The sequence below is a fragment of the Arachis ipaensis genome, chromosome B5 (assembly GCF_059453495.1).
Source record: "Arachis ipaensis isolate K30076 ecotype BB chromosome B5, ASM5945349v1, whole genome shotgun sequence".
Classification (NCBI taxonomy): domain Eukaryota; kingdom Viridiplantae; phylum Streptophyta; class Magnoliopsida; order Fabales; family Fabaceae; genus Arachis; species Arachis ipaensis.
Window position 1 is genome coordinate 52,808,304 of NC_142440.1, and position 144,179 is coordinate 52,952,482.

Here is a 144,179-nt window from a genome sequence, read left to right on the forward strand (position 1 = left end):
GGTTTGCTTGAGATGGATGGCCAACTTAGGGCGCTTTGTGGAATTAAGCGTAAGAGGAGGATGTTTAGTGGTTGGCGTTCTAAGTCTAGGCTCATTATGGTTGAAGCTTCAAGGTGCAAAGGTTGGACTAGTGCTCAATTGGATAGGTCTAGGAGAATGGTTTGGTGCTTCCATGAGAATTCATCTCTCTTTCCACCCGGAGAAAATCACCATGATCAACTAAAGGACGGATGTGAAAACAAAGTCTGGGATCCCGGATCGCACAAGGAAGATCAACTTTGGGAGCCTATGGTTTGTGAAGAATTCCATCAAGGCTTGGAGTTATTAACTTTGAAAGATGAAGTACAACGGAAGTCCAAGCATTGGTGGATGTTCAAGGATGGATTCAAGCACAAGCCACCTTGATGAAGAGTTCCCCATAAGTCCAACTTAAGGACAATAAACAAAAGTGCTAGGTGGGAGACAATCCACCATGGTAAACTCTTTCCTTTTTCTCTTTTGTATATATTGGTAGAACTAGTTTAATTTCATGTTTTAAATTGCTTAGTTGAGTTCATTTGGGAGTCTAGTAGGTTAAATAAGGTTTTATGATGTTTTGGTAGTTTTTTGGAGATTTGGAATGCTTGGTTTGGTGCAAAAACATAGAAAAATTTTGAAAAACAGAGCACCACCCACGCACACGTGCACTCCACGCGTACGCGTGAATCAAGCAATTTCGGCCATCCACGCGGACGCGCCATGTACGCATACACGTGGACTGAATTCTTCTACTTCCCATACATTCACCTGAGAGTTGTGCCAGAAGTGTGCTAACTTTGTGCCCCAGGGCACGCGAACGCGTACCTTGCGCGTCCGCGTCGACTCTCTGCCTTGCCATGCACGCGTACGTACACTGCACGCGTACGCGTCACTTCCATTTCATCAATCCACGCTTACGCGCACATGACGCGCACGTGTGGATTACCCTGTTTCACTCACCTTCTTTTCTTCTCCTCTTTCCATTTCTTTCCTTTTTCTCCCCTCTTTCCACCCTTCAATCATCATCCAACACTACCAAGCATCATGTAACACCATTTCTTTTAATTAGTTTAACTTTTGTTTCCCATTATAAGTGTTGGATTACTAATCTTGTTTACTGTTTACTGCTGCCTATTACTAATAGGATGTTAATAGTCATTGTTGGATTTAATTGTTGAGGTTATATTTTGTCACTTGGTTTTGAGTCTTCATGTTCAACATTTGTGAGCACCAAGTGAATGTTACATTGCCTTTAAGCTTCTTAACTCTTTTGAATTGCATGTTTTGGCCACCATGCATTCATCATCCATTGTTAGGCAATTGTATATTATTAATGCATTTCTGTTAGGATGCTTGTTCTAAGTGACCATCACCTATTTTATGCATTGAGGTTGTAGAATTGCAAAATTGGATCGAAAGCTTACCTACTGACATATTTTTGAGCTTTGTAAAGCTTTGTGGACCATGCTTGCTATGTTCTTGATTTTCACTTCTATCTTCTTTTTCCTAAGTTCTATAGCATCCATGTGTTTCACCTCTATGTCACTTAGGTGTTGCAACAACTTCAATATGTGTCATTGATTGCTGTGTGAGTTTCATATACAATTTTGTTCATTAAGTCTACCTACACATCAATCAATGTCCATGCACTATCCAATTTCACAATTGCTTGATTAACTGCTTGAATTCTTTTATGCTTCTTCACTACTTGTTTGGTTGCCCTAACCTACAAGTCTTTTAAAGTATCTCAAGCACACTAGAATGAGTGAAGTGTATGCTTTCTTTTGTGTAAATATGACATAGCTTTTTATACTAGCATGTGTGTGTGTTCTAAACCGGGCGTAATTTTTGAACCCACACACCTATTTTTCATCAATGTCACACTAATTCACTCGTTCAATTCTAGTGACTCACTTCATTCTAACAATTCACGCTTACTAGCTTTTGTATGTTTTCATCTTATGGCGTTTATTTTATTTTTCATGATTGATGTACCATAAGCAAAAATGGAAGCGGGAGGAAGAACACGCAGCAACCGGTTGACCTACCAGATGAAGGTGGCAAGTCGGAGAGTCGCCGTACCCCCTTGCTCATTTAGTGCACTGAGGACGGTGCAAACTTTTAAGTGTGGGGAGTGGTGCACGAAATTGTGATCTCAGGCAACGGCGCCAAAAACTCTGTACGCACGTCTTAATAAATTGTTTTTCATTCACAACTTCGATACAACTAACCAGCAAGTGCACTGGGTCGTCCAAGTAATAAACCTTATGTGAGTAAGGGTCGATCCCACGGAGATTGTTGGTATGAAGCAAGTTATGGTCATCTTGTAGATCTCAGTCAGGCGGATAATAATTGATTATGGAGTTTTCGAAATTTATAATAAATAAACAGAGAATAAAGATAGAAATACTTATGTATATCATTGGTGAGAATTTTAGATAAAGGTATAGAGATGCTTTCGTCCCTCTGAACTTCTGCTTTCCTGCTGTCTTCATCCAATCAATCCTACTCCTTCCCATGGCTGGCTTTATGTAAGGACATTACCATTGTCAATGGCTACTTTTCATCCTCTCTGGAAAATGGTTCGATGCGCTGTCACTGCATGGCTAATCATCTGGAGGCATCACCGTGGTCAATGGCTGCATCCTATCCTCTTGTGAAAATGGTCCAAATGCTCTGTCACAGCACGGCTAATCATCTGAGGTTCTCGATCATACTGGAATAGGATTCACCCTCCTTTTGCGTCTGTCACTACGCCCAGCACTCGCGAGTTTGAAGTTCGTCACAGTCATTCAATCCCAGAATCCTACTCGGAATACCACAGACAAGGTTTAGACTTTCTGGATTCTCATGAATGCCGCCATCAATCTAGCTTATACCACGAAGATTCTGATTAAGAGATCCAAGAGATAATCATTCAATCTATGGTGGAACGGAAGTGGTTGTCAGGCACGCGTTCGTGGGGGAATGATGATGATTGTCACGTTCATCACATTCATGCTGAAGTACGAATGAATATCTTAGAAGCGGAATAAGTTGAATTGAATAGAAAAACAGTAGTACTTTGTATTAATTCATGAGGAACAGCAGAGCTCCACACCTTAATCTATGGAGTGTAGAAACTCTACCGTTGAAAATACATAAGTGAAAGGTCCAGGCATGGCCGAATGGCCAGCCCCCAAAACGAGATCACAGGATCCAAAATACAATCCAGGATCTCCCAAAGATGCCTAATACAATAGTAAAAGGTCCTATTTATACTAAACTAGTTACTAGGGTTTACAGAAGTAAGTATTTGATGCATAAATCCACTTCTGGGGCCCACTTGGTGTGTGCTTGGGCTGAGCTTTAGCTTTCCACGTGCAGAGGCTCTTTTTGGAGTTGAATGCCAGTTTGTAACGTATTTCTGGCATTCAACTCTGGCTTGTAACGTGTTTCTGGCGTTTAACTCCAGACAGCAACATAGAACTGGTGTTCAACGCCCTTTTACGTCGTCGAAACTCGGCCAAAGTATGGACTATTATATATTTCTGGAAAGCCCTGGATGTCTACTTTCCAACGCAATTGGAAGCGTGCCATTTTGAGTTCTGTAGCTCGAGAAAATCCACTTTGAGCGCAGGGAGGTCAGAATCCAACAGCATCAGCAGTCCTTCTTCAACATCTGAATCTGATTTTTGCTCAAGTCCCTCAATTTCAGCCAGAAAATACCTGAAATCATAGAAAAACACACAAACTCATAGTAAAGTCCAGAAATATGAATTTAACATAAAAACTAATGAAAACATCCCTAAAAGTAACTAGATCCTACTAAAAACATACTAAAAATAATGCCAAAAAGCGTATAAATTATCCGCTCATCAGGGAGGTCGTCCGACCGCTCGGCATTTTTGGGCGACAAGTTTCTAATCCCAACACTTTTGCATTTCATTTTGGGATTTTTAGTTGCACTTTCTTATTTTGCATATGTATATATTAAGCTTAGTCAAAATCATGATATTTTCCAAGGATTTTATCTATAGGGCACCCCAATTGATTGAAAAAAAAAATTTTTAGAACTTGCTTGAATTATAGACTTTGTGGAACATGATTTTTGAGCTAAGAACACAAGCATGTGAGATTTGAGCCTAATTGTGTGGTTGCATCATATATAACCACTTATTTTCATTCTTGTGTGCATTATTCTCTTTCTGTGATTGTAATCTTTGATTTGTTTGATTCTTTATGTCCATGATTTTGTGTATACATGCATTTACATGATTGAGGCCATTGTTCAAATAGCTCACTTATCCAAATAGCCTACCTTTTATCTTCCATTGTTAACCAATCTTGAGCCTATGCTTAACCCATTTGTTCATAATTGTAGCACATTATAAGCTTAAGTGAAAAACAATAAATATCCCTTAATTTGGATCTTTGATTAGCTTAGGCTAGTGAGAGTGTTTATCATTTGATTTTGAGAGAGTTGGGAACATTGGGTAGAGATAAAAGTGTGTTTTTATATTTGTGTTGAGAACCTTGGGAATTGGGTACATACTCATGTATTAATCATGTATAAACCATATGCATTGATGTTCTTGTATATATATTTTAGTTTGAAAAGAAAAAAAATTAATGAAAAAAATAATAATAATAAAAAAAGAACAAAAAGAAAAAAATATATATATATAAGAAGAAAAAAGAAAATATATAGAAAAGTAAGAAAAATAATTACAATAAAAAGGGGACAAAAATACCCCAAAGCAAGGTTCAATAAAAGTCAATGCATATGGGTGGTGATCAAAAAGAGAATGCATGATGGTGCACGAAATTGTGATCTCAACGGCACCAAAAACTTGGTGCGCACGATTATAATCTCAACTCCTTTTCACAACTCCGCACAACTAACCAGCAAGTGCAATGGGTCGTCCAAGTAATAAACCTTACGTGAGTAAGGGTCGATCCCACGGAGATTGTTGGCTTAATGCAAGCTATGGTCATCTTGTAAATCTTAGTCAGGCAGAATCAAATGGTTATGGGATTTTGATAATTAAAATATAAATAAACTTAAAATAAGATAGAGATACTTATGTAATTCATTGGTAAGAATTTCAGATAAGCTTATGGAGATGCTTTGTTCCCTTTGAATCTCTGCTTTCCCATTGCCTCCATTCAATCCTTCATGCTCCTTTCCATGGCAAGTTGTATGTTGGGGGATCACCGTTTTCAATGGCTACCGTCCGTCCTCTCAGTGAAAATGGTCCAAATGCGCTGTCACCGCATAACTAATCATCTGTCGGTTCTCACTCATGCTGGAATAGGATCCGTTGATCCTTTTGCGTCTGTCACTACGCCCAGCACTCATGAGTTTGAAGCTCGTCACAGTCATCCCATCCCAGATCCTACTCATAATACCACAGACAAGGTTTAGACATTCTGAATCTCAAGAATACTGCCAATTGATTCTAGCTTATACCACGAAGACTCAGATCTGAACCAGGAGCCCAAGAGATAAACACTCAATCTATTGCGGATAGAATGGAAGTGGTTGTCAGGCACTCGTTCATATGCGAGAATGATGATGAGTATCACGGATCATCACATTCATCAGGTTGAAGTACGAGTGAATATCTTGGAATAAGAATAAGCTTGAATTGAATAGAAAAATAATAGTACTTTGCATTAATTCATGAGGAACAGCAGAGCTCCACACCTTAATCTATGGGGTGTAGAAACTCCACCGTTTAAAAATACATAAGTGAAAGTGGTCAAGGCATGGCCGAATGGCCATCCCCCTGAACGTGATCTCTGAATATAAAATTATCCAAAAGATGTGAAATAAATCATTAAAAGTAGTTTTTATACTAAACTAGTAGCTAGGGTTACATAAGATAAGTAAATGATGTAGAAATCCACTTCCGGGCCCACTTGCTGTGTGCTTGGGCTGAGCATTGAGCTTTCATGTGTATAGACTCTTCTTGGAGTTAAACACCAGGTTGTAGCCTGTTTCTGGCATTTAACTCTGATTTGCAACCTGTTTCTAGCGTTTAACTTCAGAATAGGACAGGAAGTTGGCGTTTGAACACCAGTTTGCATCGTCAAAACTCGGGCAAAGTATGGAGTATTATATATTGCTGGAAATCCCTGGATGTCTAGTTTTCAACGAAATTGAGAGTTCTCCAATTGGGTTTCTGTAGCTCCAGAAAATCCACTTTGAGTGTAGGGAGGTCAGAATCCAACAGCATCTGCAGTCCTTCTTCAGCCTCTGAATCAGATTTTTGCTCATGTCCCTCAATTTCAGCCAGAAAATACCTGAAATCACAAAAAAACACACAAACTCATAGTAATATCCAGAAATGTGATTTTTATTTAAAAACTAATAAAAATATACTAAAAACTAACTAAATCATACTAAAAACTACTTAAAAACAATGCCAAAAAGCATATAAATTATCCGCTCATCACAACACCAAATTTAAATTGTTGCTTGTCCCCAAGCAACTGAAAATCAAATAGGATAAAAAAAAGAGAATATACTATAAATTCCAAAATATCAATGAAACTTAGCTCCAATTAGATGAGCGGGACTAGTAGCTTTTTGCCTCTGAACAGTTTTGGCATCTCACTTTATCCTTAGAAATTCAGAATGATTGGCATCTATAGGAACTAAGAATTTAGATAGTGTTATTGATTCTCCTAGTTTAGTATGTTGATTCTTGAACACAGCTACTTTATGAGTCTGGGCCGTGGCCCTAAGCACTTTGTTTTCCAGTATTACCACCGGATACATAAATGCCACAGACACATAACTGGGTGAACCTTTTCAGATTGTGACTCAGCTTTGCTAGAGTCCCCAATTAGAGGTGTCCAGGGTTCTTAAGCACACTCTTTTTTCTTTGGATCACGACTTTAACCACTCAGTCTCAAGCTTTTTACTTGACACCTTCACGCCATAAGCACATGGTTAGGGACAGCTTGGTTTAGCCGCTTAGGCCAGCATTTTATTTCTTTGGGCCCTCCTATCCACTGATGCTCAAAGCCTTGGATCCTTTTTACCCTTGCCTTTTGGTTTAAAGGGTTATTGGCTTTTTGCTCTTGCCTTTTAGTTTAAAGAGCTCTTGGCTTTTTTTGCTTGCTTTTTCTTTTTTTTTTTGCCATTTTCTCTTTTTTTTTTTTCGCAAGCCTTGTTCTGCACTGCTTTTTCTTGCTTCAAGAATCAATTTTATGATTTATCAGATTATCAATAACATTTCTCCTTTTTTATTATTCTTTCAAGAGCCAACAATTTTAACATTCATGAACAACAATATCGAAAATATGCACTGTTCAAGCATTCATTCGGAAAACAAAAAGTATTGCCACCACATCAAAATAATTAGACTAATCTCAAGGATGAATTCAAAATTCATGTACTTCTTGTTCTTTTGCTTTTAGAACATTTTTCATTTAAGAAAGGTGATGGATTCATAGGACATTCGTAGCTTTTAAGGCATAGACACTAGACACTAATGATCATGTAATGGAGACACAAATAAAAATAAAGCATAGAGAATGAAAACAAAAAAAAAAAATAAATATACAATGGGATTAAGGAATGGGTCCACCTTAGTGGGGGTGGCGTCTTCTTCCTCTTGAAGAACCAATGGTGCTCTTGAGCTCCTCTATGTCTCTTCCTTGCCTTTGTTGCTCCTCACTCATAGCTCTTTGATCTTCTCTAATTTCATGGAGAAGAATGGAGTGCTCTTGATGCTCCATCCTTAGTTGTCCCATGTTGGAACTTAACCTGGTGTTCATTTGCTCCCAATAGTTTTATAGAGGAAAGTGCATCCCTTGAGGCATCTCAGGGATTTCATGACGGGGAATTTCCTTATGCTCTTGTTGAGGTCCATGAGTGGGCTCTCTTGTTTGCTCCATCCTTTTCTTAGTGATGGGCTTATCCTCATCAATGAGGATGTCTTCCTCTATGTCAATTCCAGCTAAATTGTAGAGGTGACAAATGAGGTGAAGAAAGGCTAACCTTGCCAAGTAGAGGATTTGTCAGCCACCTTGTAGAGTTCTTGAGGTATAATCTCATGAACTTCCACTTCCTCCCCAAATATGATTCTATGGATCATGATGGCCCGATCCGCAGTTACTTCGGATCGGTTGCTAGTAGGAATGATAGAGCGTTGGATGAACTCCAACCATCCTCTAGCCACAGGCTTAAGGTCCGGTCTTCTCAATTGAACCGGCTTGCCTCTTGAGTCAACTTTCCATTGAGCTCCTTCCACACATATGTCCATGAGGACTTGGTCCAACCTTTGATCAAAGTTAACCCTTCTAGTGTAGGGGTGTGCATTTTCTTGCATCATTGGCAAGTTGAACGCCAACCTTACATTTTCCAGACTGAAATCTAAGTATTTCCTCTGAACCATTGTAAGCCAATTATTTGGATTTGGGTTCATACTTTGATCATGGTTCCTAGTGATCAATGCATTTCCATAGAAGTCTTGAACCATTAAGATTCTGACTTGTTGAATAGGATTGGAGAGTACTTTGATAAACCCCAATTTCGTGGTTTATCTTGTGCTCATTTTGGGAGATTTTAACAATATTTCTCACACTTATTCACAAGAAATGCATGGTTTTGTGTTCACTTCCCAATATTGCTCTATGATGAAAAACATGCTTGTTTTACCTTAAATTTGCCATATTTTAACCCTCTTCTATTGTCATTCGATGCCGTGACATCTTTGTTGAGTAATTTCAGAAGTTATAGGTTAGGACTGACTCAGAAGAGAGGGAGAAAGCATGTACAAAAAGGGAGGAACATGAAGAATTGAAGTATTGGAAGCAGCAGCATCGGCGCGTCCGCGCACTCCACGCACTCGCGTGGGTGGGACTGGATAGAAGCGGCGCGCAAGGATGGACGCATCCGTGCAGATTGGGAGATTTCCATCGACGCACACGCACAACTGGCGCGCACACGTGGATCACAAAAGTTATCGGCGCCCGCGCACGCATGGCGCGCACGCGTGGGAAGCTGCACGTGACCTCATTAAGAGAAATCGTGCCTGGCGATTTATGAGGCCAAGAAGGCCCAATTTCAAGCTGTTTCTGCATGGAAAAGACCCAAGAATGCTGAGGGGATAGGAGGAGAGAGTCATTTTTGGAGAATAGACACATTTGGAGAGTTTTTCTTGGTTCTTGGGTGATTCTAGGGAGAGAAACCCTTGTTCCTCTCTAGATCTAGTTTCCATTTTGATTTTTCCTTGCTGATTTGTGAATTGGATTTTGTTGATTACAGTTTTAATTGTTCAATTTGATTTCCTTGCTATAATCTTTCTTACATCTAGTGATAGTTTTATGATTCTTGTCAATTGTTATTTTACCCATTTCATGAATGTCATGAACCTTGTTTTGTTGATGTTACATTGATGATTTCTATGTTTAATCTTGTTGATTGTTTAATTGTATGTTGATTATTGTTAGTGGGTATTTGTAGAATTCAATTTAATTACTATTTTGAACATGTCTTTCATAAGCGCTTACCAAGTGTTTGATGAATTGTTTACTTTGATTATGGAGTAGTTTTTCACACTCTTGGCCTAGGTCAAGGGAATTGGGTAAACTTGAGTCATTGGGTCTAATGGATTTGATGATTTGAGAGCCCTAGGTGGTCAATTTGATACTCATTGACGCCAACCCACTACTAATCTAATTAGTAGGTAGGTTGGGACTTATGGGTTGATGTGGCCAGGGCCATTTGACGTACTTCAAGTTTAGGGGTAGATATCACGTACTTAAGACTTGGGAGTAGACTTAATGAGCTTGGTTCCTCATAATTGTCAAGATGAAGTGTTGGACAAGGATTGTGACCCCAATTCCCATGCCTAGCCAAGAGTTGTTTTTAGCATTCATATTTGAAAACCGATTTCCAATTTCATGTATCTTAGTAGTAGTTATTCGTTTAGCTTAAGGTAGAATTGAGTAGAATATTGCTTGCTCATTGGAATTGCTTGGTTTTTTGCATACATAGTTGAATTCGTTTGTTGCCATTTAAGATTACTTGTTTGTTAAGTTTTCCATTTACTTTTATGTTCATAACTCTCAACCCCGGATTTCTAACCAATGTCGAAGCGCATGTTTGCCCATTCTTCGTGAGACGACCCGAGGTTTGAATACTTCGGTTATTTCTATTGGGGTTGAAATTGTGACAACCAAATCCCTCTTCTAAATTTGACCCCAAGGCTTGTTGTTGGTAGGCTATACTCACAACGAGGTGATATTAAAGAGAAAAACCTTACCAATACAACATCCCTTGGTTACAAGAGTGAGTGTCATACTTCCCATCCTCTTCTTCTAATCTCTTGTCGGATCTCCGGATATTCGCCCTTTTTGAGCTTAAAAGGGACCTCAGGGATCATCTTTTTCTTGGCCACAACTTCATAGAAGTGGTCTTGATAGACCTTTGAGATGAATCTCTCCATCTTCCATGACTCAGAGGTGGAAGCACTTGCCTTCCCTTTCCTCTTTCTTGAGGTTTCTCTGGCCTTAGGTGTCATTAATGGTTATAGAAAAATAAAAAGCAATACTTTTAACACACAAAACTTAAAAGGTTTACTCGTCCTCGAGCAAAAGAAGAAGGAAAATAGTAGAAGAAGAAGAAAATGGAGGAGATGGAGGGGAAGAGTGTATTCGGCCAAGGGGGAAGAAGTGTTTGTAATGTGTGAAAATGAAGTAGCGGTGAGGGGTTTATATAGGGGTGGGGGAAGGGTTAGGTTTCGTGTATTAGGGTTGGGTTTGGGAGGGAAAGGAATTTTTGAATTTGGAGGTAGGTAGGGTTTTTGGGGAAGAGTAGATGGATGTGAGTAGTGAATAGTATTTGGGGAAGAGATATGGAGGGGATTGGTGAAAGGTATTTGGGGAAGAGTGTTATGAAAGGGTGTGAAGAGGAGAGAAGAAGAGGTGGGGTAGGTGGGGATCTTGTGGGGTCTACAGATCCTGAGGGGTCAAAGACTTAGCATCCCTGCTCCATTTAGGCGTGCAAAACGTCCTTAGAGTGCACTTCTGGTGTTAAACGCTTGGTTGCTGATTGTTTCTGGCGTTTAATGCCAGCTTTTCTCCCATTCTTGGCGTTAAACGCCAAGTAGATGCTCTGTTCTGGTGTTAAACGCCAGTCTGGTGCCTGTTTCTGGTGCTAAACACCCAGAATGGTGCCAGAATGGTGCCAGACTGGGTGTTTAACGCCCATTCTGCTACTCTTACTAGCGTTTAGACGCTAGTAAGCTCTTCGTCCAGGGTGTGCTATTTTTAATGCTGTTTTTCATTCTATTTTTGATTTTCAGTTGTTTTTGGGACTTCACATTATCATCAACCTAAAGAGAACATAAAATAACAATGGAAAATATATAGATATAATTAAATAACATTGGGTTGCCTCCCAATAAGCACTTCTTTAATGTCAATAGCTTGACAGTGAGCTCTCATGGAGCCTCACAGATAATCAGAGCAGGGTTGGGGCCTCTCAACACCAAACTTAGAGTTTGGTTGTGGCCTATTAATACCAAACTTAGAGTTTGGTTGTGGCCTCCCAACACCAAACTTAAAGTTTAAATGTGGGGGTTTTGTTTAATTCTGTATTGAGAGAAGCTTTTCATGCTTCCTCTCCATGGTTACAGAAGGAGAACCTTGAGTCTTGAATACAAGGTAGTCCTCTTTCAACTGAAGGACCAACTCTCCTCTATCAACATCAATCACAGCTTTTGTTGTGGCTAGGAAGAGTCTGCCAAGGATGATGGATTCATCCTCATCCTTCCCAGTGATTAGGATTATGAAGTAAGCAGGGATGTAAAGGCCTTCAACCTTTACTAGCACGTCCTCTACTAGTCCATAAGCCTGTTTCATTAATTTGTCTGCCATCTCTAGTGAGATTCTTGCAGCTTGTACCTCAAAGATTTCTAATTTCTCCATTACAGAGAGGGGCATGAGGTTTATCCCTGACCCCAGGTCATAGAGAGCCTTATCAAATGTCATGGTGCCTATGATACAAGGTATGACGAATTTTCTGGGATCTGGTTTCTTCTGAGGTAATGTCTGCCTTAGTAATGCACTCAGTTCATTGGTGAACAAGGGGGGTTCATCCTCCCAAGTCTCAGTACCAAATAACTTGGCATTCAGCTTCATGATTGCTCCTAGATATTTAGCAACTTGCTCTTCAGTGATGTCTTCATCCTCTTCAGAGGAAGAATATTCATCAGAGCTCATGAATGGTAGAAGGAAGTTCAGTGGAATCTCTATGGTCTCAGTATGAGCCTCAGATTCCTTTGGTTCCTCAAAGGGAAACTCCTTTCTGTCCAGAGGGCGTCCTATGAGGCTTTCCTCACTGAGACTCACGTCCTCCTCACTCTCCCCAGGTTCGGCCATGTTGATCATGGTTATGGCCTTGCTTTCTCTCTTGGGATTTTCTTCTGTATTGCTTGGGAGAGTATTGGGAGGAGTTTCAGTAATCTTCTTACTCAGCTGACCCACCTGTGCCTCCAAATTTCTAATGGAGGACCTTGTTTCATTCATGAAACTTAGTGTGGTCTTGGATAGATCAGAGACTATGGTTACCAGGCCAGAATGGCTCTGTTCAGAATTCTCTGTCTGTTGCTGAGAAGATGATGGAAAAGGCTTGCTATTGCTAAACCTATTTCTTCCACCATTATTATTATTGAAGCCTTGATTAGGCTTCTGTTGATCCTTCCATGAGAAATTTGGATGATTTCTCCATGAAGGATTATAGGTGTTTCCATAGGGTTCTCCCATGTAATTCACCTCTGCTATTGTAGGGTTTTCAGGATTCTCCCATGTAATTCACCTCTTTAGTACTGTTGGATGCAGCTTGCAATCCATTCAGACTCTGAGAAATCATATTGACTTGTTGAGTCAATATTTTGTTCTGAGCCAATATAGCATTCAGAGTATCAATTTCAAGAACTCCCTTCTTCTTAGGCATCCCATTGTTCACAGGATTCCTCTCAGAGGTGTACATGAACTGGTTATTTGCAACCATTTCAATGAGTTCATGAGCTTCTGCAGGGGTTTTCAGATGAAGAGATCCTCCTGCAGAATGGTCCAATGACATTTTTGACAACTCAGACAGACCATCATAGAATATACTTATGATGCTCCATTCTTATATACAACAAGTGGATTGAGAAGAAGAAGAATTTCATTCATTCATTTGAATTACAATAGAGCTCCTCCCCCTAATGATGTGGGGTTTAGTTCATCATAGCTCTGAAAAACATAAAGAGAAAAGAAAAGTACATGAAAGTAAAACTGAGTACAAAAAGAAGAAAATGAGTCAGAGTTTCCCAATTAGGATCCCCTGCTCCCAGTGTCTATCTAAGTTCAAAACTCTTCCTATAAATACATTCTTCAGATCAGTCATCAAGTACTTGGATGTGGGCTTTTGGCCTTAGTTGAAGCAAGTTAGAAGTGGCCCTTTCTGAAGTTAACACTGGCGTTAGCTTACTAACGTTCTCATACTTGCACGTATGCCCTTGGAACTGACGTTGGTATTGGCGTTAATAACCTTGCTAACGCCATAAGTCTTCTTCCAATCTGGCGTTAGCACTGCCATTAATGCACTAACGGTCCCAATAATTTTGCCTTCAAATCCATTCTGGCGTTGCTACTGACTTAAACACACTAACGGGGCCATCAACGTTCTTCTTGTTGTGCGTTCGCACAATGCTTCGTGCATGCGCACATTAGCCAATTTTCCTCTTGTGCGTACGCACACTGCTCTGTGAGTACGAACACTAGCCAAATTTTTTAGCCCCAACTCATGAAATGATCGAAGACGTTAGTGTGCTAACTTGGGTAATGTTAGAACACTAACGTTGGCACCTCCCAGATGACAAGTCATCTTAGGCTAGTTTCACAAGAATTTTTCATTTATTTTTATTTAGGTTTCATGCATTTTATAGGCAATAAGTAAGTATTTGGATGACAATTCTATGCATGCCTTGATTCAATCAAATATTGTTAATTTTCTGCATTTTCATGAGATTTATGCTAGATTTATTGGTTAGTATAAATGATGCAAAATCTTATGAAATTAGCAAAGCTTTGATGCATGTGTTTGGTTGATGATAGGTGGAAAGAAGCAGAGGAAGAGCAATGAAATGGGGCAATGCAACGTTCTGCAAGAATCTGGTGCCAACATTGGAGGGATGTTTCTCAATACAGTTTGCTTTCTGGAAATTGGAAAAATTAGCTACAATGCCCACGCGTGGGCGACGCGTACATGTGAGCGTGGAAATTTCACAATCCAGGTGTACGCGTGGGTGACACGCACGCGTGGAAAGGCCAACGTTGGAGGGAACGTTGGCGAGCCAACGTTGAGTCCAACCCCTGCGATGAGAATTTCAAATCTGAAATTGGGAAAATTTGGAAGCGCATTTTGGCCTTGCACGCGAATGCCTGAGCGACGCATACGCGCAAAAACCTGTTTGACGGGTATGCATGAGCAACGCGCTTGTGTGGAATGGCAAATTTGACCATTGATAAACCCATATTTTATGATATATTTTGTGCTTAATTTGAGTGATTTATTCAATCCTTCACCCACTTATTCATATTAATTGCATGGTTTTACTTTCCCTTCCTTATTATGTGATGTATGTGAAAAACATGTTTCCTATGCTTTAATATTAATTATTTTTAATTACCTTTACTTCCATTCGATGCCGTGAATAGTGTGTTGAGTAGTTTCAGATCTTCTAAGGTAAGAATGACTTAAAGGATGGAAAGGAAACATACAAAAATAGAAGGAAAGCACAAAACGGAGCTTCTGAAGAAACTGGCATCCACGCGATCGCATGGACGAAGCGATTGCGCGCCAAGCACGAATCAGCAGCGACGCGGCCGCATGACTGACGTGACCACGCACCTTAAGCAGAATGCACATGACGCGGTCGCATGACTGACGCGACCGCGTGGCAATGAAATGCTCCGAATGACGCGACCGCGTGACCCACGCGGACGCGTGACAGAGGCCACAAGGCATAGACCAGAGGTTACAAAGTGGCGGAACGCATCCATTCAGAGGGAGCTGGCAAATTGTCACTTTCCATGATTAGATTTAGTTTGAGAGAGGTTCTCTCCTCTCTCTATTAGGATTAGGATTAGGATTTAGGACTTCTCTTAGTTTGTAAGAGTGACTCTTGATTCAGGTTTAATATTTACTTTAATGCTTTTATTCGTACCTATAAATGTTGCCAACTTGACTTATGAATCATTCCCATGTTATGATTTGAATTAATGATTATTTGAGGTATTTCAGTTATTGATTGCTTTCTCCTTAATTTGTGTTACCATTGCTTTCTATCTAAGGACATTTTTATTCCAACAATTTTACTTTTTCCCTTTTGGTCTTGGTTAAGAAATCAGTAACTCAACATTATTAAACTCAGCATAATTGATAATCGTTATCTTGCTAATTGAACTGAACTTCAATAATCCCAACTTTTTCTTAGGAAATAAATAGGATTCGAAGGTCAAACTAATTATTCCCTTGACTTTCCTTTACTTTAGTAAAGGTTAACTAAGTGGAATTTAGATTCAACTTTCATTATTGTTGAGAGAGATAACTAAGATGGACTTCTAATTTCTCTTACCTTGCCAGAAGTTTGCTTTACAGTATTTATTTATTTTAATTGCCATCTACTTCATTTGTCATTTAAATCACTTGCTTCTCACCTTCTAAACCCCGATTACAACCTTTATAGCCAATAATAAGAACATACTTCCCTGCAGTTCCTTGAGAAGACGACCCGAGGTTTAAATACTCGGTTAACAATTTTTAAAGGGGTTTGTTACTTGTGACCACCAAAACGTTTGTAAGAAAGGTTGATTGCTTGGTTTAGTAACTATACTTACAACGAAAGTTTATTATAACCTCTAAACCATCAATCCTCAGTTCTTCAAAATGGCGCCGTTGCCGGGGAACTGCTAACGTGTGCCTTATTATTGGTTATTGTAAATATTTTTCTTTTGCTTGTTTATTTATTTTTGTTCTTCCTTTTCATCTTTATTTGCTACCATAAACTCTCACCCCTCTCGCTTTGAGTTTGGTTCTAACTTTGTTGAAGAAAATAGAAGTTACAACAGGAATGTGCATCAAGGTCAGACCAATCAAGGATGGATGGAGCCAAAAGGATATAATCAACCCTTTAGGCAGAAACACCCTCCGAGATATCCTGGACAAAGACCATTCTACCGTGCATACCCAGCTGAAGGATATGGTGGACAACCTTGTAACTACCAACAAGCCCCACCCCGTGCATATAAACCATCCTTTCAACATAACCTCGAACCACCACATTCACGAGCTTCTCTTCACCATTCGCCACCATATGATCCTTCCTTACCCCAGTACCAATCCAATCACCACCACTTTCCTATGTATTATGCCCAAGTCCGGCAACCCGAGAAGCAGAGGTTCGCCTAAAGGAAACAATAAATAAATTTCAAACAATCATTCGACAACTGGAGCAAGTAGTAATTCAATGGGTTTCTAGGCGCTCGAATACACAAGGATCAGCCACAGCCCCATGTGAACAGTCTAACGAAGAGCGTAGCATGAAGGAAATACCAGAAACTTCAGTGGATAAGATAGAGAATGAATTCGTACTAGAACAAGTAGAAGAAGCTGTCATTGTTTAAGAAGAAGAGTTGGTTGAAGATCTAGGAGATGCTGAACCTCCATCGGAATCCAGAACTGAGGAGAACTCCGTCAAGGACGCTACAGTCGATGCTAAGGAGGATATTGTACAATATCCAAGGCAAGTTGTTTATGAAGAATCAGACGGAATAACCCAGGACACAAATTCCCTTGATAATGATAGTCACAAGTCAAATTCTCTTAGTAATGAACTTGCATCCGCAAGTGAATTCTCTGAGATCGAAGAATCTTCCCCAAGTGAATATGAAGATGACGCGGAGGTAGATTTCTCTCAACCTCCAATCTATGACTCAAGTGATGAGGAAGACATAGAAGACTTTGACCAGGGTGATACTACATTTGAAGACTCTTACAAGGAAGTGGAGAAATTCACAGAAGAACCCAAGGGAGTAGAACTTACAGAACCACCAGAAACACCTATCCCAAGGCCATTACCGCCTAATACAAGCTTCAAGTGGGTACAATCCTTAACCTATAACTTTACTTATTCACTTGTATATGGTTTGCTTGAAACAGATGGCCAGCTTAGAGCTCTTTGCGGCTTTAAGAGTAAGAGGGAAATGGCTCGTACTCAGAGTTGGTGCACAAGGTTCAATAAGGTTTCACGCTTCACCTCGAAGTACATGGATTGGTATCATGCTCAATTGCATGGATCATGGAGAACGTTTGGTCACCATGGTGAGATTCTACTTTTTAAACCGCTCGGATGGAAACATATAGATCAAGATGGAGGCGGATTTAATAGCAAAGCTTGGGATCCTGGAATCTATTCTGACATTTGTCACCCCGGGAGCCTGAAAATTTGTCTGAAGCTGCTCAGAAGCTTTACATGCCTAGTTTGGGACCCCGGAGGCTATTGGCATTCCAAGCACTGGTAGAAATTTCTGGATGAATTTAAACACAAGCCACCATAACAGGAAGCCCTTCCAATGTCCAACTTAAGGACTTTAACTAAAAGTGCTAGGTGGGAGACAACCCACCATGGTATGATCGTTCCTTTTGCAATTTTAATTTTTTTCGTTTTGTTTGTTTTTGAATTTTATTTTATTTAAACCTGGAATCACGCATAGCATTCACATTAAGCATTGCATCCTGCATTCAGTTTTAAAAAAAAGGGATGCACGACGTGACCGCATGCCCCATGTGATCGCGTCATACTGCTAATACACTATTCACGCGACTGCGTCATCCACGCGGCCGCGTGCCTTAGAGACCGGCGTCAAAAATCCAACGTTCAGAGAGTTAGGCTGGAATCGTGCGGCCCTTGTGCGTTTTGCACAAATTGGCCCACGCGATCGCATGCCCCATGCGGTCGCGTCACTTGCACAAAACCAATCCCACGCGACCGCATGAGCGACGCGATCGCGTCGCATGGATTGCACAACACCCTAGGACGAGACAGAGAGTTGCACTGAAACGGTGCTGGAGTCGTGCGTTTAGCACAATATCCAGCGACGCGATTGCGCGACCCATGCGATCGCGTCATCCACTCTCCTACCCCTCTCACGCGATCGCGCAACCTACACGATCGCGTCACCCCCATTTTCACCCCCACCACGCGACCGCGTCCCCCACGCGATCGCGTGGATTTGAAAATATAACCCCCCCAGCCACGCGAACCCTATCAGTCGTGCAGCCCCCCAACCCTCTACTCCCTCTCTTCCTCCTATTCTCTCAACCACCACCCAGCCACCATTGCCGCCGCCTCGACCACCACCCAGTCGCCGCCGCCGCCACCGACCCCCTTCCTCCCTCCCCTTCTTTCTTTCTCCTTCTTCCTCTTTCTCCCTCCTTCTCCGCCACTGCCCACCTCACACCGCTGCACCCAACCCAGCCACACCCCCTCCGCCACCCACAAGCAACCCCCCTCCCTTCCTCTATCAATTACCCTAAACCCTATCCCCATTACCCCCTTCTCCACTGCCCCCCTCAGCCGCCACCACGCCGCCGTATCCCTCCACCGCGCCAGACGCTGCCGCAGCCACCACCCAGCCGCTTTCTTACCCCGTTCTACTCCTCACGCCTACCAGGTTCCGATGAACGCCGCCTTCCTATCCTTCGCAGTTATTTTACAATTTTTTCTGTTTCTGTTCATAATTAGGATAGATAGATATGCATGCTGTAGTGGATTTTTAGGTTGTTAGGTAGCTTAGGCTGTGGTTAGTGGATCTAGGTCTGTTTACTTGCACTGTTCATGCTTCTGTTTTATCAACACTGCAATTCTGCTGTTTCTGTGACCTTGTTCATATGCTGTGATTTCCTGTATTTGCTGCTTGTTACTCTGAATTTTCATGTTTCTATTAATTATAGATAACTGCAGCATGTTTTTAATTCATATGAACTGCCTTGTTTGCTGTTTATTTTCTGGGACAATCCAATTTTAGCCGGAATGCTGCCCAAATTTTTTGTGAATTATTTTCATTCATGTTTTGGTTTGGCAATCTAAACTCTGTTGTCCTCTGCCTTACCCAAACCACTTCATGAATGCTATGGCAGAATTTCTTATCCTCTTTGATTTCCTGGTTTGTAAACTGCATCTGTGATATTCTGATTCCAATTCTTGCTTTCTTTATATCTCTTTGAATCAACATCACCCTGTTTTCCTTGTTAGGTTTTGAGTTATTTTTAGTCATAATTGTGAATCCTTGTTATATGGAATATTTTCTTTATTCCACTTACCTTAACCCACATTTTACTAACTCACTAATTTTAATTTAATAACTTCTTTTTCAAATTCTAACCATACTAACCTTTTCAAAATCTCTTTTATGATTTTTTTTTTACTTTCCTCTAGTTTTCTAACCATGGCATAATGACAATTTTTCTATTTAACTTGAATTCTGATACATTTTGGTTTGTCAATTCTTCCTTTCCAAATTTTAACCTACTAAACAATCCTTAATGCACATTTACTTGACTCATTTACCTCATTCTAATTCTCCCTTGCCGCTTTGAGTTTTCTTTATTTAAATTACCTATTTGCTTCCCTATTTTTATCCATCTCCTGGTTTCCCATTTTTCAGGATGTCTGCCTCACAGAGGAAAGGAAAAGGCAAGGCTACTGGCAAGCGCAAGAGAGGAGATTCCTCCCAGTCCATCATCGCTCTCATGCATGATTCCTCATGGCGGGAGAAGAACTTTACACAGCAGGAAAAAGCTGACCAGCTGCTCCCTGCAACTGATCCAATAAAATTTGCAAACCGGTACTGTGAGCTGAAGTACCCGGCTTTTGGAAACTCCAGGAATCTATACCTGGAGAGAACTCTGAAAATTCCAGAAGCACTCCAGCAGTACACCACTGAGCAAATCAAGCAAAGGGTCTGGTTCTTTCTGGAGAGAACACGGACAGAGGTCAACGCATCTTGGGTCCGGGAATTCTACTGCAACTACTACCTCACCACCCTAGATACCGTAAACCTGAGAGGAAAACAAATTCTGGTCACTGAGGAGGCCATAGAGGACATTCTCCAGCTCCCAGCCAAGTCCGATCAACCTGATGGTTATTCAAAGGCTGAGGAGGACATGCGCCTGATGCAGTTTGATTGGGATGCTATAATGGCACGGATAGCTCTCGATCCGACTGTTCCTTGGGAGATGGGTCAGGACACCACCATGCCTAGAGGGATCAAGAGGGCGTACTTAAATGATGAGGCTCGGTTATGGCACCAGATCTTGAGCAATTATGTCATGCCGAGTACTCATGAGACGGAGATCCCAGCTGCTATGATCACCCTCCTATGGTGTGTGCTGGAGGGTAAGGACCTTTATCTACCACGCTTTATCCGGCATTATATGGCTAGGGTCCACGTCCGAGGCACCCTCCCTTTTCCGTACCTGGTTACACAGCTAGGCCGTCGAGCTGACGTGCCATGGGAGGATGCCGATAAGAGACCACCAGCGGCAGACTGCAGGAAGATCATTCCTCACAGCAGGAACTTCCTAGCCTTGGGCTACAGACCACCACCCTTCACTGCTACTGATGAGACAGTCCCACCGTCTGCTGGACCCTCTTCATCCACAGCTGCCACTGCTGCCCCTGCTGCTACCACTGCACCTCCACCTGCCTCTGAGCCCGTATACCGTCTCGTGCACCGCCTATTCCGACAGCTTGATCAGATAGAGCGCCGTAACCGGCGCCGGTATGAGAGATTGGAGCGTCGCAGCCAGCGACGCTATTCGTATCTGAAGCTGATGATCCGAGAGGGTGGTGACATTCCCTCTGAGCCCGACACACCATCTGAGCCATCAGAGGCGGAGGAGGATGAGCACGAGGAGGAGACTCATTTCCAGGAGGAGACCCATCAGCGGACAGCCACAGAGCAGGCTGTCTCGCATCAGGAGGTTACGCATCAGATAGAGGCTGCAGATCCGGAGATCCCGATCCAGTCAGCACTGCCTCTACAGCAGCTAGACCCTCAGCCCACCACCACCACAGAGCCTCCAGCTACCATCCCTACCAATGATGACACCCTTTCACCCCCGGCCTGACTGAGCATCAGGGACGATGCTTCATTTTAAGTGTGGGGAGGTCGCCATCTCTGGCGTTTTATTTTGGTGAACTACTACATCTCTTTTTTCTTTTATTTTGGATATTTTTCTGTATTTTTCTTTTTTTTTGAGTACTGATACATTGCTGCTTTTATGTATTTTTACTCTATTTTTGCATTTTTGCATTTTTAGTTCATATTTTTAGTTATTTAGTTTAGTTTGCAATTCTGACTTATTAGTGGATTAATTAGTATAGTTTACCCTTTTTAGCGTAAGATAGCATAGTTAAATTGAAAAATATAAAAAGGAAGTAAGCTAGGAAATTGAACATAACAGATTTAAATCCATAAACCTTGTATATATAGCATTACATCATATAGTTAAGTTGACAACATTTCATCAAGGAGGAACATTAAAACTTTAAAGGCTACCCTAAATAATTTTTTTTATGAGAATAATGGGAATTTTTAACTAAACCTGCATAACATATATGAATGATATATGATGCTTGAGTTAGAGAACACACAGCCTGTGAGTATTGAACTTAATTGTATGGTTGCATTCAAACCATAATTTCATTCCTGTGTGTTTCGCTTCTTTTTATTCTGATGTTCTTTACTTTGCTTTAATCTATACGTCCAATTATAGAATATAGATACATGCCAAAAGAATGATTAAGGCCATTATTTGATTTTAGCTCACTTACCCCAAAATAACCTACCTTTCACATCACCCTTGTTAGCCCCCTTAAGCCTTTAAAATCCCTTTTATTTTATTTAGCCACACTACTAGCCTTAAGCAGAAATGCAAAATAAAATCCCAAGTTGAATCCTTGGTTAGCTTAAGATAGAAAATTATGAATAGATTAAAATGTGGGAAACCTATTGGGAACATGGATGATAGAAACAAAAGGTTGAAAAGTTGAAAGAAATAAAATAATTCAAAAAATTTGGGAAGCATGCTCATGAGAAATCAAAGTGATCAATTACCATGTGCATTAAAAAAAAGTTATTTTTCAGCATTTGATAAAAGGGAATACAAAAGAATTCCCTAATGCAAAATAAAAGCAATGCACATGGGATAAAAACAAAAATTGAAACATGAGCATGTGACAACAAGTGGGATAATATGGGAAAATTGGTAAAGAAGCTTATTCTACTAAATATGTATGTTAGGTGAGATCTTAGTCTAATTAAGGATTCACTTAGCCTTATACATATATCCTTACCTTTACCTTGGCCCCATTACAACCTTAATTAAAGACCTCATGACTTTTGGTATGACTGTACTCTATAATTGTTGATTGGTTAGATGAAGAACAAAGTTATAGAAAGTAAAAATAAAAAGAAAAGTGGAGTGAATAAACCCAATAAACACTGAGTGACTAGAGGGTAAACACAAAATCCAGTGAGGGTTCAATAACTCATCAACATATATCTGTGCTTAATTTACTAATTGTTTTGCAAGTTTGTACAATATTTTTATTTCCCATCTCATTTACTAAAATGCTTTATTATTTAAGGGTTGGCTATATATATATATATATATATATATATATATATATGACTCCTTGAGGATGTAAATTAATTTGACTACATGTAAGCTTTATATATGAGTGGATAAATTAGAATTGCATGACTCATTTAGGTAGATGCATTTAGAATAGGTTACATTGCATAACATTCCACTCCTTTAACCTTACCTTGTTCTTTACCTTGGATTTAGCATGAGGACATTATATTGTTTAAGTGTGGGGAGGTTGATAAACCCATATTTTATGATATATTTTGTGCTTAATTTGAGTGTTTTATTCAATCCTTCACCCACTTATTCATATTAATTCCATGGTTTTACTTTCACTTCCTTATTATGTGATGTATGTGAAAAACATGTTTCCTATGCTTTAATATTAATTATTTTTAATTACCTTTATTTCCATTCGATGCCGTGATTAGTGTGTTGAGTAGTTTCAAATCTTCTAAGGTAGGAATGACTTAAAGGATGGAAAGGAAACATACAAAAATGGAAGAAAAGCACAAAACGGAGCCTCTGAAGAAACTGGCATCCACGCGATCGCATGGACGAAGCGATCGCGCGCCAAGCGCGAATCAGTAGCGACGCGGCCGCATGACTGACGCGACCGCGTGCCTTAAGCAGAACGCACATCACGCGGTCGCATGACTGACGCGACCGCGTGGCAAAGAAATGCTCTGAATGACGCGACTGCGTGACCCACGCAGACGCGTGACAGAGGCCACGCACCAGAAATTGCAGAAAACGCTCATAGCGAATTCTGAAGCCCTTTTTGGCCCAAATCCAAGTCCAGAAGGCATAGACCAGAGGTTACAAAGTGGGGGAACGCATCCATTCAGAGGGAGCTGGCCAATTGTCACTTTCCATGATTTAGATTTAGTTTGAGAGAGGTTCTCTCCTCTCTCTCTTAGGATTAGGATTAGGATTTAGGACTTCTCTTAGTTTGTAAGAGTGACTCTCGATCCAGGTTTAATATTTACTTTAATGCTTTTATTCGTACCTATAAATGTTGCCAACTCACTACAAGAAAAACACCCATTCAGGTACACTTGAAAAGTGTAGCTAAAAGTGAAAAAAAATGATGCCTTAGGCTACGGCTACGCTTTTTGGGCTACAACTACGCTTCTTGGGGTGATTCCTATTCGGCCGTTGCCTATTCTCAAAGGCTCCGCTTTTCTGCACCAAGGGCTACGCTTTTGACGTTTGGGAATAGGCTACGCTTTTCAAGTGATGCTGTTCAGGACCAAAGGCTACGCTTTTCAACTTTCATTCTTCCAAAATAGGCTACGCTTTTCAACGCTACTGCATCACTTATAAAGCGTAACCCCATTATATACCATAGCTACTTTTTATAAGCGTAGCCTTAGGTCCCTCTTTTTTTTTTTTGGTATACTATAGCTACTGTATATAAGTGTAGCCTTAGGTCTCTTTTTTTTTCCTCTATACTATAGCTACTATATATAATTTTCTAATAATTATTAATACAACATAATAATTAATAATATGATTACATGTATAATAATTTTGTATTTTTATTTAAATAAGTTGAATATTATAAAATAAAAACAAATACATAATTATACTAAATAATTTCTTTAAATAATAAAAATCTCAGTGCAGGACTTATGTAGCAAAAGGCATCCAAGCTTTTCAAATATGACAAAGGTTGCACTCCCTGAGGAATCAATAACTTTCACCTTAATTCTATACCTGTTTTTTATAATATATACAAATGAAATAATCAACATAAATAAACCTCATACCAACACTATAACTTCAAAGAAAACAAATCAACATGCTTTGAAGACTTTTCACAATAGTATGACCCAAGCTTCAGAACAACTTCAGTGCCACATCTATATTGAGCAACAAACCAATCAAGTCCACCAATCACTCCCATAATTGTACCATACACAGCATAATCACCATCCTAAAAGAAAAGTAACAATAAAAAGGGCATTAGTATTTTAATTTGGACTTGAATGATGAACATAAAAAGAAAGTGAAAAATAATAAAAAATGACTAACTTCTTTACATTCCTTCAATTCTCCAATTGTCTTCCGAGGTGTAATCTCGAGAAAATCTTCCGCAAGTGAGTAATAGTGATCACGTTTTTTAGCACTATTTGATTTCAAAGATCATATAAAGAAAGCAAAATTTTAGATATTATGTAAAGGAATATAGCAATACTATAGTATAACCATGAAGCTTTCAAAAAAAGGTTGAACCTCGTATTAACGTTGGAAAGGGGTTTCTGACTAATCAGAAATCTATCAAAGTTTTGTTTATGCTTAACGGTGCTATCAACCTGTTGCAACAATTCGGCACAACAAAAGGGAAATAGAAAATTTAGTTAGCAAAGACAGTAAACTTCAAGATTAAAAGAAACAGAGGAGTGGCGGCAAAGACAGCAGATGCTGGTGGTGTTGGGTGAGCAGTTAGAAGATGATGGCAACAGAAAAATCACGCAGTATAGAAATCATAGTAACAACCTAAATAGAAAATCATAGTTAAAAAAATATGGAAAAAGAAAAATAACAAGAACATGAATCAACTAATAGAATCAACCAACAGAATAGAATCACAGTAGTAACAAGTTAACTACAATAATTAAAAAAGAAAACTCAAGTAATAACAACATAAATTAGAGATGGATAGCACTCGATATAAGCAGAAAGACAGCAAATCAGAAATCTATGAGAATTTGCAGGCTGTGTTTATAGAAATGGATAACACTCAAGATATATAAGCATAAACCTTCAAACCTTGTCCCAATTGAAACTATTTGTGCTGACTTAACTTAGAATTTTAGGAACATGAAGCACAAATCAAAACACATGAAATTAGTTAACAGATAGAGTGAAGAGGAGGTACCTATCACAAATTTGAACCTATTCCATCATGGATGCCATTCTTTGCTGATCAGCTTCTAGAAGTGATTCAAAACCAGCTAACATGCTCTTATCCATGATTCAACCAGGGATTTTGGAGAAGAAACTCAAACCCAAGGAACGAAATTGAAACCAGTTAACTAATAATAATATAGGATGAAACTAAAGACCAAAAAGAAATAGAAAGCAAACAAAACTTAACTAAAGATGAAGCAGAATTTTGTGCAGAAGATGAAGCCTACTAGTTCTTTTGGAAATTTGTGCAGCTTCCTCTGAATTCATGTTTCCCTTGCAAGCTGCATCTGAATCACAAATATCAAATCAAAGATTAGGATTAATTTCTATGCAAACCATGACAAGATGCTATCAATTTTTGTAACCAGTAAGAGAATTATTGCCTGATGATAATTGACTTTGGAACATGCATTGGTTCCCTTGAGTTCTAGGTGGATTATCTTGGAGCATTCAAGTTTTTGAATCCTTAATAGAACCTGAAACAAGAAGAGGAATCAATCACTTTAGATATTAAATAACTAACAGCATGTAATTCATAAGGGTGAACTCACTTTAGCATGTAATTCATAAGCCACGTCATCATCTCTATCTTTAGATATTAAATAACTAACAACATAAAAAACTAGTCTCTCGTACAAGGTAGCTTGTCCCTGTCACAACTCACAACTGAACTCTTATTATGTATGAAAAATTAAAATTTGGAGTAAGCAATGCAAATTAAATTAGCCAGTAAGAATAGTAGTAAATAAATGTGGAAGCAATGTGATGCATTCGCATATTTGCTATTTTAACTAGTTAGTTTAGTTAAATTTAGTTCAATTTCGTTCATTATTACTAAAATAAACAAGCAATTTTGTGAGTTTTTCTCCATGCATCCATGAACCAAGAACTAAGTAAAATTTGGCATAATTCATGCAAATGACTCAAGGAGTTTATATATAAGTTGATGTGAATGATTCCCTTGAAAATTATTGCATAAGATGGCAAGATTTTGAAGAAGTTTCTTTGGTTTATAATAGGTGAAGCAAAGAGCCCTGGAGCAAGAAGGCAATGGAGCAAGAAGCCTTGAGAATACATCAAGCTTGGCAAGGAGGTAGAGGACTTGCACGTTGCCAACTTGGGTTACTACTAGTGTGTTTGGTGATAACGCCAGCAGCCCTGGAGAGTGATTCTGGGAAGGGTTGCACGTTGCCAACTTGCACTACTACTTGAGTGCTTGGCAACAACGCCAAGAAGCAAAACTTGGCAAGAACGATGAAGACTCAAGCATGTTGCCAACTTGGAGAAAGGGTGTGTGTTTGATGGTAACGCAGCAAGCAAATCTGGGGAGCAAGTCAGAAGTTCATGCACGTTGCCAACGCCAGAGTCCAAAGGCGTGTTTAGAGGCAACACTGCAAGCAAGGCCTTGGAGAGAAGCAATTTCAAAGCCTCGAGCATGTTGCCAACCTAGAGATGGGGGGTGTGTTTGAGGACAACGTCAAGACTTGGCCCAGGAAGGGGAGATGCACGTTGCCAACGCCAGGAACAAGAGGCGTGTTCCAAAGCAACGCAGCAAGCCTTGGATCTCCACCCATCGAGCACGTTGCCAATGCCAGCCTCCATTGGCATGCTACAAGGTAATGCTGAGCTAGAAGATTTTGTCCAGCTAGAGAATGAAGAGCACATTGCCAACGCCAAGATACATAGGCGTGCTCATTGGCAACGCATCATACAAGCAAGCTAGGCAACCTTGAGAATGAAGAGCACGTTTCTAACTTGGATGATGATTCTTCAATTCAGGCACGTTGCCAACGTTGGAAAGCATGGGCGTGTTCCAAGGCAATGCCAAGCAAGGAAGCAGCCCTGGAGAAGCCAGCACGTTGCCAACTTGGAAGAAAGGGGGCGTGTTAAGCAACAACTCCAGCGAACATGGCAGCCTGACCTTACCTTCTTCAAGGAAGCATAACTTGAGCTACAAATCTCCAAAGGAAGTGATTCCAGTGGCATTGGAAAGTAGACATAAAGAGATTTCCAACCATATATCATAGTATGGAGTTAGCATTCATTTGAAGCTTCAAAAGCTGGCTTCATTTGGAGCCTCAGAAAGGAGCACGTTGCCAACGTGGGTTCATTGGCGTGTTCATTGGCAACGCAGCAAACTTGGAGCTAGGAAGCAACCATGAGCACGTTGCTAACTTGGAGTTATAAGGGCGTGTTCATCAACAACGCTAGCAGCTAGGCAACCTTGGAATGAAACAACCCACGTTGGCAACTTGAAAGAACAAAGGAGTGTTTGCCAAAAACGCTGGTGAGCTGGACAGCCTGACCTTACCTCCTTCAATGGAGTATATCCTGAGCTACAAAGCTCCAAATGAGGTGATTCCAACGGCATTTGAAAGTAGATATCTAGAGCTTTCCAATGATATATCATGGTATGGGTTTGACATTAGTTTGAAGCTTCAAAATTGGGCCTCATTTGGAACCTCAGAAACTAAACACGTTGGCAACTTGGAATCCAAGTTGGCAACGCCCTTGCTAAAATTTGGCTCCATGGGAGGTATAACCCACGTTGCCAACTTGGGTAAGGTGAAGGCGTGTTTGCTAGCAATTCCTGCGAAGCTTAGCAGCCTTAGAAGGTAACCCACGTTGCCAACTTGAGAATGTGAAGGCGTGTTTGTCAAAAACGCCGACAAACCTGGCAGCCTGACCTTGTCATCTTCAATGGAGCATAACTTGAGCTACGGAGATCCAATTGATATGCTTCCAGTTTCATTGGAAAGATGACATTCAGAGCTTTCCAACCATATATAATAGTCTATATTGGAGCATGGAATGGAAGCTCAAATCAGAGTCATATTTAGACCCAAAAACAAGAACATGAAGTTGGAATTCAAGGAGGCATGAATGAGCCTTGGAGGGAAGCAACGAGCACGTTGCCAACGTGCCAACAAGGAGGCATGTTTGAGGACAACGCCAGCCTCATGTTTCAGCCTTGGGAGGTTTGGCACGTTGCCAACTTGGAAGAGAGGGGCGTGTTCAGCAACAACTTCAACAAACTTGGCAGCCTGACCTTACCTTCTTTGAGGAAGCATAACTTGAGCTAGAAAAATCCAATTGAGATGATTCCAAATGCATTAGAAAGAAGACACTCTGAGCTTTCCAATGATGTATGATAGTCCATATTGAAGCAAAGAATTGACACTCAAATTCTGGGCAACATTAAGCATGAAAGTAGAGTCAAGATGAAGAAAAGCATGTTGTTAGCAACAACTTGGGCTAACAACACCCAAACACCAATGCCCACTTCCAGGAAAATACTTTGCACGTTGCCAACGTGCATTAAGGCTAGCGTTATTGGCAAAAACGCCAAGCCATTGGGCCAGAAGCATTATGAATGAACTCCTCCTTCCAAGTTTAGCAATACTTCTTCCATTGAGTCATGAATTCAACAAAGAGAAAGCCCACATTGCTAGCCCAAACTAAAGATCTCTGAAGGAGTTTTAGGAGTAGTATAAATAGAGAAGAGTTTGGTACTTTGAGGAGACTTTTACTTTTGACTTTTATTTTTTTAGCAATTTTTACTCTTAGACACTTTTACTTTTAGAGTTTTTTTGGTTTCCACTTTTTCTCACCGGTTTTCTATTTTGTTTTTCTTGTAACTTTGAATTACAGTTTTAAGAACTTCTTCTTCTTCTTCATTCTTCTCTACACTTAGTTTAATTTTCATCTATTGCAATTGTTGTTGAAATTGGAGCTATGATTCACTAAACCCCACTTTCATTAGGGGGAAGAGCTCTGCTTGTTTGAATGAATTGATAACTCTTCTCCTCCTTCTTAATTCAAGTGGTTAATCCAAGAAGAAACTCTTGTTCTTCAACGATTCAATCACCATCGAGAGAGGGATTAATCTATATGAATTATGTGGTGAATTTGAGAAAGGAGTCACATAATTCAGTTTAGAGTTCATCCTTTCATGATTTCCTTGATCAATACACTTTGGTTGGTATGTGAGATGTACCTTCCTTAGTTGAGGTTTTGGAAGTTGTGTGGCTTGGATTAGAAATTGAACTTCATCTCTTCTCATGAACAATTAGATCACGAGAGTGGCAATTGGTTGTGTTGAGAGAAATTGAGTTACCAAGAGATTGGGACTCAATTACCCACAATTTGCCATGGATCTATACCCATGATTGAGAAGGAATTGATCAACATCAATTCAGGAGAATTTGCATCTCTGATCCCTAATGATCCTCTCCATCATCAATTCTCATTTCTTTTGCTCTTTAGTTGTTTGAATACCCATTACCCGATTCCCTTCTACATTCTTGCAATTCATTATTCTTGTCATTTACATTCTGTTTCTATATTTCTTGCTATTTACTCTTATGCTTTTTAAAATTCTGCAATCTTTACTTTCTTGCAATTTATCTTTAATGTCATTTAAGTTTCTTGCATTTTAAGTTTCAGTTATCTACTTTCATCTTCTTTCTCTCTTCTAGTTCTTTAAATTCCTTCCCATTTAAATTTTTGCAATTATGTTCAAAAAATCACAAATCTCATGAAATCAAAACCATGTTTGCTTGACTAAATCTACCATTTAACTAAAGTTGCTTAATCTACCAATCTCCGTGGGATCGACCTCACTCTTAGTGAGTTTTATTACTTGATACGACCCGGTATACTTGCCGGTAATTACGTGAAATTAATTTTTTTACGTATCACAATGCAAATTAAATTAGCTAGTAAGAGACGTCACTGAGGAATAGAAGCTCTCCCTTGCATTGAATCAAAACCCATCATGTCACATCATCATGATGAGTGCAAAAAAGAGATTATAATATAAATTAAATTTTGGTAGTTACATCAATAATAAGAATGGAATTAGCATTTCTTTGATAAAACATGATTTAAACCCAGCCAATGTAATTATCATTAGTACATCCATGAGACTTCTAACCATCATAATCAACAATGGAAATCTAATCATTAGTAGGATCAATTTAATCATTGGAATTTCCATCGCTGCTAATTGGAGAACACACCCCATGTTATGAGTTAAAAATTACCATTGGCTCTGGTGATTGGTTAGTAGCTCGAGACCATTTCTTCAAGAAAGCTTGAGTATTGAAGACCTGAGTGGAACTATTTTCCTGATGCCAAAATAGGAAAAAAGAAGAAAATGAACAATGAAAAGTCATACCAAAATTTTCTCATGGAAGATTGAAAACTAAATTCTTGAAACAAGAACTAGAATATTCATACTAGGAAATTCCGATAGCCACTTAAAAGTGTTGCAAAGAACTTTAAGAATATCATCCTGCACAAGAAACATGGTGACAATAAGACACAAAAAAGTTAAACAATAAATTGGACTGTCCACAAGGAACCAAAATAATAAATTGGACGGTCCACAAGGAACCTAGAAACAACATAAATTAGAACTACAATGAGCAAAGCACAAATCATTCTTGGTATAACAGGCAGGCATCAAGTTCATCTATGTGAGAAAATTTCAATATTTTATTACAAATATCAATCAGCAATGTTTAGAATAAAGTGTACCATAATATTTTCCAGGGAACTAAATTAAGAATTCATAAAAATGTTCATCAATCTAGCATCTCATTCACTTTCATATGATTTATTCAGAGACGGTGAACCTAAAAAGAATGGAAAACAATGAATAATCTACCATCGAAGGATCACCTTAACTGAAGGTCATGATCCGCTCCCCACTGCTTAGCCATAAATTTAGTATAATGCTCAGATACACTATATATTCCAGCCTTCAATTCATCAATTCCAATTACACTGGGGTATAATAACTTGATTACCTCACCACGCAAGAAGCGGTATTCTGGCTCAGGAATAGGTGGAATTTTCTCTGATGTAGTGATATGATTATAATCAAGGTCAACAACCACCTACAAGAGATTAAAAGATATCAATTAAAATAAATGAAAGCAAAACATCATTCGAAACAAATAGAATTGCCTCACATGCATGCCAACCTGTAAATTAAGAAAAGCAAACATGATTTTTTTTTTGGATCAATAATAGAGACTAGAAAAAGTATTTTATTGTGGATTTGCATTTTGATGTGTTGCACGAGCTAAAAACTCCTCAGCGTCTGAACCTTCTATACTTGAAGCAAAGATTTACACCTAATTACAAATTTACAATATATCTAATACAAAAATAGTTATGTATAATCAAGTGCACTACCAATATTCCCAAAGATTTTATTGATAAATAAACTAAACATAGCTCAACCAACTCTGAGTCTTTGATTCTGTAGAGGAGTAACACAATGTTCTAAAAATAATAGAATATAGCAAGAGCAGCACCTTGTAATGACCAAATGCCACTTCTTTAGAATAATCCATCATCAATGAAATAGAGTTCCAATAAAAGTCCATCGAATTCAACCACCATAACATAGAGCAAACTAATTTCTCATTTGAAACACCACCAGATAAAAAGAATGGAAAAATTAAAATCAAATAAAATAAACTACTCCATAAATCAATTAGTTTTTCCCTTGATAATGAAGAATAATTGGGAAACATTAAAACCAAAAACAAATTAAAAATAGAACATGATGCTTCTTAATTAAAAAACAAATAATGGCAGAACCTCCCCTAATCAGAACAAATTCAACACAACAACAACAAGGATTAGTAACAAATTCAACTCAACTCAATTATCCAGCAACAACCACATTTATGATATGTTCAGCATCAAATTCAACTTACAGCTGACAACAAATTCTACTTCTAGAATTCTAGCAACAAATTCAGCTATGATAACTATGATAACTTTCAGGCAGCAACAAAAAACCTTCAATTCTCCAAATATGATTTACAGCAGATTAACATTAGCTAAATCATAATTTCAGCAACAAACTCAACTTTGAGCAATAAATTCAAGATGTACTAATAATTTACAGCAATAAAATTGAAAGAGAAATAACAGGGCTGAAGATGAAACTCACATAGGCAGAGAGACGAAGCAAGCGTTGATGGAAGACCCGAGCCGAAGCTGAAACCCTAAACCCAGACTCAGGGCCGAGGAAGCGTTGATGGCCGAAGCAGGAAGGCAAGCTTACGAACTATGATAGAGCGCGACAGAGTTTGAGCGGCGATGACCTTGAAGCGGCGACGCGAGCTCGAGGCGGCGACGAGCTTGAGGCGGCGACGTGAGCTTGAGGCGGCGACAGAGCTTGAGGCCGTGACAAGCTTGAGGGGGCGGGCAGCGACGAGCTTGAGGGGGTGACCAAAGCTTGAGGAGCCGGCGACAGGCTTGAGGGACAGAGTGGCGAGAGAAGAGAGAGGTGAGATGGGTTCTGATTCTAGGTTAGGGTACCACGCAAAGAGGGTAAGTGAGGGAGAGAGTGTAGTATGTGATTTGGTGAAAAGGAAACAAAAAATTACTAAGTGTTTGTGAGTTGTGTTAAGTTTTTTGCACTAGATACATTAGGCATCACTTTTAAAATGCACCCAAAACTTAATAAATAGGCTACTTTCTAAACGTATCTCCTTTGATACGAAAAGTGAATTTATAGATATCAACCTACGGCTACGCTTTATAAGTAATTTCTATAATACCTAAGGCTACACTTTTTAAATGATGCCACAATTGTGTATCCTTTTCTCTTATAAAAAGGCAACACGGAGAAAAGCGTAGCCTATTCATAGAATAGGCTACGCTTTTCAAATGTAGCTTAAAAAAAGTGTGGCCGAATGGGTATTTTTCTTGTAGTGACTTGACTTATTAATCCTTCCCATGTTATTATTTGAATTAATGATTATTTGAGGTATTTCAGTTATTGATTGCTTTCTCCTTAATTTGTGTTACCATTGCTTTCTATCTAAGGACATTTTTATTCCAACAATTTTACTTTTTCCCTTTTGGTCTTGGTTAAGAAATCAGTAACTCAACATTATTAAACTCAGCATAATTGATAATCGTTATCTTGCTAATTGAACTGAACTTCAATAATCCCAACTTTTTTTTAGGAAATAAATAGGATTCGAAGGTCAAACTAATTAGTCCCTTGACTTTCCTTTACTTTAGTAAAGGTTAACTAAGTGGAATTTAGATTCAACTTTCATTATAATTGAGAGAGATAACTAAGTTGGACTTCCAATTTCTCTTACCTTGCCAGAAGTTTGCTTTACAGTATTTATTTATTTTAATTGCCATCTACTTCATTTGTCATTTAAATCACTTGCTTCTCACCTTCTAAACCCCGATTACAACCTTTATAGCCAATAATAAGAACATACTTCCCTGCAGTTCCTTGAGAAGACGACCCGAGGTTTAAATACTCGGTTAACAATTTTTAAAGGGGTTTGTTACTTGTGACAACCAAAACGTTTGTAAGAAAGGTTGATTGCTTGGTTTAGTAACTATACTTACAACGAGAGTTTATTATAACCTCTAAACCATCAATCCTCAGTTCTTCAACCATCCACGCATACGCGTGGGCCACACACACGCGTGAGTGCATGAACGTTGGTGCACCAATGTTGAGTCAAACATTGCTGGCAACACCCAGACTTCATTTTTTTTAACTAACATTTGACCCAACGTTTTTATACAAACATGGTTACCAACGTTAAGGCTAATTTCATTCCAAAATGCACTATACAAAGTATGAATGTTAGTTGCCAAATGTTCATCATCAAAGAGTTCCTCTTACTTGCTTGAATCAAGACCAAGGCCCACATCCAAGTACTTGAAGACCTAATTAAAGAAGAAAAGAAGAGTATAAATAGGGGGCTCTCTGATAGGATTGAGGAGGGTTAAGTAGTAGTAGGCTTGGGTAGTAGTAAGCTGTAGTAGGAGTAGAGGCTGGAGGATTAGAGACTCCATAGAGCTTAGTGTAGAATTTCTCTTTTGTAACCATTTTACTTTCTACACTTTCTTCTTTAAAATTGTACTGAATTCAGTTTTACTTTATGCAATTCAAATTTTCTGCACTTCTGTTCTTTTGCAATTATACATTTTTATTTTAACTTTCTTGCACTTGTTCTTAGAGCGATGACCCACTGAACCCCAATCATTAGGGGAGGAGCTCTATTATAATTCACATGTTGAGTGAATTTATTCTTCTTCTCAATCTGCTTGGGTAGCTATAGGATATCCTCTGTTTTGATTAAGATTCATTCACTCCGGAAGGGGATTTGAATATGTTGAATGCTTGCGTGAGCCTCGAAAGGGGAATCATGAGAATTAGAATTGAAGCTCTATCCTTCACAACCCTCTTGATCAACACCATTCAGGAGGAATTGAGATCTTGAGAGTTAGTGTGGCTTATGGATGGTAGACATGTACTTAACCTCTTCTCATGACAATTGGATCAAGAAATTGGGTTGTCAAGGAATTGGGATCCAATCAATTACAATCTGCCATAGATATACTCATATGATTGATAAAGGAGTTGAGACCCATTTGATTCATTGTGGATTATGATATCTCCAATCCCTGATGAATTTTTCTTTCGGTTAATAGTCTTTGACTTCATTTCAATTACTTGATTTACTGTTCTCTTTAATTTCCCTGCACCCAAAGCCCTTTACATTTGATGCAATTTACTTTTCCTGCAATTTAAGTTTCTTGCCATTTAAGTTTTCTGTCAATTTACATTCAGTAATTTACATTCCCTGGGATTTACATTCTGTTAATCAATTTTCACCAACACTTTCAATATTTCACTTAACAAGACATATCACCTCACTAAAGTTGCTTAATCCATGAATCTTCGTAGGATCGACCTCACTCTTGTGAATTTTATTACTTGATGCAACCCGGTATACTTGCCGGTTAGTTTGTGCGAATTCAATTTTTCGCCATCATGTTTTTGACGCCGTTGTCAGTGATTGATTAAGATTGACAATGATTAAGTGGGTGATGAGTCTAGATTAAGCATTTTCTTGGTTTTTGTCATTTAAGTTCTTTTGATTTTCTATTTTCTCTTCATACTTAGATGTTTGTGTTATTACCTCACTAAGAAATTCTTATCTGTGACATTAGGAGTTTCAATTTTCCTTGGTGATTGTGTTTTACAAAATTCAAATAGAGTTCACCTTATCTTTTGATCAAGCCAATTTCATGGGATATTATCCACCACCATAAAATGATTCATGTCATTATCCTCATGGTGGCTGGGAATATCACCAAGAAATAACATATTATGAGCAATCCACGCAGTGGGGATATGCTCTAGGGCCACAAAATGATTAAGCAGATTAATTACATGGGATATTGCCCACCACCACAAAATGATTCATGTCATTATCCTTATGGTGGCTGGGAATATCAACAAGGAATGTGGGTGTATGAACAATCAAGTGAAATAGGATACCTCCTACAGCCACAAAATGACTCATATTGTTATGACAACTACACAAATTGTGGCTGGGAAGGGAATTCTAATGCTCCATATTTTAACCATCCAGAGCCATCATCACTTGATTATGCCTCAGATACATTCATGCAAAATTGTCTAACCCCACCTCCCAGTTTTTCATATGAAAATTCTTCATCACTTGACTATGCCTCAACACAAAATCCCTTCCAAAACTCACAACCCACACAAACTTCCATGAACCAAAGACTCTCAAAACTTGAGTCCATGCTTGATAGATATGAAGAGAAAATAAAGAAATCTTTTACAGAACAAGAAACCTGTTTCAAAAACATGGAACTGTGTTTGAACTAGATGTTGAGTGCAAAGGAGGAATTAGAAAAGCAAGTAAAAGAGGCACTGATAACAAGTGAAAGTTCAACGAAGAAGGAGGCTCCAGAGGCATTTTAACCTATGATTTGATATCCACAGAAGCTAATTGAGGTGACAGAGGAACATGAAAATTCACCCCCAAAGGACTCAATGGAACATCATGTAGAAGAAAGGGAGGAAGTCAATAAAGGAAGTCCACACACAATTGAAGCAGAGAGCTGCATAGAGGATAGGTTAAGTGAACCACCAATTCAAGAAGATTTTGATGCAGCAGACACTCCAACCATCACATAACACTCAAGTCTTGATATCTGAGAAGTGAAGACAACCAACAAGAGCACCAAAAAGAGGATTGTGACCAATTTACAATTTAACATATCATGAAAGAAGAAGAGGTCAACCACAAGCAATCCAACCCAGATCCAGCAAGCAAGTTCAATCAAGTAATTAACAAAAGGAAGCTTGCTGGGAATAGGCCAAGACAAGGGATACTGACTTGATCTTCTTTCCCCCTGAGGTCATTCCTCTTAACAAACTGGAAGAAGAGGAAGAAAGTCATGAACAGCATGTCAAGCTAGTGACATTAAAGAAGCGCTTGTTGGGAGGCAACCCAACCAGAGGTAACTCTCTTTTCCTTTACTGTTTCAATAAGAAAGTTCAGTAGATTTCTCTATATTGCAAGCAGCTAAGTTTGGTGTTGTACAGCAAAGAAATTTAAGGGTGAATGTGTAATACTAAGTTTGGTGTTCCACCACAGATTTCATTAAGAACACATTGCACCCTCAGCAAGACTAGTTATTAGCTCCAAACAATCAGAGAAACTACTTAACAATTGTTTAGTTTCTAGTTCCTAGTTTGTTTTCTAGTTCATAGTCTATTTTCTAGTTCATAATTTTTTTTCTAGTTTATAGTTTGTTTTCTTAATAAAAAAACTTGATGTTTCTTGCATGTATTCACTCTACTGCATATAGAAGTAGGCAAGGAACTAAGTTTGGTGTTCACACACCAACTTAAGTTCAGAAAATCACAAGCATACATGCATGCTAACCATCTCTCAAGTGCTTGTGGAACAAGCAACTTCCAATAACTTTGCAGGAAGTCAATGAATCTCTTGGAGGGTAAGATGCACCATCATCCAAGGAGATAAAGAAGGATACAAAAGCTATGGATGATGATGGCAAGGAGGAAAGCTAGAAGATACTACCAAGAAGGTTGTATTGTTACTTAACCCCTGTTGCTGTGAAAAGTCTAAATTGGAAGTATAATTGTACCCCTACTGAGTAGTATCATTTTAGTTATAATTCATTTGCATTCTAGTTGCTTGTCCCTTTATTGTCATGTTGGGATGCTAGTCTAAGTGATTATGCCATGCCATCTTGCTTATGTCGTATGCTTTGTCCTCCATGCTTGAATAAAAGAAAATATTGTGAAATAGAGAAAGAGTAAAGGTCTATTTTGATGAGAGATAGAATAAGGTTATGTGGTGGTATGTGCTTGTTCATCAGCTGATTTATGAATAAAGCTAGAGATTGGCATAACTTTGAGATATGAACTTGAGTTACATTCCATGAGACTTGACAAATGAAAAAGTTCCATAATAAAAGAAAGGAAATGCAAGAGAAAGAAACAAAAAGGAATAAACAAGGCTGGGCACCAATGGCTTGAGATTTGGATATATGCCTGTGATGCTTTTGTACAAAGATAAGCTTGGATAACTAGGTCCTAAGGGGTGCTTCATCACCCGGCAACTTGGGTTAACTAACCTGGGATTGTCAGCCAAAAGTCCACCATCAAGAGCTACTTTGAGACAAAGCATTTAGTTACCCAAAGAGGTGCTGGGCATCAATGTCCAAAGAATAAAACAAGCTAAATGTCTGTGATGTGTGTGTGCTAAGGAGAGGCTTGAGAAAGTAAACCCTTAGGGGTGACTCAATGATGACAAGTCATCTTATGCTAGTTTCACAAGCATTTTTCATTTGTTTCATTAGGTTTTATGCACTTTCTTGCACAATAAATAAGCGATTGGGGGTGGAATTTCATGTTTATCTTGATTCAATCAAACATTATTAATTTTTGTACAAAATCATGAGATTTATGTAAGAATTTGGATTATTATGAATGATGCAAAACCTTAAGATTTTGGTGAGACTTTGATTGCATGTTTGATTGATTTCAGGAGGAAAAATGAAGAGAAAGAGATGCAGTGCAGAGTAACTGTAAGAACCACACTTAATTAACTGCTTAATTAGATATTTACTTGCCCAAATTAGGTTCTAAATAATTAAAGTGAGAATTAGGGGAGATTTTTGGACTCAGCGGATTTTTCTGAGTCAGAAAATGTATCTTCTGCGAAAAATCGGGAGAAACCGCGAATCCGCAGTTGAACCGGTCGAACCGGTTCAAGTCTGCCCGATACTATGTGAGAAAAATTTAAAACAGCCAAAAACCTTAGAAAAATATTAGAAGTCAAAAACTGGGCGTTAATTTTAAAGGTTTGGCCCAAAAGTGGGCCAAACGGGCTAAAAATGCTAACGGGTTGGACCGGGCCCAAGTTGGGCCCAAACCCAACACTATATAAGTCCCTTTAAGTGACCATTTCAGCTACTTAAACACCAAACTAGCAGTAGCAACGTGAAAAGAGGGAAGAGAGGTAGGGTTCCAAAAAATTCACTATTCATCATCATCTTCTTAGAGCCATATCTCACTCTCCGGAGCTCCGATTCGCGTGCCGTCAGTTGCCACGCGAAGCTCTTGTCGAGCTCTTCAATTTCATCTAAACAAAGTGGTAAGGGATTTCCAATTTTTCCTTCCATTACAGATTCTATTTTTGGCTAGGGTGGATGAATGGTTCTTGTGATTTTGATTATTTAGGTACACTATAGCACTTGATTATTATTGGGTTTGTCCCAATCATCATTGGGTAAGGTGAGCCTACTTGATCTCTTGTGGTTTTGTGTATATATGAAACTCTAGGTTGAATTATTGTAAATTATATGTGATATTAGCATGAATATTGGAGCTTGTTGGTGATTATTGATGCTTGTGGAGTTGATTGAAAGCTTGGATTGTGGCTGGAAGCTTCTTTGTGCTAAGTTGGAATTTTGGTACATATTGAGAATCGGCCAAGGTATAGTTTCGGTTTTCTCTATGTAGTATATAATATTCATGGACACTTAGGCTAGTGACCTATAGGATAAAGTTGAATTTATGTGGTTGTTGATGATGTTTGGTTGATGTTCTATGTTGAATTAATATGGTTATGATTGAGAAATAATGATATTGAGATTATGATGTATGATAAATTGGGGTGAATGACTATTGTTGTTTATGGTTTTGAAGCATGAATGAGTTTGATGATAGAAAAGTTATGTTGATGTAATGATGAATGGTGAGTGTGTTGGCGGAATGTTATTGAAAATTGTAATATGATGATATTGATGTTGAAAATGATGAGGTATGATGAGAGATTATTATAAATTGTGGTTCCCAATAGGGTAGTTTTTGGTGAAAAATGGATCTTGGAGGGACTTTAATTGGTTTGGTAGTGTTTTGGTTGATTTGAGGTGTGAAAGTTGGAAAAATTGGCAAATTGGGTTATTAGATAAAAGTTTGTTTTTGATGAACTTTGTCCTATCATAGCTTTTGCCTCAGTTTTCGAAACTGACTCAAATTTATTTAGAATTAAAGATCTTTGAAAACTTTTTACATCAATATAAAATTTGTGAAAATTGTAATTTTGTAGAGGAAGTTATGATCCTTCAAAGTTGGTGTTAAAAATCTGAAATTCTGCAATGTTGCAGAATTTTATGATTACTGATATGTGCGGGCGCACACCCTCGTGCGGACGCACACCCTGCAAATATTTTGACCTGCGCGGACGCTCACACCTGTGCGCACGCACAGGCAGGGAAATGCGTTCTGTTCGCAACGCTAGCACAGCTTGTGCACACACATATCCAAGGAAAAACTACAACTTGTGCGGACGCACACGTCGAGAAGGTCAGTCTGTTAGGGGTGCTGGCACAGGTTGTGCGAGTGCACAGATCCTTATAAAAATTGACACATGTGCATACGCATACCCCTGTGTGTACGCACGCATTTCAAAACTCTCCGAAGTGTGCGCACGCACAGACCCTTGTGCGGCCGCACACGTGATGTTTCTCAAATTTTTTTTTGTTTTCAACTATTCTACCTTCCCAACAAGGTTGTAAGCTTCTAAAACACCATTTTAAGATTTATGGGCTTAATTTTGTGTATTAGAATATGGGATGTAACTTAAGGTTGCTAGAACACGGTTTTATGATAAATTAGAAAACGGAGGCCTAGGTTTCTGGAGTGCTGAGAATGATTTGACGTTGGGTGGAGGATGAGTGATATATGAGATAAGGAATGATGAACTTTTGACATTGGAAACTGAGTTATGAATGGACAGTGGTTGAGATGAGTCGAGGACTCGGATTGAGACGATGGATCCATGTATACTGAAAATATTTTCTGAAAACCATTGAAATATTATTTTTACTGAGAATATGAGACGCTATGTGCCCGATAGGGACGGGATTGGATCCTGCCTGTCGAGGTAGCGGCGGTGGCGTAAGGGAGGTGGTTCGTCCTACTTGCGTTGAGATGTGAGGTCTGTGGCAAGAGTATCCCGCTCGCATCCCTTCGGATCTATAGGCGAGCAGGCGCCGGTACCTGGACAGTGATTCAAGCACTATATCTCGGGTGTTCCCATATGAGAAATCCGAAGGGCGACGTCTCCATGGAGATGTGTCGGGTTGGCAGTTGAACCAACAATGTGATATCACAGGCATTAGGACAGGCATTCATCATATGCATTTCCTATCTGTTTGTTTGCTTTGTCGACTTGTAATTGCATGCCTAATTGAATAACATGTCTAATTGCTTACTTGATCTACTTGCCTTGTATGCTTTTACTTGTGAATTACTTGCATTGTTATTAATTGTGTTTTCTACTGGGATTGAGGATATTCGGAAGGCGGTGGCGATGGGATCGCATGGAGGATAGGTTGGTGATGGCTGTGGGAAAGCGACGTTTGGTTAGAATAGAAATCCCTTAAGATAGATCACCCGGTTTATCTATAATAAGGTTTATATTATGCTTATTTGTTTTAGAATGCTTTAAGCTTGAATCTTGTGATGGATATGGAGCTTAGGATTGCCTTTAGCATCCCGGAGTCTTATATCCTACATCACTGGGCACTGTTACCATACTGAGAACCTCCGGTTCTTATACCATATCTTTGTTGTGCTTTTCAGATGCGGGTCGCAACCCACCTCGGTGAGTTGTTTTGGATGGTGACAGAAGCAGAAGATCCTGGACTATTTTGGAGTCTTTTTGGGTTTATCTTGTTTATACTTCTCTCTTTTGTATTTTTTCTTAGACTAGAGGCTTGTTTTATGAGAGAAAAACTTGTATAAGCTGTTTCAAACTGTCAGTTTTCTGTATAGTTCTGTATACTTGTATATGGATAGCCGGCTTAAACACCGCGAGTCGAGGCTAGTTTCCTATGATATTATATACTTATATTTTGTTGTATCTTATCTGTTTCTTGTGCCTTAAACTAGCAGCTCGTTAGTACGGTTTGCGCTTTCCAAATCCTATTTTTGAGCTATATCATTCATTGGGGTTCTAGATTATATTATTCTTTCTATATATATTATACATATGAGCTTTAGAACTGTCGTAATCTCTGGTTAACCTTTGCATTACGACGCGAGGTAGAGCTTAGGGTAATTAGGGTGTTACAGTAATGCTGCGTTCAAATAAAGAACGCTACGCTCTCTAGCGAGGCGCACGCGTACAGGACGCTTACGCATCGGGAAAGGATTTTTGAAGGCCCACGCGTACACGTGCATGACACGTACATGTGGATGTAATTGGCGCTCATTTACAAAGAGAGCGCTACGTTATCTGAATGAGCATTTTCGGAAAAATTCAAATTTGGAATTGAAGTTTTGTAACCGACGCGCATGCGTACAAGACGCGCACGCATTGAGGAAGAATCTGGAGGGAAGCACGCGAACGCGTGGGTGGCGCTGAAGCCTGGAGTTGAGATTTTGATACCCACGCACACGCGCGAGGGACGCGCACGTGTGGGCAGCGCTCATGGTGTGAACGTAGCGCTCGTTTAAAGAACACTATCAAGGATGCGCACGCGTGGATGCTATGCGCAAGCATGATGGAAGCTGAAGATGGCAGTGACGTACACGGGTATATGACGCGTACGCATCGATGTGCAAAAATGCAAAAAGATGCATGGGCGTGAAGCACGCGTACGCATGAAGAGCACTCAGTGAGCAAGGAAGCGCACCCGTGGGAGACATGTACGCGTCGGTGAATGAACGCTGTGCTCTTTTTTAGAATGCTACGTTCCCCTAGAAGCTGCAACCAAGTACCTTTTCTGACCCACTGCATCAAAGGCCAAAAAGCCCACTCCAAATACTTGATGACTGAATTATAAAGTGTATAAATAGAGGATGAAATCAGGACTTCTTTTGCTTTCTTCCTTTTTAGAGTTTTAGACATTGAGATCTGATTTTTGTTTTTCTTTCTGTTTTTCTTCATCTACAACTTTTTCTTTTCTGTTTTGGTACTAGAGCAATGATGAACTAAACCCCAATTTCATTAGGGGGAGGAGCTCTATTGTAATTTCAATGAATTAATGAAATTCTTCTTCTTCTCTATTCATTTGTGTAGCAATTGGGTATCTTCTATTTTGATTGTGGATTATTCACTCTGGGAAGGGGGTTTAATTCAGTGAATGCTTGTGTGAGCCTCAGAAGGGGAATCACTTGCATTAGAATTGGAGCTCTATCCTTCACTACTCTCTTGATCAACACTATTCAGGAGGAATTGAGATCCTGAGAGTTAGTGTGGCTTATGGATAAGAAAATTGCACTTAACCTCTTCTCATCACAATTAGATCAAGGAATTGGCAAGATTGATTATGATTAGAGAGATTGGATTGCCAAGGAATTGGGATTTAATCAATTTCAATCCGCCACAGATCTACCAAATGATTGAGAAAGAAGTTGAGATCCAATTGATTCATGAAGGATTACAGTATCTCCAAACCATGATGAATGACTTTCTTTGAATTTCTTCAATTTAGAGTTTTCTGATTTACTGTAGTTTCCATTCTGTTTAAATTTCTAGCACTCAAATCTTTTTATTATTCATGCAATTTAAGTTTCCTGGCAATTTAGATTCTGCAATTTAAATTTCTTGCACCTTAAGATTCAGTTATTTACCTTTCTTGCAATTTAAGTTTCAGCTCTTTTGATTTCTTGCTCTCAAAGTTTCTGCAATTTACTTCTTCTGTATTTTAAGATTCTGCCAATTTACTTTCTGCACTTTACTTTCATTCAATTTACTTTTTGATTTATCAAATTCCACTCAAATCATCAACTGTCTGCTTAACAAAATTCATTATCATACTAAAGTTTCTCAATCCATCAATCCTTGTGGGATCGACCTCATTTCTGTGAGTTTTACTACTTGATGCAATCTGGTACACTCGCCGGTGAGTTTGTGTGTAATTGTTTTTCCCTCATCAAGTTTTTGGCGCCATTGCCGGGGATTGATTTAGATTGACAATGATTAAGTAGGTGATAATTTAGATTAAGCATTTTTCTTTGTCTTTGTTAAGCATACTAACTATTTGAGATTTTGTTCAAGCTAACCTTAACTTCACTCTAGCAGTAGAGTGCTTTATTTTTAGTTTCTGGTTTTGTTTGTGTTGTATGCCAGGAGGAAGAAGAGGTGAATCCACCTCCTTTGATTCTAAGCCAGAGAGAACATTTTTGAGACTGAGAAGAGAAGCAAGAGGGAAGTGGCCAACAATAATGCCCACCTCAAAGGAGAGTTCTAGCTTCTTACACCTTCCCCAATCCAAGAAACTGTGGGAGCAGTATACTCACTCCCAATGTTCATGCAAACTACTTTGAGTTGAAGCCTCAACTTATTACTCTGGTGCAGAACAATTGTTCCTATGGAGGAGGTCCACTTGAAGATCCAAACCAACACTTATCCATCTTCCTGAAGATTTGTGAAGCTGTCAAGACAAATGGTGTGCATCCAGACATCTATAAGCTACTGCTATTTCCATTCTCTTTGAAGGATAAGGCTCCTCAATGGCTAGAGACATTCCCCGAAGAAAGTATCAACAATTGGGAAGATCTAGTGAGCAAATTCCTAGCCAAATTCTACCCACCTAAGAGGATCATTAGATTAAAGACAGAAGTGCATACATTCACTCAAATGGATGGAGAATCACTTTATGATGCTTGGGAGAGATACAAGGCCCTGATCAGGAAGTGCCCATGTGAGATGTTTAGTGAATGGGATAGACTTCAAAATTTCTATGAAGGCTTGACACTGAAAGCTCAAGAGGCCCTTGATTATTCAGCAGGAGGTTCAGTACACCTCATGAAAACAGCCGAGGAAGCCCAAAATCTCATAGACACTATGACCAACAACCAATACTTTTATGGTCATCAAAGGCAACGCCAACCAGCTCAAAGGAAAGGTGTGTTGGAGCTGGAAGTTGTGGATACTATCTTAGCACAAAACATAATGATGCACCAACAAATCCAGCAACAAATGGAGATGATGGCTAAGAGGATTGATGGTCTTCAAATTGCAGCAATGAGCACTACAAATCAACCACCAGCTGGATGGGGACAAAATGAAGAAATCTATGAAGAGCAGCAACCAGAACAAGTTAACTATATGCACAACCAAGGTGCTGGACAGAATGAATTTCATGGAGACACTTATAACCCCTCTTGGAGGAACCACCCCAATCTAAGGTGGGAGACAATAGAGCTCATGGCAAAGAAACTCTAACCAAAATAACTCCCACAACACAAACCATCAAAACCATCAACAGACTAACCAAAATCCATACAGAAAACCACAAAATAACTACCCTACTTCTAGCTTCTATCCACCCAACAACCCATCAACTAACCAAAATAATTTCCACCAACCATCTTCATCTCACACTCAGCCACAACCACCCCAAGAATCCCAAAGAATCTACAATTTAGAGATGATGATGGAAAAAATGTTGAAGCATCAAGAGCTGGCCAATAACAATCATGAAGCCTCACTAAGAAACCTGGAAAGACAAATTGGCCAATTGTCCAAACAGCCTGAAGGACCAACCAACACTTTTCCAAGTGATACCATTCCAAATCCCAAAGAAAAATGCAAAATAATTCAACTCATGAGTGGAAGAACATTGGAGGACGACAAGGTTGCAAGTAAGAAAGAAGTGGCAATTAAAGAGAAGGACTAGGAAGAGCTCAAGAAGAAGGATGAAGAGCCACAAACTTCAAAGAAGGGAAAGCAAGTCATGGAGGAGCACTCCCAAGAACAGAAGAAGGAGGTGAAAGCTTACACTCCTCCTTTGCCATACCCTCAAAGATTGCAAAGGGAGATCAAGGACCAATAGTTTCCCAAGTTCCTAGAAGTTTTCAAGAAGCTGGAAATCAACTTACCACTTGCTGAAGCTCTAGAGAAAATACCATTGTATGCTAAGTTCCTCAAGGAACTCATCAACAAAAAGAGAAGTTGGAATGAAAAGGAGACTATGATCTCGACCCAAGAATGCAGTGTAGTGATTCAAAAGGGTCTCCCACCAAAGCTCAAAGATCCTGAGAGCTTCATCATATCTTGCACCATAGGAAATATGACCTTAGAAAAAGCTCTCTGTGACTTAGGTGCCAGCATCAACTTGATGCCTCTTTCACTAATGAAAAAGCTTGCAATAGAGAAAGACAAACCCACCAGAATGTCACTTCAAATGGCTGATAAATCACTCAAGATACCTAATGGAGTTGTAGAAAACTTATTAGTGAAGATTAGAGAATTCATTTTCCCTGCTTATTTTGTCATTTTAGATATGGAAGAAGAGGGACACAACTCAATTATCTTGGGACGACCTTTCTTAGCCATAGTAAGAGCTATCATTGATGTAGAGAAGGGTAAAATGACCCTCAGGGTGCATGATGAAAAAATGATCATTAATGTCTTTAAATCCATGTAACATCCCCCTGAGAAGGAAAAGCATATGAGGGTGGAAATGATAGAAGAATTGGAGGAGGAGCTACTTGAAGCCAATGATCAGGAAGAACAAGAAGAGGAAATAGAAGTAGAATAAGACATAATAGAAGAAGGAGTAGCTGAAATCTCCTTTGAAGGCAAGACAGAGGAGGTACCAAAACAAGAATTTAAGCTCTCCCTCCTCATCTCAAGTATTCATTTCTTGGAGAAGAAGAGACCCTGCCAGTAATCATTAATTCCTCCTTGAACATAGAAGATGAAACAAAGCTGATTGAAGTGTTAAGAGCTCACAATATAGCTTTAGGATGGACAATTGATGACATCAAGGGTATAAGCCCTGCCATCTGTATGCATAAAATCTTGCTGGAAGAGGACTCAAGACCTGTGGTGCAACCTCAAAGAAGACTTAACCCAACCATGATGGATGTGGTTCAAAAGGAGGTGATGAAGCTGTGGAATGCTGAAATCATATACCCAATCTCTGATAGCCCTTGGGTAATTCCAGTTTAAGTTGTTCCAAAAAAGGGAGGAATGACTGTGATCTTCAATGAGAAGAATGAATTAATCCGTACAAGGACAGTTACTGGGTGGAGGATGTACATTGATTATAGAAGATTGAATGAGGCTACAAGGAAAGATTACTTTCCTCTCTCTTTCATTGATCAGATGCTAGAAAGGTTGGCTGGCCATGCCTATTACTGCTTCTTGAATGGGTATTCTGGGTACAATCAAATAGTGGTGGACCCCAAGGATCAAGAGAAAACCTCATTCACCTGTCCATTTGGAGTCTTCGCTTATAGGAGGATGCCTTTTGGGCTCTGCAATGCTCCAGCAACCTTCCAAAGGTGTATGCTTTCCATATTCTCTTACATGGTTGAAAAATTCTTAGAGGCCTTTATGGATAATTTCTCTGTGTTTGGTAACTCTTTTGAAACTTGTCTGCAACATCTAACTCATGTATTGAAAAGATGCCAAAAAACAAATATAGTTTTGAATTGGGAAAAATGTCATTTCATGGTACCAGAGGGTATTGTTCTTAGGCATAAGGTTTCAAGCAAGGGTATAGAAGTTGACAGAGCAAAAATAGAAATCATTGAAAAGCTCCCTGTAACCATCAATGTAAAAGCAGTGAGAAGTTTTCTTGGGCATGGTGGGTTTTATAGAAGATTCATCAAGGATTTTTCAAAAATAGCCAAACCGCTGAGCAATTTGCCAGTGGTTGACAATTCTTTCATCTTTGATGACAATTGCAAGCATGCCTTTGAAACTTTAAAAAGGAAACTCACTACAGCATCAATCATCATACCCCCAGAATGGGGACTTCCTTTTGAACTAATGTGTAATGCAAGTGATGTTGCATTTGGTGCTGTATTAGGGCAAAAGAAAGACAAGCTGCATTTTGTCATATACTATGCCAGTAAGGTGTTAAATGAGGCACAAAATAATTATACCACCACAGAGAAAGAGATCATGGCTATTGTATATGCATTTGACAAGTTTAGACAATACTTGATTGGTTCAAAAATTATAGTATATACTGATCATGCTGCTCTCAAGTATCTTATGTCTAAACAGGATGCAAAGCCAAGACTTATCAGGTGGGTGCTGCTGTTACAAGAATTTGACATTGAAGTGAGAGATAGGAAGGAAAGTGAGAATCAAGTGGCAGACCATTTGTCAAGATTTCCACAAGAGGCCAACCAGGATACACCACAACTAGTGAATGTAAAGTTCCCAGATGAACATCTTCTCCAAGTCCATCAAGCACATTGGTTTGTTGACATTGCAAACTAAAAGGTGGGAAGAAAGATTCCTCAAGAGTTTACCAAGCAATAAGTGAAGAAGCTGTATAATGAGGCCAAGAAATTCTTGTGGGATCTGCCTTTCTTGTTCAAGAGGTGTCTAGATGGGATGATTAGAAGGTTTATCCCCGAAAGTGAGATGAGAGACATACTGTGGCACTATCATGGTTCAGCTTATGGTGGACATTTTGGGCCAGAAAAAACAGCAGCTAAAGTACTTCAAAGTGGATTTTATTGGCCAACTATATTCAAAGATGCCAGAGAGTTTGTGCACCAATGCAATGAATGTTAAAGAGATGGAGGGTTAACAAAGAGAAATGAAATGCCTCAAAACTTTATTTTGGAAGTGGAACTGTTTGATCTATGGGGTATGGATTTCATGGGCCCCTTTCCTCCATCCTTTTTCTTCAAATACATTCTGGTAGCAGTAGAATATGTCTCCAAAAGGGTGGAGGCTACAGCCACAACCACATGTGATGCACCAATTGTTCTTCAATTACTTAAGAAACACATCTTTACCAGATATGGGTGCCCAAAGGCCTTTTTAGTGATGGTGGCAGCCAGTTTTGCAACAAACAAATGGAAAAACTACTCCATAAATATGGAGTAATTCACAAAGTGGCCACACCATACCACCCTCAAACTAATGGGCAGGCTGAATTGGCAAATAGGGAGCTAAAGAGAATTTTGGAGAAGACAGTTGGGATCACAAGGAAAGACTGGGCCAGAAAGTTGGATGATGCTCTACCGGCATATAGAACAGCATTCAAAACTCCAATTGAAAAGTCACCCTTTCAGCTAATCTATGGCAAATCCTGTCACTTTCCTGTGGAGCTTGAGCATAAATCATACTGGGCTACTAAGCTCCTCAATCTTGACACTCAAGCAGCAGGAGAGAAAAGGTTATTGCAACTTAATGAGCTGGATGAGTTCAGATTGGAAGCTTATGAGAGTGATAAGATATACAAGGAGATAGCTAAAAGATGGCATGACAAGAAGGTCACAAGAAAAGAGTTTGAGACGGGGCAACATGTGTTATTATACAACTCCATGCTCAAGGTTTTTCCTGGAAAACTCAAGTCTAAGTGGATTGGCCCTTATCTGGTAACTAAGGTTTTCCCACATGGAAGCCTTGAACTTCTGAATGAAGCCACAAAGGATATATTCACAGCAAATGGTCATAGAGCTAAGCATTATCTAGGAGGACCTTGGAACAAAGAAGAGAGTGTTCATGAGTTGGGATGAACAAAGAAAGAGGATGTCAAGCTAATGATGATAAACAAGCATTTGTTGGGAGGCAACCCAACCAGAGGTAGTTTTCTTTTCCTAGCTATTCCAATAAAAGAGTGAAGTAGAATTCTCTGCATTGCAATGAGTTAAGTTTGGTGTTACACACCAAAACAATTTAAGGGTGAATATGTGGTTTTAAGTTTGGTGTTCCACCACAAATTTCATCAATAACACATTACAACCTTCTGCAGAATTTATCAGTAACTCCAAACAATCATAATCTGTTTTCTTTAATAAAAGCACAAGGTTTCATGTATGTGATTAATCTGCTGCATAAGAAACATTGGCAAGGAACTACATTTGGTGTTCACACACCAAAATAAGCTCAAAAGCCTACAAACATCCATGCATGCTAAACATTTTTTAAGTGCTTGGGGGACAAGCAACTTCCACTATCATTGCAGGAAATCACTCAACTTTTTTTGAAATATTGTAAATCATCAACAAGAAAAGCACAAAAGCCAAGGAGGATGATAAAGGACTAAGCAAGAATATTCCAAAAGGTTGTATTGTTACTCAACTATTTAAGGCTTGAAGTGCTTTAATTGGAAGTCTAATTGTGCCCCCTTTCTAATTAGTTTACCTTTGTCTGCATTCTGTTTATTATTTGTCATTTTATTCTTCAATTTCAGTGATCTAGTCAGAATGCTTGTGCATCACTCATCCTACTTGAATTCATATCTTGTTCCCCTCTACATAAATAAGAGAAAATGTTGAAACAGAAAGTAATTGTCCAATGTGGTAGGAATAAAAATAAAGTTCAGTGGTGGTAATTGTTTGATTAGTTGATAAGCTCAACAATAAAAGCTGCAAGGTAGAATATCTCTTTCAAGTGTAGACTTAGTTGTTGTTATGAACCGTCAATTAATAAAGATCCTTGGAAAAAATAGAAATAGAAAGAAAGAAAAGAAAAAAAGCCAAGAAATGGGCAACAAAATAATAGAAACAAGAAATAAGGCTTGACACCAATAGCTTGGACCTTAAGACATATGCCTGTGGTGCTTTTTGTGCTAGGATCTGCTTGGACAATTAGGTTCTAAAGAGTATTTTAAAACTTGGTAACTTGGGTTAATTAATCTGGGATTATCAACTAAAAGTCTATTATCAAGAGCAACCTAGTTACAAAGCATTTAGTAACCCAAAAAGGTGCTAGGCATCAATGTTCTTAAGAAGAACTGTGAGCCAAGTGTCTGTAGTGAAGAGATGTTGAGTAAAATTGAGCCAAAAAGCTGCTGCAACACTTGACACTGAGCTACAATTGAAAAATAAGTTTCTGAAGCAAAAGAAAGAAAGAAAAATATAACAAGGATTAATAAAGAATAAGGTCTTATAGCAGCAACTCTAGTTAACACTCAAAGGGACATTTCACATTTGGAAGTTGATAATAATTGAGCTGAATTCTGTCTGCATAAAACCCCATGAACCAAATGCAATTACCTGCTAATAAGGACATATATGCTTTTCTGTTTTCTTTCATTTCTTCTCATGTTTTAGTACTTGCTTGGGGACAAGCAAGATTTAAGTTTGGTGTTGTGATAACAAGTCATCTTATGCTAGTTTCATAAGCATTTTTCATTTGTTTCATTAGATTTTATGCACTTTCTTGCACAATAAGTAAGTGATTGGAGTGGAACTCCATGTTTATCTTGATTCAATCAAACATTATTAATTTTGTACAAAATCATGAGATTTATGCAAGAATTAGGTGATTATTATGAATGATGCATAACCTTATGATTTTGGTGAGACTTTGATTGCAAGCTTGATTGATTTCAGGTGGAAAAATAAAAAGAAAAAGATGCAGTGCAGAGTAACGCTGCGTTCAAATAAAGAACGCTACGGTCTCTAACAACGCGCACGCGTACAGGACACTTACACATCGGGCAAGGATTTTTGAAGACCCACGCGTATGCGTGGATGTAGTTGTCGCTCGTTTTCAAAGAGAGCGCAACATTATCTGAATGAGCATTTTCGGGCAAATTCAAATTTGGAATTGAAGTTTTGCAACCGACGCGCACGCGTACTTGACGTGTACGCGTCAATGAAGAATCTAGAAGGAAGCACGCATACGCGTGGGTGGCGCTGAAGCCTGCAGTTGAGATTTTGACACCCACGCGCATGCGCGATGGACGCGCACACGTGGGCAGTGCTCATAGCGTGAACGTAGCGCTCGTTTAAACAATGTTATCAGGGATGCGCACGCGTGGATGTTACGCGCAAGCATGATGGAAGCTGAAGATGGCATATGACGGGTACACATCGATGTGCAAAAATGCAAAGGGATGCATGGGCATGAAGCATGCGTACACGTGAGGAGCACTCAGCGAGCAAGGACGCGCACGCGTGGGAGACATGTATGCGTCGGTGAATGAATGCTGCACTCTCTTTCAGAATGCTACGTTCCCCTGGAAGCTGCAACCAAGTACCTGTTCTAACCCACTGCATCAAAGGCCAAAAAAGCCCACCCCAAATACTTGATGACTGAATTGGAAAGTGTATATATAACGGAGAATTTGATTTCATTAGGACCTCTTTTACTTATTCCTTTTTAGAGTTTTAGAATTTGAGATCTGATTTTAGTTTTTCTTTTTGTTTTTCTTCTTCTACAACTTTTTCTTTTCTATTTTGGTACTAGAGCAATGATGAACTAAACTCCAATTTCATTAGGGGGAGGAGCTCTGTTGTAATTTCAATGAATTAATGAAATTCTTCTTCTTCTCTATTCATTTGTGTAACAATTGGGTATCTTCTGTTTTGATTGTGAATTATTCACTCCGGAAGGGGGTTTAATTCAGTGAATGCTTGTGTGAGTCTCGGAAGGGGAATCACTTGCATTAGAATTGGAGCTCTATCCTTCACTACTCTCTTAATCAATACTATTCGAAAGGAATTGAGATCCTGAGAGTTAGTATGGCTTATGGATAAGAGAATTGCACTTAACCTCTTGATGCCAGGGCATTTTTGCTAGTTTCACTGACCTTTTTCTTTACTATTTTAGGGTAGTTTCATGCATTTCCTTAGTAAATAAGCAAGTTTTGGGTGGATATACACATACATCTTGATTCATGCAAACATTGTGAACTTTACATGATTCCATGAGAATTTTGCATGAATTGAATAATAGAATGGATGATGCATGATCTCATGACCTGAAACAAAGCTTTGATGCACCTTGTTTGTTTGATTTCAGGACAAAAGAAGCAAAGAAGAGCCACGTTAGTAGCCACGTTAGTCTTACTAACGTGACCACTAACGTGGGAAGGGAGCAAGCTTGCAATGTTAGTGGTAAAGTTACCACCAATAATGCCCTCAAAAGCCATCATAACCCACGTTAGTTGTCACGTTAGCTACACTAACGTGGGAACTAACGTGGAAGGAAAAAGAAGCTCCAACGTTAGTGGTAAAAGTGAACACCACTAACGTTCCAAAATGCCACACTAAGCCACGTTAAGAGCCACGTTAATCCAATTAACGTGGACTCTAACGTGGAGTAAAGAGGAAGTCGCAAGCGTTAGTGACACTCACCTTTCTCACTAACGCTAGACCAAGCCTAGATTGCCTACGTTAGTGGTCACGTTAAGACCACTAACGTGAAGGGTAAGTGGAGCAATGAATGATAGGCCAACGTTAATGACACTCACCTTTGTCACTAATGTTGGAAATGGCAAATACACCCACGATAAGTGGTCAGGTTAATGCCATTAATGTGAAGCACTAACATGGAAGGAAGGGGCGTTTTGAAGCATTAGTGACAAAGGTAAGTGTCACTAACGCTCTCGAGTCTTGGCATGCCCACGTTAAGGGCCACGTTAGTTACACTAACGTGGACCATTAACGTGGAAGAAAGGGACAAAGAGCAACGTTATTAGTAAAGGTGAGTGCCAATAACGTTTGCGAAGGGCTAAGAGGCTACGTTAGTGATTACGTTAGTAACACTAACATTGAAGTTAACGTGGATCAACTAGTTTGGAACGTTAGTGACAAAGTTATCGTCACTAACGCTCTCGAACCCAAGTTTACACTTAACTTTAACGCCGCTAACGTTCTATCTAACTTCCCATCATGCCTAACTCACACTTTCTTTGCAAGCAAAGCTGAGCCCACTAAAGACTGCAACTGCTTCAACTAAAGATCAAAGGCCCATATCCAAGACTTGAAGAGCTAACTAGAAGAGCTGAAGAGTAGTATATATAGGGATAGTTTTGAATTGAAAAGGGGATCCGGAACTTGAGAACTACATTTTGTATATTTTACTTTCTCTGCAACTTCTAGTTTAATTTTCATAATGCACTCTTCTTTATCATCTTCCATTTTCAGAGCTATGAACAACTAAACCCCTTTTCATTGGGTTAGGGAGCTCTGTTGTAATTTGACGGATCTCTCCATAATTGGAGCTCTCCATAATTGGATCTCCTCTGAGCCTTGGAAAAGGGATGAGGAGATCATGCTAGAAATGCTTTCTTATGTTGGACCAAATTGGGGTTTGGATGGATATAGTGACATATAATCCTACCAACACTTTGGTTTGGAAATACATATGGTATAATCAGTGACCATACTTCATCTCTTCCCATGAGCAATTAAATCAAGGAATTGGGCAATTGTTCAAGCTTAGAGAGATTGGGTTTCCAAGGAATTGGGATCCAATCACTTAAGATTGCCAAGGAGATCAATGAATGCATTGATTGAGGAAGAGATGAGAATGAACTTGATCCGGAGAATGCAACATCTCCTAAGCCCAATGAATCCCCCATTTCTGATCTTACTCATTCTCTTTATTTTCTGCCATTTACTTCTCTGCTTGTCTCCCTAACTCCCCATTTAAGATTCTGCAATTTACTTCATGCCATTTATATTCCGTCATTTATTTCCAGCACTTACATTTTCTGTAATTTACTTTCCCACCATTTAATCTTCTGCAATTACTCAACTGAATTTCTGCTTAGCTCAACTAGAACATTCCTCTAATTAAAGTTGCTTGACCAAACAATCCCTGTGGGATTCGACCTCACTCTATTGTGAGTTTTTACTTGACAACAATTCGGTATACTTGCTGAAGGGAAATTTGTTGAGAGACAAGTTTCCGTGCATCACCTCTTCTCATGACAATTAGATCAAGGAATTGGCAAGATTGATTGTGATTAGAGAGATTGGATTGCCAAGGAATTGCGATCTAATCAATTTCAATCCGCCATAGATCTACCAAATGATTGAGAAAGAAGTTGAGATCCAATTGATTCATGAAAGATTATAGTATCTCCAAACCTTGATGAATCACTTTCTTTGAATTTTTTCAATTTAAAGTTTTCTGATTTACTGCAGTTTTCATTCTATTTAAATTCCTAGCACTCAAATCCTTTTATTATTCATGCAATTTAAGTTTCCTGGCAATTTAGATTCTGTAATTTAAATTTCTCGCACTTTAAGATTCAGTTATTTACCTTTCTTGCAATTTAAGTTTCAGCTTTTTTGATTTCTTGCTCTGTAAGTTTCTGCAATTTACTTTTTCTGCAATTTAAGATTCTGCCAATTTACTTTCTGCACTTTACTTTCTTGCAATTTACTTTCTGATTTATCAAATTCCACTCAAATCATCAACTATCTGCTTAACTAAATTCATCATCATACTAAAGTTACTCAATCCATCAATCCTTGTGGGATCGACCTCATTTATGTGAGTTTTACTACTTGATGCGATCCGGTACACTTGCCAGTGAGTTTGTGTGGAATCGTTTTTCCCTCATCACTCAACATCTAGCATCTTGATCTAACTAGGGTGGGAGTGCTGGCTGAAAGCTTACTCTAAAGAGCTGCCTTAACACATAGCATTAAGCCTCAGCAAAACAATAAGTCTCAATCAAAAGAAAGAGAGTAAGAAAAACTAAGGACCAAGTAATAACAGGTCTCATTTTTTGTGTAATTCAAGTAAGGATCAAAAGGAGTGTTGATACCTTAGCCAGAGAATAAAAATCACTAAGACACCATGCATGAAAACCCCATTAACCAAAATTGAATGTTGATGCACCACTATTTCGTGGAACATTTTGTGCTTAATTTAGGTGAATTTTATCCACTTTACCCACATTTATTCAATGAAATATCATGGCTTCATAATTTTCTCCAAAATTGTGCTTAAGTGTGAAAACATACTTTTTAGGCCTTAAATTAGTTAATTTTAATTCACCTTTGATTCCACTAGATGCCTTGATGTGTTTGTTAGTGAATTCAGGTTGAAAAGGCTAGGAATGGATCTAAAGAATGAAGAGAAAAGCATGCAAAGTGGAGAAATCATGGAAAATCAAGGATTTGGGATGCACTCATTGACACACACGCGTAGCAGACGCGCACGCGTGAAATTGAAGTCACCAGACAACGCGTACGCGTACATGACGCGTACGCATGGAAAGCAAAATGCCAAGTGACGCGTATGCGTGACCGACGCGTACGCGTTGATGCTCGCACGTGACCTCATTAAGGTGAAAACGCTGGGAGCGATTTCTGGGCTGCCCAGGCCCAAATCCAACTTAGTTTCTGAGCCTATTACATGCAGAAATCAAGAGGAGTCAAGGGGGAGGGAAATACATAGTTTAGCTTTATCATGCTTTAAGATAGTTTCTAGAGAGAGAAGCTCTCTCTTCTCTCTAGAATTAGGTTAGATCTAGATTAGGATTTCTTAGATCTAGGTTTAATTCATGCTTTGATTTACTTTTCCTCTTCAATTCCTTGTTCTTCTACCTTCACTTTCTCTAATCTAGCATTTAATTCTTGTAATTCATTACTTTGTTGTTGATGCACTTTTCTTTCTTCTGTTTTCCTTTTAATGCAATTTATGTTTGATTTCTCTTATTGTTGAATTGCTTTATTATTGTTAATTTCTTGCAATTAGTAGTTGTAGATTTACTTTTCTTGCAATTTTATCTGGCCTTTCTTTTGTGCCTTCCAAGTGTTTGATAAAATGCTTGGTTGGATGTTAGTGTAGATTTTTCTCCTCTTGGCTTTGGTTGAGTAATTGAAAACTCTTGAGTTATCAAACTCCTTTGTTGATTGATAATTGGAAATTGCTAGTTGATTTGAATTTCACTAAAGCTAGTTTTTTCTTAGGAGTTGACTGCTGGTGGGTAATATCCCATAAAATTTGTTTGATCAAAAGATGAGTTGAACTCCATTTGAATTTTGTAAAACACACAACCAATGAAAATCGAAATTCATATCTCAGAGAAGAATTTCTTAGTGAGGCAATAACTCAAACACCTTGGTGTCAGTTTAAAACAGAGAACAAAAACAAAGAAAATGCTTAATCTAGACTTCTCACCCGCTTAATCATTGTCGATCTATATCAATCCCCGGCAATGGCGCCAAAAAATTGATGAGGGAAAAATGATTCCACACAAAACTCACCGGCAAGTGTACCAGGTTGCATCAAGTAGTAATTACTCACAAGAGTGAGGTCAATCCCACAGGGATTGATGGATTGAGCAATTTTAGTTAGGTGATGAATTTAGTTAAGTGAATATTTGATGATTTGAGTCAAACTTGATTAACAGAAACTAAATTGCAAGTAAATAAAAGGGAGAGGGTAAATTGGCTGAATCTTAATGTGTAGAGGAAGTAAATTACAGAAACTTAAAGAGCAAGAAAGTAAAAGAGCTGAAACTTAAATTGCATGGCAACTATAGCAATTCATATATCATTTTGAAGTCCCGAATGTTAGCTTCCCAACGCAAGGAACCACTACATTTGGACCTATGTAGCTCAAGTTATGGTCAATTTAGTACGAAGAGGTTAGGCTGGACAGCTTAGCAGTTCCTTTAGTTTCTTGTATTCCTTCCACTTTTGCATGCTTCCTTTCCATCCTCTAAGCCATTCCTACCCTATAAACTTTGAAAACACTTAACACACATATCAAGGTATCGAATGGTAATAAGAGGGAATTAAAATTAGTAATTTAATGCCAAAGAAGCATGTTTTCAATCATAGCACAGAATTAGGAAGGAAAATGTAAAACATGCAAATTCTATGAATAAATATGAGAATAGTGGATAAGATCCACTTAATTAAGCACAAGATGTACCACGAAATAGTGGTGCATCAGTTAGCATTAGCATTAGTGGGCTAACTTGGCCACTAACGCCAGCTTCTCTTTTTTTTCTTTTTCTTTCTTTTTGCAAGGATCTTTTATTCACAAAGGTTTCATACAATGCAAACTAAGCCTATACTTAAGAGAACACTCTACCCTTCCATTTTATTTGTGAACTTACTAAGTACTCAAACATGTACCATCACATAACCTTAGGAATTTATTCAATCTTCTACCAAATTGGACTTTTACTCTTTCTCTGTTTCATAACATTTTTTTTATTGAAGCATAGGGAAACAAAGCATACAAGTCAAGCAAGATGGGGTGACATAGGCATTTAAACTAGTAAGCCAAAGATAGTAATAAAAATAAACAAAATACAAAATGTAGCGCTCTCGCGCCAAGAGCGCTCATTGTTTTTAAATCATGGGCCACGCTTTTAAAAGCGTGGCCTAAGTCCCCAAAGCATGCTCAAACTTCAAAATGTGTCTAGAATTCTTCTTTTGAGCTTATTTTAGTGCTTTCTGCTTCTTTTCCTTCATCTTTTCACCTATCATCAACCAAAGAGATACATCAAAGCTTTGGCATAATCATCGAATCTTGCATCATTCATATTATCAACTAAATCTTGCAAAAATCTCAGAAAAATGCATAAAATCAACAATGTTTGATTGAATTAGGACAAGCATGAATTTCTCATCCAAGCACTTACTTATTGCCTAAAAATGTATGAAAACCAAGTAAAAACAGCTAAAAGTTGCTAGTAAAACATGCACAAAATGACATGTCCTCCGTAGGGAGGATGGATCTCCTTACAAGCTCGAACCAGCCTTTAACTTTCGGAATAAGGTCTCGTCGTCTAATGAATCTTGGCATTCTCTTGGAGTCCCTTACCCAATCAGCCCCAATAACACAAATGTCATTAACGATTTATTCACAGTCGGGGTCACCACTCACTCTTGTGTGATAGCTAGCTTATTCAAATGGTGTTGATCTAAGCTCGAGAACCCTCATGATGGTTTTCAGGCTAAAATCAACCTCTACCCCTATTACATAGCTCTTATGAGAAGTGTCATTTCTCGGATCCTCTCTCACTGCATTATGATAAGGGAAAATTGAATTCCGCACAAACTAACCGGCAAGTGTACCAGGTCGCATCAAGTAGTAAAACTCACCGGAGTGAGATCGATCCCACAAGGATTGATGGATCAAGCAACTTTAGTGGGATGATATGTCTAGTTAAGCTGACAGTGGTGATTTGAGTGAGAATTAATTTGACAGAATATGAATTGCAAGGAATTTAAAGTGCTGAAAGTAAATGGCAGAAACTTAAATGGCAAGAAAAGTTGATTGCATCAAATGTAAAGGGCTTTGGGTGCAGGGATATTAAAGGAAGCAGTAAATCCAAGCAATTAAATGAACTCCAGGACAATTAACAAAAAGAAAAATTCACTAGGGATTGGAGATATCATAATCCATAATGAATCAAATGGGTCTCAACACCTTTCTCAATCATATGAGTAGATCTATGGCAGATTGAAATTGATTGGATCCCAATTTCTTGGCAATCCAATCTCTCTAATCATAATCAATCTTGCCAATTCCTTGACCCAATTGTCATGAGAAGAGGTTAAGTACATGTCTCTCATCCATAAGCCACACTAACTCTCAAGATCTCAATTCCTCCCGAATGGTGTTGATCAAGAGATTAGTGAAAGATAGGGCCTCAGTTCTAATGTTCATGATTCCCCTTCCAAGGCTCGCACAAGCATTCAGCAGATTTAAACCCCCTTCCAGAGTGAATTAATCTCAATCAAAATAGAGGATATCCTATAGCTACACAAATGAATTGAGAAGAATAAGAAGTTCACTAAATCATGTGAATCATAACAGAGCTCCTCCCCCTAATGATTTGGGGTTCAGTGAATCATAGCTCTTAGAACAATTGCAGAAGATTAAAATTACATAAAAGTAAATTCTAAGCAATATGATGAGAAACGTAAATTTGCATCAGAGACTAGAATTGAAAATTGCATTGAAATAAAACTGAATTCAACACAGACTAGGAAGAAAGTGCAAAAAGTAAAATGGGTAGAAAAGGTAAATTCTATACTAAGCTCTCTGGAGTCTCTAATCCTCCAAGAGAGCTCTGGCGTCTCTAATCCTTCAGCCTTCTATTCTACTCCTACTCCTACTATCCATAAAAGCCTCTCTAGAATGTGAAACTAAAGCCTTTATATAGGCTTCCCTAAGTTACAAATTGAAATGAAATTGAAAATAAATTACAACTAAATGAAAATAAACTATTTTAGATGATCCTTGTGGTCTTCATTGAGTGATATGAGTGGGCTTGCTTGCTTGTAGTTCAAATAGGCTTGGAATGAAGTTAATTTGAGCAGAAATTTACTTCTAGGAGAGCGTAGCGTTCATTTGGAGAACGGGGGTGCTTTTACACCCACGCGCACGCCTGCGCGCCATTTTGCAATTTGGCACATCCACACGTACGTGTCACCCACGCGTACGCGTGGCCTTCAACATTTGCTCTTGTGACACGTATGCGTGCTATACGCGTGCGTGTCCATAGCAGCGCTCTCCAAAAGAGCGTAGCGCTCGCAATAAGAACACTACCCACACGTATGCGTGGATCGTGAAATATCACTTCTGCGCTGACGCTTCATCCACGCGTTTGCGTACTTGTTCCCAAAATATCACATCCACGCGTACGCGTGATGCTCGCGTACGCGTCGATGGCTAAACTTCATATCCCAATTTTGCACTTTGTCGCAGGTGCTCATTGGTGGAGAACGTAGCGCTCGTTGGTGGAGAACACTTTTCATATCCACGCGTATGCGTCATTCATGCGTACGCATGGTCTTCCAAAATCACCATTTCGACGCGTACGCGTCACCCACGCGTTCGCGTCCTTAGCAAAACTTTCTTGGTGAGGAACGCAGCGCTCTTTTCCACTTCTCTACTTCTTTCTTGCCTGTCATCAACCAAACAGATACATCAAAGCCTTCGCATAATCATCAAATCTTGCATCATTCATATTATCAAACAATTCTTGCTTAAATCTGCTGAAAATGCACCAATTTAACAATGTTTGATTGAATCAAGACAAACATGAATTTCTCATCCAAACACTCACTTATTTCCTAAGAAATACATGAAAACCAAGTAAAATCTAATGAAAAAGGCTTGTAAAACTAGCCTAAAATGTCTTGTCATCACAACACCAAACTTAAATCTTGCTTGTCCCCAAGCAAGCGCTGAAACATAAGGAGAATGAATGAAAATAGAGAGAGGTATAAGCCCTTATTGGAAGACATTCAATTCTAGTTAATGGGGTTTTCATGCATGGTATCTTAGATACTTTTATTCTGTGGCTGAGACATCAACACTCCTTTGGATCCTTACTTGAATTACTAAAAAAAAAATGAGACTTGTTATTGCTTGGTCCTTAGTTTTTCTTGTTCTCTTTCTTTTGATTGAGATTTATTGCTTAGCTGAGGCTTAATGCTATGTGGTAAGGCAGTCTTTTAGAGTAAGCTTTCAGCCAGCATTCCTGCCCCAGTTGGTTAAAGATGCTAGGTGTTGAAACACCCCTATGGGCTTACTTGCTCAAGCCTCTCCTTAGCACACGCACATCACATGCATTTTAGCTCGTTTTGTTCTTTGGAAATTGATTCCCAGCACCTCTTTGGGTCACTAAATGCTTTGTTTCAAAGTAGCTCTTGATGGTGGACTTTTGGTTGGCAATCCTGGGTTAGTTAACCCAAGTTGCCGGGTGATGAAGTGATGAGCGGATAATTTATATGCTTTTTGGCATTGTTTTTACACAGTTTTCAGTATGATTTAGTTAGTTTTCAGTATATTTTTATTAATTTTTGAAAAAAATTTATATTTCTGGACTTTACTATGAGTTTGTGTGTTTTTCTGTGATTTTAGGAAATTTCTTGCTAAAATTGAGGGACTTGAGCAAAAATCAGATTCAGAGGCTGAAGAAGGACTGCAGATGTTGTTGGATTCTGACCTCCCTGCACTCAAAGTGGATTTTCTGGAGCTACAGAACTCCAAATGGGGCGCTCTCAATTGTGTTGGAAAGTAGACATCCAGGGCTTTCCAGAAATATATAATAGTACATACTTTGCCCGAGTTTAGACGACTCAAACTGGTGTTCAACGCCAGTTCCATGTTACATTCTAGAGTTAAACGCCAGAAACAGGTTGCAAAGTGGAGTTAAACGCCAGAAACAGGTTACAAACTGGCGTTCAACTCCAAGAGAAGCCTCTACACATGTAAAGCTCAATGCTCAGCCCAAGCACATACCAAGTGGGCCCCGGAAGTGGATTTCTGCATCATTTACTCATTTCTGTAAACCCTAGTAACTAGTTAGTATAAATAGGACTTTTTACTATTGTATTTACATCTTTTGGATTATCTTTTGATCCTTTGATCATGTTTAGGGGGCTGGCCATTCGGCCTTGCCTGGACCTTGTTCTTATGTATTTTCAACGGTAGAGTTTCTACACACCATAGATTAAGGTGTGGAACTCTGCTGTTCCTCATGAATTAATACAAAGTACTATTGTTTTTCTATTCAATTCAAGCGTATTCCTATTCTAAGATATTTATTCACACCTCAATGTGAATGTGATGGTCGTGACACTCATCATCATTCCCAACCTATGAATGCGTGCCTGACAACCACTTCCGTTCTACCTTAGATTGAATGAGTATCTCTGGGATTCCTTAATCAGAGTCTTCGTGGTATAAGTTAGAATCCATGGATGGCCATTCTTGAGATCCAAAAAGTCTAAACCTTATCTGTGGTATTCCAAGTAGGATCTGGGAAGGGATGGCTGCGACGAGCTTCAAACTCGCGAGTGCTGGGCGTAGTGACAGACGCAAAAGGATCAATGGATCCTATTCCAGCATGATCGAGAACCGATAGATGATTAGCCATGCAGTGATAGCGCATTGGACCATTTTCACTGAGAGGACAGGATGTAGCCATTGACAACGGTGATGCCTAACATACAGCTTGCCATGGAAAGGAGTATGAAGGATTGGATGACAGCAATAGGAAAGCATAGATTCAGAAGGAACTAAGCATCTCCATACGCTTACCTGAAACTCTCACCAATGAATTACATAAGTATCTCTATCTTTAATTTACGTTCTATTTATATTTTTATTATCAATTCACCATAACCATTTGAATCCACCTGAGTGAGATTTACAAGGTGACCATAGCTTGCTTCAGGCCGACAATCTCCGTGGGATCGACCCTTACTCACATAAGGTTTATTACTTGGACGACCCAGTGCACTTGCTGGTTAGTTGTGCGAAGTTGTGACAAAGTGTGATTCACGTTTGAGAGCACCAAGTCTTTGGCGCCATTGTTGATGATCGCAATTTCGTGCACCAAGTTTTTGGCGCCGTTTCTGGGGATTGTTCGAGTTTGGACAACTTACGGTTCATCTTGTTGCTCAGATTAGGTAATTTTATTTTATTTTTAAGCTTTTTATTTCTTATTTTTGAAAATAATACAAAAAAATATTTTCTTCTTTTTTGTTTTTCTCAAATTAATTTTCGAAAAAACCAAAAAAAAATCTTATAAAATATAAAAACCAAAAATTTTATGTTTCTTGTTTGAGTCTAGTGTCAATTTGTAAGTTTGGTGTCAATTGCATGCTTTTAAATTTTCTTAAATTTTCGAAGAACACATGCATTGAGTTTCTTTCTTGTTCTTCATGATCTTCAAGTTGTTCTTGATAATTTTCTATGTTTGATCTTTAATTTTTCTTGTTTCGTGGCTTTTCTTGTTTTTCATATGCATCTTCAATTTGTTAGTGTCTAAAGTTTGAAAATTTCTAAGTTTGGTGTCTTGCATGTTTTCTTTTTCTTAAAAGTTTTCAAAAATAAGTTCTTGGTGTTCATCTTGACATCCAAAGTGTTCTTGGTGTCCATCTTGATATTCAAGGTGTTCTTGCATGCATCATGTGTTTTGATTCATAATTTTCATGTTTTGAGTCTTTTGGTTGTTTTTCTCTTTCTTCATTAAAAATTCAAAAATCAAAAAAATATCTTTCCCTTATTTTCTCATAAATTTTCGAAAATTTGAATTGACTTTTTCAAAACCTTTTAAAATTTAGTTGTTTCTTATGAGTCAAATCAAATTTTCAATTTAAAAATCCTATCTTTTTCAAATCTCTTTCAAAAATCAAATATTTTTCAATTTTTCTTTCATATTTTTGAAAATTTCAAATTGATTTTCAAAAATATTTTTCTTAATTTGTTTCATAATTTCAAAATCTTTACTAACAATTAATGTGATTGACTCAAAAATTTTAAAGTTTGTTACTTGCCTCTTAAAAAAGGTTCAATATCTAAATTTTAAATCATATCTTTTTGTTTCTTGTTAGTCAAGTAATCAACTTTAATTTTCAAAAATAAATCTTTTCAAATTTCTTTTTCAAATCTTTTTCAAAATAAGTTTCAATCACATCTTTTTCAAATTCAATTTCAAAATCTTCTCTAACTTCTCATCTTTTCAAAAATTGATTTTCAAATCTTTTTCAATTAATCCTATCTTTTTGTTTGATTCTTAACTTTTTCAAAACTACCTAACTAATTTTCTCTCTCTAAATTTTGAAAATCACCTTCCTCTTTTTCAAAATTCCTTTTTAATTAACTAATTATTTTAAATTTTAATTTTAATTTTATTTCTTTTCTTATTTTCGAATTTTAACTTTAATTTTAAAATTAAAAATAAAAAAAAATATTTTTATTTTATTTTATTTAATTTTCGAATTCTTCCCCCTCTCATCTCCTTCTAATTATTTATTCATCTACTAACACTTCTCTTCCACCCAAGAATTCGAACCTACTCTTCCCCTCTGTGTTTGGATTCTCATCTTTTCCTTCCTCTATTCTTCTCTTCTTATACTTACATAAGGAATCTTTATATTGTGACATAGAGGATTCTTCTTCTTTTCTGTTTTCTTCTTTTTCATATGAGCAGGAACAAGGATAAGAACATTCTTGTTGAACCTGGTCCTGAACCTGAAAGGACTCTGAAGAGGAAGCTAAGGGAAGCTAAAGCACAACTCTCTGGAGAAAATCTAATAGAAATTTTTGAAAAAGAAGGAAACATGGCCGAAAATAATAACAATGCAAGGAAGATGCTTGGTGACTTTACTGCACCAAATTCCAATTTACATGGAAGAAGCATCTCAATCCCTGCCATTGGAGCAAACAATTTTGAGCTAAAGCCTCAATTAGTTTCTCTGATGCAATAGAACTGCAAGTTTCATGGACTTCCATCAGAAGATCCATTTCAGTTCTTAACTGAATTCTTGCAGATCCGTGATACTGTCAAGACCAATGGGGTTAACTCCGAGGTCTACAGGCTTATGCTTTTCCCGTTTGCTGTAAGAGACAGACCTAGAATATGGTTGGACTCACAACCTAAAAATAGCCTGAACTCTTGGGATAAGCTAGTCACGGCTTTCTTAGCCAAGTTCTTTCCTCCTCAAAAGCTTAGTAAGCTTAGAGTGGATGTTCAAACCTTCAGACAGAAAGAAGGTGAATCCCTCTATGAAGCTTGGGAGAGATACAAGGAACTGACCAAAAAGTGTCCTTCTGACATGCTTTCAGAATGGACCTTCCTGGATATATTTTATGATGGTCTGTCTGAGTTATCAAAGATGTCATTGGACCATTCTGCAGGTGGATCCATTCACCTAAAGAAAACGCCTGCAGAAGCTCAGGAACTCATTGACATGGTTGCAAATAACCAGTTCATATACACTTCTAAAAGGAATCCTGTGAGTAATGGGACACCTCAGAGGAAGGGAGTTCTTGAAATTGATACTCTGAATGCCATATTAGCTCAGAATAAAATATTGACTCAGCAAGTCAATATGATCTCTCAGAGTCTGAATAGATTGAAGGAATCATCTAACAGTACTATAGAGGCATCTTCTGAAGAAGAAGCTTATGATCCTAAGAACCTTGCAATAGCAGAGGTGAATTACATGGGTGAACCCTATGGAAACACCTATAATCCCTCATGGAAAAATCATCCAAATTTCTCATGGAAGGATCAACAAAAGCCTCAACAAGGCTTAAATAATGGTGGAAGAAACAGGTTTAGCAATAGCAAGCCTTTTCCATCATCCACTCAGCAACAGACAGAGAATTCTGAGCAGAATCCATCTAGCTTAGCAAATATAGTGTCTGATCTATCTAAGGCCACTCTGAGTTTCATGAATGAAACAAGGTCCTCCATTAGAAATTTGGAGGCACAAGTGGGCCAGCTGAGTAAAAGAGTCACTGAAACTCCTCCTAGTACACTCCCAAGCAATACAAAAGAGAATCCAAAAAGAGAGTGCAAGGCCATTACCTTACTTGGTGTGGCCGAACCCAAAGAGGAGGAGGAGGACGTGAATCCTAGTGAGGAAGACCTCTTGGGACGCTCAGTGACCAATAAGGAGTTTCCCTCTGAGGAACCAAAGGAATCTGAGGCTTATCTAGAGACCATAGAGATTCTATTGAACCTCCTTATGCCCTTCATGAGCTCTGATGAGTATTCTTCCTCTGAAGAGGATGAAGACATTACTGAAGAGCAAGTTGCTAAGCACCTTGGTGCAATCATGAAGCTGAATGCCAAATTATTTGGTAATGAGACTTGGGAAGATGAACCTCCCTTGCTCACCAATGAACTGAATGCATTGGATAGGCAGAAATTACCTCAAAAGAAATAGGATCCTGGAAAATTCTTAATACCCTATACCATAGGCACCATGACCTTTGAGAAGGCCATATGTGACCTGGGGTCAGGAATAAACTTAATGCCACTCTCTGTAATGGAGAAACTTGGGATCTTTGAGGTGCAAACTGTCAGAATCTCATTAGAGATGGCAGACAACTCAAGAAAACAGGCTTATGGACAAGTAGAAGACGTGTTAGTAAAGGTTAAAGGCCTTTACATCCCTGCTGATTTCATAATCCTAGACACTGGGAAGGATGAGGATGAATCCATCATCCTTGGAAGACCCTTCCTAGCCACAGCAAGAGCTGTGATTGATGTGGACATAGGAGAGTTAGTCCTTCAACTGAATGAGGACAACCTTGTGTTTAAAACTCAAGGATCTCCTTCTGTAACCATGGAGAGGAAGCATGAAAAGCTTCTCTCACTGTAGAGTCAACCAAAGCCCCCACAGTCAAACTCTAAGTTTGGTGTTGGGAGACCACAACCAAACTCTAAGTTTGGTGTTGAACCCCCACATTCAAACTTTAAGTTTGGTGTTGGGAGGTTCCAACAATGCTCTGCACATCTGTGAGGCTCCATGAGAGCTCACTGTCAAGCTAGTGACATTAAAGAAGCGCTTGTTGGGAGGCAACCCAATGTTATTTAATTATATCTATTTTATTTTCTTTTTGTTATTTCGTGTTTTATTAGGTTGATGATCATGTGGAGTCACAAAAACTACTGAAAAATCAAAAACAAAATGAAAAATAGCATTAAAAACAGCACACCCTAGAGGAGGAGCATTCTGGCGTTTAAACGCCAGAAACAAGCATCTGTCTGGCATTTAACGCCAGAAACAAGCACCAAGCTGGCGTTTAACGCCAGAAACAAGCATCTACCTGGCGTTAAACGCCAGAAACAAGTAGCAGTCCAGCATTAAATGCCAGGATTGCACAGCAAGGGCGTTTTACACGCCTAATTGGAGCAGAGATGTTAAGTCCTTGACCCCACTGGATCTGTGGACCCCACAGGATCCCCACAGGATCTGTGGACCCCACAAGATCCCCACCTCTCTTCTTCTCTCCTCCTCACACCTTTCCATAACACTCTTCCCCAAAAATAACCTCCACCAATCACCTCCATTACTCCTCCAATACCATCATACAACCCACCTACACCCACCCACTCAAATTCAAACCATCACTCCTTCCTTTTCACACATCATAACCACCTAAAACCCCCTTGGCCGAACCACTCACACCTCTCCATCTCATCTATTTTCTTCTTCTTCTACTCCCTCTTCTCTTCTTTTGCTCGAGGACGAGCAAACCTTCTAAGTTTGGTGTTGTAAAAGTGTTGCTTTTTGTTTTTCCATAACCATTTATGACACCTAAGGCCAGAGAAACCTTCACCTCTGAGTCATGGAAGATGGAGAGATTCATCTCAAAAGCTCATCACTAAGAAAAGGATGGAGCAAACAAGAGATCATGGATCTCAAGAAGAGCATGAGGAAATTTCCCATCAAGAAATCCCTGAGATACCTCAAGGGATACATTTTCCTCCACATAACTATTGGGAGCAACTAAGGATAGGAGCAACAAAGACAAGGAAGAGACATAGAGGAGCTCAAGAGCACCATTGGTTCTTCAAGAAGAAGAAGACGTCACCCTCACTAAGGTGGATCCGTTCCTTAATCTCCTTGTTCTTATTTTACTGTTTTTCGATTTTTGAGCTTTATGTTTTATTTATGTTTGTGTCTTTACTATATGATCACTAGTATCTAAGTGTCTATGCCATAAAGTTATGAATGTCCTATGAATCCATCACCTCTCTTAAATGAAAAAATGTTCTAAAAACAAAGGAACAAGAAGTACATGGTTTCGAATTCATCCTTGAAACTAGTTTAATTATTTTGATGTGGTGACAATACTTTTTGTTTTCTGAATGAATGCTTGAACAGTGCATATGTCTTTTGAATTTGTTGTTTATGAATGTTAAATATGTTGGCTCTTGAAGAATAAGGAAAAAGGAGAAATGTTATTTGAAGATCTGAAAAATCATAAAAGTGATTCTTGAAGCAAGAAAAAGCAGTGAATACAAAATCTTGCAAAAAAAAAAAAGAGAAAAATAGCGAAAAAAAAGAAAAAAAAAGAAAAAGAAAAAGTAAGCAGAAAAAGCCAAAAGCTCTTTAAACCAAAAGGCAAGAGCAAAAAGCCAATAGCCCTTAAAACCAAAAGGCAAGGGTAAATAAAAAGGATCCAATGCTTTGAGCATCAGTGAATAGGAGGGCCTAAAGTAATAAACTCCTGGCCTAAGCGGCTAAACCAAGCTGTCCCTAACCATGTGCTTGTGGCGTGAAGGTGTCAAGTGAAAACTTGAGACAGAGTGGTTAAAGTCAAGGTCCAAAGCAAAAAAGAAGAGTGTGCTTAAGAATCCTGGACACCTCTAATTGGGGACTTTATGAAAAGGTTCACCCATTTATGTGTCTGTGGCATTTATGTATCCGGTGGTAATACTGGAAAACAAGGTGCTTAGGGCCATGGCCAAGACTCATAAAGTAGCTGTGTTCAAGAATCAACATACTGAACTAGGAGAATCAATAACACTATCTGAATTCTAAGTTCCTATAGATGCCAATCATTCTGAACTTCAAATGATAAAGTAAGATGCCAAAACTATTCAAGAGGCAAAAAGCTACAAGTCCCGCTCATCTGATTGGAGCTAAGTTTCATTGATATTTTGGAATTTATAGTATATTCTCTTCTTTTTATCCTATTTGATTTTTAGTTGCTTGGGGACAAGCAACAATTTAAGTTTGGTATTGTGATAAGCGGATAATTTATACGCTTTTTGGCATTATTTTTACATAGTTTTCAGTATGATTTAGTTAGTTTTCAATATATTTTATTAATTTATAAATAAAATAAACATTTCTGGACTTTACTATGAGTTTGTGTGTTTTTCTATGATTTTAGGTAATTTCTGGCTGAAATTGAGGGACTTGAGCAAAAATCAGATTCAGAGGCTGAAGAAGGACTGTAGATGCTGTTGGATTCTGACCTCCCTGCACTCAAAGTAGATTTTCTGGAGCTACAGAACTCTAAATGGTGCGCTCTCAATTGCGTTGGAAAGTAGACATCCGGGGCTTTCTAGAAATATATAATACTCCATACTTTTCTCGAGTTTAGACGACGCAAACTGGCGTTCAACGCCAGTTCCATGTTGCATTCTGGAGTTAAACGCCAGAAACAGGTTGCAAGGTGGAGTTAAACGCTAGAAATAGGTTACAAACTGGCGTTCAACTCCAAGAGAAGCCTCTACATGTGTAAAGCTCAATGCTCAGCCCAAGCACACACAAAGTGGGCCCCGGAAGTGGATTTCTGCATCATTTACTCATTTCTCTAAACCCTAGTAACTAGTTAGTATAAATAGGACTTTTTACTATTGTATTTACATTTTTTGGATTATCTTTTGATCCTTTGATCATGTTCAGGGGGCTGGCCATTCGGCCATGCCTGGACCTTGTTCTTATGTATTTTCAACGGTAGAGTTTCTACACACCATAGATTAAGGTGTGGAACTCTACTGTTCCTCATGAATTAATACAAAGTACTATTGTTTTTCTATTCAATTCAAGCGTAATCCTATTCTAAGATATTCATTCGCTCCTTAATATCAATGTGATGATCGTGACACTCATCATCATTCCCAATCTATGAATGCGTGCCTAACAACCACTTCCGTTCTACCTTAGATTGAATGAGTATCTCTGAGATTCCTTAATCAGAGTCTTCGTGGTATAAGTTAGAATCCATGGATGGCCATTCTTGAGATCCGGAAAGTCTAAACCTTGTTTGTGGTAATCCGAGTAGGATCTGGGAAGGGATGGCTGCGACGAGCTTCAAACTCGCGAGTGCTGGGTGTAGTGACAGACGCAAAAGGATCAAGGGATCCTATTCCAGCATGATCGAGAACCAACAGATGATTTGCCATGCAGTGACAGCGCATTGGACCATTTTCACTGAGAGGACAGGATGTAGCCATTGACAACGGTGATGCCTAACATACAGCTTGCCATGGAAAGGAGTATGAAGGATTGGATGACAGCAATAGGAAAGCAGAGATTCAGAAAGAACTAAGCATCTCCATACGCTTATCTGAAACTCTCACCAATGAATTACATAAGTATCTCTATCTTTAATTTACGTTCTATTTATATTTTTATTATGAATTCACCATAACCATTTGAATCCACCTTACTGAGATTTACAAGGTGACCATAGCTTGCTTCAGGCCCACAATCTCCGTGGGATCGACCCTTACTCACGTAACGTTTATTACTTGGACGACCCAGTGCACTTGCTGGTTAGTTGTGCGAAGTTGTGACAAAGTGTGATTCACGTTTGAGAGCACCAAGTCTTTGGCGCCATTGTTGATGATCGCAATTTCGTGCACCATAAAGCACCCCTTAGAACTTAGTTATCCAAGCTTATCTTTGTACAAGAACATCATAGGCATATATCCAAATCTCAAGCCATTGGTGCCCAGTGATTGACTCGGAAATTTGCCTCTCAACAAATTTCCTTCCGGAAATTGCACCGGATTGTCGTCAAGTGAAAACTCACTGTAGAGTGAGGTCGAATCCCACAGCGATTGGTTGGTTGATCAATGTTAATTGGAGAATTGTTCTAGTTGAGCGAAATCAGATTTGGTTGAGAATTGCATAAAGTAAAAGTGGTGGGAAACTTAAATTGCAAGAATTAAATGGCAGAAATTAAATTACAGGAAATTAAATGACAGAATCTTAAATTACTGGAAAGTAAATGGGAATGGGGAATTAGCATGGAATTAAAGAGCAGAAAATAAATAGAATGGGTAGATCAGATATGGGGAATCATTAGGTTCAGGAGATGTATAATTCTCTGGATCAAATTCATTTTCATCTCTTCCGCAATCAATGCATTCATTGATCTCCTTGGCAATCTTAAGTGATTGGATACCAATTCCTTGGCTCACCAATCTCTCTAAGCATGGACAATTGCCCAATTCCTTGATTTAAGTGCTCATGGGAAGAGATGAAGTTTGGTCACTAATTATACCACACAAATTCATAGATCAAAATGTTGGTAGGATTACATGTCACTATATCCATCCTAACCCCAATCTAATCCAATGTGAGAAAGCATTTCTAGCATGATCTCCTCATTCCTCTTCCAAGGTTCCGAGGAGATTGATGATGATGTTTTGTCATGTCGGTTTAGATTTTCTTCTTATAGAAAGAATAACTTCGTTGTAAGCATAGATCTAAACCAACAAACAATTATCACATCAAAAATTTTGGTTGTCACATGTACAAAATCCAAATAAGAATTAACCAAAGTATTTGAACCTCGGGTCGTCTCCCTAGGAATTGCAATAAAGTGCTCAATTATTGGCTATGAGATGTTTTGGGGTTTTTGGGATAAGAGACATGAAATGTAAATGGCAAAGAAAATAAACTAACAACTAACAAAGCTCTTGGCTAGATATGAGAACTAGAAGTCATATCCTAGTTATCCTCCTCAATTGTGACCACAAATTATCCATTGCTACCACTTAGTTAACCTCTAACCATGGAGGAAAGTCAAGTGGATGAATCAACTTGATTCCAGAAGTCCAAGCCAACTCCCAAGGGAAAGACTAGCGTTAGTGGTATCCAAATAAATTAGCAGCTCCCAATTGTCAATCAATCAAAGGAATTAGATAACTCAAGCGTCACTAATTGCTCCACCTAGGCCAAGATCAAAGAAAGCAACTCAAAAACTAAAGGAAACATTCTATGAAACACCTAGTGTGCAATAAAAGTAAACATCATAAAATACAAGAATTAAAAGAACCCAGAACTAATATAAGCAAGAAATCAACAATAACAATCAAGATCAACATAAAAGAAACATGGAAACATTTCGAAGCCCCGGATATTAGCTTTCCAACGCAACTGAAGCCGCCTCATTTGGAATTCTGTAGCTCAAGTTATGGTCGATTGAGTGCGAAGAGGTCAGGCTTGACAGCTTTACGGTTCCTTCATTTCTTCATGAGTTCTCCCACTTTGCATGCTTTTCTCCTCACTTCTTCCATCCAATACTTGCCTTATGGACCTAAAATCACTCAACAAACACCTAAAGGCATCGAATGGAATTAAAGTGAAATAAAATCACCAATTTTAGGGCCTAAAAAGCATGTTTTCACACTTAAGCACCAATCAAGGGAGAATTGCAAAACCATGCTATTTCATTGAATAAATGTGAGAAAATGTGATTAAATCCCCCAAATTAAGCACAACATAAACCACAAAATCAGGCTTTTTCAAATTTCTCCACACTTAAACCAAGTATGTCCTCATACTAAGAATAAAGAAGGACAAGAAAAGGGTATGAACATTTATTCAATGCAAATAAACTATATGCACCTATCTACATGAATGCAACTAAATGCAAAATGATTCTACCTACTTGGTTAAAAGTAATTCAAACCCCAATAACATATATAAGCAAGTAGGGCAAAGGTCATATGACGACTCACAAACTCTACCAATTCAAATATCAAAATGAAGTTCAAATATACCTGCAAGAAAAAAGCTCATGAAAGCCGGGAACAAGGAATTCAGTATCGAACCCTCACCGGAAGTGTATCCGCTCTAGTCGCTCAAGTGTATAGGGTTGATTCACTCAATTCTCCTCTAATCATGCTTTCCTAGATTTGTTTCTCTTCTAACAATCAACAATTATTCAATGCATACATACATTCATCATGAGGACTTATTCATAGGTTGTAATGGGGCTAAGGTAAAGGTAAGGATGCATATGGTCAAGTGAGCTTGAAATTTGAATCTTTGAATAGCCTAAGCTTTCACCTAACACATATAACAACCTATACAATTCTAATACAATGCCTAGCTACCCATGATTCCCACTTTTTCACATATTCATGCATTCTTTTTAATTCACATTCCATATGCATTGATTTTTATTGAACTTTACCTTGGAGCATTTTTGTCCCCTTTTTATTCCTTTTTCTCTTTTTTTTTTCATTTTCATTTTTTTTCTAAAGTATATACAAACATATCAATGCATATGTTTTTACATATGGTGCATGAATATGTACCCAATTTCCAATATTTTTAACAAAAATAAAATTACACTTTTACCTCAACTAATGTCTCAAGTTTCCCATACGCAAATGATACACACCCTCACTAGCCTAAGCTAATCAAAGATCCAAATTAAGGGCATTTATTATTTTTCATTTAAGGGTAGTGATGTGCTAATATTAAGAACAAAAGGGATTAAATAGGCTCAAATTTTGGCTTACAATGGTTGATGAAAGGTAGGCTATTTGGGTAAGTGAGCTATATGAAATGATGGACTCAATCATACAAATGCATGTATACATGGAATAATGGACATAAAGAATCAAACAAATCAAAGATCACAATCATAGAAAGAGAACAATGCACACAAGAATGAAAAATAAGTGGTTATATGATGTAACCACACAATTTGGCTCAAAACTCACATGCTTGTGTTCTTAGCTCAAAAACCATGTTCCAAAATAAATTCTTCAAGCAAGTTCAACAAGAAAAATTTTTTCAAATTGGTAGGGTACCCTAAAACAATTTTTCTTGGAAAAGAAATCATCACCCTAACCAAGTAGTCCTAACATAAAAAGGAAGTGGTAAAAAATATGTACAAGTTCTAACTAACATGCAACCTATTATGAAATGCAATAACTAACTAACAGAAAATCAAGAATTGGTGTTGAAAAAGGAAGTTGTTACCCATGGAGGTTCGTCGGACGACCTCCCCACACTTAGAAATTTGCACCGTCCTCGGCGCATGCAAAGAAGAACAAGGTGGATGGGTTGCTACAATTGATGAGCTCCTTCAAAAGGTTGTGCGGGTGAACTTGTTTGTGTCCCCATTTAGAAGCCTTTCCAATCCTTTCCTTCTTGGTGGCCAACCTAAAAGGAGAGAAAAAGAAAGAAAATTAAGCCTACAACAAAGGTATGAAAGCAATTAGAACATAGGCGAGGGCTAATACCAAATAAGAGTAAGGTTCTCACTACATGTTAGCTACGCATGTAAGCAAGAGAACAATATAGGCTAAGGCATATTAACTAATACTTGATGCAAGAGAAAAGTTAAAGCGTGAAGAGCACTTCAAAAGCATCAAGTTCGACTAGAAAGAGTGGGTCATGAAAGACATGCAAGTTCATATCAATGCACAAAGGATATAAGAGTCACACAAAATTAAACATCGATTTAAAAGTTTCATCACCCAACAATATCAAACAAGTCAAGAAGCACCATGATTAACCAAGAAACTCTCAACAATTGAGGAAGAAAATGCAACACCATTATTGAAAGAAGAGACTTAGAAAAAAAATTGAAAATAGGCAATATAAACAAAATTGAAATGTAAAGAATAGAAGTATATGAATGCGATAAACAAAAGAAAATGGAAGATGGGAGAAAAAAAAAACTCTTTTATTTTTACCGGCGCGGATGTGTCATGCACGCTTCCGCGCCGATGCGCAGTTTGGCCAAAGGACACGTACGCGCCAGGTGCACGCACGCGTGGGTTGCAGGCACAGAATAGGCACAAACTGGGCATAACTCTCTGGAACATGTACCAGGAGGGCAGGTGGCGCTATCGGCACGCACGCGCACAGCGTGCATGTGCGCACATTGCGCAATTAGCTTTAAGGACGCGTACGCGCTAGGTGCGCGCATGCGCGGGTGGTTTTTGCTTCAAGCATGGTGCTGGCGCAGTGTAGGCGCAACTCTCGGGTCAATGTATGGAGGGGTGAGATTTTTCAATCCACACTTCCGCGCACATGGCGCGCCCGCGTGGATGGTCAAAAATGCTTGAGGCGCGCGTACGCGCCAAGTGCGCACACGCGCGAGTTGGTGCTCTGTTTTTCAAAATTTTTCCATGTTCTTGCACCAATCCAAGCATTCCAAACCTCCAAACAGCTACCCGAACATCATAAAACCTTATTTAACCTACTAAACTACCAATTATACTCAACAAACTTAACAGAACATGAAATTAAACTAATTACCAATATGTACAAAAGGGAAAAATGAAAAGATATTACCATGGTGGGGTGTCTCCCACCTAGCACTTTTGTTTATTGTCCTTAAGTTGGACTTATGGGGAGCTCCTCTCAAGGTGGCTTGTGCTTGAAGCTATCCTTGAACATCCACCAATGATTGAATCTCCAATAAGCTTTAGTCTTCAAAGATGATATCTCCAAGCCTTGATGGAGTTCCACAGAAGCCATGGGCTCCCAAATTTGATTTTCCTTGTGCGATCTGGGATCCCGCACTTTGTTTTGACACCCATCTTCAAATTGATCATCATGATTCCAATTGGGTGGCATGACCTTAGAATTCTCAATTAAGCATCCAAACATTCTCCTAGGCCCATGCAATTTGGTTCTACACCAACCATTGCTATTCAACTTTGAGCATGCAACCATCATGAACTTAGAGTGATGTGTCCAACCACTACACAACTCTCTCCTACTCTTAACTCCACAAAGAGCTCTAAGTTGACCATCATTTTCAATCAAACCATATTCAAGTGAGAAAGTAAAGCTTAGGGATAAGAATTTTACCCACTTGAATGCTGTGTTGGATGGTGACTTAGAAAGGGGTGGTCCCAATAATCTTGCAAGCTCCACTCCCTTGTGCTCTTCTTTGATTATCTCCACCTCTTCACAAGCTTCTTCAATTTCAACCTCTTCCTCTTGGTAGCTTCCTTCCAATTCAATCTCTTCTTCATTGCTTACCAAGGGCATGAGAGGTTGTGCATCTTCTTCTTTGACCTCAATTTCAAGCCCAATGGGAGTGGATTCAATTGTAGATAGGAACTCCTCAATGATTGAATCCATCTCTTAATCAACCTCTTCAAAGTCTTCAATCAAGATATGCTTTGGAGGTTGTACACCCTCCTCAACATCAATATCAAGCTTCTTGAAAGAGGGCGCTATAATGCTACATTCTTATGGACTTCCAACATCTCCTAGGTCTTTAACCACTCCTTCCGGCTCAATTGTCTCATCTTCTTCCCCTTGTGGCGATTCTTTCTTCAACTCCTCTTCTTCACCTTGAAGCTCTAAACTCACTCCCTCACTATGCTCTTTGGTTGCTTCCCCACATTCGCCAATGGGAGTGCCTTGGTTGCCTAAGCTTAGTCGGGAGGAGACCATGTTGCTAACGGCTTCCGTTAGGATAGCCATCTTGGCTTCTAGCTCCTTAAACTCCTTTTCCATCCCCTCTTGTTGCCTTTACATATGAGAGTCAAGATCTCTTAGTTCTAGCGTGAGGGCTTCATTGGGGGTTGGTGGTGCAATAGAGGATTTATTGTTTGAGGGGGAGGCATTATAGTTGGAAGGTGGTTTATTTTGGTAAGAGTATGCAGTTGGTGTATATGGAGGTGGTTCTTGAGAGTAATTGTGTTGGCATTGTAGTGGTGGTTCAATGTATGGTTCATATGGTTCATAAGGGGGTTGGTATGGTGGATAAGAATTACGGTTATAATGAGGTGTTTGGTGGTAGGGGACTTGTGAGTAAGGTGGTTCAAAATTATGTTGAGGAGGTGGTTCATAGGCATATGGTGGTGGTTGTTGACAATCACAATAAGGGTCACCACATCCATTAGATTGATATGCATTAGGATTGGAAACCCATAAGAATTCTGGAGGTTGTTGTTGCTAAGAAGGTTGATCAATCCTTTGAGGCTCCCTCCACCTTTGATTGTTCCATCCTTGATGCATGTTACCATTGTAGCTCCCATTCTCTACAACATAATTTGAGCCAAACTCATAGCCAAAGGGGTGAGAATTCATAATAGCAAATAAAAACAAAGGCTAACAAAAATAAGTAATAAAGTCCTAAATCTAACAAAAACTAACAAATAAGCAAAAGGCAGACATATTCACAATATTCACAATAGCCAATAATGTAACACCATTGCAACTCCCCGGCAACGGCACCATTTTGATGATGATGTTTTGTCATGTCGGTTTAGATTTTCTTCTTATAGAAAGAATAACTTCGTTGTAAGCATAGCTCCAAACCAACAAACAATTCTCACATCAAAAATTTTGGTTGTCACATGTACAAATCCCAAATAAGAATTAATCGATCGAAGTATTTGAACATCAGGTCGTCTCCCTAGGAATTGCAATAAAGTGCTCAATTATTGGCTATGAGATGTTTTGGGATTTTTGGGATAAGAGACATGAAATGTAAATGGCAAAGAAAATAAACTAATAACTAACAAAAATCTTGGCTAGATATGAGAACTAGAAGTCCTATCCTAGTTATCCTCCTCAATTGTGACCACAAATTATCCATTGCTACAACTTAGTTAACCTCTAACCATGGAGGAAAGTCAAGTGGATGAATCAACTTGATTCCACAAGTCCTAGCCAACTCCCAAGGGAAAGACTAGCGTTAGTGGTATCCAAATAAATTAGCAGCTTCCAATTGTCAATCAATCAAAGGAATTAGATAACTCAAGCCTCACTAATTACTCCACCTAGGCCAAGATCAAAGAAAGCTACTCAAAAACTAAAGGACTCATTCTATCAAACACCTAGTGTGCAATAAAAGTAAACATCATAAAATTCAAGAATTAAATGAACCCACAACTAATAAAAGCAAGAAATCAACAGTAATAATCAAGATCAACATAAAAGAAACATGGAAACATAAAATTGCATTAAAGAAAATTTAAGATCCAACAATTGTTCATAAACATAAAAGAGAGCAAAATAAGAAATCAACAAGAGAAACTAAGAAGATTAAGACAATAGAACACTAAAATATAATGAGAATTAAAATCAAAACAAGAATTGAAAGATAAATTTGAGAGTGATTAACCTAACTTTACCCTAATTTCATTCCTAAATCTAGAGAGAGGAGAAAGCCTCTCTCTCTAGAATTCTATCCTAAAACATGATGAAAATTCAATTATGACTACTTGGTTCATTCTCCCTTTAATCCTTGGGTTCAATAGCATCAGAAATGAGTTGGGTTGGGCCCAAAGTGCTTCAGAAATCGCTGGGGCAATTTCACTTTAGTGGGCCACGAGCAGCATCGGCGCGCACACGTACATGGCCCGTGTGCGCCCTTGAACGCGAAGCAACATATGGCAATCTTTATATCATTTCGAAGCCCCGGATGTTAGCTTTCCAAAGCAACTAAAGCTGCCTCATTTGGAATTCTGTAGCTCAAGTTATAGTCGATTGAGTGCGAAGAGGTCAGGCTTGACAGCTTTACGGTTCCTTCATTTCTTCATGAGTTCTCCCATTTTGCATGCTTTTCTCCTCACTTCTTCCATTCAATACTTGCCTTATGGACCTGAAATCACTCAACAAACACCTCAAGGCATCGAATGGAATTAAAGTGAATTAAAATCACCAATTATAGGGCCTAAAAAGCATGTTTTCACACTTAAGCACAAATCAAGGGAGAATTGCAAAACCATGCTATTTCATTGAATAAATGTGAGAAAAGGTGATAAAATCCCCCAAATTGAGCACAAGATAAAAAACAAAATTGGGGTTTATCAGAGATCCACTTATGAATAGCTTCTTTCCCAAGATAACTATCCAAGAAGATGAATGAAAACTAATATTGATCCATTGAATTACACAGAGCTCTCTAACCCAATGAAAGGGGTTTAGTTGTTCATAGCTCTCAAAATGGAAATTGGAATTAAGAGATACATTCTGAATTCAAAATGAAAAGTGCAGTGCAAAAGAAAAAGTTCCCAAAAGTTAATCCCCCATCTAACTTAAATTCTAAGCTATTTATATACTTTCTTCAATTGATCTTCAATCTCTGAATTGGACTTTTGGCCTTGATCGAATTGGGTTGAAAAATGGCTCTAATTGGTTTCCGTTGCTGTTTGAGAAGAGATCTGTTCAAATTGTGAATTCTGATGCTTCACGTTGGAGTCAACGTTTGATGGCCAATGTTGGCTCAAACGCCATTTAAGAAGGAAACCAGAAAAGCTAGATACTTTGCTATCATTGGCGTTTGACTCAACGTTGGAAGGCCAACGTTCTGCTTACCCACGCATACGTGTGCACCACGCTCACGTGTGAAGGCTGAGATTTTGCTTCTTCACGCGTGCTTGTATACCATGCTTACGCATGCATTGACCTTTTTCCTATCCATGCGTACGCGTCACTGATGCGTACGCGTCGATACAAAATTTTAAACTCCAAATTCTGGGCTTGGCATCGCGGATATTGGAGGCAACGTTTGAGGCAACGTTGGACCTCCAACGTTCGCTTTGACGCTTATGTGTAACACACTAATTACCCTAAGCTTTACCCCGCATCATAAAGCAAAGGATAACCTGAGATTACGACAGTTCTAAAGCTCATACGTATAATATATATAGAAAAAATAATATAATCTAGAAGCCCAATAAAGGATATAGCTCAAAAACAGGATTTGAAAAGCGCAAACCGTACTAACGAGCTGCTAGTGTAAGACACAAGAAACAGATAAGATACAACAAAATATAAGTATATAATATCATAGGAAACTAGCCTCGACTCGTGGAGTTTAAGCCGGCTAGCCATATAGAAGTATACAGAACTATACAGAAAACTGATAGTTTAAAACAGCTTATACAAGTTTTTCTCTCATAAAACAAGCCTCTACGCTAAGACAAAATACAAAAGAGAGATGTATAAACAAGATAAACCCAAAAAGACTCCAAAATAGTCCAGGATCCTCCGCTTCTGTCACCATCCAAACAACTCACCGAGGTGGGTTACGACCTGCATCTGAAAAGCACAGCAAAGATATGGTATGAGAACCGGAGGTTCTCAGTATGGTAACAGTGCCCAGTGATATAGGATATAAGACCCCGGGATGCCAAAGGCAATCCTAACCTCCATATCCATCACAAGATTCAAGCTTGAAGCATTCTAAACCAAATAAGCATAATATAAACCTTATTTTAAATAAACCGGGTGATCTATCTTAAGGGATTTCTATTCTAACTAAACGTCGCTGTCCCACAGCCTTCAACAACCTATCCTCCATGTCAACCCATCGCCACCGCCTTTCGAACCTCCTCAATCCCAGTAGAAAACACAATTAATAACAATGCAAGTAATTCACAAGTAAAAGCATACAAGGCAAGTAGATCAAGTAAGCAATTAGACATGTTATTCAATTAGGCATGCAATTACAAGTCGACAAAGCAAACAAACAGATAGGAAATGTATATGATGAATGCCTGCCCTACTGGCTGTGATACCACATTGTCGGTTCCACTACCAACCCGACACATCTCCATGGAGACGTCGCCCTTCGGATTTCTCATATGGGAACCCCCGAGATATAGTGCCCGGATCACTGTCCAGGTACCGGCCCCTGCTCGCCTATGGATCCGAAGGGATGCGAGCGGGATACTCTTGCGACAGACCTCACATCTCAATGCAAGTAGGATGAACCACCGACCTTATGCCGCCGCTGCTACCTCGACAGGCGGGATCCAACCCCGTCCCTGCCGGGCGCATAGCATCTCTTATTCTCAGCAAAAAGAATATTTCAACGGTTTTCCTCATTCCTTATCCCTCCATCGTCTCAATCCGAGTCCTCGACTCATCTCAACCACTGTCCATTCATAACTCAGTTTCCAATGTCAAAATTTCATCATTCCTTATCTCATATATCACTCATCCTCCACCCAACGTCAAATCATTCTTAGCACGCCAGAAACCTAGGCCTTCGTTTTCTAATTTATCATAAAACCGTGTTCTAGAAACCTTAAGTTACATCCCATATTCTAATACTCAAAATTAAGCCCATAAGTCTTAAAATGGTGTTTTAAAAGCTTACAACCTTGTTGGGAAGGTAGAATAGTTGAAAACAAATAAAATTTTGAGAAACAGGACGTGTGCGGCCGCACAAGGGTCTGTCCGTGCACACACTCCGGAGAGTTTTGAAATGCGTGTGTACACACAAGGGTATGCGTACGCACAGGTGTCAATTTTTATAAGGATCTGTGCACTCGCACAACCTGTGCCAGTGCCCCCAACAGACTGACCTTCCCGACATGTGCGTCCGCACAGACCTGTGCGTCTGCACAGGTTGAAGTTTTTCCTTGGATATGTGCGCGCACGAGCTTTGCTAGCACTGCGAACAGAATGCATTTCCCTGCCTGTGCGTGCGCACAGGTGTGTGCATCCGCACATGACAAAATATTTGCAGGATGTGTGTCCGCACGAGGGTGTGCGCCCGCACATATCAGTAATCATGAAATTCTGCAACTATGCAGAATTTCAGATTTTTAACACCAACTTTGAAGGATCATAACTTCCTCTACAAAATTCCAATTTTCACAAATTTTATATTGATTTAATGAGTTTTCAAATATCTTTAATTCTAAACAAATTTTAGTCAGTTTCGAAAATCGAGGCAAAAGTTAAGATTGGACAAAGTTTGTCAAAAACCAACTTTTATCTAATAACCCAATTTGCCAATTTTTCCAACTTTCACACCTCAAATCAACCAAAACACTACCAAACCAATTAAAGTCCCTCCAAGATCCATTTTTCACCAAAGACTACCCTCTTGGGTTACAAACCACAATTTATACCAATCTCTCATTATACCTCATCATTTTCAACATCAATATCATCATATTACAATTATCAATAACTTTCCGCCAACACACTCACCATTCATCATTACATCAACATAAATTTTCTATCATTAAACTCATTCATGCTTCTAAACCATAAACAACAATAGTCATTCACCCCAATTTATCATACATCATAATCTCAATATCATTATTTCTCAATCATAACCATATTAATTCAACATAGAACATCAACCAAACATCATCAACAACCATATAAATTCAACTCAATCCTATAGGTCACTAGCCTAAGTGTCCATGAATATTATTTACCACATAGAGGAAATCGAAACTATGACTTGGCCGATTCCCAATATTTACCAAAATTCCAACTTAGCACAAAGAGGCTTCCAACCACAATCCAAGCTTTCAATCAACTCCACAAGCATCAATAATCACCAACAAGCTCCAATATTCATGCTAATATCACATATAATTTACAATAATTCAACCTAGGGTTTCATATTTACACAAAACCATAAGAGATCAAGTAGGCTCACCTTAACCAATGATGATTGGGACAAACCCAATAATAATCAAGTGCTAGAGTGTACCTAAATAATCAAAATCATAAGAACCATTCATCCACCCTAGCCAAAAATCGAATCTGTAATGGAAGGAAAAACTGGGCAAGAAATTGGAAATTCCTTACCACTTTGTTTGAATGAAACGGAAGATCTCGACGAGAGCTTCACGTGGCAACTGACGGCACGCGAATCGGAGCTCCGGAGAGTGAGATATGGCTCCAAGAAGATGATGATGAATAGTGAATTTTTTGGAACCCTACCTCTCTTCCCTCTTTTCACGTTGCTGCTGCTGGTTTGGTGTTTAAGTGGCTGAAATGGTCACTTAAAGGGACTTATATAGTGTTGGGCTTGGGCTCAACTTGGGCCCGGTCCAACCCGTTAGCGTTTTTAGCCCAGTGGGCCAAACCGTTAAAATATTTTTGACTTCTAATATTTTTCTAAGGTTTTTGACTGTTTTAAATTTTTCTCACATAGTATCGGGCAGACTTGAACCGGTTCGACCGGTTCAACTGCCGGTTCGGGGTTTCCCACGGTTTTTCACAGAAGATACATTTTCTGACTCAGAAAAATCCACTGAGTCCAAAAATCATATTTAAATCCCCTAATTCTCACTCTAATTATTCCAAACCTAATTTGGGCAAGTAAAATATCTAATTAGGCGGTTAATTAAGCGAGGTTCTTACACTCTCCCCACCAAATAAGAAATTTTGCCCTGCAAATTTGGATCTCCCTATCATCTTCCCTAAACATTTCGTCGACTTAAACCTACCACTCATCATTCATCCTTTCGTTCCTCCACGTCAGCCCAATTTTCTAGTTACATCTTTCATTCTTATGTATAACTCCATATTCAAATTGAATTCAAGCCTATATCTTACTTGTCCTACTCACTATTAGTTCCCTTCGATCAACTTCAATGCAACATTAGTACTTCAATTCGATGCTCTCCAAATCTATTCTTCGAATAAATCAGTTCCTATTTCCATCTAAGCCCAAAGTCATCATGAACAAATACCGCAATGCTTGTTTTTCAAACTCGACACTTGCACTCACGTGCCCTCTGATATCAAATTTAGTTATCTACCCTCATGTTCACAACCTATCCTAATTCCTTCTACCCTTACTACTGCAATCAAACTTAGTTCTTAGAAACTATTACTTACATTAACCGACTAATGTCTTCAAGTATTCAAGTCTAAGATACGCTTAATCTTCGTCCTACGACCTCTACTCACAACTATCATGAGCTATTGCATTCCGCAAGCTTCTGCTGCACCACTCTGATTTTTCAACCACTAATTGACTAACTAATACAAATGCTCAATCAAGTCATACATCATTTATTGTGTTATAAACCTAGGCGTACTCCTGAACTTCATCAACTTGACCCGAACAGGATCTACACTCACCCTAAGATTGATTCACAACTTAATGCCTCCTAGCATCTCTATACCTAATTTTTAATCTCAAATAATTTTCTACGGCCCTAAGTACAATACCCTTCAATTTCCAATGATTCAACACTTTCAAAGCCTAAGAACAGTTCTCCTACTAACCACAATTTCAATACCATCCACTCAATCACACTCAATCATTCCAACACTTAAAATATTCTATTTTCCATTTTACTTACTCATTTAACAAAATCTCAAGGTCCTCAATACCACCACACCCTTTATTCCGCATCTAGATGTCCAATTCATCTACAATTGCACCAAAGTATACAATTCAACCTTCCTTAGACATCCTAAGAAACTATTAAACTTCTACTTATCATAGTAAAATCAAATATTAAACTCATCCAGAAATTCATGCCTAAATTTATTTCTTACTTATTTTCTTCTTTTCTACTTACCTCTGCACTTAATAATTCACAATGTACCAAACGTCATATTACTCTCCTATGATCTACATGTGAGAACTAAAACCAAATATGATTATCCCTAGGTAGTAGCTTAACTCCCAATTGTAATCCTTGAGTAATTTCCTCTATCTTCATGGAGGTAGTTCTCCTTGCTCTACATCTTTAACACAAGTATAAACGCACAAGGCTCCAGATCGTGAGTCAGAGATTCCACTTTGTATGGCTTCAACCATCGCGACGCACCAACCATTACCTCCTAAATGCTACGTCGATACGCACTCCAGGATTTTCAACGAGGCATTATTGTAGATCATAACTGGTCTCTGAGGTTCACATAACACAGGTACCGGTGATGTAGCTAATCGTTCTTTCAAGTTCTGGAGGAATTACAGTTCGGCATTGGAGCCAATGGAGCATCCTTGTGTATCAATTTGGTCGTAGGTAATGCCATTCGTAAAAGTAAGGCTTCACAACTCCTCGTAAGATCACACGCTCGCCGGTTTTATCCTTCGTATTCAGAAGTTACATCCTACCGAACTAGCTTATCGATGGTTGCATCTAAGGATGGCATGTGATGTCGAATTAAGCCCAAGCTATTTGAAGGGATATCGAGCTCAAGAGAAAACAAACAACTTTGAATGGTATCTGTAAGAAATTGAAAATGTACATTATGTTATGTTTAGACAAGGTTATAGAGAACAAGAAAATGCACCCGAGGAAAAAATTAGAGTGCACCTCAAGAAAGGGATTCCAAATTAAGAATCTTTGAGGAAAACAATATGGCACATTGAATCAAAATGTGTCCCTACTGATTTTATTACTAGTCTGTGAATAAGGATGGTTTTAGGCTCATGCTAAGGGGTACGAGTTGTGTGAAGGGACACGTGCAAACAGGAATTTGATTTAGGAAACATTCAATTTGACTATAAAGAAGGATCGAGGAATAAAGTATTTCAATGTGAATTATAAAAGGAAGATAGATCGAGTTACAAGAATTTGTGGGTAATCTCCCTTGTATTAAGTCTCCCATTACTATCCTCCTTCACTCCGGCTCCTTGCAACTGATCCATTAAATTATCTATCCTCGGCAACGGATACTGGTCCTTCACAGTCACTTTGTTAAATCGTCGGTAATCCCTGCAGAGTCGCATTCACCACCAAGCGCGTATATAACCCTTAGCTACAACTGTCCCTTTTTCCACGAAGTGTTCGGCTACTTAATATCGCCAGCTTAACGTAAGTCATGAAAGTACATCATCTTTCATAATCCTATCGTGTCAATGCTTCCTCACGCCTTCCGCAGTGTCACTCTAATTGGTTGTCACTAAGAACCCAAATCGCTTGGTTGTGCCCACCAGACTTATATTCTCCCTTTCGTTCCTTCCGATGCTAAGTTTGGCCAACCTTAGCGGCAACAGCACATAAAATGAAACTAAGATAAACTTCGTCCCAAGCTTGACGTTTAATCTAATCTTCCTGATTCCAAATCTTTGTCTCCATCATAAGCTAATAAAAAAAGTCAAGTTACAGTCCCCCACAACGTGATTAAAACTAGGTTATCAGTTTCATTGTTACCTTGAGTTGGAGATCCTTAACCCCGTTATTGGGACTGATCTGCACCTTGGTCCTTTTTGTAAGGACAACATCTAGAGATATACCCTGACAATCCACAACTGTAACATCCACTGAACCCAGCCATGCATGAATTTTTCAGATGATATCTTCCACATCTCTGGCACCTTAACTCTTCTTGTTGAGCCCAAGCCTGCTTACCTGCTCCTCTCGCCCGGTGATACTGGTCAGGGTCAATGCCTCTGATATGTCTTTGAACTTGGGATTGCTGAGGGGCATGCCTACCCTTCTTGGAATTCTAGCCTCTTGATAGAACATACTTCCCACAACCTCTGCTACTAGTACCGCCATGAACATCTCTCTCCAAAGTCACCTCCTTGGCATAAACTTCTACAATTGTTGCCTTGTCCACCAATTCAGAGAATCTCTTAATCTCCAATGGAGCCACAACACACATGATATCTTCTCTCAGCTCTACTTCGTATTTGACACATTTCCATCCCTCATAGGACTCAAGAGTACCCGACTTATTCTCGAGGACCTACAGAGTTCTTCAAACTTGCTGGTGTATTCAACTATAGTCATGGACCCTTGCTTGAACTGTAAGAGCTCCAACTCTCTGGCCTCCCTTAATGATTCATGCTAGTACTTTTTGTAGAAAGCTTCCTGGAATAATGTCCATGTAATGTCCACCTTCTGTATGTGTAGCAGTCGGCGCTCTCCTTGCCACCATTGCTGAGCTTCTCCCACTAGTAGATAAGCCGCATATTCCACGAACTGATTACTCGGGAATTGTTGAGTCTGTAATGCACCCTCCACAGCTTTGAACCAGTTGTCTGCTTTAGCAAGATTTATCGTTCCATTGAAAACTGGCGGGTTAGCTTTCAGAAAAGCAGCTAGAGTTCTCAAAACACCAACTAAGTTGTCCTCAACACCTTCTTCATTTTCGCTTCTGGCGGATTGCCTTATTTGCCGCAAGGCATGAGTAGCCATAGTAGTGCCCTCTTGAACCGTGTTAGCTAAGTTAATCATCGCCGTCATTAATTCAGTGTGATAATCCGTCGACGGTTACTCTCATTCACTGTTCGAGTACGAGTATGACCTCGCCTGCGAGTAGCCATTCAGGATCCTGTCTACACCAAACAATCGATATCAAGGTGATCAGTCTAAATATCAAAAGCCTAGTACTTCAATTATCCCAAATAGGCACTCGCAAACAAGCATGCTATGTAATATCAAGTAGATAACCTAATAGCATCAAAGAAAAAGACACAGAGTATGCAATGAAGCACAATCGGTCCATCCCTCAGGCTCACGAGGACAAACCGCCCTGATACTACTAAATGTAACACCCTAATTACCCTAAGCTTTACCTCGCGTCGTAAAGCAAAGGTTAACCAGAGATTACGACAGTTTTAAAGCTCATACGTATAATATATATAGAAAAAATAATATAATCTAGAAGCCCAATGAAGGATATAGCCCAAAAATAGGATTTGAAAAGCGTAAACCGTACTAACGAGCTGCTAGTTTAAGGCACAAGAACCAGATAAGATACAAGAAAATATAAGTATATAATATCATAGGAAACTAGCCTCAACTCGCGGAGTTTAAGCCGGCTAGCCATATAGAAGTATACAGAACTATATAGAAAACTGATAGTTTGAAACAGCTTATACAAGTTTTTCTCTCATAAAACAAGCCTCTAGGCTAAGACAAAATACAAAAGAGAGATGTATAAACAAGATAAACCCAAAAAGACTCCAAAATAGTCCAGGATCCTCCGCTTCTGTCACCATCCAAAATAACTCACCGAGGTGGGTTGCGACCTGTATCTGAAAAGCACAACAAAGATATGGTATGAGAACCGGAGGTTCTCAGTATGGTAACAGTGCCCAGTGATGTAGGATATAAGACCCCGAGACACCAAAGGCAATCCTAAGCTCCATATCCATCACAAGATTCAAGCTTAAAGCATTCTAAAACAAATAAGCATAATATAAACCTTATTATAAATAAACCGGGTGATCTATCTTAAGGGATTTCTATTGTAACCAAACGCCGCTGTCCCACAGCCTTCACCAACCTATCCTCCATGCGATCCCATCGCCACCGCCTTCCGAACCTCCTCAATCCCAGTAGAAAACACAATTAATAACAATGCAAGTAATTCATAAGTAAAAGCATACAAAGAAAGTAGATCAAGTAAGCAATTAGACATGTTATTCAATTAGGCATGCAACTACAAGTCGACAAAGCAAATAAACAGATAAGAAATGCATATGATGAATGCCTGCCCTACTGGTTGTGATATCACATTGTCGGTTCAACTGCCAACCCGACACATCTCCATGGAGACATCGCCCTTCAGATTTCTCATATGGGAACCCCCGAGATATAGTGCCCGGATCACTGTCCAGGTACCGGCGCCTGCTGATGAGCGGATAATTTATCAGTTTTTAATTAAAATTTACATTTCTAGTCTTTACTATGAGTTTTTATATTTTTCTGTGATTTCAGGTATTTTCTGGCTGAAATTGAGGGACCTGAGCAAAAATCAGATTCAGAGGTTGAAGAAGGACTGCAGATGCTGTTGGATTCTGACCTCCCTGAACTCAAAGTGGATTTTCTGGAGCTACCGAACTTCAAACGGCACGCTTCCAATTGCGTTGGAAAGTAGACATCCAGGGCTTTCCAGCAATATATAATAGTTCATACTTTGTCCGACTTTAGACGACGCAAATAGGCGTTGAACACCAATTCCATGTTGTAGTCTGGCGTTCAGCGCCAGAAACAAGTTGCAAAGTGGAGTTCAACGCCAGAAACACGTTACAAACTGGCATTCAACTCCAAGAATGACGTCTCCACGTGTAAACTTCAAGCTCAGCCCAATCACACACCAAGTGGGCCCCGGAAGTGGATTTTTGCATCATTTACTCATTTCTGTAAACCCTAGTAACTAGTTTAGTATAAATAGGACTTTTTACTATTGTATTTAGATCTTTAGTTTCATCTTTAGATCACGTTTGGGGGCTGGCCATTCGGCCATGCCTGGACCTTATCACTTATGTATTTTCAACGGTAGAGTTTCTACACACCATAGATTAAGGTGTGGAGCTCTGCTGTTCCTCAAAGATTAATGCAAAGTACTACTGTTTTTCAATTCAATTCCACTTATTCCGCTTCTAAGATATTCATTCGCACTTCAATATGATGGATGTGAGGATTGTGACAGTCATCATCATTCTCAACTTATGAACGCGTGCCTGACAACCACTTCCGCTCTACCTTAGATTGAATGGATATCTCTTGGATATCTAATACAGGGGACCGAGTCAGAGTTATTAGTGTCTTCGTGGTATAAGTTAGAACCCATGGATGGCCATTCCTAAGATCCGGAAAGTCTAAACTTTATCTGTGGTATTCCGAGTAGGATCTGAGAAGGGATGGCTGTGACGAGCTTCAAACTCGCGAGTGCTGGGCGTAGCAACAGACGCAAAAGGATAGTAAATCCTATTCCAGTATGATCGAGAACCGATAAATGATTAGCCATGCAGTGACAGTGCATTGGACCATTTTCACAGGAGGATGGGATGTAGCCATTGACAACGGTGATGCCCTACATAAAGCTTGCCATGGAAATGAGTAGGATTGATTGGATGAAGACAGCAGGAAAGCAGACATCAAAGGAACGAAAGAATCTCTATACGCTTATCTGAAATTCTCACCAATGAATTACATAAGTACCACTATCCTATTTTATATTTTATTTATTTTCATCCACTATAATTTCTTAATATAACTTAATCCGCCTGACTGAGATTTACATGGTGACCATAGCTTGCTTCAAGCCGACAATCTCCGTGGGATCGACCCTTACTCATGTAAGGTTTATTACTTGGACGACCCAGTGCACTTGCTGGTTAGTTGTACGAAGTTGTGAAATAGATATAAGATCATGAACGTGCGTATTGAGTTTTTAGCGCCGTTACCAAGGAATGGAATGATCACGATTTCGCACACCAAGTTTTTGGCGCCATTGCCGGGGATTGTTCGAGTTTGAACAACTGACGGTTAATCTTGTTGCTCAGATTAGGTAATTTTATTTTAATTTTAAGCTTTTTGTTTTTATTATTCTTAATTTCGAAAAAAAAAATTTCTTCTTTTTCGTTTTTCCCATAATAATTTTCGAAAAATACCAAAAAAAAATTTATAAAATCATAAAATCAAAAAATAATTTTTATGTTTCTTGTTTGAGTCTAGAGTCAAGATTTAAGTTTGGTATCAATTGCATCTTTTTAATTTTCTAAAAATTATTTTCGAAAATTTCATGCATTGCATTTTTCATGATCTTCAAGTTGTTCTTGGCCAGTCTTCTTGTTTGATCTTCATATTTTCTTGTTTTGTGTCTTTCCTTGTTTTTCATATGCATTCTTGAATTATTAATGTATAAAGAATAAAATTTTTAAGTTTGGTGTCTTGCATGTTTTCTTTTCTTAAAAATTTTCAAAAATAAGTCTTGATGTTCATCTTGATCTTCAAAGTGTTCTTGGTGTTCATCTTGGTATTCAAAGTGTTATTGCATGCATCACATGTTTTGATCCAAAATTTTCATGCATTGAGTCAATTTTGTGTTTTTTCTCTTTCTTTATTAAAATTCAAAACTAAAAAAATATATATATATATCTTTTCCTTATTTTACTCAAAATTTTCGAAAATATGATTTGATTTAGTAAAAAATTTTTCAAATTTAGTTATTTCTTATGAGTCAAATCAAATTTTCAATTTAAAAATCTTATCTTTTTCAAATCTTTTTCAAAATCAAATCTTTTTCATTTTTCCTTCATATTTTCGAAAACTTTTTAAATTTGATTTTCAAAATCTTTCTCTTATTTTATTTCTTAATTAGCATTTAATGTGATTGATTAAAAAATTTCAAGTTGTTACTTGCATATTAAGAAAGGTTCAATCTTTAAATTTTAAAATCTTATCTTTTTGTTTCTTGTTAGTCAAGTAATCAACTTTAATTTTCAAAATCAAATCTTTTTAAATTTCTTTTTCAAATCTTTTTCAAAATAAGTTTCAATCAATCATATCTTTTTGTTTCAATCATATCCCTTTTTTTTTATTTCAATCATATCTTTTTCAAATTTAATTTCAAAATCTTTTCTAACTTCTTTCCTAACATCTTATCTTTTTTAAAATTGATTTTCAAATCTTTTTCAATCAATCTTATCTTTTTGTTTCAATCATATCTTTTTCAAAACCACCTAACTAATTCAATCTCTCTTAAAATTTTCGAAAATACCTCCCTCTTTTTCAAAATTTCATTTTGATTAACTAATTGTTTCAATTTTAATTTAATTTCAACTTTAATTTTCAAAATCTAACTTTCAATTTTAAATTTTTATTTTTAATTAAATTTTGAAATTCTCTCTCTCATCTCCTTCTATTTATTTATTCATCTACTAACACTTCTCTTCCATCCAAAAAAAAATTCGAACAACACCTCCCTCTATGTGTTTGAGTTTTTCCTCTTCTCTTCTTTACATTTCATTATTTTCTTCTTCTACTCACACAAAGGAATCTCTATACTGTGACATAGAGGATTCCATATTTTCTTTGTTATTCCCTTCTTTGTCATATGAGCAGGAGCAAGGACAAGAACATTCTTGTTGAAGCAGATCCTGAACCTGAAAGGACTCTAGAAAGGAAACTAAGAGAAGCTAAAATACAACAATCCAGAGATAAACTTACAGGAATTTTCGAACAGGAAGAGGAGATGGCAGCCGAAAATAATAATAATGCAAGGAGGATGCTTGGTGACTTCACTGCACCTAATTCTAATTTACATGGAAGAAGCATCTCAGTTCCTGCCATTGGAGCAAACAACTTTGAGCTGAAACCTCAATTAGTTTCTCTGATGCAGCAGAACTGCAAGTTTTATGGACTTCCATCTGAAGATCCTTTTCAGTTATTAACTGAATTCTTGCAGATCTGTGATACTGTTAAGACCAATGGGGTTGATCCCGAGGTCTACACGCTTATGCTTTTCCCGTTTGCTGTAAGAGACAGAGCTAGAGTATGGTTGGACTCTCAACCTAAAGATAGCCTGAACTCTTGGGATAAGCTGGTCACGGCTTTCTTAGCCAAGTTCTTTCCTCCTCAAAAGCTGAGTAAGCTTAGAGTGGATGTTCAAACCTTCAGACAGAAAGAAGGTGAATCCCTCTATGAAGCTTGGGAAGAGATATAAGCAACTGACCAAAAAGTGCCTTTCTGACATGCTTTCAGAATGGACCATCCTGGATATATTCTATGATGGTCTGTCTGAATTAGCTAAGATGTCATTGGATACTTCTGCAGGTAGATCCATTCACCTAAAGAAAACGCCTGCAAAAGCTCAAGAACTCATTGACATGGTTGCTAATAACCAGTTCATGTACACTTCTGAGAGGAATCCTGTGAGTAATGGGACGCCTCAGAAGAAGAGAGTTCTTGAAATTGATACTCTGAATGCCATATTGGCTCAGAATAAAATATTGACTCAGCAAGTCAATATGATTTCTCAGAGTCTGAATGGAATGCAAGCCGCATCCAACAATACTCAAGAGGCATCTTTTGAGGAAGAAACTTATGATCCTGAGAATCCTGCAATAGCAGAGGTGAATTACATGGGTGAACCCTATGGAAACACCTATAATCCCTCATGGAGAAATCACCCAAATCTCTCATGGAAGGATCAACAAAAGCCTCAACAAGGTTTTAATAATGGTGGAAGAAACAAGTTTAGTAATAGCAAGCCTTTTCCATCATCCACTCAGCAAAAGACAGAGAGTTCTGAGCAGAATCCGTCTAGCTTGGCAAATATAGTGTCTGATTTATCTAAGGCCACTCTAAGTTTCATGAATGAAACAAGATCCTCCATTAGAATTTTGGAAGCACAAGTGGGCCAGCTAAGTAAAAGGATCACTGAAATTCCTCCTAGTACTCTCCCAAGCAATACAGAAGAAAATCCAAAACGAGAGTGCAAGGCCATTGAAATGACCATCATGGCCGAAATCACAAAAGAGGAGGAGGACGTGAATCCCAGTGAGGAAGACCTCCTGGGACGTCCAGAGATCAATAAGGAGTTTCCCTCTGAGGAACCAAAGGAATCTGAGGCTCATCTAGAGACCATAGAGATTCCATTGAACCTCCTTATGCCATTCATGAGCTCTGATGAGTATTCTTCTTCTAAAGAGAATGAATACATTATTTAAGAGCAAGTAGACAAGTACCTTGGTGCTATCATGAAGCTGAATGCCAAATTATTTGGTAATGAGACTTGGGAAGATGAACCTCCCTTGCTCACCAATGAATTGAGTGATCTGGATCAACTGAGATTGCCTCAGAAGAAACAGGATCCTGGAAAGTTCTTAATACCTTGTACCATAGGCACCATGACCTTTGAGAAGGCTCTATGTGACCTTGGGTCAGGGATAAACCTCATGCCCCTCTCTGTAATGGAGAAATTGGGAATCTTTGAGGTGCAAGCTGCCAGAATCTCACTAGAGATGGCAGACAACTCAAGAAAACAGGCTTATGGACTAGTAGAGGACATGTTAGTAAAGGTTGAAGACCTTTACATCCCTGCTGATTTCATAATCCTAGACACTGGGAAGGAAGAGGATGAATCCATCATCCTTGGAAGATCCTTCCTAGCCACAGCAAGAGCTATGATTGATGTGGACAGAGGAGAGTTGGTCCTTCAACTGAATAAGGACTACCTTGTGTTTAAAACTCAAGGTCCTCCTTCTGTAACCATGGAGAGGAAGCATGAAAAGCTTCTCTCAGTACAGAGTCAAACAAAGCCCCCACAATCAAACTCTAAGTTTGGTGTTGGGAGGCCTCAGCCAAACTCTAAGTTTGGTGTTCAATCCCCACATCCAAACTCTAAGTTTGGTTTTGGGAAGCTATAAAATTGACCTGATCACCTGTGTGGCTCAGTGAGAGCCCACTGTCAAGCTATTGACATTAAAAGAAGCGCTTGTTGGGAGGCAACCCAATGTTATTTAATATATTTTATTTTATTTTCTCTTTGTTATTTCATGATTTACTAGGTTGATGATCATGTGGAGTCACAAAAACTACAAAAAAAAATAATATTCAAAAACAGAATAAAAAACAGCATTGAAAACAGAACACCCTGGAGGAAGGGCTTACTGGCGTTTAAACGCCAGTAAGGAGCATCTGGCTGGCGTTTAACGCCAGAACAGAGCATGAAACTGGTGTTAAACACCAGAAATAAGCAGCATTCTAGCGTTTAAACGCCAGGAATGCACCCTAAAAGAAAACTGGCATTCAACGCCAGAAACATGCTGCAGACTGGCGTTGAACGCCCAAAACAAGCATGGAAGTGGCGTTTAACGCCAGAAACATGCTGCAATCTGGCGTTTAACGCCAGGATTGCCTACAAAGGCCGTTTACACTCCTAATTGGAGCAGGGATGATTAAAGTCCTTGGCTCCACTGGATCTGTGGACCCCACAAGATCTTCTCTGGATCTGTGGACCCCACAGGATCCCCACCTACTTCTTCTCTCCTCTTCACACCTTTTCATAACTCTCTTCCCCAAATACCCCTCACCAATCAACTCAATCACTCTTTTCCATCACTTTTTCACCACTCACATCCATCCTCTCTTCCCTAAAAACCCCACCTACCTTTAAATTCAAAATAATTTCCCTCCCAAACCCAACCCTAAATGGCCGAACCCTAACCCCTCCCCACTCCAATATAAACCCCTCATTGCTTTTTCATTTTCACACAACACAACCCTCTCTTCTTCCCCTTGGCCGAATCCACCTTCTCCCTCCATCTCCTCCATTTTTCTTCTTCTTCTACTTCTTTCTCTTTTCTTTTACTCGAGGACGAGCAACCATTTTAAGTTTGGTATGGTAAAAGCATTGCTTTTTGTTTTTCCATAACCATTTATGGCACCTAAGGCCAGAGAAACCTCTAGAAAGAGGAAAGGGAAGGCAATCACTTCCACCTCTGAGTCTTGGGCGATGGAGAGATTCATCTCTAAGGTTCATCAAGACTACTTCTATGAAGTTGTGGCCAAGAAGAAAGTGATCCCTGAGGTTCCTTTCAAACTCAAAAAGAATGAGTATCCAGAGATCCGACTTAAAATTCAAAGAAGAGGTTGGGAAGTTCTAACCAACCCCATTCAATAAGTCGGGATCTTAATGGTTTAAGAGTTCTATGCAAACGCATGGGTTACCAGGAACCATGATCAAAGTGAGAACCTAAACCCAAAGAATTGGCTCACCATGGTTCGGGGGAAATACTTAGATTTCAGTCCGGAGAATGTAAGGTTGGCGTTCAACCTACCAATGATGGAAGAGAACGCACGCCCCTACACTAGAAGAGTCAACTTTGATCAAAGGTTGGACCAAGTCCTCGTGGACATATGTGTGGAAGGAGCTCAATGGAAATTGACTCAAGGGGCAAGCCGGTTCAACTAAGAAGGCTTGACCTCAAACCAGTGGCTAGAGGATGGTTGGAGTTCATTCAACGCTCAATCATTCCTACTAGCAACCGGTCTGAAGTTACTATAGACCGGGCCATCATGATCCATAGTATCATGATTGGGGAGGAAGTGGAAGTTCATGAGATTATACCTCAAGAACTCTACAAGGTGGCTGACAAGACCTCCACTTTGGCAAGGTTAGCCTTTCCTCACCTCATTTGCCACCTCTGCAATTCGGCTGGAATTGACATAGAGGGAGACATCCTCATTTAAGAGGATAAGCCCATCACTAAGAAAAAGATAGAGCAAACAAGAGAGCATGGACCTCAACATGAGCATGAGGAAATTCCTCACCATGAAATCCCTGAGATGCCTCAAGGGATGCACTTTCCTCCACAAAACTATTAGGAATAAATCAACACTTCCTTAGGTGAATTAAGTTCCAACATGGGACAATTAAGGGTGGAACATCAAGAGCACTCCATCATCCTCCATGAAATTAGAGAAGATCAAAGAGCTATGAGGGAGGAGCAAGAAAGACAAGGAAGAGACATAGATGAGCTCAAAAGCACCATTGGTTCTTCAAGTAGAGGAAGACGCCACCCTCACTAAGGTGGACTCATTCCTTAATCTCCTTTTTTATTTATTTTCCTGTTTTTCGATTTTTATGCTTTATGTTTGTTTATGTTATTGTCTTCATGATCACTAGTATTTAAGTGTCTATGCCTTAAAGTTATGAATGTCCTATGAATCCATCACCTCTTTTGAATGAAAAATGTTTTAATTACAAAAGAACAAGAAGTACATGGTTTCAAATTCATCCTTGAAACTAGTTTAATTATTTTGATGTGGTGACAATACTTCTTGTTTTCTGAATGAATGCTTGAACAGTGCATATGTCTTTTGAAGTTGTTGTTTAAGAATGTTAAATATGTTGGCTCTTGAAAGAATGATGAACAGGAGAAATGTTATTTGATAATCTGAAAAATCATAAAAATGATTCTTGAAGCAAGAAAAAGCAGTGAATACAGAAAGCTTGCGAAAAAAATAAAAAAATAAAAAAAAAGAAAAAAGCAAGCAGAAAAAGCCAAAAGCTCTTAAAACCAAGAGGCAAGAGCAAAAAGCCAGTAACCCTTAAAACCAAAAGGCAAGGGTAATAAAAAGGATCCAAGGCTTTCAGCATCAGTGGATAGGAGGGCCTAAAGGAATAAAATCCTGGGCTAAGCAGCTAAACCAAGCTGTCCCTAACCATGTGCTTGTGGCGTAAAGGTGTCAAGTGAAAACTTGAGACTGAGCGGTTAAAGTCAAGGTCCAAAGCAAAAGAAGAGTGTGCTTAAAAACCCTGGACACCTCTAATTGGGGACTTTAGCAAAGCTGAGTCACAATCTGAAAAGGTTCACCCAGTTATGTGTCTGTGGCATTTATGTATCCGGTGGTAATATTGGAAAACAAAGTGCTTAGGGCCACGGCCAAGACTCATAAAGTAGCTGTGTTCAAGAATCAACATACTGAACTAGGAGAATCAATAACACTATCTAAATTCTAAGTTTCTATAGATGCCAATCATTCTGAACTTCAATGGATAAAGCGAGATGCCAAAACTATTCAAGAGGCAAAAAGCTACAAGTCCCGCTCATCTTATTGGAGCTATGTTTCATTGATATTTTGGAATTTATAGTATATTCTCTTCTTTTTATCCCATTTGATTTTCAGTTGCTTGGGGACAAGTAACAATTTAAGTTTGGTGTTGTGATGAGCGGATAATTTATACGCTTTTTGGCATTGTTTTTACATAGTTTTCAGTATGATTTAGTTAGTTTTTAGTATATTTTTATTAGTTTTTAATTAAAATTCACATTTCTGGACTTTACTATGAGTTTGTGTGTTTTTCTGTGATTTCAGGTATTTTCTGGCTGAAATTGAGGGACCTGAGCAAACATCAGATTCAGAGGTTGAAGAAGGACTGCAGATGCTGTTGGATTCTGACCTCCCTGCACTCAAAGTGGATTTTCTGGAGCTACAGAACTTCAAACGGCGCCCTTCCAATAGCGTTGGAAAGTAGACATCCAGGGCTTTCCAGGAATATATAATAGTCCATACTTTTCTCGAGCTTAGATGACGCAAACTGGCGTTGAACGCCAGTTCCATGTTGCTGTCTGGCGTTCAGCGCCAGAAACAAGTTGCAAAGTGGAGTTCAACGCCTAAAACATGTTACAAACTGGCGTTCAACTCCAAGAATGACCTCTCCACGTGTAAACTTCAAGCTCAGCCCGAGCACACACCAAGTGGGCCCCGGAAGTGGATTTTTGCATCATTTACTCATTTCTGTAAACCCTAGTAACTAGTTTAGTATAAATAGGACTTTTTACTATTGTATTTACATCTTTAGTTTCATCTTTAGATCACGTTTGGGGGCTGGCCATTCGGCCATGCCTGGACCTTATCACTTATGTATTTTCAACGGTAGAGTTTCTACAAAGATTAATGCTGTTCCTCAAAGATTAATGCAAAGTACTACTGTTTTTCTATTCAATTCAACTTATTCCGCTTCTAAGATATTCATTCGCACTTCAATATGATGGATGTGATGATCATGACAATCATCATCATTCTCAACTTATGAACGCGTGCCTGACAACCACTTCCGCTGTACCTTAGATTGAATGGATATCTCTTGGATATCTAATACAGGGGACCGAGTCCGAGTTATTAGTGTCTTCGTGGTATAAGTTAGAACCCATGGATGGCCATTCCTGAGATCCGGAAAGTCTAAACCTTGTCTGTGGTATTCCGAGTAGGATCTGGGAAGGGATGGCTGTGACGAGCTTCAAACTCGCGAGTGCTGGGCGTAGTGACAGACACAAAAGGATAGTAAATCCTATTCCAGTATGATCGAGAACCGACAGATGATTAGCCATGTAGTGACAGTGCATTGGACCATTTTCACAGGAGGATGGGATGTATCCATTGACAACGGTGATGCCCTACATAAAGCTTGCCATGGAAAGGATTAGGATTGATTGGATGAAGACAGCAGGAAAGCAGAGATCAGAGGAACGAAAGCATCTCTATACGCTTATCTGAAATTCTCACCAATGAATTACATAAGTACCACTATCCTATTTTATATTTTATTTATTTTCATCCACTATAATTTCTTAATACAATTTAATCCGCCTGACTGAGATTTACAAAGTGACCATAGCTTGCTTCTAGCTGACAATCTCCGTGGGATCGACCCTTACTCATGTAAGGTTTATTACTTGGACGACCCAGTGCACTTGCTGGTTAGTTGTACGAAGTTGTGAAACAGATATAAGATCATGAACGTGCGTATTGAGTTTTTAGTGTCGTTACCAAGGAATGGAATGATCACGATTTCGCACACCACCTGCTCGCCTATAGATCCGAAGGGATGCGAGCGGGATACTCTTGCCACAGACCTCACATCTCAACGCATGTGGGACGAACCACCACCCTTACGCCGCCACCGCTACCTCGACAGGAGTGATCTAACCCCGTCTGTAATGACCCAATTTTCAGTATGTCTAGATCATACTGGAAACTGAGCGCTACCAACTTGTGTTCCTAATTATTATCTATTATTTATCATATGAGCCTGATTCGTTGTTAAAAGCGTAGTTAATTTGCGAGGTATATTTTTTTTGAAAACGTTTGGATTAAAAGATGGAATCATTCATAATCAACTCACAACTGATAACAGATAAAACAGTTATAAACAACCACACATAAATACATCACAAGCAGCTAACAACATTCAGTGACCTAGCCTTTATCAAAGTATAGACTTTTAGTTAGAACGCCCCTAGATATAGCTAGATAATAACTATATATATATATATATATATAACTATATATATATATATATATATATATATATATATATATATATATATATATATATATATATATATATACATACAACATCCCAGGCCCTGACCTATTCAAGAAGTCCCTAAGCTGGCGCCCAGGCTAGCCTAAACTCTATACTCACCTAGTCCCTCTAAACTACTAAGCGAGGGAAAGTACGTTCTAAGTCTTCAAAACTCAAGTCAGGTGGAACCTCATCAAAAGATGGAACATTATCTACTACTCCTCTGCACAATCAACATTGCCATATGACGTCTCCCTGGTACCTCATCAAGTAGCCACATAACAACAGTCTCGTACACAGAATTTAGGTTAAAGTTCGTGTACAAACTGGGTGCAAATGTTGGCTGGTCTCACAGTATATACATATAAACAGGTAACAGAGTTCACTCTAGACTCAGAAGACTACCTAGAGCGGAATCCTCTTTGCGGAACGATCATCAACAAACTATAGAGGGGTACTCTAGCTCCCGTCTGAGGGGAAGGGAGAGAGAAGGGGTAAGAACTGGGGAGTTCTTAGTAGGGTCGGGGTTATTAGTTAAGTTCATTAATTCTATGTTGTTTGGTAGACGAATAACAGAATATAGAGAAGCAGTAAATAGAAGACAGATAAATAGAGAAGATAGAGAAAATAGATAGCAAAACACAAACAGAAGAATACAAGAAAATAACACAAACACAAACATAGAGAATAGAATACAAACAAAGAAAACATACATTCATGCAACAATCATAATAGAGAAAATGCACAACCAAGTATGATGCGTGTCTGTCCTATGCAGGCCATGAGCTCACGTGTCAGTTTACACCCTGCAGCCCGACATTACCTAGGAACAAGTCCTAAATATGGTTTCCCTTTGTGTCCTTAGTGCATACGTGTCGGTGGTAAGAATACCACTCCTTCATGACTACCGGCAGTCGGCGCAAAGCTCGACCCCTTAATATACGCACAAGGGGAAACAATGATCTTCAGTTTGTGGGCGTCCCCAAGATCAATTCACAAACAAAATAATGATCCTTAGTTCGTGGGTTTCCCCGAGATCAACATACAACAACAAACACGATCCTCAGTTCGTGGGCTATACCCGAGATCAATACTCAACAATACAGTAATCTTCAGTTCGTGGGTTATACCCGAGATCAACATACAAACAAAACAACGATCTTCAATTCGTGGGTTATACCCGAGATCAACATACAACAGTTCGTGGGTTATTCCCGTAACCAATGATTATCAGTTCGTGGGTTATTCCCGACGTTACCCAACAACCTCTGTCTGGATAAGGCTTTCTTGTTGGCAATATCCACTACAAGAAACCTTTGTCTTGCAGGGCGGAACTTATTAGCCGATATACGCCCAACACACTCACTGTAAGCAACCTCTGTCTTACAGGAGCACACTGATCTCGATACCTCTATAAGCAACCTCTGTCTTACAGCAAAGCATTATAGCAAGGTATCCCAGAAAAGCATTCTCAGGGGTCGTACTATCATCCATCTGATTGCCGCAATGCAGCAGATGAACACATAGATATCTCTTGGGTTGCCTTAACGCAACAAATGACCTTTTAACAGGCCCTTTATTTGTTCTCTATTCTCTTTATCATATTACTCTTTTATCCTTATATCTCTTTACTCTATTCTGGTTTCTCTTTTCTCTGTATCTGATGCGCATAAACTTGTTATGCTACGATTTAGGAAATTGCACGATCGGCAAAATTCCTTCCGGCAAGTGCACCGGTTATCGTCAAGTAAAAACTCACAATAGAGTGAGGTCGAATCCCACAAGGATTGGTTGAATGAGCAATTCGGATTAGAAGTGTGTCCAGTTGAGCGGAATCAAGAATTAGATGAGAATTGCGGAATGTAAAATTGGCGGGAAACGTAAATGACAAGAAATTGAAATGGCGGAATCTTAAATTGCATGAATTAAAGAGCAGAAGCTAAATTGCTGAAATTAAAAGGGAATGGGGGTGATTGCATGAATTGAGTTGCAGAATGTAAAGAGAAAGTGGAAATTAGAAATGGGGAATTCATTGGGTTATAGGAGATATTGAGATCTCCGAATCAAAACATGTTTATCTCTTCCTCAACCAATGCGTTCATTGAATTTTGCTTGGCAATCTTATATGATTGGATCCCAATCCCTTGGCTCACCAATTCTCTCTAAAAACAAACAAATTCCCAATCCCTTGGTTTAAATGTTCATAAGAAGAGATGATGCTCGATCACTGATTATACCACACAGTTTCATGAACCACAATTTGGTAGGATTACATGTCACAATATCCATCCAAACCCCAATCCAATTCACTGTGAGAAAGCTTCTCTAGCATGAATCCTCCATTCCTTTCCCAAGGTTCCGAAGGATTCCAATTATGGGTAGTTTCTTTCCCAAGACAACTACCCAATGGAATTAGATCGAGAAGCTTTCTAACAAAATTCAAGAGAAAAGATTGAAGAAGAAGATAAAACTATTATTGATTCATTGAATTACAATAGAGCTCCCTAACCCAATGAAAGGGGTTTAGTGAATCATAGCACTGAATTCAATTACAAAGGTATGAAAACTAGCAAAATGAAAAGGTAAAAGTTCTTCCTAACTTAAATTCTATCCTATTTATACACTTTCTATATTGAGCTTCTGTTGTGTTTCTTGGGCTTTGAGGCCTCTCCCTGCTTTCCTTTTGCTTTGGGTTTATGATCCATAATCTTGATGAGGCTGCTGATCCAAATTCTGTAACATTCATTGAGCCAACTTAGTGATAATCAAGTAATGACACATGACTCAACAAATTGAAATTCCAGACTCATCAATCCTTCAGGCCCAATCCCATAAACCATGATATTCAATTGGGTTTCATACCAGAGTAAGTTTAAGTTAATGTTTGTGCTCAAATGCTAACTTAAACTGCAATATTTTTGGCCCAGAAACCTTTTCCAAGAGTGGCGTTTAAGTTGCAGTTTAAGCTTAAACTGCAGCTTAAACGCCAGACACTTCCAGTGATGCCTTTTGTGGAAGCACGTTTAAGCTTCAGTTTAAGGTTAAACTGAAGCTTAAACGTGGAAATGGAAGAAGGCAACCCTGGAGGGTAACGTAGTCGAACACGTTTAAGCTTCAGTTTAAGGTTAAACTGAAGCTTAAACGTGGAGATAGGAAAGGCAGCCCTGGAGGTCGAACACGTTTAAGCTTCAGTTTAAGGTTAAACTGGAGCTTAAACGTGGGAATAGAGAAAGGTAGCCCTGGAGGTGTCGAACACGTTTAAGCTCCAGTTTAAGGTTAAACTGGAGCTTAAACGTGGAAGCGGAGAAAGCAATCCCTGGAGGTCGAACACGTTTAAGCTCCAGTTTAAGGTTAAACTGGAGCTTAAACGTGGAAATGGATAAAGCAACCCTGGAGGAGAAAACTTGGTCGAACACGTTTAAGCTCCAGTTTAAGGTTAAACTGGAGCTTAAACGTGGAATTGGCTCCCTGGTGCATTTCCCATTTCTGGCGTTTAACTTCCAGTTTAAGGTTAAACTGGAGGTTAAACGCCACTTTCACCTTTCCTCAGCTTTCATGATTTTGGCCGTTTAAGTTCCAGTTTAAGCTTAAACTGGAACTTAAACTCCACATGTGATATTCAAGCTTCCTTTATTGATTTTTGTTGCTTCCTTGCCTAGCCTCTTCTTCCCTGCAATCATCCAAACAACTGCATCAAAGTCTTGCAAATTTTCATGAGAATCTTCCATTCATAGCATTCAAGTAATATAACTAAAAACTCATGAAATTTGCATAAAAATCATGCTGTTTGGATGGTTCATTGCTTTGTTATTCATTTAACCATTCTTGGTTACTTTAAGCTCAAGAAAATGCATAAAACAACTAAAACTAACAGAAAAATGCTAGTGAAACTAGCCTAAGATGCCTTGGCATCACAACACCAAACTTAATACTTGCTTGTCCCTAAGTAAGTCCTGAGTTATTTGAGAAGAAAGTATGAAACAGAAAGCAATTACATTGGCTATATTAGCAAGCATTTGAAGTTCATCAGAAGGGTTTTATGCAGAAAGTTGCAGCATCACTTTTTCATTCTTATCAGGTAAGATTATCACTTTTCATTGCATCCATCAAACACTGCTATGGCCTCTTGTTATTCTTATGTCCTTGGCACTTTTCTCTTCTTTGTTTTTCTTTTCTTTTTCTTAGAGCTCCTTTGCTCCTTGATTGCTTAGTGTCATGTGTTGCACAAGCCTTTGGCATTTTCTTTTTTTTTTTCTTATCAGTGCACTACACATATCCACTCCAGGCATTTTAGTTCACATTTCTTCTTGAGACATTGGTGTCCAGCACCTCTTTGTGTGACTAAATGTTTTGTATTTAGGTTGCTCTTGATAATGGACTTTTGGTTGATAATCCCGGGTTAGTTAACCCAAGTTACCAAGTGTTGAAACACTCCTCAGAACCTATTCATCCAAGCATATCCTTAATACATAAACACCACAGACATTTGTCTCAGAAGTTCAAACCATTGGTGCCTAGCTTATTTTCTCAATTTTTTTGCTTTTTGTTGCCCTTTTTCAGTGGCTTTTTCTTCTTCTTTTTCTTTCTTTTTCATGGCCAAAGACATTTATTCATTAAGATCCATAGACAGTTTTCAATTTCTACACAAAAAATGATAATTCTACACTCTATTTCCAGTGATCTGACTAAACAATCAAGCATGCATACCACCACTTAATTCTACTTGATTTGTCACTAATTGAGCCAAGTTACTTTTGTTCAAACTTTTCTTTTATTTTTGGAAACAGAACAAGCATGGCAAGCATTTGTTTAAGAAGGTGAAGTTATATCCAAACATCTAGGCATTCACTTTATTCAAAGCAATAAACAGACAAACATACTAGAGACTTCACATTAAAACTTAAATGACTTATAATGAAAGAAAGCTCATAAAGACAATTCACCAATTATCATTTGATTATTAAGGAGAGAGACCACCTCTCATTTATTGCTTGGTTCTTCTTGATTCTTGGGATCCTGCTTCTTCTTGCTTCCTACCCCTTTTTGACCACTTGAACTTCCTTTGTCTTTTCTTATGAGCTTTTTCTAGAATCCAGCCTTTTTCATTGTTTCTTCCACTCCTTTTTCAAGGATCATTGCCTTGTTTATTTCTCCTTCTTTCCTCCCTTTGAAATACTCATCAAAAGCTGGGAATGCTGGGTCCATCTTGTGTAAATGTTCCCCTATGTAGTTAAGCTTGATTTGCGAACTGATGTTGTAATCAGCTTGGACTGAGTATCTTGCATTCTGTAAAGTGGTGGCTTCCTTGATTGCCAAGACATTGGCATCTTGGTGTTGGCATATGTGGCTGAAGGATTCCTGTAAGTGTAAATTCTGTTCCCTTTGTAGATCTAAGAATCTTGATTCAAAGTTCCTTTGCATATCCATCATTTTTAGGTGAAAGTCCTCTTGTCTCTCCTGAGACCTCATGTATTGTTGAGACATTCCTTCTATGATTTCCTGCATTCTGCTCATATCCATGGGGTCTCTGGGAATTTGTTGTCTTCTTTCTGGAATTCCTTGCTCTTCTTGCTCTTCTTCTCCGTCCTCTCCTTCTTGTCCTTCTTGCTCTGCTTCTTGCTCTGCTTCTGCTTGTTGCCCTTCTTCATTTCTTCTTTTTGTATGTCTTGGAGCAATTGGGCCAAGAGTCATTTTGTACGCAGTTATGGCCATTCCAGGATGTAGCCAATTAGGTCTTTCATCTTCAAGTGGTACTTGGGCATCGATGCATAGTCTAATGATGGTGCTAGGGAAGTGGAGCCAGGATTCAGGATCACTTTTCTCACTAAGCTCTTGTATCTGTTCAGCAATGAGTTTATGAACTTTGATCTCCCCTCCCACCATAATGCAATGTAGCAAGATGGCTCTTTTAGGGACTATTTCTGAAGAGTTTGCAGTGGGTAGGATAGATCTCCTAACTATTGCATACCACCCTTTAGCTTCAGGTGTTAGGTCTCCTCTTCTCAAGACTCTTGGAGCCCCTCTTGTTTTTCTCACCCATTCAGCTCTGATGGCACAAAGGTCTTCAGCAATAGTTGTATAGTCAGGTTCTCCTATCATCCTTTCTTCATAACTTGCTTGGCTGAAACGTATGTTTTTCAGGCCAAGAGTTTTCATGATTGCTTTGGGACTGAAGTCAACTTCCACCCCTCTCACATAGCTTTTGTATGTGGGTTTCTTGGTTGAGTCTTCCCTCACTGCATTTGCATAGAACTCCTTCACCAAGTTGATGTTGATTTTAGTGATTGGCTTAGTCAGGAGCTCCCACTTCCTCTTTTTGATCTTCTCCCAAACACCTGGGAACTCATCCTTTTCAAGGTCAAAGGGAACCTCAGCTAGTACCGTTTTAGGTCTCATCCATTCGGCTTGAATCTCATGGAAAACTGATTTGTATCTCCATGCATCGAATTCCCTGTTCTCCTCCATTGGTTGCTTGTCTTTTCTTCTTTTGTGGCTAGATGAGGCTGCCATTGGTTCTTTAGTTTTGGTAAGTGACAAGCTAAAGTTGACAAGGTGAAGCAAGAAGTGTTGTTGGAAGTGTGGTGAGGTTGTTTTCGACAAGAGATAGTTATGCTATGATGAAAGAAAATGTGCATGAAGGAGATTTGGTGGTGTGGAACTCGTTCCCCAAGTGGTTCTTTATAGTGCCTGTAAGTGAAAAATGGACGGCTAGGGTGATTTGTGAAGGGTGGCCTGATGGTAAATATATGAATTAGGGAGAAGGACGAATTGCTTTTCATTTTCTTGGAAGTATTCTGAGTGCATTAGGTTGTACATGTAGCTATCTTTTCATGCAGAACTTCCTTTTCCCATGTGTTAGTTTCAAAGACTTGTGAACTTCCTTTTTGACCAAGCACCGTACCTCCCCCTTGTCTTTTTCCTCCATTCTTATCTTTCCTTTTGTACCTGCACAAACAAACAAATTTGCTATCATTTTTTCGGTCATGTGAATAGTGAATAGTACTTGTACATGTTTTTCCTTCTTTTTGAATTGTAAATCAATGATTGACTTCCTGAGCTTATAGCCGTGACCTTTGTATGTATGTACACTTATTACTGGACACCAAACTTAGTGTTTGGTAATGTCTCCTGATGACATGAAATCCATGTTGGTTGTCCTTAATGAATGTGCATAATTCTAATAAATCCTAGTCACTTTGGCACTTTGATCCTAAACAATTTTACTACTTAAAGTAATTGAAATCAAAGTATTAAAACATGCAAATGGTATACTTGTCATGAATTTCTAAATCCAGAGGAACTTCTTGCTTTTCATTAACTGTGTTCAAAAGGAACACCAAACTTAATGTTTGGTCGTGCACCTTGAATGAAAGATTGAATACAATTTGAATAAGATTTGGGAGTTCCTTCAGGCACACCAAACTTAGAGACCAATTGTAATTTGCATGCAATGTTTAGTGCACTTTATCAACAGTTGTCCTGAGGATTCAAGTTCATGCATAAGAAACCATGCTTTATTAGATGTAAAGCAAAACAATAAAGAGTAAGGATACTAAAACATGGGTTGCCTCCCATGAAGCGCTTCTTTAACGTCACTAGCTTGACGGTTGTCCCTTGTTAGGATGGATTGTAGTGCTTGATGTCTTCTCCTCTCACTATGAAAACGTCCCCATTTGATTCCTTCATGACTTCTAAATGTTCCATAGAAAGAACTTTCCTGATTGTGAACACTTGAGGGAGCTGGGAAGGAATGGTTTTGAGGCCAGGTGGGATTGGCAGATAATGACTTGATATCACTTTATCTCCCGGAGAAAAACCTTCAGTGGGAATTTTCTTGTTTCTCCACCCTCTTGGCAATTTCCCTACCATTCTTCCCTTTCTCTTGAGGATTTCTTCATTGACCCTTATGCCAGGAGGATCCTTCTGATTTGTTTCCATTGATTCTTGTGGCTTTAACTCTTGCAACTCTTGTTTGCCTTCCAAGGACTGTTTTAGAGTTTCAGCTGCTGGATTACTTTCCTCCAAACACAGATGGCTACTATCATCCTTAGGCTTTTCAGGTTCTGGTTCAGGCTCAGATGCAGGTTTGAAAACTTTGAAAATGAGCTGTTCGTCATGTATTCTCAGCATTAGCTCTCCTTGTTCTACATCTATGAGCGCTCTAGTAGTGGCTAGGAATGGCCTGCCCAGAATGATAGGGTGTAAGTAGCTTTTCTCCATGTCCAAAATGACAAAGTCTGTGGGGAAGTAATAATCTCCCACTTTCACCAGCACATTCTCAACTACCCCTTCAGCTTGCTTCTGAGTTTTGTCAGCCAGTTGTATGATTACATCCGTGGATCTCACCTCATTCAGTTGTAGCCTCTTCATAAGAGTTAGAGGCATCACATTTATGCTAGCTCCTAGATCACAGAATCCTCTGTCAATTTTTGTTTCCCCTATGATGCAGGGGATATGAAAACTTCCTGGGTCTGTTTTCTTAGAGACTGTGTCCTTCTTGATGAGGGCACTGCATTCTTTGTTCATTGTTACCGTTTGTCCTCCCTTCAAAACTCTTTTCTTGCTCAACAATTCCTTTAAATACTTGATATGTGTAGGCATTTGCTGGAGAATCTCAAGAAAGGGAATATTGATATGGAGAGACTTAAATGTCTCTAAAAACCTTGAATAGGTTTTCCCTTTTTCACCTCCTCCTAACCTCTGAGGAAATGGTACTTTTGGTTGGTATGTTTCCATCGTGCCTTTTTGCAGTTCCTTGGCTTGCTCAGTTTCACTTTCCTGCTTAGCTTCTTCCACACCTTCCTTCAAGATTTCTGGCTCCTGTTCTGAGGGTCTAATTCCTTCTTCTTCTGAGACTTCCTTCAATATGGTGATGGCTTTGCATTCTTCCCATCTTACTCTCTTTTGTTCCCCTTTAGGATTCTTTTCTGTGTCACTAGGGAACACTGCAGTTGATTTGGGGGCCTGTTGAGATAGCTCTCCTACTTGAGACTCCATCCTCTTGAGTTTTTCACCATGGTTTCTTAAGGTAGATCTCACATCATCCCTGAAGCTTTTCAACTCAATTATGTCCTGACCCATGTGTGCCAGCATTCCTTCTATCCTGTTTAATTGCTCTTGAAATTGTTGGTTCGGATTAGGTTGGGTAAGTTGATTATTTTGGCCATGATATGATGGTTGGGAGTAAGTGTTTTGTGTGGCTTGGTATGATCTTTGGTTGGAGTTTTGATATGTGGAATTATTGTGTTGGTTGTGGTTGTAAGGTTTGTGGTTTTGTGGTTGGGTTTGTTGGTTCCCCCACCCAAAGTTTGGGTGGTTTTTCCATCCTGGATTGTAAGTGTTGGAATGTGGATCATATGATTGCCTTTGTTGGTTTCCCACATAGTTGGCCTCTTCCCAATCACCTCCTTCAGTGCTTTCTTCCTCTTGATCTTGTGTGTGTATTGCAGCCACTTGTTTTGTTTCTAATTTCCTGGTGAGCTCTGCTAGTTGCTTGGCAAACACCTTGTTTTGGGCTAGAATTGTATCAACATGGTTCAGCTCCATGACTCCCTTAGTGTTGTGTCTCTCTGATGCATAGTAGTACTCATTCTCAGCCACTGTCTCAATCACTTCAATGGCTTCTTCCACAGTCTTTTTCCTGTTCAATGAACCTCCTGATGAATGGTCTACAGCCTTCCTTGATTCATAAGAGAGTCCATCATAGAAAATATGCAATTGCACCCAGTCATGGAACATGTCTGGTGGGCATTTCCTTGTCAAATCCTTGAATCTCTCCCATGCCTCGTAGAGAGTTTCACCATCTTGTTGTCTAAACGTCTGAACCTCAGATCGAAGCCTATTGACCTTTTGTGGGGGGTAGAAACGTGCCAGAAACTTGCTTTCCACCTCATCCCAGGTTGTTAGGCTCCCCCTTGGGAATGATTCCAGCCACTTAGCTGCCTTGTCCCTAAGTGAAAATGGGAACAAAAGCAGTTTATAGGCATCTTCCTGGACTCCATTGGACTTCACAGTGTCGCAAATTCTCAGGAATTTTGTGAGATGTTGGTTTGGGTCTTCATTAGCACTCCCACCAAATGAACAATGATTCTCCACAAGTGATATTAGCTGTGGTTTGAGCTCAAAATTGTTGGCCTGAATGGGTGGTTTCTGAATGCTGCTACCACAATTCCCAGAGGTTGGGTTTATGTATGAACTAAGAACCCTCCTCTCAGGAATGGCATTGTTTCCATCAGCTCTCTCGTGGTTGTGAACTTCTCTATCCATGTTGAGATCTAAAGCTTCCTCAAAATTGTCCTCAGATTCTCCTTCAGATTCTTCTTCTCCCAGTACTCTCTTCCCTCTTGCTTCCCTTCTAAGTCTATGAAGGGTCCTCTCTGGTTCGGTATATGGAGGAGTTGATGTCTCTCCTCTCCTACCTGTCATACAAGAACACAGCACAGGCAACAAACAAATGAAATACTCTTGGTTAATGGAAGAGTATGGTTAGAGCAGTTGAGGAATTAATTCAAACAGTTAGTGAGTCAGTGAGTTAGTTGCTTGAATTTAAAGGCATAAAGAAAGAAAGCATGTAACAGAGTGCAGAAATTAAAAATTCAACAAGTAACTTGAACTGAATTAACAAAGCAAGAAAAATGCTCAATCTAGTTAACTTCCAATTTGAGAATTGTCAATCGAAAACCAATCCCCGGCAACGGCGCCATAAACTTGATGCGCATAAACTTGTTATGCTACGATTTAGGAAATTGCACGATCGGCAAAATTCCTTCCGGCAAGTGCACCGGTTATCGTCAAGTAAAAACTCACAATAGAGTGAGGTCGAATCCCACAAGGATTGGTTGAATGAGCAATTCGGATTAGAAGTATGTCTAGTTGAGCGGAATCAAGAATTAGATGAGAATTGCGGAATGTAAAATTGGCGGAAAACGTAAATGACAAGAAATTGAAATGGCGGAATCTTAAATTGCATGAATTAAAGAGCAGAAGCTAAATTGCTGAAATTAAAAGGGAATGGGGGTGATTGCATGAATTGAGTTGCAGAATGTAAAGAGAAAGTGGAAATCAGAAATGGGGAATTCATTGGGTTATAGGAGATATTGAGATCTCCGAATCAAAACATGTTTATCTCTTCCTCAACCAATGCGTTCATTGAATTTTGCTTGGCAATCTTATATGATTGGATCCCAATCCCTTGGCTCACCAATTCTCTCTAAAAACAAACAAATTCCCAATCCCTTGGTTTAAATGTTCATAAGAAGAGATGATGCTCGATCACTGATTATACCACACAGTTTCATGAACCACAATTTGGTAGGATTACATGTCACAATATCCATCCAAACCCCAATCCAATTCACTGTGAGAAAGCTTCTCTAGCATGAATCCTCCATTCCTTTCCCAAGGTTCCGAAGGATTCCAATTATGGGTAGTTTCTTTCCCAAGACAACTACCCAATGGAATTAGATCGAGAAGCTTTCTAACAAAATTCAAGAGAAAAGATTGAAGAAGAAGATAAAACTATTATTGATTCATTGAATTACAATAGAGTTCCCTAACCCAATGAAAGGGGTTTAGTGAATCATAGCTCTGAATTCAATTACAAAGGTATGAAAACTAGCAAAATGAAAAGGTAAAAGTTCTTCCTAACTTAAATTCTATCCTATTTATACACTTTCTATATTGAGCTTCTGTTGTGTTTCTTGGGCTTTGAGGCCTCTCCCTGCTTTCCTTTTGCTTTGGGTTTATGATCCATAATCTTGATGAGGCTGCTGATCCAAATTCTGTAACATTCATTGAGCCAACTTAGTGATAATCAAGTAATGACACATGACTCAACAAATTGAAATTCCAGACTCATCAATCCTTCAGGCCCAATCCCATAAACCATGATATTCAATTGGGTTTCATACCAGAGTAAGTTTAAGTTAATGTTTGTGCTCAAATGCTAACTTAAACTGCAATATTTTTGGCCCAGAAACCTTTTCCAAGAGTGGCGTTTAAGTTGCAGTTTAAGCTTAAACTGCAGCTTAAACGCCAGACACTTCCAGTGATGCCTTTTGTGGAAGCACGTTTAAGCTTCAGTTTAAGGTTAAACTGAAGCTTAAACGTGGAAATGGAAGAAGGCAGCCCTGGAGGGTAACGTAGTCGAACACGTTTAAGCTTCAGTTTAAGGTTAAACTGAAGCTTAAACGTGGAGATAGGAAAGGCAGCCCTGGAGGTCGAACACGTTTAAGCTTCAGTTTAAGGTTAAACTGGAGCTTAAACGTGGAAGCGGAGAAAGCAATCCCTGGAGGTCGAACACGTTTAAGCTCCAGTTTAAGGTTAAACTGGAGCTTAAACGTGGAATTGGCTCCCTGGTGCATTTCCTATTTCTGGCGTTTAACTTCCAGTTTAAGGTTAAACTGGAGGTTAAACGCCACTTTCACCTTTCCTCAGATTTCATGATTTTGGCCGTTTAAGTTCCAGTTTAAGCTTAAACCGGAACTTAAACTCCACATGTGATATTCAAGCTTCCTTTATTGATTTTTGTTGCTTCCTTGCCTAGCCTCTTCTTCCCTGCAATCATCCAAACAACTGCATCAAAGTCTTGCAAATTTTCATGAGAATCTTCCATTCATAGCATTCAAGTAATATAACTAAAAACTCATGAAATTTGCATAAAAATCATGCTGTTTGGATGGTTCATTGCTTTGTTATTCATTTAACCATTCTTGGTTACTTTAAGCTCAAGAAAATGCATAAAACAACTAAAACTAACAGAAAAATGCTAGTGAAACTAGCCTAAGATGCCTTGGCATCAGTATCTCTTTACTTTTCTCTGATTACTCTTTTTTCTGTTTCTGTATTACTCTTTTTCTCTTTATCTCTTTACTTTACTCTGACTACTCTGTCCTCTGTGTTTCTTTGCTTAACAAATGTATTTAAAGCTTATGTAAATTTTGATATGAATAGTTAGTTTGTCCCAAGTATAGGTTCATTAAGTCTATACTGAAACATTTTAACTTTTCATATTATACCTAACCTTAGTCGCAATTCAAGAACTAACTAGGTTGCCCTAGTTCGTTTACTAATCTCTGTTTGATTCTATCATTAAAACTTTACAGACTTTTCTTTGGTGTTTATCTTTTCTTTAAATTTTTATCTTTTATTTATCTTTGCCCCAATAATATGTTCTTACCACTCCCTAAGTGTTTTATGAAGGTAATTATGAGATTCTGTGCTTAAAGTTGTCTTTCTAAAGCTTTTACAGAAAACTGTCTTTTCTGCATTATTTTATTATTCTTATTAAATTATTATTTTTAATTAAATATTATTATTTAATATTTTATTATTATTTATTATTTTATCATTAAATTTTTTAAAATTATCGCACTTTAACTTTTATCCTTTAAAATTCACTTTTTACCACCCGTACCTTTTAATATTTCTACTTTAACCACCCTAACTTTCAAAAATTACCAAATAACCCCTCAAACACCAAAATAATTAAAACCTTGCCCTTTTTAAGATCTAAAAGGTGTTCTTCAATGTTCTTCATCACACTCAAAGTGTTCTTCGTGTTCTTCGTAAATTCTTCAGATTCTTTCTCTATTTTTACCCGTTTTTCAGTCTTTTCAGCAACCGATTTTTACCATAATTCATAATAAAATTGCAGCAACTAAAGCCCCTTATTTCCTACTTGATTTTAACACAAATTGAACCCCAATTTAAGTCCTAGGGTTCGTTTTTCCAGAAGCCCTCAAGAACAACATTCATAGCTTGAATATCATCAAATTTCATCAAAATTTCAACAAATTTTCACCAAGAATAACTCATAGAAGCAATCAATTTCAAGTATAACCAAACCATATCATAATCACACATCTCAAACACAATCAATCAAGATTAAATTTGTCACACCCTACCTGGTTTTGCTGCTCCTAATTCGGTTAGACTTTCAGGTGGTCCTTAAGCACTTTTTCCTCCTAAATCACATCAAGAACAACTTTAAATCCAAAAACTCTCAACTGACCAAATCTCACTCAGCATGTTAGGAAGGGATTTATCACCTTAGAGTTGCTGGAAATTATTGTTTCTTGGCCCTCAAGTCAAGTTAAGCATGATTCTTAATGAAGAACATCAAGAAAACACATGTTTTGCATGGTTTTCCTTGAAAACCGAATTGAAGAGGGAGGGAGATAGCCATCTCACCTTATTTCCAGCCTTGACATGTTATATGGTTATGTAGAGGAAGAAGAGTGGATCATTTTGGTGAAATTGGAGTTTTGATTTGAGTTTTAGTTCAGAAGAAATCAAGCTTTGAAGATTAAGTGTTCATGAAAGTTTCTCTCTTTTCTCTCTTCTCATTTTCATCCAAAGGGAGTAAATGACCAGCCTTGGAGTGTCTTGGGGGTGTAGAGTGAGTTTTGATTGGTTGGCTTAGAGGTGGGTTAAAATAATATTAAAATATCTCAGGTGTATAACTACTAAAACTAGGTGTATCGGAACACTTGTAAAAACATCTCTAGAAATTATTTTCTGAGCTACTAGCATAAATGACACTAGTAACATATTTATTATGAGAATATAACATGTATGATGAGGCCTTAGCTTTGCTAAAGTCATCAGAGAGTGCTAGTGCTAAGCTGCACCGATAAACTGTGAACCTAGTTAAACCGATTTTCTGTTTTTAACTAAAACTGACCAGGTAACCTTATAATATCTTTCAAAAAACTTCTAATACTAATATAATGATAACATTATACTATTATCTCTCTTCTCTCATGAATTGAGTCCGGTTCGTCAAGCAGAAAGTATTTACAAAAAATAGAAGCAAAACTCCTAACCGATACGGTCCAAAAACTAGGTTCTTCGTAATTGCGTTACCGAGGTTGCCTCAGAAGAGGTTCTAGATTAAGGATGATATAATGACAATTAAGATTAAGATACTTTATCATATATAAGAGGTGTTCCCTTTACTGATCTTCCGGAGAAATTCATACCTTTAGAAAAGATCTCGCGTACTCGAAAATCAGGGTTGTTACACCGTCCCTGCCGGGCGCATAGCGTCTCATATTCTCAGTAAAAATAATATGTCAGTGATTTTTAGAAAACATTTTTAGTATACATGGATCCATCGTCTCAATCTGAGTCCTTGACTCATCTCAACCACTATCCATTCATAACTCAATTTCCAATGTCAAAAGTTCATCATTCCTTATCTCATATATCACTCATCCTCCACCCAACGTCAAATCATTCTCAGCATGCCAGAAACCTAGACCTCCATTTTCTAATTTATCATAAAATCATGTTCTAGCAACCTTAAGTTACATCCCATATTCTAATACTCAAAATTAAGCCCATAAGTCTTAAAATGGTGTTTTAGAAGCTTACAACCTTGTTGGGAAGGTATAATAGTTGAAAACAAATAAAATTTTGAGAAATAGGACGTGTGCGGCCGCACAAGGGTATGTGCATGCGCAGACTCTGGAGAGCTTTGAAATGCGTGCGTACGCATAGGGGTATGCGTACGCACAGGTGTCAATTTTTATAAGGATCTGTGCACTCGCACAACCTGTGCCAGTGCCCCCAACAGACTGACCTTCTCGACGTGTGCGTCCACACAGACCTGTGTGTCCGCACTGGTTGAAGTTTTTCCTTGGATATGTGACGCACAAGCTGTGTTAGCGCTGCGAACAGAACGCATTTCCTTGCCTGTGCGTGCGAACAGGTGTGTGTGTCCGCACAGGTCAAAATATTTGCAGGGTGTCCATCCGCACGAGGGTGTGCGCCCGCACATATCAGTAATTCTAAAGAGTTTTCAAAGATCTTTAATTCTAAACAAACTTCAGTTAGTTTCGAAAATCAAGGCAAAAGTTATGATCGGACAAAGTTCATCAAAAACCAACTTTTATCTAATAACCCAATTTGCCAATTTTTCCAACTTTCACACCTCAAATCAACCAAAACACTACCAAACCAGTTAAAGTCCCTCCAAGATCCATTTTTCACCAAAAACTACCCTCTTGGGTCACAAACCACAATTTATACCAGTCTCTCATCATACCTCATCATTTTCAACATCAATATCATCGTAAAACAATTATCAATAACTTTCTGCCAACACACTCACCATTCATCATTACATCAATATAAATTTTCTATCATCAAACTCATTCATGCTTCTAAACCATAAACAACAATAGTCATTCACACCAATTTATCATACATCATAATCTCAATATCATTATTTCTCAATCATAACCATATTAATTCAACATAGAACATCAACCAAACATCATCAACAACCACATAAACTCAACTCTATCCTATAGGTCACTAGCCTAAGTGTCCATGAATATTATATACTACATAGAGGAAACCGAAACCATACCTTTGCCGATTCCCAATATGTACCAAAATTCCAACTTAGCACAAAGAAGCTTCCAACCACAATCCAAGCTTTCAATCAACTCCACAAGCATCAATAATCACCAACAAGCTCCAATATTCATGCTAATATCACATATAATTTACAATAATTCAACCTAGGGTTTCATATATACACAAAACCACAAGAGATCAAGTAGGCTCACCTTTCCCAATGATGATTGTGACAAACCCAATAATAATCAAGTGTTAGAGTGTACCTAAATAATCAAAATCACAAGAACTATTCATCCACCATAGCCAAAAACCGAATCTGTAATGGAAGGAAAAACTGGGCAAGAAATTGGAAATCCCTTACAACTTTTTTTGGATGAAATTGAAGAGCTCGACGAGAGCTTCGCGTGGCAACTGACGGCACGCGAATCGGAGCTCCAGAGAGTGAGATATGGCTCCAAGAAGATGATGATGAATAGTAAATTTTTTGGAACCCTACCTCTCTTCCCTCTTTTCAGGTTGCTGCTGTTGGTTTGGTGTTTAAGTGGCTGAAATGGTCACTTAAGCGGACTTATATAGTGTTGGGCTTGTGCCTAACTTGGGCCCGGTCCAACCCGTTAGCGTTTTTAGACCGTTTGGCCCACTTTTGGGCCAAACCTTTAAAATTAACGCCCAGTTTTCAACTTCTAATATTTTTCTAAGATTTTTGACTGTTTTAAATTTTTCTCACATAGTATCAGGCAGACTTGAACCGGTACGACCGGTTCAACTGCTGGTTCACAGTTTCTCATGGTTTTTCGCAGAAGACACATTTTCTGACTTAGAAAAACCCACTGAGTCCAAAAGTCATATTTAAATCCTTTAATTCTCACTATAGTTATTCGGAACCTAATTTGGGCAAGTAAAATATCTAATTAGGCGGTTAATTAAGCACGGTTCTTACAGTACGCGTGGATAGTCAATTTTGCCATTCCACGCGTGCGCGTGTCTGACGCTTGCGCGCGGATAAAGAAATTTTGCTTTTTCACGCGTACCCGTCATAGACGCGTACGCGTCGCTCAGAATTGATTTAGCTCCAGAATTGAATTTTTCATCACCACGTTGGGGGTAACGTTGGATGTCCAACGCTCCCTCCAACGTGAGCATCAGCCACTCATGCAGAGACTTGCTCTGCTTCTCTTTCAACGTTGGGGGCAACGTTAGTGGTCCAACTTGGCCACCAACGTTGCTTCTTCTTAATATTCTCCAGGCTTCTTCTTCAACCTTCCTCCATGCTTTCTTTCACCTATCATCAACCAATACATGCATCAAAGCCTTGCTAAAGTCATGATAATTCTAATCATTCTTAGCACACAAGTATTTATAGCAGAATTCTCATGAAATTTGCATCAAATTAACAATATTTGGATGATTCTAGGTATGCATGAATTTCTAACCCAATTTCTTGCTTATAGCTCAAGAAAGTGCATAAAACCTATTAAAAACAAAGAAAAAAGCTGGTGAAACTAGCCTAAGATGCCCTGGCATCACAACACCAAACTTAAATCTTGCTTGTCCCTAAGCAAGTACTGAATTATTAAGAAGAAAGAATGAAATAGAAGGTGATGTTCATATCAGCAAGGCATTATTAGTAGCTCATGGGGTTTTATGCAGACAATGCATTGGCTCACTTTTTATTGATCTTTAGGCATAGACTGTCTCCTTTAGGCATCCATTAACACACTACTATGACCTCTTATTATTCACTCATCCTTGGTACTTGCTTTTCTTTATTTTCTTTTGTGTAAACTTTAGCTTAGTGTCATGTGTTGTAGCAATTTCTTGGCTTATTTGTATTCAACACATATTCACTACAGACACTTGGCTCACAATTCCTTAAGACATTGGTGCCAAGCACCTCTTTAGGTTACTAAATGTCTTGTAACTAAGTTGCTCTTGATAATGGACTTTTGGTTGATAATCCCGGGTTAGTTAACCCAAGTTACCAAGTGTTAAAGCACTCCATAGAACCTAATCATCCAAGCAGATCCTAGTACAAAGACACCACAGGCATATGTCCTAAGGTCCAAGCTATTGGTGTCTAGCCTTATTTGTTGCTTTCTTTTGTTTTTGCTACCACTTTTGGCTTTTCTTTTTCATTCTTTTTGTTTGTTTCTCTTTCATCCAAGGACTTTTGTTTACTTAGAATCATAGACAGCATGCTAGTTTTTACTTAAAAAGGAGAACAATCTATCCTTTATTCATTATGAGTGAGCTACTACACAATCAACATATATACCACCACTTACTGTTATTTTACTTCTTGCTAAAAAGGAACTATTCCACTTCTTGTTCAAACATTTCTTTTATTGAAATTAGAAAGATTCAGGGAACAAGACAAGCATTTAAACAAGTGAAAGTGAAAGCACACATACCTAGGCTAGCACACTTATTGTAAAATTAAACATGACAGAATGCAAAACGACTAAAACCATAGTTGACTATTAACATGGAAACATTTAAACTTCCAATTTAGAGCATTTCAAAGCGGATGGAATTAAGTAACAATACAACCTCTTGGTGGTGCCTTCTAGTTGCTTCTTCTCTGCTATCACTGATGAGGGGATAATTTATACGCTTTTTGGCATTGTTTTTAGTATGTTTTTAGTATATTTTAATTAGTTTTTATTATTTTTTATTAGTTTTTATTTAAAATTCAGTTTTCTATGGCATGAGTCTCTAAACCCCATTGTTGGGGGTGAGGAGCTCTGCTGTTCTTCATGAATTAATGCAATTACTACTGTTTTCCATTCTATCACGCTTGCTTCTATTCTAAGATATTCATTCGCACTTCAACCTGACGAATGTGATGACTGTGACAATCATTATCATTCTCGCCTATGAACGCGTGCCTGACAACCACCTCCGTTCTACATGCAATCAAGCTTGAATATGCATCTCTTGCGTTTCTAATCTAAGATTAGAACCTTCGTGGTATAAGCTAGACTTATTGGCGGCCATTCTTGAGATCCGAAACGTCTAAACCTTGTCTGTGGTATTCTGAGTAGGATATGGGAAGGGATGACTGTGACGAGATTCAAACTCGTGAGTGTTGGGCGTGTGACAGACGCAAAAGGATCAATGGATCCTATTCCGACATGATCGAGAACCGACAGATGATTAGCCGTGTGGTGATAGCGCATTTGGAACATTTTCATTGAGAGGACGGGAAGTAGCCATTGACAACGGTGATGTCCAACTTAAAGCTTTCCATGGAAGGAGCCTTGCGTGCATGAAGAAGAAGATAGTAGGGAAAGCAGAGATTCAGAAGACAAAGCATCTCCAAAGCCTCAACCTGTTCTTCATTACTGAATAACAAGTATTTATTTCATGTTCTTTTACTTTTTACAATTAAATCTGAGAATCGTTAATATCCTGACTAAGAGTTACAAGATAACCATAGCTTGCTTCAAGCCGACAATCTCTGTGAGATCAACCCTTACTCACGTAAGGTATTACTTGGACGACCTAGTGCACTTGCTGGTTAGTTGTGCGGAGTTGCAAAAGTGTGATTGTAATTTCGTGCACTAAGTTTTTGGCGCCGTTGCTGGGGATTGTTCGAGTTTGGACAACTGACGGTTTATCTTGTTGCTTAGATTAGGAATATTTTATTTTTGTTGGTTTAGAGTCTTTTATTTGAGTTTAGTTTCATATTTTAAGTTTGGTGTCAATTGCATGCTTTTATTTTCTTTTAATTTTTCAAAATTGCATGTCCTTAGTTCTCTCTTGATTTAAAAAAAAATTTTCTAAGTTTGGTGTCTTCTTTGTGTTTTCCCTTAAATTTTCAAAAATTTGTGTTTGATTTTCTAAAAATTTTAAGTTTGGTGTTTTTGTGCTTTAATTTACTTAAAAATTTTTCAAAAATTTGTTCTTGGTGTTCATCTTGATCTTCAAAGTGTTCTTGGTGTTCATCTTGACATTCAAAGTTTTCTTGTTTGTTCTCTTTGTTTTGATCTAAAATTTCTAAGTTTAGTGTCATTTTGTTGTTTTTCTCTTTCCTCATTAAAATTCAAAAATTAAAAAATATCTTTTCCTTATTTTACTCATAAATTTCGAAATTTTGCGTTAATTTAGTCAAAGATTTTCAAAATCATATCTTTTTTTTAGTCAAGTCAATATTCTAATTTCAAAAATTGTTCTTTTCAAATCTTTTTCAAAAATCAAATCTTTTTAATTTCTTCTCAATCATATCTTTTTCAAAATAATTCTCAATCATATCTTTTTTTTTAATTTACAATCATATCTTTTCAATCATATCTTTTTCGAAATAATTCTCAATCATATCTTTTTAATTGCTAATTTCAAAATCTTTTTAATTATTTAATTAATTTAGTTATCAATTTGCTTTTATTTTATTTTCTTTTTGTTTTCGAAATTTTATTTTATTTTCCATTTATTTTACTTATTATTTTCGGTTACTTTTAAATAAAAAAATAATTCATATCAATTCCCTTTTCTCCTTCATGGACATAAGTGGAAATGAACAGTCCAGAAGGACTCTGGGGTCATATGCTAACCCCATTACAGCTGCATATGGAAGTAGCATCTGTATACCTCCCATCAAAGCAAGCAGCTTTGAGCTAAATCCTCAGCTCATTATCCTGGTGCAGCAAAATTGTCAGTATTCTGGTCTTCCACAGGAAGAACCTACTGAGTTTCTGGCACAGTTCTTATAAATTGCTGACACAGTACGTGATAAAGAAGTGGATCAGGATGTCTACAGATTATTATTGTTTCCATTTGCTGTAAAAGATCAAGCTAAGAGGTGGTTAAATAACCAACCCACAGTAAGCATAAAAACATGGAGACAATTAATAGACAAATTCCTGAATCAATTTTACCCTCCAAAAAGGATGACACAGTTAAGGCTGGACATCCAAGGATTTAAACAAGAGGATCATGAATCTCTTTATAATTCCTGGGAGAGGTATAGAGGGATGCTAAGAAAATGCCCCTCTAAAATGTTTTCAGAGTGGGTACAGTTAGACATCTTCTACTATGGACTTACAGAAAAAGCTCAGATGTCTCTAGACCACTCAGCTGATGGATCTATACACATGAGAAAGACAATTGAAGAGGCTCAAGAACTCATAGATACAGTTGCTAGAAATCAACATCTGTACTCAAACAGTGAGTCCTCCATAAAAGAAGAGGCTATGGCAGTAACTACTGATCCTAATCCTCAAGAACAGATTGTTGAACTTAATCAGCAATTACTCCTTATGACAAAACAATTAGCAGAATTCAAAGAGATAATAGAAGCACAATTGAATAAGACAAGACAGCAGCTATCTAAACAGATAATGGAAGAATGCCAAGCTGTCCAACTAAGGAGCGGGAAGACATTGAATAAGTCAGCTCAAAGTAGCAAAAAGTTAAGAAAGGAACAAATGACAGAGGATGACCAAACCACTGCCCAAAATCCCTCTGAGGACATCAAGAGCCCAGAGAGGAATAACTCTGGCGTTCAAATGCCAGAAAAGGGGAAAAATTTGGCGTTAAACGCCCATTCCTTGTCCAGTTCTGGCGTTCAAATGCCAGAAAAAGGTGGGAAGCTGGCATTAAACGCCCATCCAGCACCCAATCCTGGTGTTCAAACGCCAATGAGGGATCAGACACCTGCAAGTGCTGATAGTAACCCCTCTAAGAAGGCTTCTCCAACCACTTCTGTAGGGAATAAACCTGCAGCAACTAAGGTTGAAGAATATAAAGCCAAGATGCCTTATCCTCAGAAGCTCCACCAAGCGGAACAGGATAAACAATTTTCCCGCTTTGTATACTATCTCAGGACTCTTGAAATAAAGATCCCGTTTGCAGAGGCACTTGAGAAAATAACCTCTTATGCTAAGTTCATTAAAGAGATCTTATGTCATAAGAAGGATTAGAGAGAAACTGAAAAAGTCTTTCTCACTGAAGAATGCAGTGCAGTCATTCTGAAAAGCTTACCAGAGAAGCTTCAAGATCCAGGGAGCTTTATGATACCATGCACAATAGAGGGTGCTTGTACTAAGATAGCTCTATGTGACCTTGGAGCAAGTATCAATCTAATACCTGCATCCACCATCAGAAAGCTTGGCTTGACTGAAGAGGTCAAACCAACCCGGATATGTCTTCAACTTGCTGATGGCTCCATTAAATACCCATCAGGCATAATTGAGGACATGATTGTCAAGGTTGGGCTATTTGCCTTTCCCACTGACTTTGTAGTGCTGGAAATGGAGGAGCACAAGAGTGCAACTCTGATTCTAGGAAGACCTTTCCTGACAACTGGAGGAACTTTCATTGATGTCCAAAAAGGGGAGGTGACCCTGAGAGTCAATGAGGATGAGTTCAAGTTAAATGTTGTCAAAGCTGTGCAGCATCCAGACACGTCAAATGACTGCATGAGCGTTGATATTGTTGACTCCCTGGTGGAAGAGGTCAATATGACTGAAAGTGTTGAATCAGAGCTAGAGGACATCTTTAAAGATGTTCAGCCTGATCTGGAGGAATTAGAGGAAATACAAGAACCTCTGAAAATCCCTCAGGAAGAGGAGAAACCTCCTAAACCCGAGCTCAAACCACTACCACCATCCCTGAAATATGCATTTCTGTGAGAGGGTGACACTTTTCCAGTGATCATAAGCTCTGCTATAAATCCATAGGAAGAGAAAGCACTAATTCAAGTGCTAAGGACACACAAGACAGCTCTTGGGTGGTCTATAAGTGACCTTAAGGGCATTAGCTCAGGAAGATGCATGCACAAGATCCTATTGGAGGATGATGCTAAGCCAGTGGTTCAACCACAGAGGCGGCTAAATCCAGCCATGAAGGAAGTAGTTCAGAAAGAGGTCACTAAGTTACTAGAGGCTGGGATTATTTATCCTATTTCTGATAGCCCCTGGGTGAGCCCTGTCGACGTTGTTCCCAAGAAGGGAGGCATGACAGTGGTTCATAATGAAAAGAATGAATTGGTTCCTACAAGAACCGTTACAGGGTGGCGTATGTGTATTGACTACAGAAGGCTCAATACAGCCACCCGAAAGGATCACTTTCCTTTACCATTCATAGACCAGATGCTAGAGAGACTAGCAGGTCATGAATATTACTGCTTTTTGGATGGCTATTCAGGTTACAACCAAATTGCAGTGGATCCTCAGGACCAAGAGAAAACAGCATTCACATGTCCTTCTGGAGTATTTGCCTACAGAAGGATGCCTTTTGGTCTGTGCAATGCACCTGCGACCTTTCAGAGATGCATGCTCTCTATTTTCTCTGATATGGTGGAAAAATTTCTGGAAGTCTTCATGGATGACTTTTCAGTATTTGGAGACTCATTCAGCTCCTGTCTTGACCATTTAGCACTTGTTCTGAAAAGATGCCAAGAGACCAACCTAGTTTTAAACTGGGAAAAATGTCATTTCATGGTGACTGAAGGAATTGTCCTTGGGCATAAAATTTCAAACAAGGGAATAGAGGTGGATCAAGCTAAAGTAGAAGTAATTGAAAAATTACCACCACCTGTCAATGTAAGGGCAATCAGAAGCTTTCTGTGACATGCAGGATTCTATAGGAGGTTCATAAAGGATTTTTCAAAAATTGCAAAACCTCTAAGCAACCTGCTAGCTGCTGACATGCCATTTGTGTTTGACATAGAGTGTTTGTAGGCGTTTGAAACCTTGAAAGCCAAGTTGGTCACAGCACCAGTCATCTCTGCACCTGACTGGACATTACCATTCGAACTAATGTGTGATGCCAGTGACCATGCCATTGGTGCAGTGTTGGGACAGAGGCATTACAAGCTTCTGCACGTCATTTACTATGCTAGCCATGTTTTAAATGATGCACAGAAAAATTACACAACCACAGAAAAAGAGTTACTTGTAGTGGTTTATACCATTGACAAGTTTAGATCCTATTTAGTAGGTTCAAAAGTGATTGTGTATACTGACCATACTGCTCTTAAATACCTACTCACAAAGCAGGATTCAAAACCCAGGCTCATAAGATGGGTGTTGCTTCTGCAAGAGTTTGATATAGAAATAAGAGACAGAAAAGGGACAGAGAACCAGGTAGCTGATCACCTGTCCCGGATAGAACCATTAGCAGGGGCGTCTCACCCTCCTACTGAGATCTCTGAAACCTTTTCGGATGAGTAACTCTTCGCCATTCAGGAAGCGCTATGGTTTGCAGATAGGAAAAGGAAGAAGCATGAAAGGCTTCTCTCAATACAGAGTCAAATAAAATCCCCACATTCAAACTCTAGTTTGGTGTTGGAAGGCCACAACCAAACTCTAAGTTTGGTGTTAAGAGTCCATCATCATGCTCTGAGTATCTGTGAGGCTCCATGAGAGCCCACTGTCAAGCTACTGACATTAAAGAAGCACTTGTTGGGAGGCAACCCAATTTTACTTATCTATGTTAATTTCTATTTTCCATTGTTATTTTATGTTTTCTGTAGGTTGATGATCATGTGAAGTCACAAAAACAATTGAAAAAACAAAAACAAACTGAAAAACATAATGAAAAAAATAGCACACCCTAGAGGAGAAGCCTACTGGCGTTTAAACGCTAGTGAAGGCAGCAGAATGGGCGTTAAACGCCCAGTCTGGCACCATTCTGGGCATTTAACGCCAGAAATGGGCACCAGACTGGCGTTTAATGCCAGAAAAGGGCAAGAAGCTGGCGTTAAATGCCAGAAATGGGCAGCAACCTGGCGTTTAATGCCAGGATTGGCAGCAAAGTGCATTTTGCAAGTCTAATTGGTGCAGGGATGGGAAATCCTTGACACCTCAGGATCTGTGGACCCCACATGATCCCCACCAATCTCAACTCACTCTCTCACTTCTTCACACCTTTTCATAATACTCTTCCCCAAATAACCTCCACCAATCACCTCCATTACTCCTCTAAAACCATCATACAAACCACCTACACCCACCCACTCAAATTCAAACCATCACTCCTTCCTTTTCCACATCATAACCACCTAAAACCCCCCTTGGCTGAATAATTCACACACCTCCATCTCATCCATCTCTTCTTTTCCTCCTTTCTTTATTCTTTTGCTCGAGGACGAGCAAATCTTTTATGTTTGGTGTGGAAAAGCTCAGCTTTTTTTTTGTTTTTTCATAACCATTTATGGCACCTAAGGCCGGAAAAACATCTAGAAAGAGGAATGGAAAGGCAATTGCTTCCACCTTCGAGTCATGAGAGATGGAGAGATTCATCTCAAAAGCCCATCACTAAGAAAAGGATGGAGTAAACAAGAGAGCCCACTCATGGACCTCAACAAGAGCATTCCACTATCCTCCATGAAATTAGAGAGGACCAAAAGGCCATGAGAGAGAAGCAACAAAGGCAAGGAAGAGACATTGATGAGCTCAAGTACTCCATAAGATCTTCAAGAGGAAGAACTAGTCGCCATCACTAAGGTGGACCCGTTCTTTAATCTCCTTGTTCTTTATCTTCTGTTTTTCGAATTTTTATGCTTTATGTTTATCTATGTTTGTGTCCTTATTACATGATCAATAGTGTCCTAGTGTCTATGCCTTAAAACTATGAAAAATGAATCCATCACCTCTCTTAAATGAAAAATGTTTTTAATTGAAAAAAAAAGAAGTGCATGAATTTCGAATTTTAAAACAGATTAATTATTTTGATGTGGTGGCAATACTTTTCTTTTTCTGAATGAATGCTTGAACAGTGCATATTTTTTAATTTGTTGATTCATGAATGTTAAAATTGCTGGCTTTGGAAAGAATGATGGAAAAGGAGAAATGTTATTTGATAATCTGAAAAATCATAAAATTGATTCTTGAAGCAAGAAAAAGTAGTGAAAAGCTTGCCAAAAAAAAAAGAGAGAAAGCGAAAAAAAAGGGAGAAAAAGAAAGAAAAAGAAAAAGCAAGCAGAAAAAGCCAATAGCCCTTTAAACTAAAAGGCAAGGGTGAAATAAAAAAGGATCCAAGGCTTTGAGCATCAGTGGATAGGAGGGCCCACAGGAATAAAATCCTGGCCTAAGCGGCTAAACCAAGTTGTCCCTAACCATGTGCTTGTGGTGTGAAGGTGTCAAGTGAAGACTTGAGACTGAGGGGTTAAAGTTGTGGTCCAAAAGCAAAAAGAGTGTGCTTAAGATCTTTGGACACCTCTAATTGGGGACTCTAGCAAAGCTGAGTCACAATCTGAAAAGGTTCACCCAGTTATGTGTCTGTGGCATTTATGTATCTGGTGGTAATACTGGAAAACAAAATGCTTTGGGTCACGGCCAAGACTCATAAAGTAGCTGTGTTAAAGAATCAACATACTTAACTAGGAGAATCAATAACACTATCTGGATTCTGAGTTCCTATAGAAGCCAATCATTCTGAACTTCAAAGGATAAAGGGGGATGCCAAAACTGTTCAGAATCAAAAAGCTAAAAGCCCCGCTCATCTAATTAATACTGATCTTCATAGATGTTTTTGGAATTCATTGTATATTCTATTCTTTTTATCCTATATGATTTTCAGTTGCTTGGGGACAAACAAAAATTTAAGTTTGGTGTTGTGATGTGCGGATAATTTATACGCTTTTTGGCATTGTTTTTAGTATATTTTAATTAGTTTTTATTATATTTTTATTCGTTTTTATTTAAAATTCACTTTTCTGGACTTTACTATGAGTTTGTGCATTTTTTTGTGATTTCAGGTATTTTCTGGCTGAAATTGAGGGACCTGAGCAAAAATCTGATTCAGAGGTTGAAAAAAGACTGCAGATACTGTTGGATTCTGACCTCCCTGCACTCAAAGTGGATTTTCTGGAGATACAGAAGCCCAATTGGCGCGCTCTCAATTGCTTTGGAAATTAGACATCATGGGCTTTCCAGAAATATATAATAGTCCATACTTTTCCCAAGATTTAATGGCCCAAACGGGCGTTCTAAGTCAGCTCAAGAATTCTTGCGTTTAACGCCAGATCTGGCATAAAAACTGGAGTTAAACACCCAAACTGGCACAAAAGCTGGCGTTTAACTCCAAGAATAGTCTCTACACATGAAAGCTTAAATGCTCAGCCCAAGCACACACCAAGTGGGCCCCGGAGGTGGATTTTTACACTAAACACCCTAGCTTACTCATTTTCTGTAACCCTAGGTCACTAGTTTACTATAAAAACTACTTTTAGTGATTCATCTTATACCTCATGACACTTTACACATTTCTTATTGTATTCTATACGGCATGAGTCTCTAAACCCCATTGTTGGGGGTGAGGAGCTCTGCTGTTCTTCATGAATTAATGCAATTACTACTGTTTTCCATTCTATCACGCTTGCTTCTATTCTAAGATATTCATTCGCACTTCAACCTGATGAATGTGATGATCCGTGACAATCATTATCATTCTCGCCTATGAACGCATGCCTGACAACCACCTCCGTTCTACATGCAATCAAGCTTGAATGTGTATCTCTTGGGTTTCTAATCTAAGATTGGAACCTTCCTGGTATAAGCTAGAATTATTGGCGGCCATTCCTGAGATCCGGAACGTCTAAACCTTGTCTGTGGTATTCTGAGTAGGATCTGGGAAGGGATGACTGTGACGAGATTCAAACTCGCGAGTGTTAGGCGTGTGACAGACGCAAAAGGATCAATGGATCCTATTCCGACATGATCGAGAACCGACAGATGATTAGCCGTGCGGTGACAGCGCATTTGGAACATTTTCACTGAGAGGACGGGAAGTAGCCATTGACAACGGTGATGCCCAACTTAAAGCTTGCCATGGAAGGAGACTTGCGTGCATGAAGAAGAAGATAGTAGGAAAGCAGAGATTCAGAAGACAAAGCATCTCCAAAGCCTCAACATGTTCTTCATTACTGAATAACAAGTATTTATTTCATGTTCTTTTACTTTTTACAATTAAATATGAGAATTGTTAATATCCTGACTAAGAGTTACAAGATAACCACAGCTTGCTTCAAGCCGACAATCTCCGTGGGATCGACACTTACTCACGTAAGGTATTACTTGGACGACCCAGTGCACTTGTTGGTTAGTTGTGCGGAGTTGCAAAAGTGTGATTGTAATTTCGTGCACCAAGTTTTTGGCGCCGTTGTCGGGAATTGTTCGAGTTTGGACAACTGACGATTTATCTTGTTGCTTAGATAAGGAATATTTTATTTTTGTTGGTTTAGAGTCTTTTATTTGAGTTTAGTTTCATATTTTAAGTTTGGTGTCAATTGCATGCTTTTATTTTTTTTTTAATTTTTTGAAATTGCATGTCCTTAGTTCTTTCTTGATTTAAAAAAAAAAAATTTTCTAAGTTTGGTGTCTTCTTTGTGTTTTCCCTTAAATTTTCGAAAATTTGTGTTTGATTTTCTAAAAATTTTAAGTTTGGTGTTTTTGTACTTTTATTTACTTAAAAATTTTTCAAAAATTTGTTCTTGGTGTTCATCTTGATCTTCAAAGTGTTCTTGGTGTTCATCTTGACATTCAAAGTTTTCTTGTTTGTTCTCTTTGTTTTGATCTAAAATTTCTAAGTTTAGTGTCATTTTGTTGTTTTTCTCTTTCCTTATTAAAATTCAAAAATTAAAAAAATATCTTTTCCTTATTTTACTCATAAATTTCGAAATTTTGCATTAATTTAGTCAAAGATTTTCAAAATCATATCTTTTTTTTAGTCAAGTCAATATTCTAATTTCAAAAATTGTTCTTTTCAAATCTTTTTAATTTCTTCTCAATCATATCTTTTTTTTTAATTTACAATCATATCTTCTCAATCATATCTTTTTCGAAATAATTCTCAATCATATCTTTTTAATTGCTAATTTCAAAATCTTTTTATTTAATTAATTAATTTAGTTTTCAATTTGCTTTTAGTTTATTTTCTTTTTGTTTTCGAAATTTTATTTTATTTTCCATTTATTTTACTTATTATTTTCGGTTACTTTTAAATAAAAAAATAATTCATATAAATTCCCTTTTCTCCATCATGGACATAAGTTGAAATGAACAGTCCAGAAGGACTCTGGGGTCATATGCTCACCCCATTACAGCTGCATATGGGAGTAGCATCTGTATACCTCCCATCAAAGCAAGCAGCTTTGAGCTAAATTCTCAGCTCATTATCCTAGTGCAGCAAAATTGTCTGTATTCCGGTCTTCCACTGAGTTCTGGCATAGTATGTGATAAAGAAGTGGATCAGGATGTCTATAGATTATTATTGTTTCCATTTGCTGTAAAAGATCAAGCTAAGAGGTGGTTAAATAACTAACCCACAGCAAGCATAAAAATATGGAGACAATTAATAGACAAATTCCTGAATCAATTTTACCCTCCAAAAAGGATGACACAGCTAAGGCTGGACATCCAAGGCTTTATACAAGAGGATCATGAATCTCTTTATAATGCCTGGGAGAGGTACAGAGGGATGCTAAGAAAATGCCCCTCTGAAATGTTTTCAGAGTGGGTACAGTTAGGTATCTTCTACTATGGACTTACAGAAAAAGCTCAGATGTCTCTAGACCACTCAGCTGGTGGATCTATACACATGAGAAAGACAATTGAAGAGGCTCAAGAACTCATAGATACAGTTGCTAGAAATAAACAACTGTACTCAAACAGTAAGTCCTCCATAAAAGAAGAGGCTATGGCAGTAACTACTGATCCTAATCCTCAAGAACAGATTGTTGAACTTAATCAGCAATTACTCCATATGACAAAATAATTAGCAGAATTCAAAGAGATGCTCCAAGACACTAAAAATGCTAACAAGAATATAGAAGCACAATTGAATCAGACAAGACAGTAGCTATCTAAACAGATAATAGAAGAATGCCAAGCTATCCAACTAAGGAGAGGAAAGACATTGAATAACTCAGCTCAAAGTAGCAAAAAGTCAAGAAAGGAACAAATGACAGAGGATGACCAAACCACTGCCCAAAATCCCTCTGAGGACATCAAGAGCCTAGAGAGGAATAACTCTGGTGTTCAAACGCCAGAAAAGGGGAAATTTTGGCGTTAAACGCCCATTCCTTGTCCAGTTCTGGCGTTCAAACGCCAGAAAAGGGTAGGAAGCTAGCGTTAAACACCCATCCAGCACCCAATCCTGGCGTTCAAACGCCAATGAGGGATCAGACACCTGCAAGTGCCGATAGTAACCCCTCTAAGAAGGCTTCTCCAACCACTTCTGTAGGGAATAAACCTGCAGCAACTAAGGTTGAAGAATATATAGCCAAGATGCCTTATCCTCAGAAGCTCCACCAAGCGGAACAGGATAAACAATTTGCCCGCTTTGCAGACTATCTCAGGACTCTTGAAATAAAGATCCCGTTTGCAGAGGCACTTGAGCAAATACCCTTTTATGCTAAGTACTTTTATTAAGAAAGTAAATATGAACTAGAAAAACAACTATGAACTGAATAGCAAACTAGAACTAGAAAACAAACAAATTTTGAGTAATTTCTCTGACTATTTGGAGCTGACAACTAATTATGCTGGGGTGCAATGTGTCATTCATGCAATCCATGGTGGAACACCAAACTTAGAATTGCACATTCACCCTTAGATTTCTTTGGTGTGCAACACCGAACTTAGCTCCTTGCAATACAGAGAATTTACTTAACTCTTATTGACAAGCTATGAAAAGAGAATTACCTTTAGTTGGGTTGCCTCCCAACAAGCACTCTTTTATCGTCACTAGCTTGACGGTTGGTCTTTGTCAAGGAGGGATGTAGTGCCTTAGGTCTTCTCCCCTTGCAGTGAAGCGGTCTCCACTTGATTCCATGAGGATCTCTACATATTCTAGGGAGAGAACCTTTCTGATGGTGAACACTTGAGGTAATTGAGATGGAATGGTTGGAAGATGAGGTGGGATTGGTGGATGGTGGGCTGATATCACCTTGTCTCCAGTGGAAAATCCCTCTGTAGGAATCTTCTTCCTTCTCCATCCTCTTGGCAATTTCTTCACAACTCTTTCCTCCTCTTTTAGAGGTGCCCCAGTGATTATTATGTCAAGAAGTCCCTTGTTAGCTGCTCCTCTAAACTCTTGTGGCTTCAGTTCTTTCTTGAGTTCTCTGGGTTGCTATATCTCTTGAGATTCTTGCTTGTTTACCAAGGACTATTTCAGGGGTTCAGCTGCTGATTCACTATTGCTTTCCTTTGTGCATGTGTTGTTGTGATCATTCTTTGACTTTTTGGGCTCTGGCTCAGACTTAGATGTAAGTTTAAAAACATGGAAGGTGAGGTGTTAATCATGTATTCTCAGGATCAACTCTCCTTGTTCCACATCTATCAGGGCTCTAGCAGTGGCTAGAAATGTTCTCCCCAGAATAATAGGATGATGGTAACTTTCCTCCATTCCAGGACAACAAAGTTCGTGGGAAGGAAGTAGTTTCCCACTTTCACCAACACTTTTTCAACCACTCCTTCAGCCTGCTTCTGAGTCTTATCGGCTAATTATATGATTACATCAGTGGATCTCAGCTCATTTATTTGCAACTTCTTCATAAGAGACAGAGGCATCACATTTATGCTAGCTCCCAGATCACAAAATTGATGCCAGGGCATTTTGGCCAGTTTCACTGACCTTTTCTTTATGGTTTTAGGATAGTTTCATGCATTTTCTTAGGAAATAAGCAAGTTTTGGGTAAATAATCACTTACATCTTGATTCAAGCAAACATTGTGAATTTTACATGATTTCATGAGAATTATGCATGAATTAAATGACAAAATTGAATGATGCATGTCTCATAACTTGGATTAGAGCTTTGATGCACTTTGTTGCTTGATTTCAGGACAAAGGAAGCAAGGAAGAACCACGTTAGTAGCCACGTTAGTCTAGCTAACGTGACCACTAACGTGGAATGGAGGCTAACTTGCAACGTTAATGAGAAAAGTGATCACCAGTAACGCCTTTGTGAGCCATCATAGCCCACGTTAGTTGCCACGTTAACTATGTTAACGTGGAAGCTAACGTGGAAGAGAAGTAGAACTCCAACGTTAGTGGTAAAAGTAGGTACCACTTGTAACGACCCAATTTTCAGTACGCCTAGGACATACCAGAAACTGAGTGCTACCAATTTGTCATCCTATATATTATCTATTATTTATTATATGAGCCTGATTCGTTGTTAAAAGGTAGTTAGTTAGCGAGGTACTTTTTTTTTTGAAAATATTTGGATTAATAGACGGATTCATTCATAATCAACTCACAGCTGTTAACAGATAAAACAGTTATAAGCAACCACACATAAATACATCACGAGTAGCTAGCAATATTCAGTTATCCAGCTTTTATTAGAGTATAGACCTTTAGTTGGAACACCCCTAGGTATAGCTAAATAATAACTATATACATATACATACATACAACATCCTAGGTCCTGACCTATTCAAAAGGTCCCTAAGCTGGCACCTAGGCTAGCCTAGACTCTATACTCACCTAGTCCCTCTAAACTACTAAAGCGAGGGAAAGAACGTTCTAAGTCTTCACAACTCAGGTCAGGTGGAACGTCATCAAAAGATAGAACATCATCTGCTACTCCTCTGCACGATCAGACTTTTCCACAGGACGTCTGATAAACCACTATTTTATGGTTTATCTTGTGCTCAATTGAGTGGTTTTTATTAACTCTTTACCCACTTGTTCATACTATTTGCATGGTTTTACATTTGCTTTCCTAATTACGTGCTTTGATTGAAAACATGCTTCTTTAGACTTATAATTGCTAATATTAATCTTCTCTTATTACCATTAGATGCCTTGATATGTGTGTTGAGTGATTTCAGATATTATAGGCCAGGAATGACTCAGAGGATAGAAAGGAAGCATGCAAAAGTGGAAGGAATACAAGAAGTTGAAGAAGTTGCTAAGCTGTCCGGCCTGACCTCTCTGCGCTCAAACGGCTATAACTTGAGCTACAGAGGTCCAAACGACGCAGTTCCAGTTGCGTTGGAAAGCTAACGTCCGGGGCTTCGATTTAATATATAATATGCTATAAATGCTCTGACGCTAGGTGACGCGACCGCGTGCTCCATGCGGCCGCGTCGCAAGTGACGAAAATCAGCAAATCTGAATTCGCAACCAGCGAATTCTGGGCTGTTTCTGACCCAGTTTGCGGCCCAGAAAACACAGATTAGAGGCTATAAAGTGGAGAAATGCATCCATTCATAGGAGGCTCTCATAATTCACAATTTTAGGAGTAGATGTAGTTTTTAGAGAGAGAGGTTCTCTCCTCTCTCTTAGGATTAGGATTTAGGATTTCTCTTAGTTTTAGGAGTAGCTCTCAATCCAAGGTTCTTTATTTTTATTATTTTCCCAATTTTATTTATGAATTCTTCTATGTTACAGATTACTCTTTGAATTAATGTTATTTGAGGTATTTCAGACTTATGATTGCTCTCTTCAATTTATTAATGCTCTGTGTTTATCCAAATTATTTTCATTCAGGTAGACTTTCTTCCCTTTTGGCTTTGGTTAGGTAATTGGTAACACTTGAGTTGTCAAACTCAGGAGTGGTTAAAATTGGCTGATTTTGCTTTAGCTAGGATTGCTCTAACACTAGTCTCTCCTCAGGAGTTGACTAGGACTTGAGAATCAAGCTAATTAGTCCACTTGACTTAACTAAGTGGGATTGAAATCCAATTCTCATCACATCTGATAAGGATAACAAGGACAGGATTTCCGGTTCTCATACCTTGCCAAAAGTTTATTTTTCAATTATTTATTTATTTTTATTTCTTTGAAAATATACCTGTGCACATTGCCCAAACTCCAAATTTCTCAAAACCCCCAATTTACAATCTTCATAACCAATAATAAGAACATACTTCCCTGCAATTCCTTGAGAAGACGACCCGAGGTTTGAATACTCGGTTATCAATTTCAAAGGGGTTTGTTGCTTGTGACAACTAAAACGTTTGTACGAAGGGATTTCTGTCGGTTTAGAGACTATATCTACAACGCGACTATTTTTATGACATTCTTTACTGGCAAAAATCCTAACGTCAAAATGGCGCCATTGCCGGGGAATTGCAAACGTGTGCCTTATTATTGGTTATTGTAAATATTTGCTTTTTGATTTGTTTTTATTTTTATTTTTATTAAATTAAGAGGTTATTGATTTTTATTTTAAAAAATTTTTATCTTATCTTATCTTATTTCAAAAATCAAATTTCAAAAATTCAAATTTCAAAAAAAAATATAAAAATTCAAATTTCAAAATTTAATTTTCAAATTCAAAATTTAAATAACCTTTTAATTTAAATTTGTTTTTATTTTTGTTTTTAAATATTTATTAGTTACTATGAATTCTCACCCCTCTCGCTTCAAATTTGATTCCAATGTTGTTGTTAGGAATGGAAACTATAATGAGAACAGGCATCAAGGTTGGAAGAATCAAAGATGGGAGGAGCCACAAGGATTTAATCAACCCTCATGGCAACAACCACCTCCAATGGACTATCAACAACCTTTCTGTGATGCATATCAAGGCAATGACTATGGTGAGCACTCTTTTGATTATCAACAACCACCACCATATGCCTATAAACCCTCTCCTTAACATAACTTTGGACCACCAAACTCACAAGCCCCTTTCCGCCGTTCACCTCCATATGACCCTAACCCTCAACCACCATACCAACCACCTTATGAGCCATATGAACCATATATAGAACCACCCCAATTCCAACCCAATTACTCACAAGAACCACCACTTCAATATTCACCATCTCCATATCCATCAATCCAAGAGCACTATGATCCTATGTATGAAAGCCGAGTGCATCAAGAGGCAAAGGATCGTCTCAAGGAAACAGTGGATCGATGTCAGGCAACCGTTCAACAACTGGGGCAAGTATTAATTCAATGGGCTTCTAGACGCTTAAATACACAAGGATCAACCACAACCCCATGTGGACAGTCTAGTGAAGAGCGTAGCATAAAGGAGATACAAGAAACCCCAGTGGACAAAACAGAGAATGAATTCGTACTAGAACAAGTAGAAGATGCTGTCATTGTTCAAGAAGAAGAAGAAGTGGTTGAAGACTTAGGAGATGAAGAACCTCTATGGGAAAGTCCAGTCATAGAACCCCCTTCCAAGACATTTGAAATTGATGCTAAGGAGAGTGTACAACCTCCAAGGCATATCACAGTTGAAGACTTGGAAGAGGTTGATCAAAAGATGGAGATTCAAGAAGAAGAAGCACAACCTCCCATGCCCTTGGAAAAGCAATGAAGAGGAGATTGAATTGAAAGAGAGCTACCAAGAGGAAGAGGTTGAAATTGAAGAAGCTTGCAAAGAGGTGGTAATTATCAGAGAAGAGCACAGGGGAGTGGAACTTGCAATTTCATTAAAAATACCTCCCCCTAAGTTGCCATCATCCTTCACAACATTCAAGTGGGTAAAATTCATATCCTATAGCTTTCTAATTCCACTTGAATATGGGCTACTGGAGACGGATGGTCAACTTAGAGCTCTTTGTGACATTAAGAGTAAGAGGAAGATGGTCAGTGGTAAGAATTGTCCTGCAAGGTTCATTATGGTTGGAAGCTTTAAGTTTAAACACAAAGGTTGGTATAAAGCTCAACTGAATGGGTCTAGGAAGTTGTTTGGACACCTCAGTGAGAATTCAGATTGCTTGCCACCCAGATGGAATCATAATGATCAACACAAAGACGGGTGTAAAAGCAAGATTTGGGATCCTGGAATCTGCTATGACATTTGTCACTCCGGGAGCCTAAGAATCTGTTTGAAGCTTCTTAAGGGCTTTACATGCTTAGTTTGGGACCCCGGAGGTTACTGGAATCACAAACACTGGTGGAGATTCCTGGATAAGTTCAAGCATAAGCCACCATAACAGGAAGCTCATCAAATGTCCAACTTAAGGACTTTAACTAAAAGTGCTAGGTGGGAGACAACCCACCATGGTATGATCATCCTTTTTCATTTTTATTTAGTTTTATTTGTTTTTGAATTTTATTTTATTTTGTTATATTGAACCTGGAGTTTTGCATCACATTCATATTAATACTGCATTCTGCATTTTTCAGATTACCAAAAAAAAAAAAAAAGCGAGCACGCGACGCGACCGCATCAGCGACGCGTCCGCGTCGCAAGTAGATGGGAGACAATATTAATATGAACAGAGAGTTTCACAGGAGCAGCGCTGGAGGCATGCCGCATCGCTGACGCGACCGCGTCATATGAGAATAATGGCCTCCCACGCGACCGCATGCCACACGTGACCGCGTGCCACACGCGGCCGCGTGACCTGAAAATCGACGTCAACCAGGTGCATGGCCGAAAGTTGAGCTGGAGTTGGGCTGGACTCGTGCTGGAAGCCCAAGCCTCACCACGCGAACGCGTGCCCCATGCGTTCGCGTCATATCCCATGATGGCCACTCACGCGATTGTGTCACCCACGCGATCGCGTCACCCAGATTTTTGGCAAAAGAGTTTTGAACAGAGAGTCGTGCGACCGCGAGGCTGCACTCGCGCCACTAGCACAAATCGAGTCACGCAATCGCGTGCCCCACGCGTCCGTGTCACCCAACTTTATCGCGAACCACGCAACCGCGTCACCCACGCGACCGCGTCGCCAGCGTCGCACAACCTATCCAGATTAGTGCCAATTTTCTTATCTTTTCTTTTCTAATCCTAATTTCTTCCTTCTCTCTCCTTTCTCACTTTCTTTTTCCTCTTCTCACCCTTTTTCACTCTCATTCTATTTTATTTAATTTATTTGCATACTTTCATTCATTGCATATTTTTATTTATTATTTTACCATTGGTATTCAAATGTTCTTATTCAACTGTTACATCTTTTCTAGTATTTTCTTGGTGCTTAGTGACTTGTTTAATTCTAATTGGGTAATATTATTTAAATCAATGCTAATTTTTATAATACTGATATTCCTTTTGCATTGACATGAACTTACATTGTCTTTCATTACCCACTCTCTTCCCCATTGTTGCAAATTCTACACCACTGGTATGCCATGGCTTCTATTGTTTTCTCACTTACATGTTGAAGCTTCCATGTAAATGTGTAATGACATGTCACCATGTCATGTTTTTCTATGCTTTTTCATTCAAGTAATTGATAATTAGTGCTTAAATATTGAATTCTTTTGTGCTTAAATGGTATATTTCATTGATCTTTTGATTTTATAAATTTTGCAGGAAATAAGTTGAAAAAGAAGCAAAATAGCACAAAATAAGCTTAAAAGAAGAAAAGAGGAATTTTGGGGCACACTTTGAAGTTAGAGCACACTTTGGAGCCTTAGGCCACGCTTTTAAAAGCGTGGCCCATGACCATGATGCCTGGGCCTTATTATCATGCATTAATGTTCATGCATGCATTATCATGAATCAATAGCTAAAGCATGCATGCATATGATTATTAATGCTTATACATGCATGAAACTTAATTACTAATGCCAATGAAAATGAATGCATGCTACCTGGGCTTATTCATGTTAGTATTATGCCATATTCATTAAATGAAAGCATTGGCATTAGTAATTAATAAAGCAATGAAAGCATGCATGAAATGATGCATGGAACGTTAATTAATCAAATGCCAGTTATGATTGAACACGGCATTATTAATTAATAACGCTTGCATGCATGAATCATTTAATTAATGCCAAGGCCAAGTAAAAGAATGAATGAATGTATTGGCATTATTAAAGCATGCAATTGGCATCAGCGGTACATTAAGCCAGGATTGAAGTTGGATGCCACAACAAACACACCCAGGGAGCAAAAGCTTGCGCCAACGTTTGACCTTAAGCTTTTAGGCAAACGTTGGCGCCACAACAAATACACCCTGGAGAGAGCAAAAGCTTGCTCCAACGTTTGACCTCAAGCTTTTAGGCAAACATTGGCGCCACAACAAATACACCCTGGAGAAGAGCAAAAGCTTGCGCCAACGTTTGACCTCAAGCTTTTAGGCAAACGTTGGCGCCACAACAGCCTGAAGGGGTATACTTCCAACAAGAATAACTTGAGTTGTAGATGTCCAATTGAGATGATTCCAATTGTGTTAGAAAGCTGACATTCAGAGCTTTCCAACCATATATAATAGTCTATAGTAGGCATAAAATTGGCAACATTGACAAGAGGACAAAGTAGCACCCTAAGAGGCGTGCAAGAGGGATCCACGTTTGGCTCAAAGTTTGACCTCAAACTTTGGCTCAAACGTGGATGACAGCAAGGGAGGCTAGCTGATATGAAAAGCTTGAGTAAAAGTTTGCCTCAAACTTTTACTCAAGCTTTTCTGGTTCATGGCCCGGTTCACAAGTGGGTTTCTCTCCAACTCCAAGAGCAACCATCTGGATCCATCTTCAACCCAATTCCACTCTAAAGCAAGCAAAGCCCACGTGACTCAAAGGCACACAGAGAAGTTAGATTAGGAATTTCATTTAATTGTAATTTGTTTTTAATTTCAATTTCATTTTCATTTTCATTTTGTAAAGCCTATATAAGGCATCATTTTCATATTTGTTAGGAGGTGGGCTCTAATAGAGAGCATTGGAGGCGAGCCCCATTAGAGAGCTCTCTCTTAGTTTCATTTTTGTTTTGAATCTTGGGTTGAGAATTGAAGGAATTCTGTTTCATTCTCACTTTGAGATTTCTCTTGTTCTTCTTCTACAAAATTTCAGTGAATTAAGATCTGAATCAACATTCTGTTTACTGCTTTCATCTTCATTTCTTTTACGAATTGTTCTTTATTGGATCAAAGAAGGACTTGAGATCTAGACTTGTTTTCTAGTCTCATTGAGCCCCTGAGATCTTCACTTGTCTTTCTAGATTTCACAATTGATTTGAGTTTTCTTGCTGATTTACTTTTCTGCTACAATTTCCTTCTCTGCAATTTTTACTTTCTACTGCATTGCTTCCAATTTACATTTCCTGCACATTTACATTCTACACTTTAACTTTGAGCTTGCTACAAATCTGAATTTACTTTTCTTGCCTTGGATCCATTGCTTTCTTTAATTTCCAGCACCCAGCCCCCCTTTACTTTTCATGCAAGTTACATTTCTTGTCATTTAAGTTTCTGCAATTTACATTGCTTGCTCTTTAAGTTTCTGTCCAATTTACTTTCTGCAATTTTAAATTCATTGTCATTTACTTTCTGTTGGCTACAATTTCACACAATTCACTTCAATGTTAGCTTGACTAAACTAATCACCCACTAAAGTTGCTTGATCCATCAATCCCTGTGGGATCGACCTCACTCACGTGAGTTTTACTACTTGATGCGACCCGGTATACTTGCCGGTGAGATTTAGGTGTTTTGGAAATTCGTTTTTCCACAAATTTTCCCATCAAGTTTTTGGCGCCGATGCCGGGGATTGATTTAGATCAACAATGATTAAGTGGGTGAGAAGTCTAGATCAAGCATTTTCTTTGATTTTTTTTCTATTTCAAAGTGAAACCAAGGTGTTTGAGTTTTTGCCTCACTAAGAAATTCTCATCTCTGATATGAGTAATTTCAATTTTCCTTGGTTGTATTTGTTACAAAACTCAAATGGAGTTCAACTCATCTTATGATCAAACATGTTTTATGGGATATTACCCACCATCACCAATCTCTAATGGTGGCTGGGAATATCACCAAGAAAATACAAATTCTGAGCACTCCAATTCATAGAGATTTGCTTCAGAGACACAAGATGAGCAAGAAAACCATATGGGATATTTTCCTCCACCACAAAATGATGAAAGTCATGATTCTAATGGTGGCTGGAAAGGGAATTCTAATGCTCCATATGATATTCATCCAAAGATATCATCACTTGACCATGCTTCAACAGAAAACCCCTTTCAAAACTCACCACCCAAACAAACTTCTATGAACAACTCAAGGTTCTCAAAGTTTGAATCCATGCTCAAAAGATATGAGGAGAAGACAACGAAAGTTTAGAAAGAACAAGAAAACTTCCTCAAAAACATGGAAGTGCAGCTAGCTCAATTGGTGAGTGCAATGAAGAAGGAGGAAAAACAAGAGGAAGAGGCTACTGAGTCAAGTGAATTTTTAGTGAAGAAAAAAGAGGTGGTAGAAACATTTGAACCTGAACTTGCATATTCACAGAGGCCACTTGAGATGACAAGGGAACATGAAAACTCACAACTTCCTCAAACCCCCCTGGACCAAAAAGTCTCAACAATTGAATCTGAGATTAAAAGATATGAAGACGAGATGAAGAAATGTTGGGAAGATCAACAAACCTCCTCCATGAAAGAGCTATTAAAACAAATTTGAGTGTAAAAGAGGAAGTGGAGGAGCAAGAAAGTGAGGAAGTCATTCCAGAAAATTTACACTCAAGAGAGGCAGAGAAGTACATGAAGAAAGAGTTCATGGAACCACCAATTCAAAAGGCTCTGGATGAATACAAAACTCCAATAATCACAGAGCAACCAAGTCTTGAATCCAAAGAAGTGAAGGCAACTAGCAAGAACACCAATTCTGTCCCTAATCTAGCAAGCAAGATCAATCAAGCCATTTGCAAAAGGAAGCTTGCTGAGGAAAGGCCAAGACAAGGGACAATAGCTGAATCCTTCCCTTCTTTGAGGTCATTCCTCTTAACAAACTGGAAGAAGAGGAAGAAAGTGAAGAACAACATGTCAAGCTAATGACACTAAAAGAGCACTTGTTGGGAGGTAACCTAACCGTAGGTAACATTTATTATCTGCTTTGTTTTCGTTCTTTGTTTTAATTCAAATAAATTGACATAGGATTGCATTCTAAGTTTGGTGTTGCTATGCAACAAAAATTTGGTTCCCATATTTACAAGATACTTGCATTAATTCCAAGTGAAAGTGTCACACTAAGTTTGGTGTGCCACTTATCTTTTATGCAATGTATTGTGCACACCTTCTTATATATGCAATCACAATGTCTCTGTCTCTTGTGCCTTGATTGTTATCTTTAATTTTGCTTGCTTAGAACACATGTACTACTAACTTTTCATTGTGTAAGACATTCATGATCCATCTTAGTCCCATAGCCATTGTTCTAATTGTTGCTTGAGGATGAGCAAGCATTATGAGTTTGGCAAGGGAAGGAGGAAGAATAGAGGAAAAAGGACAACAATAATGAAGATGAACTACAAGGTTGTAGAGTTCCTTTTCTCTTCATTTGTTTCCAGCACTTAAAATGCATGATTGTCTTTATATTCTCTGTGTGCATGTGTGGTATGAATAAGAATAGCTTGAATACTGATTTGTAACATGTTGCCATGCCATTATGACTACCAACTTGAGTTTTGTAAAGCTTAAAGCAGTAAAGTATCATGATCATAAACAAACAAGGCATTAAAGAAGAATTTAGCATGTGCATAAAAGTATTGGAAAGCTAGTATGTTTGATTGTTGTTTAATTGCATTGGATTTTATTTAATTGAAGTTTTCGTCTAGGACATTTTGTGAAATCTTTTGAAAATCATGAAAACCTTGAAGAGGCAAATACAATTAAAGCAAGAAAAGAAAAAGGGAAAGAATGAGAAAGCTGAAGGCTCTGAGTACCAATGGCAATTTATTTGTTAAGTACTTGTGGTGTTTATGTATCAAGCCAAATGCTTGAAAACAAAACACTTAGAAGTCAAGGTTAGGCTCAAAGTGCAAAATCACTCCCTCAAAGCTCAAGGCTCTGAGCATCAATGATCAGAGAGTCAAGAAAAGAAAAGAAAAATGAGCTTAATGAAGTCCTCTAATCAAATGCTTGTGGTGCTTATGTATCAAGTGGTAATACTTGAAAACAAAGCATTTAGAAGTCGTAGCTTTGTTATTAACTCATGGGGCAAAGCACCCAAAAGGAGAAGCTAATAAGAAAATCAAAAGCTTGTTTCAAGGAAGAAATATAAGAAAAAGATTTCATAAATTGAGCTAGATGGAAGCATCAATCATTTACATTTCTTTTGTGATTGTAGCTTGCTTAGAAAACTAGCTTACCATGAACATTAATTTGCTTTTCTTCTCACCTTGGTTTGTCAATCTTTATTGCATGATTCTTTTCTTGCTTGGGGACAAGCAAGGTTTAAGTTTGGTGTTGTGATGACATGTCACCATGTCATGTTTTTCTATGCTTTTTCATACAAGTAATTGATAATTAGTGCTTAAATATTGCATTCTTTTGTGCTTAAATGGTATATTTCCTTGATTTTTTTATTTTATAAATTTTGCAGGAATTAAGTTGAAAAAGAAGCAAAATAGCACAAAATAAGCTTAAAAGAAGAAAAGAGGAATTTTGGGGCACACTTTGAAGTTGGAGCACACTTTGGAGTCTTAGGTCACGCTTTTAAAAGCGTGGCCCATGACCATGAAGCCTGGGCCTTATTATCATGCATTAATGTTCATGCATGCATTATTATGAATCAATAGCTAAAGCATGCATGCATATGATTATTAATGCTTATACATGCATGAAACTTAATTACTAATGCAAATGAAAATGAATGCATGCTACTTGGGCTTATTCGCGTTAGTATTATGCCATATTCATTAAATGAAAGCATTGGCATTAGTAATTAATAAAGCAATGAAAGCATGCATGAAATGATGCATGGAACGTTAATTAATCAAATGCCAATTATGATTGAACACGGCATTATTAATTAATAACGCTTGCATGCATGAATCATTTAATTAATGCCAAGGCCAAGTAAAAGAATGAATGAATGTATTGGCATTATTAAAGCATGCAATTGGCATCAGCGGTACATTAAGCCAGGATTGAAGTTGGATGTCACAACAAACACACCCAGGGAGCAAAAGCTTGCGCCAACGTTTGACCTCAAGCTTTTAGGCAAACGTTGGTGCCACAACAAATACACCCTGGAGAGAGCAAAAGCTTGCGCCAACGTTTGACCTCAAGCTTTTAGCCAAATGTTGGCGCCACAACAAATACACCCTGGAGAGAGCAAAAGCTTGCGCCAACGTTTGACCTCAAGCTTTTAGGCAAACATTGGTGCCACAACAAATACACCCTGGAGAAGAGCAAAAGCTTGCGCCAACATCTGACCTCAAGCTTTTAGGCAAACGTTGGCGCCACAACAGCCTGAAGGGGTATACTTCCAACAAGAATAACTTGAGTTGTAGATGTCCAATTGAGATGATTCCAATTGGGTTAGAAAGCTGACATTCAGAGCTTTCCAACCATATATAATAGTCTATAGTAGGCATAAAATTGGCAATGTTGACAAGAGGACAAAGTAGCACCCCAAGAGGCGTGCAAGAGGGATCCACGTTTGGCTCAAAGTTTGACCGCAAACTTTGGCTCAAACGTGGATGACAGCAAGGGAGGCTAGCTGATATGAAAAGCTTGAGTAAAAGTTTGCCTCAAACTTTTACTCAAGCTTTTCTGGTTCATGGCCCGGTTCACAAGTGGGTTTCTCTCCAACTCCAAGAGCAACCATCCGGATCCATCTTCAACCCAATTCCACTCCAAAGCAAGCAAAGCCCACATGACTCAAAGGCACACAGAGAAGTGAGATTAGGAATTTCATTTAATTGTAATTTGTTTTTAATTTCAATTTCATTTTCATTTTCATTTTGTAAAGCCTATATAAGGCATCATTTTCATATTTGTTAGGAGGTGGGCTCTAATAGAGAGCATTGGAGGTGAGCCCCGTTAGAGAGCTCTCTCTTAGTTTCATTTTTGTTTTGAATCTTGGGTTGAGAATTGAAGGAATTTTGTTTCATTCTCACTTTGAGATTTCTCTTGTTCTTCTTCTACAAAATTTCAGTGAATTAAGGATCTGAATCAACACTCTGTTTACTGCTTTCATCTTCATTTCTTTTACAAATTGTTCTTTATTGGATCAAAGAAGGACTTGAGATCTAGACTTGTTTTCTAGTCTCATTGAGCCCCTGAGATCTTCACTTGTCTTTCTAGATTTCACAATTGATTTGAGTTTTCTTGCTGATTTACTTTTCTGCTACAATTTGCTTCTCTGCAATTTTTACTTTCTACTGCATTGCTTCCAATTTACATTTCCTGCACATTTATATTCTATACTTTAACTTTGAGCTTGCTGCAAATCTGAATTTACTTTTTTTGCCTTGGATCCATTGCTTTCTTTAATTTCCAGCACCCAGCCCCCCTTTACTTTTCATGCAAGTTACATTTCTTGTCATTTAAGTTTCTGCAATTTACATTGCTTGCTCTTTAAGTTTCTGTCCAATTTACTTTCTGCAATTTTAAATTCATTGTCATTTACTTTCTGTTGGCTACAATTTCACACAATTCACTTCAATGTTAGCTTGACTAAACTAATCATCCACTAAAGTTGCTTGATCCATCAATCCCTGTGGGATCGACCTCACTCACGTG

The 144,179-nt window shown here is 38.6% G+C and overlaps 1 protein-coding gene and 2 non-coding genes across 3 annotated transcripts; 1 reads left to right on the forward strand and 2 right to left on the reverse strand.

The window, feature by feature from the left end:
* Positions 1-24,327: 24,327 nt before the first annotated feature.
* Positions 24,328-86,347, reverse strand: LOC110272186 (uncharacterized). Its single transcript, XM_088487010.1, has 9 exons — positions 86,270-86,347; positions 86,072-86,155; positions 31,453-31,542; positions 30,867-30,935; positions 30,685-30,768; positions 24,962-25,041; positions 24,761-24,854; positions 24,508-24,662; positions 24,328-24,442 (listed from the first exon to the last, which is right to left on the reverse strand). Exons 1-9 carry the CDS (start codon positions 86,345-86,347, stop codon positions 24,328-24,330), a joined length of 849 nt encoding a protein of 282 aa, XP_088343136.1.
* Positions 65,175-65,282, reverse strand: LOC148564194 (small nucleolar RNA R71). The gene has a single exon (XR_015885281.1). It is a non-coding gene; the product is annotated as a small nucleolar RNA R71 (small nucleolar RNA).
* A 22,862-nt stretch (positions 86,348-109,209) lies between the features above and the next one.
* Positions 109,210-109,313, forward strand: LOC148564195 (small nucleolar RNA R71). Its single transcript, XR_015885340.1, has one exon. It is a non-coding gene; the product is annotated as a small nucleolar RNA R71 (small nucleolar RNA).
* The last annotated feature ends 34,866 nt before the right edge of the window (positions 109,314-144,179 follow it).

Coding starts and splice junctions, on each gene's coding strand:
- LOC110272186 (XM_088487010.1), bottom strand. CDS start 86,347: ATGCCCCTCAGCAATCCCAAGTTCAAAGACATATCAGAGGCATTGACC. Junction 30,936..31,452: donor ACCGCTTCTTGCGTGGTGAG/GTAATCAAGTTA, acceptor TTTCTTGTGCAG/GATGATATTCTTAAAGTTCT. Junction 24,855..24,961: donor CTTTCCAACGTTAATACGAG/GTTCAACCTTTT, acceptor GAAATCAAATAG/TGCTAAAAAACGTGATCACT.